The following is a 138,480-nucleotide window of genomic DNA, read 5'->3' on the forward strand; positions in this document are numbered from 1 at the left end:
CTATAACATCGCCCCTCATCCTCCTGCGCTCCAAGGAATAGAGACCCAGCCTGCCCAACCTCTCCCTGTAACTCACACCCTCTAGTCCTGGCAACATCCCCCTAGTGTGGGGAGAAGGGGGAGGAGTGGGGAGAAAGGCCATCGTTATAACGTCACAGCTGAACAGCATGGAATCAGGCCCTTCGGCCCATCTTATCTATGCTGAATGGGGAGAGATTTAAGAGGGACCTCAGGGGCAACTCTTCCACAGAGGGTGGTCCTCATCTGGAACGAGCTGCCAGAGGAAGCTGTGGAAACCCATACAATGACATTTTTCAATGCTGTACAGCTCGACGACTCTGGTTGTGTGAGAGTTTTGGACAGAGTGTGGAATCATCCTGCATCACAACTGGCCAAGGGTGCAACGTGTACCCGCAGTAGGTAGGTGTCGGCACTGGAGGGAGCTGTGAGCAAGTGCACATTAAAGGCGGCTCTAGACCTGAATCACTTCTGTTGCCAGAGATGTGCAGTAAGATAGACACAAAAAGCTGCAGTAACTCAGCCTCTATTCCATGGAGCGCAGGAGGATGAGGGGAGATCTTATAGAGGTGTTTAAAATCATGAGAGTAATAGATCGGGTCAGGGGCGGAAAACCCGGGAGGGGGGGCAGAGGGGGCACGTCCCCTCCATGTTTTGAGAGGTGGGGGGGACATCCATGTTTTAAAATCTCCGCTTTCCACGAGACAGTGGGGGGGGGGGGGGGGGGGGGGGGGGGGGACTGGTGATCGAGGGCGCCGATTGGACGAGAGAGACGCCGGTCAGCAGGCAATGGGGGCGGGACATGATGATTCAGTGCGGTGATTGGAGGAGGGAGACGTGGCACAGACCTGCGCCTCATCCGCAGCCAGGGTTGATCCCGGCCGGGTCTCCGGTGTTGTCCCGTCCCCACCTGAGTATCCCCCCCTCCACCCCTACGCCCGGGGATGACCAGAGACATCGGGAGTCAGACGGGTGCGATGCCCCCAGGCCCACAGCCAGCGCAGTGAAGCAGCGCTAAGTCCAGCTCAACTCTGCCTGTCCCGCCAGGTTAACCTACAGCCCTGACTGGGCTTGCGGGAAATATGGCCCAGGTTTACAGCCAGCGCGGAGAAGCAGCGCTGGTGTCCCATCAGTCCAGGAAGGGCTGTTGGTTAACCCGGCGAGACAGGCAGAGTTGAGCTGCATTTAGCGTTGGATTGAGCCTCCGAAGCCTCGCGCGTGTGTGAGTGTGCGCACGCGCACGCGGCCGCCAAAAAGATTGTCCCACGTCCCCTCCATGTTTTGATAGCGATTTCCGCTCTTGGATCGGGTAGATGCACAGTCTCTTGCCCAGAGTAGGGGAATCGAGGACCAGAGGACATAGGTTCAAGGTGAAGGGGAAAAGATTTAATAGGAATCTGAGGGGTAACTTTTTCACACCAAGGGAACGAGCTGTTGAGGCTGGGACTATCCCAACGTTTAAGAGACAATTAGACAGGTACATGGATAGGACAGATTTGGACGGGTATGGACCAACTGCAGGCAGGTGGGACTAGTGTAGCTGGGACATTGTTAGCCAGTGTGGGCAAGTTGGGCCGAAGGGCCTGTTTCCACACTGTATCACTCTACGACTCTATGAGGCAGCATCCCTGGAGAAAAGGAATGGGTGACGTTTTTGGACGAGACCCTTCTTCAGACTAGTTAGGGATAAAGGAAACCAGAGATATAGACGATGATGTAGAAAGATAAAGCACAATGAATGAAGAAGGGTCTCAAACCGAAACGTCACATATTCCTTCGCTCAATAGATGCTGCCTCACCCGCTGAGTTTCTCCAGCATTTTGTCATCCTCCGATTTTTCCAGCATCTGCAGTTCTTTCTTAAACTTATTGTCTATTTCTCTCGTTTCCCATTTCCCTAGCTAATCTGAAGGGTCTCTACCCAAAACGTCACCCATTCCTTCTCTCCAGAGGTGCAGCCTATCCTGCTGAGTTACTCCAGCACTTTGTATCTATCTTTGGTTTAAACCAGCACCTGCAGTTCCCGCCTGCATGTTTACCTGTCCAAGCTGTTTCCAGGAACAGTTGCTCTGTTGACAATACACGCCAGTGGCGAATGCATCCGCCATTGTCTCTTCTATCCAGCACTCAGATGTAATATCCAGAAAGCCGGGCTTGCAGTGGGGAGACTTTAGACCCTCAAGCTAGAAATGCTGAGAGGTTCAGGCTGGGTGGAACATAGAAACATAGAAACATAGAAATTAGGTGCAGGAGTAGGCTATTCGGCCCTTCGAGCCTGCACCGCCATTCAATATGATCATGGCTGATCATCCAACTCAGTATCCCGTACCTGCCTTCTCTCCATACCCTCTGATCCCCTTAGCCACAAGGGCCACATCTAACTCCCTCTTAAATATAGCCAATGAACTGGCCTCGACTACCCTCTGTGGCAGGGAGTTCCAGAGATTCACCACTCTCTGTGTGAAAAAAGTTCTTCTCATCTCGGTTTTTAAGGATTTCCCCCTTATCCTTAAGCTGTGACCCCTTGTCCTGGACTTCCCCAACATCGGGAGCAATCTTCCTGCATCTAGCCTGTCCAACCCCTTAAGAATTTTGTAAGTTTCTATAAGATCCCCTCTCAATCTCCTAAATTCTAGAGAGTATAAACCAAGTCTATCCAGTCTTTCATCATAAGACAGTCCTGACATCCCAGGAATCAGTCTGGTGAACCTTCTCTGCACTCCCTCTATGGCAATAATGTCCTTCCTCAGATTTGGAGACCAAAACTGTACGCAATACTCCAGGTGTGGTCTCACCAAGACCCTGTACAACTGCAGTAGAACCTCCCTGCTCCTATACTCAAATCCTTTTGCTATGAAAGCTAACATACCATTCGCTTTCTTCACTGCCTGCTGCACCTGCATGCCCACTTTCAATGACTGGTGTACCATGACACCCAGGTCTCGCTGCATCTCCCCTTTTCCTAGTCGGCCACCATTTAGATAATAGTCTGCTTTCCTGTTTTTGCCACCAAAATGGATAACCTCACATTTATCCACATTATACTGCATCTGCCAAACATTTGCCCACTCACCCAGCCTATCCAAGTCACCTTGCAGTCTCCTAGCATCCTCCTCACAGCTAACACTGCCCCCCAGCTTCGTGTCATCCGCAAACTTGGAGATATTGCCTTCAATTCCCTCATCCAGATCATTAATATATATTGTAAATAGCTGGGGTCCCAGCACTGAGCCTTGCGGTACCCCACTAGTCACTGCCTGCCATTGTGAAAAGGACCCGTTTACTCCTACTCTTTGCTTCCTGTTTGCCAGCCAGTTCTCTATCCACATCAATACTGAACCCTCAATGCCGTGTGCTTTAAGTTTGTAAACTAATCTCTTATGTGGGACCTTGTCGAAAGCCTTCTGGAAGTCCAGATACACCACATCCACTGGTTCTCCCCTATCCACGCTACTAGTTACATCCTCGAAAAATTCTATAAGATTCGTCAGACATGATTTACCTTTTGTAAATCCATGCTGACTTTGTCCAATGATTTCACCACTTTCCAAATGTGCTGCTATCCCATCTTTAATAACTGACTCTAGCAGTTTCCCCACTACCGATGTTAGACTAACGGTCTGTAATTCCCCGTTTTCTCTCTCCCTCCCTTTTTAAAAAGTGGGGTTACGTTTGCTACCCGCCAATCCTCAGGAACTACTCCAGAATCTAAAGATAGTTAAAGAATCTAACATCTAAACATAGAACAGTACAACACAGGAACAGGCCCTTCGGCCCACAATGTGTGTGCCAAACATGATGCCAAGTTACACTGATGTCATCTGCCTGTATATGATCCGTATCCCTCCATATCCATGTGCCCATCTAAAAGCCTCTTATAAACTCCAGTATTGTATCTGCCTCCATCATCACCCTCTGTGTAAAAATCCTGCCGCACACATCTCCATTAAACCCAGCCCCTCTCACCTTGTAGTTATGCCCATTTCCACCCTGGGAATGTACCCTATCTATGCCTCTCATCATTTTATATTCAGTAAACACTCGTTATAACGGACTGGGGAAGAGGGGCAATGTTGGCTGTTATTGCCCATTGTCCACTATAACATTATCATTGCATATTGTGGAAACAAAGAACTGCAGATGCTGATTGATACATAAAAGGTCACAGTGCTGGAGTAACTCAGCCAGTGTGGGGTTGAAGGAAGGTCAGTCTATGGTTTAATTCCAGTTCCAATCACGAAAATTATATTCCTCAGTGTTTATTTCTTAAACCTTCTCCTGTGGTTGGACTGTCCTTGAACGGACTCTGCTGGCTTTACCTTGCACTAAACGTTATTCCCTGATCATGTATCTGTTGTCGTCCTCGTGGCGATCCCTCCAGGTTGAGGATGATGGTCTACGTTCTGTTGTTTAAACAGGACAAAGACGCCCGTGTGTGCGTGTGTGTGTTTAACGTGTACGTGATGTTGCGCTCCAAGTAGCTCACACACGGTCCTTCACAAATCAATCAACTCATTCCAATGGCAAGGGAACCAAGACGATTGGAGCCGATAGATCAGTTGCAGCTCCATCCGCCTTCACAGCCGTTGTGTTCAAGATCACTTTGTCCGCCTGGTCCGCCGTTAAGGTCTTGTAGGTTGGATCGTTCTTAGTCTGGACCCTCATCCTTGACCTTACCGCCATGGGTGGTCCTACCGGACGCTGGTGGTTCCGACGGCATCACTCTCGGCATCATGGGGTCACGCAAGCCTCTTCACCACGACAAGGTCAATGATCCAGAGGCATGTATCTATAAGCTGTATCTATACGCATGTATCTGTACGCTCTATCTATAATATAATAATATATCTTTTATTGTCATTGCACGTCAGTGCAACGAGATTTAGTGTGCAGCTCCACTGATGTACAAGAAAGGTAAATAAATACAATACATAAATAAACAAGCTGAATTGATTGACGTGACCATCTGAGGGAGACTGTCCAAAGGGGGTGGGTGGGGGGGCACTCATTAGGGCCGGTTCAGAGCTGCTATAGCTCTTGGGATGAAACTGTTCCTGAGTCTGGAGGTTCGGGCGTAGAAGGCCTTGTAACGTCTGCCGGAGGGAAGTAGTTGAAACAGACCGTGGCAGGGGTGTGATGAGTCCTTATGGATGCTGACGGCCTTCCTGAGGCACCGCGTGTGGTAGATGCCCTCCAAGGCTGGTAGCTCTGTCCCGATGATCCTCTGCGCTCTGTTGACGACGCGCTGAAGAGCTCTCCTCTCCGCCTCCGTGCAGCTGAGATACCACACAGAGATGCCATACGTTAGTATGCTCTCTGTGGTGCAGCGGTAGAACGTTGTCAGCAGCTGTTGGGGCAGACCAGTCTTTTTTAATGTCCTCAGGAAGAACAGTCGTTGCTGTGCCTTCTTGACCAGCGCGGCGGTGTTTGTGGACCATGTGAGGTCTTCTGAAATGTGAGTGCCCAGAAACTTAAAGCTGGACACTCTCTCCACACTTTCCCCATAAATGGAGATTGGGGCGTATTCTCCAGAATGGGACCTCCTGAAGTCAATAATCAGCTCCTTGGTCTTGGAGGTGTTTAGTGCCAAGTTGTTATTGGCGCACCAGTCCGCCAGGTTCTGCACCTCCGCTCTGTATTTTGTTTCATCACCGTTGGTGATCAGCCCAATCACTGTTGTGTCGTCTGCAAACTTCACGATGGTGTTGGTGTCGAATGCAGGGACACAGTCGTGAGTGAAGAGGGAGTAGAGCATGGGGCTTAGTACACAACCCTGTGGTGTGCCGGTGCTCAGGGTGATGGTGGAGGACAGGTGCGGGCCCAGTCTCACTGCCTGCGGTCGCTCCGTGAGAAAGTTCAGGATCCAAGCGCATATCGGTGAGCTGAGGCCTAGCTGGTGGAGTTTGGTGGTGAGCTTGGTGGGGATGACCGTATTGAATGCAGAGCTATAGTCAATGAAGAGCATCCTCACATACGTGCCCTGTCTGTCCAGGTGAGTCAGGACAGTGTGAAGGGCCAGCGAGATGGCATCCTCTGTCGATCTATTTGCCCTGTATGCAAATTGATGGGAGTCCAGTGAGGCAGGGATGCTGGATTTAATATGGGAGAGGACCAGCCTTTCGAAGCACTTCATGGGGATTGGAGTCAGGGCAACCGGCCGGTAGTCGTTGAGGTTGGTGATTTTGGACTTTTTCGGCACCGGCACTATGGTGGCTGTTTTCAGGCACTTGGGGACCGTTGCCAGAGATAGAGAGAGATTGAAGATACGCATGTATAGATACGCATGTATCTATAGCAGTGGTTCCCAACTTTTTTTGGCCATGCCCCACCTAATCACTTCTAAAATCCTGATGCCCCCCCCCCCCCTTTTTTTTACCAAAAAAAATTTATTTACTCAAAATAACATCTGAAACATAAACTACATATGTTTACCTGATGGAAAATCCAAAAAAAAAAATCGAAAATTTGGACCCAGACCTCCTGTCGCGCTCAATTGCCCCCCTTAAAAATCAAATTGCCCCCCTGTGGGGCGTACGCTCCACGTTGGGAACCACTGATCTATAGGCTGTATCTATACACTATCTATACGCCTGTATCTATACGCATGTATCTATACGCTGTATCTATACGCATGTATCTATACGCTTGTATCTATACGCTTGTATCTATACGCATGTATCTATACGCTGTATCTATACGCATACACTGTATCTATACGCATGTATCTATACGCATACACTGTATCTATACGCATGTATCTATACACTGTAAATGGATCGATTATAATCATGTATTGTCTTTCTGCTGACTGGTTAGCACGTTACAAAAGCTTTTCACTGTACCTCGGTACCCGTGACAATAAACTAAACTGAACTGAAATGTTTCCCAGATGTAAGTTTGGTACTTTATTGGAAACATCATTGCCAAGACTCACCACGACCAGAGATGAAAACATGGAAGAGCACAGCACAAGAACAGGCCCTTCGGCCCACAATGTCTGTGCTAAACATAATGCCTCTCCTTTACACTCATCCCCTGCTGGTTGACTTTGCTATCCTGTTGTCACCAACTTGTCATCTTCCTCGCTCCTTACTCTGTGACCCAGCAGCAACTGTTTTAAAGACCACACTCTCTTCTTGCAGGAGAGGACGAGGTGACAGATTAAAACAAGTCAATCATCTGTTGTCTCCAACGGATTTAAAACACGACACCTTCTTAAAAGATAGAGCAGACATTTCCAATATTCTCGCCATATTTATGCTCCCTCAACATTACTGAATCAAATCTTCTGGTCTATATCACTCAACTCTCTGTGGGTTTATTGTTGTACTTCCTCCATTACCCCAGTGGCTACACTTCAAACGCACCGCGTTCACTTTAGAGTACGTTGGGATGTCTTGAAAGGAATACGAGGGAGTTTATAATGAGAAACATTCCTTTCTGTCTTATTTTTTAAAGCCATTTACATTTCGCCGATGTACAACATTGGTTAGTGAAATAACGTTACATTGGAACAGAAATATCACATTAGATTTGCCAACATATGGATACCAGTCTGCTCCAAAGTTATATGTAGGGAGGAACTGCAGATGTTAGTTTAAAACCAAGATAGACACAAAATGCTGGAGTAACTCAGTGGGACAGGCAGCATCTCTGGAGAGACATTTCGGGTCGAGACCCTTCTTCAGACTGAAGGGTCTTGACCTGAAACGTCACCCAGGTCCAAAGTTATTTTATCTTTCAAAATTCACACATTGTAACAAGATAAAAAGATAAGGAAAGGAAGACAAGAGAAATATAACGGACACTTCAAGGTTTAATTCCAGGCTTTCTGTATTTTCCTTGGTAAATACGATGTTACAATTCATGGCCATGCACTACATGTACACATAGTTTAAAACAGACAATGTGATGACAAATGTGGAGCCACTGTAGCTGATGATGAAGGTTGATGGTCACCACAAGCTTTGGACAGCAGTACATGTGTAAATAAATATCTCTGATTGTAGCTCTGGGAAACGATGAGTTTATTTTGTACCACTGATAATGATGAGAAGGTGATGGGATCACATCTGTTTTTATTTTATAAATATTTTGCAGACATGTTTAACATGATGAAAGGCTGGAAGGTAGAGCTCGAAACTTCTCATTTTACAGGGAAAGTTAGGCATGCATTTCATAATTAGTGACTGAAGTAGTGACAGGTAGCTGAACCATCCTATCACCAACTAGAGAGCGGTCCTGACCTCCCATCTAGCTCATTGGAGACCCTCAGACTATGTTTGATTGGACTTTATCTTGCACTAAACATTATTCCCTTTATCCCGTATGTCTATACTGTGAACGGTTTGATTGTAATTGTCTCTGCGCTGACTGGATAGCGTGCAACAATAAAGTTTCTCACCGTACCTCGGTTCACGCAACAATAACAAAGTAGAGACCGTGAGGCCATAAATATAAGTTACACACGAAGATAAAATAATTAGAGTAAAGAATGCATGAGAAAGAATAGCAATTCAGATTAGTGGTGTTCGTGCAGGATAACACATGGAATAGTTGGGCCGAATGGCCTTATATGTTGCAACCTGATACTTGTGAGTGGGAGTAGACGCTCGTTTTAATGTCTGTTTCCGTACAGAACAGAAACAACATGGTAGTATGTTAAAAATACTCAGAAAATCACCAAAAATAAAATTAATGAGACTCTGCATTGAAAGAACTTACAGCAGTTCAACACTACAAGGAACAAGCCCCGAGGCCCACAGTGTATACACTAAACATGAGGATAAGTTAGACTAATCTTCTCTGTCTGCATGCGATCCACATCCCTCCGTTCCCCACGTATCCAAATGAACGGTGGAAAGTTACTCTTTGGTGCAATTCCGAGTAAATTAGTACAAAATCTGTGATGAAATGCACCAATGGCTACAATCTCACAAAGCTAAACACGAGATTCATGTCTTCATTTTTGTCTATTGATAAAATCAATAATTTCATAAATTTAGTAAGGAGTTAAAAATAAGAGACAGTATACACTCCTGATAGTTAAATAATTCAAAAATACGTTGATGATGCATTCAAAGTTGTTCTCTTTATGATAATCCAAGAGAATTGTTCAATGACAGTGTTGGTATTTTGGAGATGGCTGGGAGACACAATGATCTTTTCCCCCCTGAAGCAACATTATTATAAACTAAATCTTACGCTGTTCTACGGCAGAAACATCCAGCAATGATCAGGATGATTTAAGAGCTCAGTTTAAGATGTGAGAGCAGAGATGGCTTGCCTTTACAATGCTGTGGGTATTCCCTGCAGAAGGGAATTTCATCTGAAACGTTATGAAGTGAACGTGCATTCAATACTGCTGCCTCTAAAGGGCCCGCCCCACTTGGGCGTCATTTGCGCGTCACAGCATACGCCACCACGCCTCACCACGCCTCGCACGCATCATGCACGTTACCACGCACCAACCAATTTTTAAGATGTCGCGCAAATGACGCCCAAGTGGGACAGGCCCTTACACAGCAGGTTGATATGTTCAACTCAGCATTCACCATTACGATATGTACCATTGAACAAGGTAACAATGTTCTGGTAAACAATATGTATACATGAAGCTCTGTGTTAGAGTCCTGTAGATGTACAGCACAGCAACAGGCCCTTCGGCCCACCCTTTCCATGCCATCCCAGTTGGCATACGAAGCTAATGCTATTTGCCTGCATTAATTGACTGGATAAATTTTATTCTGTTTAAATTTAGTATTGATTTAATAAAGTTATTCTTTTAGTGAATGGCGGTGCAGGCTCGAAGGGCTGAATCTTTGTAGCTTTGTCATCTTTGTAGCTTATACTATACGGGGAGAATCTCGCAACTTTCTTGGAAGCTTTCAATCTTTTTTGTGGGAGGTTGTTATAATTGTAAATCAGAAGTCCTCATCAATGATTTATTTAGTGACTGTTACTATTGACTATGATGTTCATACACGTGGGTTAGCACTGCTGAAAATGATTTATACCACAGGGGAGTTGAGTTAGTTATAAGGCAAGAATTTCTTTACATTTCCGCTAATTCCATGGACCCAAAGACAAATTATGTTTCAATACGGACAACATATTTAGAAGATTCTTGAACAGACTTGACTGAGATGCATCATCGCTGTTTCTAGGTTTAAACAGTGAAAATTAATTCCACCATGACTCTACATCAGTCAAAAGACCTTTCATCCCATCCTGTAAATTGAGCCGAGATTTCTGTCCTCAACTATAGGCAAAGTAGATGGACACAAATCATTTCTGCTTTGTGCTCATATCAAGAAGGTGTAGCTCACTGCCAAGGAATAGAACAGATTAGTGGCACAGCACAATGGTGTTAACACCACGCCATCTTTACAAACCTTCCATCTCCAGAAGGATTCAACAAGTGGTTGTTGCTAACTTTTCATTTGGGTAAAGTTCAATGGGAAGTGGGTTGAGTTATCCCAGATAGAGCTGTACCTGTACCTGTACACTGTACCTGTACTTGTATCTGTACTTGTATCTGTACACTGTATCTGTACTTGTATCTGTACTTATACCTGTACACTGTACCTGTATCTGTACCTGTACTTATACCTGTACCTGTACACTGTACCTGTACTTATACATGTACACTGTACCTGTATCTGTACCCTGTACCTGTACCTGTACACTGTACCTGTACTTGTACCTGTATCTGTACTTATACCTGTACCTGTACTTGTACACTGTACCTGTATCTGTACTTATACCTGTACCTGTATCTGTACTTGTACCTCTACCTACATTTGTACCTGTACCTGTACTTGTACCTGTACCTACATCTGTACCTGTACTGTACTTGTACCTGTACCTACATTTGTACCTGTACCTGTACTTGTACCTGTACCTACATCTGTACCTGTATTTATATCTGTACCTGTACATGTACCTGTATCTGTACCTGTACCTGTACTTGTACCTGTAGAAGAGACAACCTAGCACTGGTTCAGGAGAAATGGCAGAAATAGTGAGTCTTCGTGTCCAGCGTGGGATTCAAACATTGCACAACTGAGGGTTTATAATGAATAATTAATAAAACAGAAAGGGTCAATTTTCTGAGGAATCGGTTTCTTCTGTTGACCCATCACTCTCAACGTTGACTTTTTTGCGATGGGTGATGGCCTTACGGTGAGTGGTCTTTCTGGTGGGTTCCTTGTTGGTAGGTCTACTGGTGGCTGGAGTATTGAGCAACTGATCAATGCTGTTGACAAACGTAAACACTCACGTTATATACCTACAAACTGGTAGCTTTAATTGCTGGAAACAGATATTTATTGATGCCAATCTCTTGAATGTACAGCCTGCACAATAACATGGAAGGTTGAACAGAACACAACTACATGAAGTTTCTTTATCACCAAATTTGGATTATGAGATGAAGTAACATTAACAGAGAATTATTGAAATCTACTGATTGAATAAACTGCTGCTTTTCAGAGTTAACAACGTGAACCAAGATGATCCCCATTCATTCTCAGATTTTGTTTTGAGACTTTAAATCATCTAAAAGGCAGTGCAATCCTCTGTCTTTCCTCACCAACTGTGAATATAAAAGGCCTGTCCCACTTACGCGACCTTTTCGGCGACTGCCGGCACCCGTCATAGGTCGTTTCAGGTCGCCGAAAATGTTCAACATGTTGAAAATCCAGCGGCGACCAGAACAAGGTACGACTCTTTGGGTGACTGAGGAGACGACTCACGACCGTACAGGCGACATGTCACGGGGTGAAGACTGTACGGTCGTGAGTAGTTGCCCAAAGAGTCGTACCTTGTTCTGGTCGCCGCTGGATTTTCAACGTGTTGAACATTTTCGGCAACCTGCAACGACCTATGACGGGTGCCGGCAGTCCCCGAAAAAGTCGCGTAAGTGGGACAGGCCCTTAACAGAGCCGTATTCCTGAGATGGAAGGAAGTGAACACTGGGACATGGTTCAGTGATGCAGAGTGGATTAACACCAACACTGCATGTTTCACCTCAACAATGGGACCATTTTATTGCGAAAAATACTTAAAAACTATTGAATGGCCAACATGTAATCTTTTAAAATGTAAAACTTGATCCAAAAAAAGGTACTGGTTTGCTTTGAGGAACAGCGGCCTTGTAGACAAGGAACAAGGAACCGAGGTGGAGACACAGGAACTACAACACTGGAATGTTGAACAAGACCAACTCAGTGCGACAGGCAGCATCTGTGGAGGGAATAGATCAGTGACCCTTCTTCAGGAACCAAGGCAATGGCTTGTCCCTCATTAATGAAAATACACAACCGGTGTGGCAGGTGTGAGCTGGGAAAAACACCCTGATACACCGGCTGCCCATTGATACACTGGCTGCCCATTGATACACTGGCTGCCCATTGATACACTGGCTGCCCATTGATACACTGGCTGCCCATTGATACACTGGCTGCCCATTGATACACTGGCTGCCCATTGATACACTGGCTGCCCATTGATACACTGGATGGCCATTGATACACTGGCTGGCCATTGATACACTGGCTGCCTATTGATACATGGCTGGCCATAGATACATGGGTTGGCCATTACAAAATGAACGGGGACTTCAGTGGCAATGGGACAGAACATTGGAACAATCAACAAAGTAGTGCAACATGCAGTTAATCTCACACGTACAATTTCTCCAGTTCTTGGTCCATTTCTGAATCGGTGAAGACCTCTAACTTGTTGGGCACAATCCCTGTAAATGCAGGAACATAAAACAGGTTGTTTCAAGTCAATCGAAATCTGCAGCTTTAAAAAAACTATATGTTCATCAGGAGAAGATTAAAAACATTACAAACATTTTATCATTCTTCTCCACCTGTCTGAGAGGTACCTTTATCACACAAAGGATGATGGGTGTATGGAAGAAGCTGTCAGAGGAGGTAGTTGAGGCTGGGACTAGCCAAACGTTTAAGAAACAGTTAGGCAGGTATATGGATATGACAGGTTTGGAGGGATATGGACCAAACTCAGGCAGGTGGGAGTAGTGCAGCTGGGACATGTTGGCCGGTGGAGGCAAGATGGGCTGAAGGGCCTGTTTCCATGCTGTATCACTCTATGATTCTATGACTTCATTATCCGGATGGAGGGAGGGGAATTGACAATTGGAAATGAGGAAATTACAGAGACATTAAAACAGTTTTACATTCATCAGCAAAGTTGACAATAAGTGGTTAGTTTCTGTTGTAGATGCAAAAATATGCCAACCAGACAGGGAGAAACCAGGCTAAATGACCCAAAACTGCCAGAAAGATAGGTTTCAGCAACTGTTATAATGAGAGAAGGAGAAAAAGAATGAGAGAAGGAGAGAGACAGAGAATATATATATATATATGTATATATATAGGGAGTGAAGGGCCTGTCTGCAGAAGATGGAATCACCACTGATGAAGAATCTGAGTCATAGCTGATCAAAAGTAATTCAATGGTACTTTATTGAATCATCAACAGGAAGGTAAATTTACGTTTCCTCCCCCAAACGCACATTTTACTTCCTTGTTTAAGAAGGAACTGCAGATGCTGGAAAAATCGAAGGTAGACAAAAATGCTGGAGAAACTCAGCGGGTGAGGCAGCATCTATGGAGCGAAGGGATAGGCGACGTTTCGGGTCGAGACCCTTCTTCAGAACGTTTCAGGTCGAGACACTTCTTCAGTCTGAAGAAGGGTCTCGACCCGAAAAGTCACCTATTCCTTCGCTCCATAGATGCTGCCTCACCCGCTGAGTTTCTCCAGCATTTTTATCTACCTTTTACTTCCTTGTGCTTCCTTGAGTTCTGCCACTGGATGGCACTGTAACCTTCTGAAGTATTGTCCATGCCCCAGTTATGAACCATGGATAGTGGGCTAATGAAAGCAAGCCTGACTGCATCTGTGCATGCCTGTAGAGTGCGGCATTACACCATTCAGCCACAGCTTCTGAAACCCTTACTCACGAGGAGAAAAGAGAGAAGGGAAAACACGAGGAGATAGCAAATAGAGATGAAGGGAGGAGAGGAGGGGAAGTAAGGAAGGAAGGGGAGACAGGAAAGGAATGTGTAAAGTATAGAAGTAATCGTGGCACTTTCAGGCAGCAATGTGGTGTCATGTACAGGGGCATTAGTCGTCTGCCCATGGAACCTTCCTTTAACTCTTCGCTATGACATTTCATTTCATTGTGATAGTGTTCAAAGAAATTTGTTAATTTGCATTTGTTATAGTCATAGAGTGATACAGTGTGGAAACAGGCTCTTCGGCCCACCTTGCCCACACCGACCAACATGTCCCAGCTGCACTAGTCCCACTTCCCTGCGCTTGGTCCATATCCCTCCAAACCTGTCCTATCCATGTGCTTGTCTAACTGCTTCTTAAACGTTGGGCTAGTCCCAGCCTCAACTACCTCCTCTGGCAGCTTGTTCCATACACCCACCACCTTCTGTGTGAAAAGGTTACCCCTCAGATTCCTGTTAACTCTTTTCCCCTTCACTTTAAATCTATGCTGAACCTATATTTGCGTTAATACATGAATACAAATAATTTCTAATCATTTCTAGAATGCAACATAAACCTGGGAGCTTCAGATTGTAATTGGGATGATGGGCTTGGAGGCCTTGGGAAAACACAGAGATCTATTCCAAACAAAATCATTTCCAAGGTGCGGATTTACAACTGAATGAGTAACATCCAGGGGGGAATGTTCTGCAATTTACACAGTTCTACCAAAGATCATTTCACCCACTTTGCAATTCCCATATAAATAATGAAACATCTTCTGATGTAAAGCCTCTTTGGATGTCTTGAGACTGCATGTTTACACACAGGTCTCCCGTGTAGCTGAGAATTCATCAGTCAATCCAGTTTCCCACACCAGGATCATGATGTTCCAAACACACCTTGCAGATGAGGGTTTAAAATCAAGACCATGGAAAGCTTTGATGATTACATCAAGGCACAGAAAAGGTGCTCTTTGATACACAGACGTGAGAGGAATTTCAGTCTTGACATCCTGGAAATCTTGAACTTTTGCAAATGTTGAAACATATTCAGTGTTTTAATTTTAATAACTGATTGTTCAACTTTAATCAACATTAAAAATGGAGAACTATGTTGCTCTCAGCAGAACACAACGCTGCATTTTTGTTAATCCATCGGAATAAAAGGTGTGGAGGGGGAAACACACAAGGAACTGCAGATGCTGGTTTACAAAGAAAGACACAGAGTGCTGGAGTAACTCAGCGGGTCAGGCAGCATCTCTGGAGAACATGGATAGGTGACGGTTTAGGTCAGGACTAAGTATCTCAGGAGGTTACTCCAGCACTCTGTGAAAGGTCACCTATCCATGTTCTCCACAGATGCTGCCTGACCCGCTGAGTTACTCCAGCACTCTGTGAAACGTCACCTATCCATGTTATCCACAGATGCTGCCTGACCCGCTGAGTTACTCCAGCACTCTGTGAAACGTCACCTATCCATGTTATCCACAGATGCTGCCTGACCCGCTGAGTTACTCCAGCACTCTGTGAAACGTCAAATATCCATGTTCTCCACAGATGCTGCCTGACCCGCTGAGTTACTCCAGCACTTTGTGTCTTTATTTGTTGAAGGAGGAAGCTGTGATCTGTATTTACCTGAACAGGTAGTTATGGCCTGTGGCAAAGTGCACCACATCAGGTGTGAAGGAATGCTGTGTTGTCACTGACATGTGGGCTGCCGCGTGATTCTACATTTCGCACCTTGAAGTTAAGGCCTGAAGCTGAACTCAAACACCTGACCCAGAATGGCAACCCATCAAATGAACAAACATTTATAGACTGTAACAACAACAAAATCTAGGCTCGTAAATCACATGAATTTGTGACTTGTAATGGATTGCCGCTGCCAGTAAATTGTAAATGACATTCTACATTCATACACGCCAGGGGTAAAACCTCTAATTGCCGATACTTCAGAAAGAGCTACATGCTTCATCACGTTGCAGTGATCATTGATAAATCTCACACAGCACAACCAGGTCAATCCCAACCTGCCCGTGCGTTAACCAAGAGGTTTCCAACATGACACACACCTCTCCTCACTCTGAACATTTGCCCAAGTTTTCACTTCAACCATTTGACTTTTTTCTTTGCTTCAAAATCTTAGGTTCAGTACTGACTTGTGTCTACAACAATGTCTCTCCTTCTGCATTTGCAATCAAATGTTCAAGTGTTTTCCGTCAAGGCCGGAGAGAAGCAGTGGCCAGAAGCAGCGAGAGCGAGTATTGGCTGGAAGTCGGTGAGTCAGAGGGAAAGAAGATTAAAAAAGAACGTCAAAGGCCCAGGTTCGAGTAATTTATGTCGGGAGAGGCCATGTTGTGAGAGGCCTTGTTGGGAGAGGCCTTGTTGGGAGAGGCCTTGTTGGGATAGGCCTTGTTGGGAGAAGCCTTGTTGGGAGAGGCCTTGTTGGGAGAGGCCATGTTGTGAGAGGCCTTGTTGTGAGAGGCCTTGTTGGGAGAGGCCTTGTTGGGAGAGGCCATGTTGTGAGAGGCCTTGTTGGGAGAGGCCATGTTGTGAGAGGCCTTGTTGTGAGAGGCCTTGTTGGGAGCGGCCTTGTCGTGAGAGGCCATGTTGTGAGAGGCCTTGTTGGGAGCGGCCTTGTTGGGAGAGGCCTTGTTGGGAGAGGCCATGTTGGGAGCGGCCTTGTTGGGAGCGGCCTTGTTGTGAGAGGCCTTGTTGGGAGAGGCCTTGTTGTGAGCGGCCATGTTGGGAGCGGCCATGTTGTGAGCGGCCATGTTGTGAGCGGCCTTGTTGAGGTGAAGTGCCTTGGTGAATAAAGTGTGAGGCCTTGGCTTGAGAGTCTTTGGCGAGGAGGCTACACTTGATTGAAATTTGTGATTTTTGTCCAGTGAAGAAATGGCAGGCAGGTTGGTACAATGTGTTTCCTGCAGGATGTGGGAAGTCAGGGACACCGCTGGAGCTTCTAGAAACTACCCCTGCAGAAATTGTGGCCAGATGCAGCTCCTGAATAACCGTGTTAGGGAATGACCTCAGAGCCATCAGGGAAAACAAGAGTTTCCTGGACAGGTCTCACAGTGAGGTTGTCACATCAAGGATACAGGAAGAGCGAAGGTGTGTGACTGAGTAAGGGGAGTAACCGTGGAGTGCAGGAGACCCCAGTGGCTGTGCCTAATGAAAACAGGTACACCATCTTGGGAGCTGTCGGGGCAGACGACGCTTCCAGTCCGAGCGGCGGACAGGTCGGTGGCTCCAATCCTAGCGATGAGACTCGACGGGTGAGAACCACGTTGGGCAGAGCCATAGTGGTGGGTGACTCCATTGTCGGAAGTGTGGACAGGAGATACTGTGGCAGCAGGCGATACTCGAGGATGGTCTGTTGCCTCCCTGGTGTCAGGGTTCAAGATGTCTCGGTCCGACTTCAGAACATCCTCGAGAGGGAGGGTGAGCAGCCAGAAGTAGTTGTGCGTGTGGGCACAAACGATGTCGGGAAGAAGAGGAAGGAGGTTCTGCAACGTGAATTTAGAGAGTTGGGAAGAAGACTGAAAAGCCGGACTCCTAGGGTGGTTATCTCTGGATTGCTTCTAGTACCTCGTGCTAGTGAGGACAGGAACAGGTAAATAGGGGATCTGAATGTGTGGCTGAGGGGCTGGAGCAGGGAGCAGGGATTTAGATTTATACACCACTGGGATCTCTTCTGGGGTAGGGGTGACCTGCACAAAAGGGACGGGTTACACCTTAACTGGAGGGGGACCGACATTCTGGCAGGCAGGTTTGCCAGGGCTACATATGTAGGTTTAAACTAAATAGTGGGGGGGAGGGATTGACAAATTGGGAGTATAAAGATGTAGTTGAAGGGAAGTGAGTACAGGAAAAGTTACAATAATAGTGTTAATATGTGGGGATCGCTAGTCGGCGCGGACCTGGTGGGCCGAAGGGCCTGTTTCCACACAGTATCTCTAAACTAAACTAATAATATTTTTAAAATATTATAGTAATGGACCAATTTAATATGAGAGAGCTAGTATGACGTGCTTTAAAGCGTTACCTAAAGACCAAGCTGTAGTCCAGATTGCCAAAATGATTCTTGCTTCCCATTTAACTAACAATGATCATTCCACCGTGTTATGAAAGGTTTGTTAACGCTGATCTGATCCAAACACCTATTAAACCCAACTGGATATGGGTTCCCTTATTAAAACATAAAACATGCCCAAACAATGATCAGATTGCAGAAGGAATTATTTGCTCGGTTGCCATGGTAAAACAAAGATCTATTGCAATTAATGTTAAAGGTGGGGCTTCACAATTGAATTCTAAACATTAATTAGAAGGAATGTTTCTGCTATTAATACAGCGCATCATTTCATTCAGTTTGAAGAATGTAATTGCTGGAAATGTTACTGTACAACCCTTTAGCCAGAGGTGATGTGATAAATGTTGCTGTACAACCCTTTAGCCAGAGGTGATGTGATAATGAGCAGGGCTGGCATTCACCCACACTGACATCAACAGACACTTATGATTGAAGACTTGCAGACCAGAGTAATTATATGCTAACCCCAAAACGCCCAAGATTCCTCAGGTTTTTGTGTGGTAAAGACTATTTACTTTATACCTCAATTATAAAATGTCTCTGGATACAAATCTCCTTTTCCCACTGAATCCTCCTGCATTTCCAAAAACATAATTATACCCAAAACAAATGTGCAATGTAGACTGTTAATTTCTCTTTCAGTACGTAGATGAATGACAAATAAAGTCAGGGGGATTATGGTGACAATTTTATGTTCGAATCATACCTCAAGCTTTGTTTCCACACATAAACTATTGAACTAGTCTTTGAAATGACACGTTAATGAAGATGCAGGTTCAAACCTTTAATCAGCAGCTTTCATTTTCTGCACTCAACTCTTCACATGCATCCATTTTTTTAAAGTTTAGTTTAGAGATACAGTGAGGAAACAGGCCCTTCGGCCCACTGAGTCCGCACCGACTAACCATCCCCATACACTATCTACACACCAGGACCAATTTACCATCTTACAGAAGCCAATTAACTTACAAACCTGCACGTCTTTGGAATGTGGGAGGAGACTGGAGCACCTGGAGAGAACCCAAGTGGTCACGGGGAGAACGTGCAAACTCCGTACAGACAGCACCCGTAGTCAGGGTTGAACCCGGGTCTCTGGCGCTGTGAGGCAGCAACTCTATCGCTGCGCCACCGTGCCGCCATAAATGTGGATGGAATTTTTCATTGAGGGATCCGCACTGAACTCTTCACATGCATCAAATGTAGGTTTTGTTCAAACTTTATAAACAATATAATATTAAAAAGCTTGCTGATTCCCAGCAATTTGTTTGTAGTGGTTTCCCCTCGCTGATGAAGGTTTACTGCACATGTCGCTGTGATTTTAATTCTTAGCTTTAATCTTGGAGAAGACTAATGTGATTGATTGATTGATACAAGGATTGGTTAGATATGTGGAGAATGGTGTGTGAACAGTAATGACCTTGTTTCCAGCCTGCAAGCAGTTGCAAGTTATTTATGGAAGATATGGAAAACACTATGTTTTTTATATTTTAAAGAACATATTTTTATTCTTTGGCTTTCGACACTGGCTGAGGCATTGCTCCTGTTTTTAGTGCTTTTAATGTCTTTTAATTTTTAGTGTGTTTTTTATAGTCCTTCGTTGTACGGTTTTTAATGGTTTTTAATGGTTTGTAATAGCTTTTTGTTCATGATTTCTCATGTACAGCACTTTGTGGCAACTGCAGTTGTTTAAAGTGCTTTATAAATAAAGTTATTATTATTATTATTATTATATGATTAATGTTTGATGGATATTATTTGAAAAAGATCTGGAACAAACTTCTTGCTACATTAATGCCTGATACGGAAGAGGTCCCCAGACACCTTGTTGCAGATTGATTCCAATGCACACCATAGTAAGAAGGGTTTAGAAACTTTATTGTTTTGCTTAATCCTTCTGCATAGATTTTCTCTCGAAAGTTATTACGGTGTCACAGTCAATGGGTAATCAATGATAGAGTGAGTTCTTCACTCAGAGCCTCTGTGTAAAGGTTCAAACACTCCACAGCCACAAGAAATCTCTGCACCAACAATCATTCATCAAGCAAGTTCCCCCGGCAGTTTGTGGCCCAATACAAGGCACTTTTGCCAACTGTTCAGTGAAGCCAGCTTATCACACAGTAGACAATCTTCAATTACTTTCAGGTTAGCTCAAGTCTATTGTCACATCGGCAAGTAAGGCGAGGTAGTGGTAAAATGACAATCTTACAACAACATCACAGACACTTGGACTCTCTGCTTCTCCACATGTTCTCTGCCACTTCTCAAGAGGAACCATGAAGCCAACATGGCCAGCGCACAATATTCAGCAGATAGCAAAAGCATGGGAGATCAGGCCTTGTTGCCCTTGTTGCTCCGTCTCTGCTAATTCACTCTCTCACCTGTTTTCAGTGCTGGATACTAGCTTCTATGCCAGGGATTATTCACTGCCCATTCAGTTACATAAGGTTACATGTAGTGTGGGAATTGCATGCAGTTGATTTCAGCTTCTATCCATGGTCCAGAAAATACTTTTCCTTTTTCAGAATGTTTATTACTAATTTTACTAGATTGAAATATCCCCATCCTTATAAATTGCTATTGGTTTGTTAGTGATTAAATATGTTTTCAATTTTTATCAACTTCATCCCGTAGGTTTTAATACCAAGTAACACCTCCCCCCACTTCACTGAATTCCATAGTTTGGTACTGCTGGTTCTTTACTGTGACTTTAAACTGTATTCTATATTCAGCAGAACCAATGTAAATTTATAATATCAGGATCCCACTGATATCTGTTTTTCTCAGATATAAACAGAAAATGTTTGAAACACTTTGCATGCCAGGCAGCATCTGTTCAAAGAGGAACAGTGGTCAGCATGGTAGCGCAGCGGTAGAGTTGCTACCTTACAGAGCCAGAGACCTTCCAACTTCTATACTCAATACTCTGGCTGAAGAAAGCCAATGTGCCAAAAGCCTTTGTGACCTGTGACTCCACCGTCAGGGATCTATGCACCTGTACTCCTAGATCCCTCTGCTCTACAACACTACCCAGAACCCTACCATTCATTGTGTAGGGCTTGCCCATGTTAGACTTCCCAAAATGCAACATTTCACATTTATCTGCACAAAATTCCATTTAAATTGATGAAACATTAATATTAATGAAATACAAAATGAATTGAACTATACACCTTCACACCGTCTCTCCTCATCCCAGTTTCCCAACTAGTTTCACTGCCCTCCTGATTAAATGTTACTGATTCTTGTCACCTTCCCCTCAGCTAACAATGAACCATTCTACATTTTCCTTGATTATCCTCCCCTTTGATCTCTCGTTTTCACACCATATCCTTCCATATCTCTGTATCTCCCTCTCCCCTGACTCTCAGTCTGAAGAAGGGTCTCAACCTGAAACGTCACCCATTCCTTCTCCCCAGAGATGCTGCCTGTCCCGCTGAGTTTCTCCAGCATTTTGTGTCTATCTTCAATGTAAACCAGCATCCGCAGTTCCTTCCTCCACACACCCCTTCACTGATGTGTCCTGGCAAAGAGGTGAGGGCTGAATGTGAGTGGGCTCATGCTGAGGACATGACTGAATGCCCAGGACCAAGTGTGTTGGCTATTCTCTGCAGATCTGCTGCTCACCCTGAAGCAGTGGTAGTGATTGCAAGTTTGTCTTCAGTACTGTTCCCCAGTCCAGCCTTCCTTGCTTGAGCGGTTGGCTTTCTGAACAGTGTCAGTTTTTTAATGAAGTGATTTGTTGTTTCCCCAGCTCTACATGCTGGGAAACTTACACATGTAGATCACAATGGATTATGCAACATAGTTATTTGGCAGCCACACTCCTGAGAATTACGGCAACGGATTTTAAATTTACAAAATATATATAATTAAGGCTAACAAGATGGAAAAAGTTGAAGAATAAGGGATAGGCCATTTAGAACTGAGATGAAGAAAAACTTTTTCGCACAGAGAGTTGTGAATTTGTGGAATTCTCTGCCTCAGAAGGCAGTGGAGGCCGATTCACTGGATGCATTCAAAAGAGAGTTAGATAGAGCTCCTAGGGCTAGCGGAGTCAGGAGATTATGGGGAGAAGGCAGGAACGGGGTACTGATTGTGGATGATCAGCCATGATCACATTGAATGGAGGTTCTGGCTCGATGGGCCGAATGGCCTCCTCCTGCATCTATTTTCTATGTTTCTAATAGGTTAATAACGTATCCAAAGTTTCCCACTTTAAGATTTAGTGTTTTATTGTTCGATTGTCTGGTTGTATGATATGATTGGTGAATCAAGTGGACACATTGCACAGCTATTAAACCATTATTTTAAATTCCACAACTGCCAAGATGTAGCTTTCCTCTGTAGTTATTACTTACCCAAAGTGCCGTTAATCCCTTCATGCTTCACAATGGCCATCAGAAAGCCGAAGAATGTCACTCTTTTCACTTTGTTCAGGATCTGCTTCAGGGACAAAGTTGATGGGTGCCTGTAAACACAGACACAGGTTATCACTGGCATGTAAACACAGATACACTGTAGACCATGGCCATCACGCATGTAAACACAGACACACTGTAGACCATGGCCATCACGCATGTAAACACAGACACACTGTAGACCATGGCCATCACGCATGTAAACACAGATACACTGTAGACCATGGTCATCACGCATGTAAACACAGACACACTGTAGACCATGGCCATCACGCATGTAAACACAGATACACTGTAGACCATGGTCATCACGCATGTAATACAATGAATAAGAGCATATAAAAATTACAGCTTATTTTTGTCAAATATATCATCGTTAAGAAGGCTAAAAACTGTAATGCAAAAGGGATTTGGGTGAAAGGCATCATAAATATGTAGAAGGAGAATTACAACAAAGTGATTGTAAGCAAAGCTAAATTTAAAAGCCGCAAGTTATTAACCATATTTGGTAATGTTTTGGATTGCCAAACACTTAAGCTGTAATAATGTCTTCCATTCTTTGAATTGTACCCTGAGAAATATTTCACTGCCAAAAGTGTACTCATTTATCCTAAACATACAGAATGTGTTATGAAAGGAACTGAGGGTTGCATGGGGGTTGAGTGGAGAAGTTACGCCTCACTGAAAGTGGGTTCAGCAAACAAAGATATGCAGTTGTCCTCTGTAAACATTACCCTTTGAAAGGACGGACTGGGCCCGCGACAGGGCAAGCAGGAGAATAGACTAAACATGCTGGGCTCACAATCTGTGCTCAAACAACTACTCTCATTTACGTTCATTGATTATTTAGATTACATTAAGATGCAGCCAATAGTTTATGAATCTTTACTTTGCTGTGGAAATATAACAGAAATATAACAGTATATAATATAGTCTCTCTGTAAGAAGGAACTACAGATGCTGGTTTAAACAGAAGATAGACACAAAAAGCTGGAGTAACTCAGCGGGACAGGCAGCATCTGTGGAGAGAATGAATGGGTGACGTTTGGGGTTGAGGCCCTTCTTCAGTCTCTGCATGGAGTCTGAATTGAAGCCAGTCATTCGAGGACAAATTGGGATTTTACCACAAACCTATCATTGTAAATACAAGACTAAGAACCAGTTCCACTTTGCCAAGAAATGTATGGTTCAGCTAGAAGGTTTAGTGTTCTGCTAGTTAATAATAATAATAATAAATATCTTTTATTGTCATTGCACAGAGGTACAACGAGATTTGGTATGCTTGTTATTATGATTGTCAGGTGTACCGAGATACAGTGAAAGGCTTTGTTTTGCATGCGAACCAACAGATCAGATATACAATACATAACTAGAATCAGGTCAAACTCAAGTACAAGGGGAAAATACTCAGTGCAGAATCTAGTTCTCAGCATTCTAGAGCACAGGTTCCAGAGACAGAGTTTGACAGAGTCCACAATGGGGTAGAGGAGAAGCGGGCAGTACTCTAGCTTATGGAAGGACCGCTCCAAAGCTGGATAAGGGGGGCAGAAACTATTCTTGAGTCTGCATGTGGACGCATTCAATGTCCCGTACCTTCTGCTGGACGGGAGCGGGGAGAAGAAGGAATGACCGGGGTGAACCAAACCTTTGATTATGTTGGCTACTGTCCCCAGACAGTGTGAAGTGTGTTTGGAGTCAGTGGTGGGTAGTGTGGGGGGGGGGGGGAAATAGGAGATGTTGAACATATAGTATGCACAGATCTACCATAACTCCCCAAGCTGTTAGATATATTCCAATTCAAATCCACTTTACTACCCAAAACTAAGGCATCCATTTGGAGGAATTTCTCCTCAATTCTGTGAACTAGAGACATACTACATGGAAACAGGCCCCTTGGTCCAACCCCAATGCCCCATCCAAGTGAGATCCCACTCCCATTTGCCCACGTTTTGCCCATATCTCTCTAAACCTTTCCGATCCATGTGTCGGTCCAGTTGTTACTGTACCTGCCTCGTTAAGGCAATATTTATTTCATGAATTGGCATTATTTTGTATTGTAGAATACAATGGATAAGAAAACTGAAATTGGCTGGAAAAGGTTTGAATATTAGAAAACAAGAAGCAATGAGAAAAATGAAATAAATGTTTGTTACAAAAGGAAACACGACCAAAGGCTGGATAATGGTGACATAAATGATGGGTTAAGTCCGTGCAAGAGGCACAACAATTATTAGTAGAAAGATAATACTTACTTGTACCTATACCTATCACAGAGTGTTTCCAGACAGTCATAAAACTGAGCTGCATCAACCCCCTCTTGAGTTGGTGTTTCACTCGTTGGGGACTGGCATTGTTCAATTGAAGATGTTGGCACAATCACAGTGTTTGGGTTCTTTCCCATGTGGAGATCCTGGTAAACTATACCAATGCTTCCAAGAAATTCTAAGGGAAAAAAAAATTCTGTGCAAACATTTTCAGAAAGAATAATTTTGGTGATAAATACAGTAGTAATGTATCAGGCACTGAAAGATAGCTCGTAGTTAGGTAATAGTAGGCATTTAAAACAATATGGAAATACTTTCTGTCAGATGACCATATTTAATGATGTTCATACTATTTGGCCCAAAAATCATGTTTATAAAATGGTACTTTGTAAACATATACAATTGATCAATGGACTCAATAAATTCCAAGTTAGATTAGAAAAACAGACCATTCCTTGCAGCTTGTTGAACAACTCATCCTTGGGTTGAGCTCTCTCTCTCTCCAGGTCCCTGTCCCTCTCTACTCCAGCACTATGAGGGAGATCAGTGCATTCTGACGTCCCAGACAAACCAGCACAATAGATGGAAGCCAGAGACGGTCATTGGAAGCCTGCTCCTTCACTCAGTGAGATATGACGGAGCTTGTATCTGTCTGAACTCAATATCCTTTGATTCCCTGAACATCTGAAAAATCTATCATTCTCTGTCTAAAATGTACTGAGAGTCTGGGCCTCCAATCCTTTTGGGAAAGTGAATTTCGGAAATCCACTACATCCGAATGAAGAATGCTTTTATGCTCATAGTACTGACTGATCACCCCCTTATTTGAGACCGTGACCCCAGATTCATTATTTGTACTCTGCATCCAAAGAATGAGATGCCAGTGTTTTGTTAGCATTGTTTGCAGCTGCTGACCAGAGATGGTGTTGTTAATAATTACACACCTGCATGTTTGGCAGCTCTGTGAATGATTCCCCCTCAATGATCTATCCAATTTCCTTTTGAAATCCCTGACTGGCTCTGTTTTTATCACTGTGACAGGCAATGAGTTCCAGAGCAAAACAGCTCCCGGTGAATAATGTTTCTCGTCATCTTCACCGTAGTTTTCTGTCCATCATTTTAAATCTGCATTCCCTCATTCTTGAAGCATCCACTAATGCGACCTGCTTCTCTCGAAACCTGCCACTCAATATATCTCCACTCAACCTTCCTCCCCTCAAACAAAGAACCACAGCTTCTCCAATCTAACCATTTGATTGTAATCCATCATCTCTGGACTCATATGTACAAACATAGAAAAACAGGTGCTGGAGTAGGCCATTCAGCCCTTCGACCCAGCACTGCCATTCAATATGATCATGGTTGATCATCTAAAACCAGTAGGTAGACAAAAATGCTGGAGAAACTCAGCGGGTGAGGCTGCATCTATGGAGCGAAGGAATAGGTGACATTTCGGGTCGAGACCCTTCTTCATGCCGGCATCTGCAGTTCCTTCCTACACGTGTGGGTTTCTTCCTGCTGTGCTTTTCTAATCAAGTCCAGTAGAGGTCAACAAATGACTGCAGATTGTACAATCCTGAAATATGAGCAAAGCCTTTAAATCACCATATATGAGGGTAGCAGTCAGGAAGTTTTAAAATCTCAGGTGATAGAGTAGCACAAGCAGTGAAACTGCTGCCTCACTGCTCCTCAGACCTGTGTTTGAGCTCCTGACCTTGCCGTGGGGTGGAGTGTGGTGGGGTGGAGTGAGTTAGGAGGGCTTCCACTGGTACATTAACCTCAGCTCCACCACCAAGACATCATCCAGTGGCAGCAGTTATGTGAGAACACTGTCTATCGCCTGGCTGGGAATACACTAGCAGTTTAAACCCTGGAATTCTTCCACAGCCCTGTGGGAGTTCCTCCATCAAAAAGACTGCTTTGGTTCATCATCAGGGACATTAATGCTGGCGTAGATGCTGCTGCACCCGCTGAGTTTCTCCAGCATTTTTGTCTATCTTGAAAGCAATAGTTGACACATCACTTTCAATGCGGAATATTGTAAAGCAATTGAAAACACAAATAGGATGTAGGAATATATTCTATTGATGGTTTTGTATTTAGAGATCTAGCATGGAAACAGGTCCTTCGGCCCATCGCATCCACACCGACCATCGATCACCCGTTCACCCATATGTATACATATATTATTGCCTGACCAGCAATAGATTAAGTTGGACTAAGACTTTACAATTCTTCAAGGCAATCAGTTTTTAGTTAGAAGTACATGCTAAGAAAATACAGGCATAATAAGACAAAGGGAAATGAATTTCAAGACAAAATGAGTTGTGGTGAAAGAGATGATGTTTTTTTCGCGCTTCATCAAGTGAAACTGGTTAGTTAGAGGGAGTGGTTGTTTAAAATAGTGAATGAAAGGAAAACATAGCCCACATTATAACTTCAAAGTAAGCCCAGAGAGAACATGGAGAGGTCATAAGGAAATGATGATAAGCATACTTTAAAAGGTATCAGCACAGATCTATTTATTTGAAGTTACTCAATCACTTGGAATGAACAGCAGACTGAACTGGTGGCCCTGCAGCTTTACATTGATCAACAAATTGGAAATGTATGGATGGCGTTTAAAAGGAAGGAGAGGGAACTGAAGTCTCCAGAAGTAATAGTAACAGAAAGTTTAAGAAGGGAAAAGAGTCTAAGGTCAAGCAAATTGGGAAACAATTTGAGAAGAGGTGTGGTGAACACTGAACTAATATATTTGAATGCACACAGTATACGGAACAATGTGGATGAGCTTGTAGTACCGTTGGAACTTGGTCGGTTACGATGCGGGCATAACGGAGATGTGGCTGAAAGAGGATTGGAGCTGAATATCCAAGGTTACACATGGTTATCAAAGGACAGGCAGGTGGGCAGAGGGAGTGGGATGGCCCTGCCGGTGAATGAAATTCAGTCCTTAGCCAGGAATGACGACATAGGATCAGAAGATGTAGAACCCTTGTGGGTAGAGCTGAGAAACTGCAAGGGAAAAAGATCCCGATGGAAGTTTTATACAGCCCTCCGAACAGTAGCCAGGATATAGGGTGCAAATTACAACGAGATACCATGGGCATGTATGAAAGGCAATGTTATAGTGGCCATGAGAGATTTCAATATGCAGGTAGACTGGGAAAATCAGGTTGGTACTGGATCCCATGAGAAGGAATTTGTAGAGTGCCCACGAGATGGCTTCGTAAAGCTGATTGAATCGGTAGTATGGAACGCAAATGCAATGTCAGTGTTTATTTTGAGAGCACTAGAATATAAAAACAAGGGTAACTCAGCGGGACAGGCAGCATCTCTGGAGAGAATGAATGGTGACGTTTCGGGTAGAGTCGCTTCTTCAGACTGAAGAAAGGTCTCGACCCGAAACGTCACCATTACTTCTCTCCTGAGTTACTGCAGAATTGTACATTGTAAGTTGGAGAATATAAACATGTTCTTTAACAGAGCAAGGGGAAATGCAGCGGAGAGGGATTATTACTACCTATTTGAGTGCATAATATGTTTGCTTGTGTCATTTCAAACAGAATAATTCACTACCTCTTGTAGCTGAAATACATAATGTGCACTTGAACCAGATAAAACATCCACTAATTGTTTAGAATGCAATCTTTCTCTCCATATTTCCACCCACTCACATTTCCATTGCACCCACAGAGACCTGTGTATTCACATAGGGCAGATGTAATGAGTCATTCAGAACAATCTCCAAATTAAAATTGCACTAGAGAAAGTATTTTATCAGAGAGAGGTTTTTCTACTCCAGTGGGGAACTATGGATAGCCGTGTGGCATTATATAAATAAGATCAGGACATTTCTAGCACTCGAGCACCAAATGTATAGATCTTGAAAAGGAGTGCACAGATCAGGTGAACCTATCGACCATGGTGGGCAAATCAGCTGAACACCTGGACATCTCCCTCTCGCAAGACTGGGTAGCTCTTAATTGTTGGCTGAATCAGATACTGTTAGACAATAGGTGCAGGAATAGGCCATTCGGCCCTTCGAGCCAGCACCGCCATTCAATGTGATCATGGCTGATCATCCCCAATCAGTACCCCGTTCCTGCCTTCTCCCCATATCCCCTGACTCCGCTATCTTTAAGAGCCCTATCTCGCTCTCTTGAAAGTATCCAGAGAACCGGCCTCCACCGCCCTCTGAGGCAGAGAATTCCACAGACTCACAACTCTGTGTGAAAAAGACCTAGATTTGGGGAAGAGCTAGATTTGGCATCTTCCCCTCATGCGAAGAGGAGATCTGAACATCACTGAGATGTGAACATCTTGAACGAACACCACCTTCAAATCCAAACCTACCTCGAATCTTCCTCGTAGATGATGACAGCTGTTCTTTTGCTTTGCAGAGCGCCGGACTTCCGTTTGCTGAGTCAGTCCTGAGCTCAGTGAGATAGATAGACAGGGGATTGACAGGGGAACCACAAGCAGCTGGAGAATCCTGAGCTCCCTGTTGCCTTTCCATCCCACTCTCACTCTGACTAGTTTGTGGCCGTCTACACTGTTACAATGAGATCCAACACAAGCCAACACGCACCTCATCTTTGGTGAAGAGCAGCACCTCATCTTTGGTGAAGAGCAGCACCTCATCTTTGATGAAGAGTTGTGCCTCATCTTTGGTGAAGATCAGCACCTCATCTTTGGTGAAGAGCAGCACCTCATCTTTGGTGAAGAGCAGCACCTCATCTTTGATGAAGAGCTACATCTCATCTTTGGTGCAGTGCAGCACCCCATCTTTGGTGAAGAGCTACATCTCATCTTTGGTGAAGATCAGCACCTCATCTTTGGTGAAGAGCAGCACCTCATCTTTGATGAAGAGCTACATCTCATCTTTGATGAAGAGCTACATCTCATCTTTGGTGCAGTGCAGCACCCCATCTTTGGTGAAGAGCTACATCTCATCTTTGGTGAAGAGCTACACCTCATCTTTGGTGAAGAGCAGCACCTCATCTTTGGTGAAGAGCAGCACCTCATCTTTGGTGAAGAGTTGTGCCTCATTTTTGGTGAAGAGCTACATCTCATCTTTGGCCCGGCCATGCTGCAGCATTCTGGATTTTAAACTTTACAAAATCAGGTCACTTGACTTCTCTGTCCGTGTCAGTCAGCTGTCAGTCATTCTGGCTCAGCTTGATTCCCCGTGCTACCATTTTGTAAATGCTCATTGTATGGTTTATGTTAGATTTATACTAGGAAATACAAGTCCAGAAAAGCCGGCTGAATGGTGAGAGTGGCCCTCCAGTAAATCACTGCTTCCAATTGATGGTTTGTCTGAGTTAACGAGTAGACCTGCCCAAATCAACATTCGACAGGTATTGTTCAGTGATGCTGTGTGCCCTGGGGATTCTCTCACGCCATTGTGGTGGCTGTTTAAGTCTTGTTTAATTTTTTGTGTGGTTATGTATCTTGTTGCTTTTTTGTATGACTGTTGGCAAATCAAATCCCTTGTATGTTTACATACTTGGCTAATAAATTAATTACAATGATATTGTTGTGAACTCATGAACACCTTGTGAACTCAAAGACACCATGTATTGCCGAAACACATTAACTTCACATACGGACAGTCAGAGTGAGGCTGTTCTGGGCTGAAAATGCTCTACAGCCCCACATTGCAATACAATAGTGATTGTTTGTTCACCCAAATGAATTCTTCTTCTTGCGTATGGCGTGCACAGCCTAAAGGTGTAGGACAACTTGTTCTATTTGGTTGCATTCGTCAAAACAGGTTGCAACCTCCAACCCCACCCAAATGAAATCAGAAAGCAATGAGATGTAAACTTACCACAATAATAGAACTGAATCTGGAATGCATACAAAAAGTCCACAAATGACATCGGGCAGTCCATTGCATCATCCATTAGGATAATCCTGCAAACAGCAATCGAGTAGAAATTCACATCTTGTTTCAAGTTTAGAAGATTAATCACTTGCAAAACCTCACAATTGCCTGGATTAAACTTTCTCGGTCATTTCTCTGCCCATATAATTGATCTATATCCTGCTCTATTCTTCGACAGCCTTCACTGTCCAGAACTCTCCACATTTTTGTGTTGTCTGTAAACTTACCTGTCAGTTTTTTACGCACGCACGCACGCACGCACACAGACTATTTCCATCCTGAACTCCTTACTCAATATTCATTCCGCACTTTCTGGATTATCAACATTGAATCACCCGCCCTCTCTATCCCAATCATCTTCTGGCCCTTCTTTCAATCATGGTTACAGTCTAGAGCTGATGCTCTTTCCCACTGCTGGCATTTATATACGAATCCACCCAGGAATCCATCCATCCATCCATCCATCTCACTGGAGATAAGTGTCATCCCCATGATGTTCAGAGTCTCAACAGCAAGGTTTGCCTCTCCTCAGCCACAATTCAGAATTCAGTCCTGGCACTAAATGATGAAAATAGGCATCGTAATTCCAAAACATTAGCAAATTAAAGTCTACGATGATAAAAGCAACACATGTACCTTTAATTCTGCTTGATTGTACTCTCTGCTGGTGAACATGGTATAATTAAATGTACTTGGCTCCAGTTATTTCACCCCAAGTCATCAGCAACAAAGCAGCTTTGCATGTTACCAGCTGTATTACTTAAAACATACTCAACCACATCAAAAGTTTGGCAGCCATTTGTTTAATTCCATAAATAACAAAGAAAGAAATGTCTTTAAAAGCAAAAACCCACAATTTACAATGTCCCATTTCAGTAAAATACAAATCTCTTCATTTGCTTACAGCATTTACAATCTGTATATGCCCACATACTGCAGAAGTTCGGTAAACACCGGCTACAGCTTTGTTTAAAGCAAATACAACCTGATCCCAAATGCAATCTTAACCTCAAGTAATGCCACCCATAGAGTAACTTCTACAGTGTGTTTTATTGCTTATGTTCTCTATAAATATATAGGCTTCTATTTCCATCTCCTGTGGACCAATAGAAGGAATCATGGGGCGTGCCATTGGTTTGATGTGTTTGTGCCCATTTAGATTGTGAAACGATAATTACATACGCTCACTAAAAACCAACCAGGTCATAATTTACCAGAGTGAGGGGAGGCATGGCCTTTTGTTCATGGAACTGCAGGTGTTAGAAAATATAGTCAACAAGGTTGTTGGAAGTGCAAACTGATTAATGGCACAAGCAGGTCAACAGGTTCAAACTGGGCTCAATGACCAAAGGACAAGCAATACGATTAAAGAATAAACAGAGGAAGCATTGTCAAAAATGGTGAATTATTGTGGAGGGATTGAGTGTCAAAGTGGGCAAGGAAGGAAAGACCAAGAGAGGGCAAAAGGAAACAAACAAAATAAAGGACAATATATATAAATCAAAAGTCTGAATGTTATAAAATCTCCCAAAAACAACTCACAACCAGCTGAATATAGAACACAGAGTGCTGGAGTAACTCAGCGGGTCAGGCAGTATCTGTGGAGAACATGGATAGGTGACGTTTCACAGAGTGCTGGAGTAACTCAGCAGGTCAGGCAGCATCTGTGGAGAACATGGATAGGTGACGTTTCACAGAGTGCTGGAGTAACTCAGCGGGTCAGGCAGCATCTGTGGAGAACATGGATAGGTGACGTTTCACAGAGTGCTGGAGTAACTCAGCGGGTCAGGCAGCATCTGTGGAGAACATGGATAGGTGACGTTTCACAGAGTGCTGGAGTAACTCAGCAGGTCAGGCAGCATCTGTGGAGAACATGGATAGGTGACGTTTCACAGAGTGCTGGAGTAACTCAGCGGGTCAGGCAGCATCTGTGGAGAACATGGATAGGTGACGTTTTGGGTTGGGCGCTTCTTCAGACCCAGGTACATGTGCGGTTAGAAAGAACTGAAAAATGACATGCATGTCTTTTAGATATTCTCCAAGGGGTTCATTGTATTGTATTCTATGTACTAGAGATAGTTAGGTTGAGAACCTCATTACAATTGGGGGCATGGAAGCAAAGAATGGATCTTATGCAACGGAAAAAGACTCAGAGACTCACAAAAAATACTTTCCTCATGCCAATGGCTTTGGTGACCATGGCAGCAATTTGAGCACAGTGAGAAGGTATTGTGAATGAGGACCAGCAGTGTGGCACAGTAGAGAAGACAATGTAAATCTCTGCACCAGAAGATGATTAAGTGTAGCAGGACACACCTGGGTGAGTACGCTGGACACAAAAGGATAAAGTTGTTGAAGGAGGACGGAGTGCTTGCAGTGATATCCTGGCCAGCAGAGCCACATTGGAGATATGCACTCTGGCTTAATCCACAGTACTTCATTTTCACATTGACCGAGACAGTGAAGTTCTTTATTTTCCATACAATTCATTTACATGATACTATACACAAGCACAATCATACACAAGAACAAGTCTGCAACGACTGTAGTGCAAGAAGAATAGATTTCACTGAGGCAGTGGACAAATAATCACCACATTTCCAGCATCATCTCGTACTGTTCACGTTTCACGTTGTTAAAAACATCTAATCCTATCTTGGCAGCAGCACTGGTACAGGCTGGCCCGACGATGCTGTCATTATCCTTCACTACCTGTCTGTGCCACTGCAGGCTGCGTCTGGCCCACGTACATGACCGACCTCTGGGGGGCTCCAGTGGAGCCCGATCCATGCGAACCCCCGGCAGCTGCAGGATCACCCGCGGCCTACTCCAGGGTCTCCAGTGGTCCACTCCAGTGTCTCTCTCCAGTGGCCCACTCCAGTGTCTACTCCAGGGTCTCCAGGGCCCACTCCAGTGTCTCCAGGGCCTACTCCAGTGTCTCCAGTGGCCCACTCCAGTGTCTCTCTCCAGTGGCCCACTCCAGTGTCTACTCCAGGGTCTCCAGGGCCCACTCCAGGGTCCACTCCAGTGTCTCCAGGGCCCACTCCAGTGTCTCCAGTGGCCCACTCCAGGGTCTCCAGTGGCCCACTCCAGTGTCTCCAGTGGCCCACTCCAGGGTCTCCAGTGGCCCACTCCAGTGTCTCCAGAGGCCCACTCCAGTGTCTCCAGAGGCCCACTCCAGTGTCTCCAGGACCCACTCCAGTGTCTCCAGTGGCCCACTCCAGTGTCTCCAGGGCCCACTCCAGTGTCTCCAGGGCCCACTCCAGGGTCTCCAGAGGCCCACTCCAGTGTCTCCAGGGCCCACCAGTGTCTCCAGGGCCCACTCCAGTGTCTCCAGGGCCCACTCCAGTGTCTCCAGTGACCCACTCCAGTGTCTCCAGTGACCCATTCCAGTGTCTCCAGTGACCCATTCCAGTGTCTCCAGGACCCACTCCAGTGTCTCCAGGGCCCACTCCGGTGTCTCCAGTGCCCACTCCAGTGTCTCCAGGGCCCACTCCAGTGTCTCCAGGGCCCACTCCAGTGTCTCCAGGGCCCACTCCAGTGTCTCCAGTGACCCACTCCAGTGTCTCCAGTGACCCACTCCAGTATCTCCAGTGCCCCACTCCAACAACATCTCCATGCACAAACCCACCAGGTCCTCAACAAAAACTACCAGTACATAAACTTTGCAACATGACCCATTTCCCTGTATTTCTGTTGAGAACCCATTGAGAATCTATTTCAAAAAGGCACAAATGGCCAAAATATTAAAAGGATAGATTATTGGGTGGTGTGAAAACTTGTATCGAACCTTGCTGCTCCAGCTCTTGGGAGAATTTCAGTTTAGGATGCCCAGACATACCCTCGGATTCCTCTTTATAACGTGGCCTTGCCAAAATTCTGTCAGCTTCCAATGGATAAATGTACAACTGTCCTCGACCTGCCTCTAATCATCCCTAAGGCAACAATCTAATTGTCATTTTCAATGGGATGAGGCATAAATGGCAGCATAAAATATTGCACCTTTATTGATGTTCGGATATCACAAAACATTTTACAGTCATGGAAGTACTCTGAAGAACAATAGGAAACAACTCAGCAAGCTCTCATAAACATCAGTATAAGAAAGTGACTGAATAAATTGTTTTTGTGAATTTGATGAAGGAATGAATATTAACCGGTACACAAGGGATAACTTCTTCGTTCAGAGCTAAAAGAACAAAGTCTTTGATCTGAACTTTGGAGGTGGCAATGTTGTCTGTTCTGGAGGAATCTAATCTTGATAAATAGTTACACAGCAAATGCTCCAATTCCTCAAGTAGAAATATTTGACTTTCTGAAAACGTGATCACCAAAAATAGTCTATTTTTAATGTTGAACGTTTGTATTTCAACATAGGACATGGCAATGTCAGAGACATTTGCAGAGAATAGTTAATAAACTGACATTGTGAAGGAACTAAATTAGTTATAATAAGACTATTGAATTAATTATGAGTTAATTACCGTTTCCAGTTATTTTAATACATTAGCTCTTCTAACCATTTTCTGAATAATATCATCAGTGCTAATCTTTTTTTCATCTTTTAAAATATATTGATGAATTTTTAATGAATAATCTTCTACATTGTATTGATTGGGTACTGATTGGTGATGATCAGCCATGATCGCATTGAATGGCGGTGCTGGCTCGAAGGGCCGAATGGCCTACTCCTGCACCTATTGTCCATTGTCTATTGAAAGGTGTAGCACAACTGGCTTGCAGGTCAAGTGCAAGGATAAATATGCTGCAATTATCAGCTACAAGTCTATAATGACTCACTTAAGTATTGATTTACAATTGGCAGCAACTAGTTTGTTGGTTATAAATCTGATTCTTATGGACACAAGGCCCATGGATCACATCCCCGCCTCAAATCACAGATTCCAGTGGACTTTTAAGGCAGAAAATAATGTTGCTTCTAAATGGGTCTGATCGTGAAAAGCATTTAAGACAATGTAAATATGTCTGCATAACATCTCAGAAGTGTGGCCCAGTTCTAAGTTCAGACTTTCAACTTGCCTCATGTGATGGTTTGCTTGCCTGCAGCAACATAATGAAGGCATTGTCATTACATCTTAACTGCTGGACATACTAATAGTTTCATTATTTTCTGTATTCAATATCTTTTATTTTGCCACTGATCATTTCATGGAATTTACATCATGGAACACACAGTTACTGCTCAATATCTAGTTATATAATAGCTTGACACTAAGACAAAAGAAAACCTCATTATGTTTACTGAAATGGATGTAGTTGTTCTCTCCAAAGCATCAAATTAATTGTTTCTACTTTCTGAGAGGAAAACTGATAAACATTCTGGTGACAGAAGACTAATTGTAAATCACCTTGCTCATTTATTCCACAATACTAAAAATAACTATATTCAAAGCATGATTCTCCCATCTCACACTGCCTGAGAGTTAAAAATAGACTGCATAAATGTCTGCCAACTGATGATGTCCTTAAGGGCCTGTCCCACTTTCCCGAATTACTCACCAATTCTCCCGAGTTTTCCCCATGATTCAAACTCGTAGAATGTCCGTGGCGAGTCCGTGGCGAGTCCGTTGGAGGCCGTAGATATTTCGTAGAGGCAGGTAATGCCAGCCATAGGTACTTGGGGCATCAGGTAAGTCGGGACGTTTTTTCAGAATATTGAAAAATGTCCACGAGTAAAAAGAAATAGCCCCTAGTACGTACGGCTGGCATCTCCGAGTTTGAATCAAGGGGAAAACTCGGGAGAATTGGTGAGTGACTCGGGAAAGTGGGGGTATCATTGAGGTATCAAGTGGCTCAGTGGTGGAAATCCCTGCTGGCCTTGAGTCCACCATTTGTCTTTCACCAAGAGAAAGGAAGATGACCTTTGGATTCAGGCCTCATTTTCCATTGCTGAGAATTAATCAACTGCGCTGCCAAAGAAATCAACCAACCTGGATCAGAAAGAACATTCCCCAACCCCTTGGTTAATTTTATTGGCTACCCGAAAGTACCAACGTCTGCAATGTGCACTAACAACCTTGTTCTATGCCTACAACCCTCACTATTGGCATGCACCACGCTATGTACTGCATTTAGTACCCCAACTAAGTATCCTTATGTACAACTCAAATAACATATCGGTTGTTAAGATCAAGAATATTCACTCATTTTTCAAGATTCGGGCATCAGCTGCAAGGCCTGCAATTATTGTTTCATCTTTGTCTGCTTGAGAAGTGGGGAGTGGAGGGGAGGGGGTGGAGGGGGGTGCGTGGAGTTGGGGGGGGTAGTGGAGGGGGTAGTGGAGGGGGTAGTGGAGGGGGGTGGTGGAGGGGGGTGCGTGGAGTTGGGGGGGGTAGTGGAGGGGGTGGTGGAGGGGGGTGCGTGGAGCTGGGGGGGGTAGTGGAGGGGGTGGTGGAGGGGGGTGCGTGGAGTTGGGGGGGGTAGTGGAGGGGGTGGTGGAGGGGGGTGCGTGGAGCTGGGGGGGGGTAGTGGAGGGGGGTGCGTGGAGTTGGGGGGGGGTAGTGGAGGGGGGTGCGTGGAGAGGGGAAAAGGGGGCCACCGGTCATCATCAGTTAAACGCCAGGGATCAATCCCGACAGGTTTTGTTACCCGTGTAGAGGTCATACATGCTCCAAGTGATTATGTATTCACAGCTGGATGCTCCGGTTTCCTCCCATATCCCAAAGGCAAACTAGTAAGTTAATTAGCGACTGGAAATGAGATCAGTGGCATGGAGAATCGATCGGCATGATAGAGTGAATGAAGTTGCAGGGTTGGTGAGAAATAAGAGGGGGAATGGATTCATGGGATCACTTTGTCGCAGAATAGTTCTCAGCTACAGAGACAAAGGCCAATGTCCACAATGGGGTAGAGGTGAATCGGACAGTACCTTAGGTTATAGAAGGAGCGTTCACAGGCTGTTCCTGACCCTGGTGGTGCGTACTTTCAAGCTCCTGTATCTGCCTGACAAGAGTGGAGAGAAAGGAGGAATGACTGGGAATGGGACAAGTCTTTGATTATGTCGGTTGCTTTTCCGAGGCAGCATGAAGTGCAGATGGAGTCCGTAGTGGGGATTCTGGTCTGTGTGATGACTGGGCTGCATCCAACTCTCGTTGGCTTCGGCATAGCTGTTCCCTAATTAAGCTGAGATACAACTCCATAGCACGCTACTCAGTCCAGAGAAGGAACCACTTCACACAAAGTAGTGAATCTTTGGAATACTTTAACCACAAAGGCTATGGAGGTTATTTCACGTGCAATAGGCATCGAGGGATTGGAAAGTGGTGCCGAGGTAAAAAATAACTTTGATCTTCAAGTTCAGGTTCACATTTATTGCCACATGCACCAATTAGGGTACAGTGGAATGTGATTTACCATGCAACTATACAAACAAACAGAGCACAACACACAATAGAATATAACATGAACATCCACCACAATGGAATCAACATTCTTCACTGTGGTGGAAGGCAATAACTTTCAATTACTGAAATGGAAGAGCGGAATGGTATGAGTGGAAAATAGGCACAAGGTGCTGGAGTAACTCAGCAGATCATGCAGAATCTCTGGGGAACAGGGACAGGTGACGTTTCGGTTTGGGATCCTTCTTCAAATTGATTTCAGACAAACCCGAGAAATCACCTATCCATGTTAATCAGTCTGAAGAAAGGTCCCAACACAAAACGTCACTCATACATGTTCTCCAGATATGCTCCTTTACCAACTGAGTTACTCCAGCATTTTGTGTCCTTTATTGTAAATCAGCATCTGCAATTCCTTGTTTCTAGCGGTAACGAGTGGCCTTATGTTTGCATGTTCACTGTGCAGTGGTGACCTTCACGGAGATATCCATCGGCCAAGGGTAGATTGGAGAGGGCATGGGATGAAGTGGATCTATCCAAGTGTTACTTTGCTCATGATATACTGTGGACCCAAGCTGACAGGTTTATTTAGGGTTTGGCCAGGTTGGTCAATGGTAGACCTAGTGAGAACCATGTAACACAACACACAGTGATGAGTGTTTAACACAACACACTGCAAGAAAACATTAAAAATCCTTCTCGATTGAAGAGATGATTTCTCAAAATATCAGTCACTCACAAAGTGGGCTTCACATTAATAATATAGTAAAGAATATCAGGGGAACTGCTGCGTTTTATATCATTTACTGCTCTGTACAAGAGTAGGAACACAATGAGTCCATTTCTATATATAAAAATATAAATCTATCAAATAGTTTTTTTGATGACTCCTTATTGGAAGCACAATGAAGACTTGTTCAAGCATGGTTTATGGATGTCGCCTAAGTGAAAGAACAAAGTACAAAATATATCGGTTACATTAATGAGGAAATAAATTGAAGTTCTGTGAGAAATTCTGCAAAGTTAAACATTTTGAAATATAACATATGTTAATGAGAAAACAAAGAATGCAAACCCAAAATGCAAGCACATTTTGAAAACATATTTATTTCTAAAGTAATACGTCAGAATATTAATATAGAAGAAAATCAGTTGACCCAGACCCAACATGAGATGGATAAATCCACTACACCTTAACCCTACTGCAGAGTCTGTGTCTCTTGTCGATTAAAATCCAAACCTATATAAATGCTCACAATCCCCATGGTAGTTGTCATTGGGTATAGACGTCACCTGCACTTATTATTTTCTAGTAGGATAAAGTTAGAGGAGAAATATGAGCGAACTGCGTCACATCTCAGAGTTTTCTTGCCTTGCGACCATAAACACTCTCGACAAACATGGTTGCAGACTTTCAAATACAAAACTCAGATTCTCAGTTACTTCTTTGATCATTATTGCAACAAATGTGAGTGGGATGGGAGAGGGGATTGGCTGATTGCTGCTGCCTGTACTCTTCCTACGGAGTCCACAGTTCTAATTTATATCAATGGCATTGTAACTTGAGAAACACTCATCACTGTATGGCAGTGTAAGCAATGATACTTATTTTAAAATTACACAGGCAGCTAATTTATAAGTAAGGCAGACAATGCTTCCTTTCAACACTACGGGTGTAATGCATTATACTCTGCATGAGCAAGCCTTTCTTACACTGTTCAAGAGTTAACAAACAAACATAATTTTAAATGACAGTAATGGGGGATCAAAAAATATGCAATAGAAAGTTTAATTAATATTGAGTACCAGACCAAGTGAGACCCGTTGGGCCCCATCCCCCAATGCAATATTCCACCACTCACCCATAGCCCCCAACTGCGCAGGTGCGGTTGATGGGTTCCCGTTGTGACGCAAGATATCCCCGATGTGACGCGGGTCACGGCAACCCTCCCCCAAATACGCAGGCTCACCCGGCAAGTGGGAGCGCGACTGCGATGGTTTTAAAGTTCAAAATGGCAATAACCTGTAAAATATAGGATCGATGTGAACGCATCTCACTCTCCCTCTTCAGTCCCCTACTCCCCTCCTCCATCAACCTCCCTCTCCCCACCCTCCACCAACCTCCCTCTCCCCACCCTCCACCAACCTCCCTCTCCCCACCCTCCACCAACCTCCCTCTCCCCACCCTCCACCAACCTCCCTCTCCCCACCCTCCACCAACCCACCTCTGCTTCCTCCCCTCACCGCCTCCCCCCCCCTCCCTCTTCAGTCCCCTACTCCCCTCCTTGACCAACCTCCCTCTCCCCACCCTCCACCAACCCTCCTCTGCTTCCTCCCCTCACCGCCTCCCCCCCTCATCTCTCTTCCCCCTCCCCATCTCCATTACCTCGCCATCCCTCTTCCTACCCCTATCCTCCATTCCCCCTCACCCCCCCACACTCCCTCTCCTCCTCTTCACCCTACCTCTTCTTTCCCCTCTCCTCCTCCTCCCCTTCCCACTCCCTCCCTATCCTTTCCTCTACCCTCAGTCACTCCCTCATTCACTCCAATAACTCCTCTCCCCTCACTACCCCTTCCTCTCCCTCTATCTCCCAACTCCCCCATTCCTCACCTCCCCCTATCCCACCCCCCCCCACAATGAGAATCGTAATTTTTTTAATGAAATTCTCAATGGAAACGATGTTTTTTTCTTTAAAATATTCTAAACAATGTTAGCTGTTAATGAAAGCAGAAGAATTTGAATAAAATGTTTTTTTAAAGGATAAAATCAATGTCAATGAAAATCGCGATTTTTAATGTCTTTTATGCAAATGAAATTCGGCATCCCATTGTGACGTCGAACCCGGAACGGGCAGGGCAAGTGGGAAAGTGTTTTTTATAAAGTTTATAATGTCAATAACGTAAAATATAACATAAATCTGAACAAAACTTGGCTAATGCACAACTCAGGACAATGGTGAGTAAGGTGGGCCAAATATTGTAGCGCTATCGTGTACCTATTTGGCGGAGTTTCCAGAATACACGCACATACAAACAAACAAGAAGTAAGTTTTAGTAATATATAGATTAACTAAACCTAAATTCTAAACCTATATATCTAAACTTAAATTCTAGTAGTTACTTAAGTTATGATGTCGGATGGAAGCTGCATACCCAAATCTCGTTGCACTTATGTGCAATGACAATAAAATATATTATTATTATTATTATTATTATTATTATTATTATTATTATTATTAATACCGTATATTATATGTGCTTTAAAAAACTAGGATAGATGCACAAGTACAAATCAAAAGTGATAGAGGGAACTAATCAATGAAGAGGGACGGAATGACTGCTTTGATTACAAGGTCTTGTTACTGTAATAAGGAATCAAATAATCAGTCTGGTTTTCCAGCTGAATTGGTGGGGAAATGGCAACTTGCTTAACACAAGGTGATTTCAGAGACGCATTATCCAGCCAGAATCATGCTGCAGTTGTCTCAGGATCAGCTGATGAGTTGCAGATGCTGATGAACACGTTCTCTGATGTTTGCACAGACTCAGTGCGGTGCTCTTGGCCAGGGTAAGAGAAAACAATTGTCACGTCATGGAGGATGAAACGTCCACCCCAAAATCTTCATCACCATTACAGCTCCAGACCTACTCAGTAGGCCAGGTGAGAATGGTATGTCACCCAGTCATATCGATTCTGATTGGATAGCAAGCACAACAAAACTGTACCTCGGTAATAAACCTATATCTGAACCCAATGGGTGGTCTTCAGGATATTGATGGGGAGAGATTTGGAAACACAGATGTGGAGCTGATTGGAACATTTCTTGCTGGAGATTATCATTGTCTGGCATTGGTGATACAAATAAGATTTGTCACAGAATAACTCAAATCAAATGTTGTCCTGAGGTTTTAGCATGCAAGCGTGGGCTGTTTCATTAACAGAGGGATCAGAAACGGAAGTAAACATTGTTCAACCATAAGCAACATCCCTATTTTTGACTTCATGATTGAGCAAACATCTCTAATGATGCAGCTGCAAATAATTAGGATTAGGATGCAGCAATGAAGAATTATATCAGTGCGTCTTGGGCCGTGATAGTTGACTTGATGCATCTTCCCTGTGAGTTCAGCCACTGGAGAGCTTGCCAATTTATTTCCATTGACTTCACTTTTATTACAGGTCCATGCTTTGTTCAAGAGCAGTGAGTTTCACATCACCTCTGCAATCATCTCTCTGCCCCAGTATGCCGGCCGCAAGGCAGAGGAGCAGAATGACAGGGGTGGTGATGAACAGGTCAGGGTAGAGGTTTTGAGCTGCCTGTACCAGAAGGAGAAGTTGAAAGACATTTGACTGGCAGATAGGAAATTAATAACAAAGGAGCAAAGATCGAGAAAGAGAATAAAACCACGGCCCTACAGGGCAGCGATTGGACTGAAATGTCACAAACATGGAACAAGGAGATGAGAGAATTCAAAACTCAACTCACAAATCAGATGCTGGGGACAAGTTGGCCGAGAGTCAATTTAAAGTGTTGGTGACTCATTGTGGAGGTTTGGAGATAATTATGGTGAAGGACTGGATCCAGATGTGATTTGAGTAGAAGAACCACTGGCAGCATGATGAAAGATAAATAATTCATATTGATTGAGCAATAAAAAAAACAAATATAGCAAATACCAACAACTTCAAAACTCATCTTTAAAATTGCCTTCAATGGTCTGTTTATTTTCCATAAAATGGTAAATTTGATCAGAATTTTTTTAATATAAGGAACTGCTGTTTAAGCCATTTATAAATGCAATGCAATCTCATTGTGTTAGTTTGGAAGACAGCTCAACAACTGCTGTTATGAATTATGAAGCAATATTATAAAATTATATTCTCCAGCTCAACATGCAACAATTGGCAATGAAGAATTTAACTTCACTATGAAATCAAAAGAAACAACAGCTAAAAAGGCAAAAAAAGATTCAACTCACAACACATAAAAGTGGTACAGAAAGAGGAAACCGCAAGATTTATACTTCAATTAAAGGAATTTTCTTTGATCAGTATAGAATTTTTCTCATAATGGAAATAAAAACTGCTTATGTTGGAATCTGAAATAAAAACAGAACATGCCTGAAATATTCAGCAGGTCGGGCAAAATGAGAGTCTGAAATAATATCAGTAAGTTAAATCAAAGAAATCCAAAAGATGTTTTATCCGTGTACAAGGAGCTAAGGATAACATAGGAAATAGTGACGTCTATTCAGGACCCATGAGGAGATGGAGAATGGTTTGCAAAAAAGGTAGATGATGTTTTGCTGTAGTTAAGTGGAATAATCGTGGGGTATTAGGTTGGGTTTAGAAAGCAAAGATGGAAATATTAAAGGATGTATCATCTTTTAAAATGAATGATTTGCCAGGCCCTGGTTGACAGATATCCCAGGCTGGTAAAAGAAGTAAAGAAGGAAATATGGAGGCGTTTGATTCCGGAAACAGGAATGGGGTCAGAACATTGTGAGATTGCTAACATTGGACAATTAGTTAATTGTTTTTTGAATGATTGAAGGGATAAATCAAATAATTACTGCCAGGTATTGGGCTACTTATTCAAATTTATTCTAAGGTGCAGTGTACATCTTCATTTAGAAAGGTACCTATTATTCAGAGACTATAGGATGGATTTGTTAAGGAATGATGATTTCTGTGAAGTAGTAACACGGAGGGTTAACGACGGAGGTTTGTTTGAACTCTGCTACATAGACTGTGGCAAGGCTTTAGATCGAGCTAACCAAAGGTAAATGCCTGGGGGTTGTAAAGGAGAGTGGTAAACTGATCCACATTGAGATGAATGGCAGGAAACAAAGGGTCATGGTTGATGGATGGTCTTGCACCATCAGGATGCTATTCTTCATTAGCTGAAGCACAGAATTTAACACCATGGAAGTCATAAGGTCATAAGGAATTAGGCCATTCGGCCCATCAAGTCTACTCCGCCATTCAATCATGGCTGACCTATCTCTCCCGGCTAACCCCATTCTCCTGCCCATTCTCTCTGACACCAGTCAATGCTATGCTAGACTACCTCTGGCACGATTAGGTCACAGCCTGAATACTGCCCACTGTGCTGGTCAGCACATTACAGGAAAGATGTTATTACATAAGGGATGTTGTGAATGAACTTCACCAGAATGTTGCTGGATCTGGAAAATGTATGTCTATGATTGGAAAAGCTGGGGCTGGGAGCTTTGGTACAGAGGATACTGAAGCGAGATTCTATATACATTTATGAAGGGTGCAGCTAAAGTCCATAGGAAGGAATTAGTGAAGTCAAAACCCAGGGGCACAGATTTAAAATAGTCGCTAGGATTAGAGGGGAAGTAAGAAAAATGTTTTTTTAATTCAGAGGTCAACAAGGGCCTGGAACTCTTTATCTGAGAGAAGCTACAAAACCGAAACACATTTGAACAGTGCTGGAGGTATCATGATCCATGGGGCTAGACTGGAGAGCATTTGCATGGGCACAGGCACACTGAACTAAATGACCTTCTGTGCTTCAATGATGCTCTCAGCTTGGATCTCCAACTGATCAGCAAACCATTGAGTGGGCTGGTCACTTGCCCTTGAAGTCCATTCTAACCTGAAGCAATTATACTCCAGATTACTGATTCCTCAATGATCAGCAAGGCCTTCCACTTTTCAACAGAAATATTTTTTCTCAAAGTAGTAGAGTATTATTGAGTCCTGTTCCTAGATTTGCTAGAGATTGGAGATTCTGACGTTATTATTTCCAGTTCAGCTTCCACAGCTACATTTGCCCATTTCATCACAGCACAGCACACAGCGATGATCTTCCATACAACTGGCACAATTTATTACCATTAGATGTCACAGACAGTCACTATTTCTAGTGTACTCTCTCAACCTGTTTAAGGTCCCCTTGCCCCTTAAACTGTTGATCTGGATCATATCAGAATATATCCTAATATAATTATACCCTAGTATAAACTATGAGAGGAAATATATAAAACCATGAGAGAAATAGATCGAGCAGTTGCACAGAGTCTCTTGCCCAGAGTAGGTGAATTGAGGACATGAGGACATAGGTTTAAGGTGAAGGGGAAAAGGTTGAATAGGAATCTGAGGGATAACCTTTTCACACTAAGGATGGTGGGTGTATGGAACAAGCTGCCAGAGGAGGTAGTTGAGGCTGGGACTATCCCAACATTTAAGAAACAGAGAGGTAAGTGGATAGGATAGTTTTGGAGGGATATGGAACAAACATGGGCAGGTGGGACTAGTGTAGCTGGGGCATGTTGGCCGGTGTGGGCAAGTTGGGCCGAAGGGCCTGTTTCCACACTGTATCTCTCTATGACTCTATCTACAACCGACAAATCAGATTAACTGACTTTGTTTTTGGAACTTTCTACAAATTGGAGACTTTGATTTTCTAAGTAGCCTGCCTGAAAGACAGGAGAGACACTCCAATTCCCAGTATCTTCAGCCAATGGGAGACTACAGTGGAACCAGACTTCCCCATATCCCACTCCCTGTTCAACAGCTACTAACTTGCAGAGAACAAGTCAGCAGGATATTCTTTGTTCTCTTGTTTGCAATTCAGCCTGGTCTTATAAAGGGGGACGTATCCTCAACGTGCCGTGAGGAGAACTGCTCAAAGCTCTTCTCTTTTTCAGGACAGTGTTTTCATGTCACCGTAGTTTTAATTCTTCCCAAAATTGGGGGGGGGAAATCAAATGAACCTCTAATGTACATTTAGTATAATAAATTATTAGTACGCATGATTCAAAGCCTCTAACCTGTTGAAATATCCAGATATAAACATTAATTTCACCCCGTCAGCAATGAAACATACAGTACTGATTATTATTGTAACAGGTGGAATTTAAGTACTGGAAGAAAGTCTGTCTGCGTAGGTTGACAGCTACAAGTGTGTTTTAATCTGAAAACCAGATATGCCTAAACCTAATGCAGAGCTGGAGCACGTCACTATTAATAACAGAGTACTTTTTACCCGTTAACAGGGTACTTCATTGTGCAACTACAATTCCACTGGTACAAAAAACAGCTCTGGGAAATGAAAAGAAGATACTTAATCATTCTAACGCACTGATTTTATAGGGTTACTAAACAATGGATAATCAGTCTTTAGAAAAACACTGAATATTGATACAAAAGAAGAAATGTCTGCCTCTGACACCACAAAATCAGTTTTTCACAGAACTTTGCAATTCAAAGAATGTGACCTCCAGGTTCAAGAATGGCTTCTTCCCAACAACATCAGGCTCTTGAACCACCCCCCACAACCCTCACCACAACCTACTTCAGCAATGATCTACTATGGGCTTGGCTTTGGCTGCACTAACTTGTACTCTAGTAGTACTGATAACATTGTATTATTGATTCTTGTACATTTATTTGTCGTGTTAATGTGTGAATGAAGCTGCAGCAAGTAAAGTAAGGATTTCACTGTTCCACTTTCAGTGCACATGGCAATTAAACACATTGAATCTTGAATGTGGTGTCACAAAGGCTTGTCCAATGGAACATTACCTTGCTGCTTTCTGGGCAAGATCCAACGGGAAGTCATGGCAAATGAGCTGAAGTAAGGAGTGGTACTCCAACACAGTCAGTAGATCTGAAATTTAAAACAAATCAAATTATATCATTTCTGCATTGATAATAGTTTGAAACAAGAATATGATTGCAACTACATAAATATCCATAGAATAACTTGTTATTGGCACTTGCTAAATTGAAAGCATGTTGTTTAGGACTATTAGTTATCAAATGCTTAATTTAACTGAGAATTAACTATGATTATATTTGGAACTTGTGAATCCAATCTTAAAGAAATATTTGCAAGAAATCAACATAGTACTTGATGGTGCCAATAAATTATACCCCACTGAAACACAATTCCTTGGATCACTCATCCCTTCCCATCGATATTGCCCCCTCTCCAGATACTTCCCCCTGCAATGGCAGGAGATGCCCCTTCACCTCCTCCCTCACCTCCACCCGAGGACTCAAGCAGCCCTTCCAGGTAAGACTGAGGTTCATGTGCACCTCCTCTGACCTTAATTACTGCACCCAACCTGTGTTCCCAATGTGGCCCACAGTTCATCAGCAACAAGTGCTGACTCAGCGAGTGTTTCTCAAAACGCTAGCACTCAGTCCTCCAAGACCAACCATTTTAATTCCTCTTCCCATAGTGATTTGGCCTCCTCCATTGACAGAATAGGCTATGGACAAACTGGAGGAAGAGCATTTCATCTTGCATTTGGATAGCTTACAACACAATGGTATGAACACTGAATTCTCCACATTTAGTTCCTATGTTTGTCAGGTCTAATATAGTGCCTTGCATTCGTAATAAAGCAGGAAATAACGGACTAAATAAAAAATTACATTTGTAGTGAAAACTCAATATTACTCAAACATGATGAATTCCTGCCCACAATCTAATTTTTGTTTTGTTAACAAACTGAATTTCTTGATTAGACTTTTATTGACAACTGAGAGCTTTCTACATTAACCACACAAATTATTATGCCTACATTACACTGCAAGGAACACTAAAACTGGTAATAAACTGTCTATATATTCAGCTAAATGGAATGAAAATTAATTTAAAGAAAATGATGAGACGTTTCAGGGTTTGTGATCACGGTAATGGGCATCTAAAATCTGATTTAATTTCACAAATGCAGCTCAGCAGCATTGTTTAACCCATGGGGTAGCAGATGTGTAGTCTCTGCAGCTCCCTCTCTAGTATTCCCATTGCTCCTTGCTCCCCACAGTGAGTGCAGCCATGCACTATAGGATGGGAAGGAATTGTTTCCCATGACTAGGAACTGCTTTTCCTTACACTAAATATACAGTAATATACCTGTTCACGAGGGCCAGGCACTAAGCCAGGTGTTGGGAAAACAATACAAGGAAAGAACAAAGTCATAACTGCTAGCAACTCAATCGAGAGAGTTCACTCGAGCAAAAAATAACTGCAGGTGCTGGAAATGCAAAACAAATACCGAACATGCTGGAAACAGGCAGCAGATCAAGCGGAACGAGAAAGGGAATAGATGTATTGTGTACAGTCACATCTGTGGAGATAGGAAGGAATAGAAAAGTTGCCAAAAATGGTTAATTCAAACCAAATTCTGACATCTTCAATATGAGGTGCTGCTCCTCAAGCTTACAGTCGGCATTTCTGAAACAATGGAGGACACTGTGGATGGAGACGTCAGGATGGAAGTGGGACAGAGATTTAGTGACAGATAACGGAATGCTCGAGATCACCACTGTTGGACGAACTTCGACGTTCTGGAAAGTAGTCACTCAATTTACGAGGATGTTGCCAGGATTAGAGGGTGTGAGCTACAGGGAGAGGTTGAGTAGGCTGGGTCTCTATTCCTTGGAGCGCAGGAGGACATGGGGTGATCTTATTGAGGTGTATAAAAATGAGAGGAATAGATTAGGTAGATGCAGAGATTCTTGCCCAGAGTAGGTGAATCGAGGACCAGAGGACATAAGTTTAATGTGAAGGGGAAAAGATTAAACAGGAATCCGAGGGGTAACTTTTACACACAAAGGGTGGTGGTTGTATGGAACAAGCTGCCAGAGGAGGTAGCTGAGGCTGGGACTATCCCAATGTTTAAGAAACAGTTAGACAGGTACATGGATAGGACAGGTTTGGAGGGATATGGACCAAATGCAGGCAAGTGGGACTAGTGTAGCTGGGACATGTTGGCCGGTGTGGGCAAGTTGGGCTGTAGAGCCTGTTGCCACCGCACGCTGTGTCACTCTATGACTAGTGTAGCTGGGACATGTTGGCCGGTGTGGGCAAGTTGGGCCGAAGAGCCTGTTGCCACCGCATGCTGTGTCACTCTATGACTAGTGTAGCTGGGACATGTTGGCCGGTGTGGGCAAGTTGGGCTGTAGAGCCTGTTGCCACCGCACGCTGTGTCACTCTGTGACTCTATCTGCATTTGCTTTCTCAAGTGAACAGGGCTCAACTTTGTTGCTTCAACCAGGCCAAGGAACTTCTGCATGTACAGAGTGCGAAGAGTGAACTTAAAATGCAGTGTTTCCCTAAAACTGCATGGGAAAGCGTGGAACATCTTTGCATCACAGCATATAGGGCTGGGAAGAATAAGCTACTACTGAGATGAATGCAAGGTGGAAAGGGATTTTGATGAGGTAGCCATGGAGGTCAATGGGCGAATAATAAACTGATGACTAACTACCCCCTGAGGTGGAGATTTTAAAGGGTTAGATATAGGTTGGGTGAAAGCATAAAAATGTAGAAATTAGTAGACACAAGGAACTGCAGATGCTGGTTTACAAAAAACAAAGTGCTGGAGTAATTCAGTGGGCCAGGCAGCATCTGCAGGGAGTGAAATGATTTGATGTTATACACGTGTAGAAGCAACACCTATACAGTCATCGGTGCAATAATTACAAATTGAGGCAGCCTGCCCAAATACAAATGAGACAAGGAGTTTTCCAAAAGAGAGACATTATAGATATGCTGATGACAGCTGCCATGGTTATATTTTGTCCTTTGTGTATTTATAAAGTTAGTCATAGATTTAGATCCACACCCTTCCAGACTTGAAAATCACCAATTATAACAACTATATGTTGCAGCCTCTGGTTCTTGTGCTCACGTTATTGACCAGTCCATCACTGGAAACCATTTCCCATTATTGCCTCATCAATTCCCATCTCGATTTTGAAAAACTCCAACATTTCTGTTTAATGTTTCCTGCTTTAAAGACCTCAACTCCAGTTTCTCTGGTCTCTCCAAACAACTGAAGTCATTAATCTCCGGAACCATTTCATCTGCTTTCTATCAAAGGCCCTTACATGCTCCTAAAACATGCTGCCCAGAAGTGGCCTCAATGTTCAAACCAGAGCCAAACTTGTATACTTCTATACTCTTCACCTCCACTTGTAAAACCAGAGATCAAATCTTTTTTTCTTTTAATTCTCAGTGTTCTTCCATCTTCAAAATTCATGTGCATTGTTCTAGTATCCCTCTTTAAAGCTGTGTCATTTATCTGTGGTGATAATCTCATCAAACTTTAGAACAGTGAAAACCATCATAGATGAACAAAAAGATCACCCCTCACAGGAAAACCAATCATTTGAAATAATCTCCTGTAATTGTAAAGAAACAATAACGTGGTTATTATCCTAATGGAATATCCTACCCCGCTTTGTATGCATTTAGCAAATAGTTTTCCTTCAAGTGACTTAACTAATAAACCACTTGCACAGTTAGTAAATTTAAACATGTGTAACACAAAATTGGACCATTTCTCGCTGGATATACTTTTAGCAACAGTTTTCGTTGCAAAAACAGAACATTCTGTTTATCTAAACTGTGAAATAAATGAAGGTAAAGTGTTCATTCATTATCAAACCTTTTCTAATTTCCTTTTTATGAATAGGAATATGAATAGGAATCCTTAATTGTTGCTCACACACTCCTCAGAAAATACTATGGTTGCCGGAAATGCAAAATAATAATAGGAAATGGAGCAAATATTCAGCAGAACAGATTCCATCTCTGGACGGAGAAACAGTAAACATTTTACATTGATAACCTTTCACCAGATGCTGGAAAAGTTCAAATGTGAAAACCGTAAGATGCAGAGAAGGTAAAGATTAAACAAGTGAAATGGTGAAAGTGCAAAGCTAATGTGGATTCAATTCCAGCAACGTGTGAATTTGTTCACTGTTTTGCAACTGAATATTCTGCTTTTTTCAACAAAAAAATTGCTGAGAAAGTAGATCTAGCAAGAAGATAGATGTTCAATATTCTGCAACGTTGATGTTTGGTTTTAAAGTTTTCTTCCTTTGAAAATGGATTAGACAAATATGGTGTCAAATTAAACTGAGTTTACACAGATTGAACCACGGTCATGTCTTGTCTGTCACTGCTAGACAAATCTGTTATATATAATCAGACAATTATCCTTGGTTTCAGACACTCAAAGTGACATTCTTCCTTATCCAGCCATACTTTTATCAATGAGATTATCCTCAGCAGTGGAATGGCCAATTTTGCTAAAGTACTTATTGCTGAATCTCTGGATGGTGAATAGAAATTGGAAGACAACACACCCATTTTCCAGGAGTACAGAAAGGAAAATAACAGAGGACATTAGCTAGGTTCGTCAATTGTGATCAGCTATGTGAGAGATAGAGATGTAAAGGGCGGGCAAGATATTTTAAACTTAATAAATGCCAAATATGCGTTGGTCCTCTTTGATCTGAAAGGACCAAAGTTAAGCCAGGGGAAGATGCTGATCCACACTGGGGACATGTTTAAGAAAGAACTGCAAATGCTGATCCACGGACGGGACACGACTGTTTGTGCTTGTTTAAACAAATGACGCAGGGCTCGAAGCAGGGTGCAGTGAATTGAACTTTTATTCTGTAAATTCATTTGTGAATATGTGTTTTCAAACCCCCACTGAATGTGTGGGGAAATTTGCTGAATAGCCATGTAAAAACAAAGGGCCAGTTAGCTATTCCTCCCCATCAAAATGCCAATCACAGGCAGAGCCTCACTCTAGTGATATTGGAACAGATCTGTTTGAACACCCAACACTCTCCAGAGAAGGAGAGAACACTTGCCCACCATGGCTACAATTGCACTGGCCATTTTACTCAGCACATACTGGGCCATTCCATCCTCTCCTTCAACTTCTTCCCACAGAACTCAAAACAGGTACTGGAACTTTATAAAACTTAAATTAAAAACCAGAGTCCAGGGAAATTAATTGCCATTTGGACAACACATGTTTCACTTGCTGCACCTTTACGGGCACAATAACTCACAAAACAACAAATAAATACACAATAATCTACAATACAATGAATTGTCAGCAATGTTAGATAATCAGACTATAATTGTGCAAGCCTAAGTATGTAGTGCAACCTATGTGAAGCCCGCAGTTGTGTGAAGTTGAGGGAGGGTTGTGGTTAGGGTCATGCAGTGTGGTTTAAGAACCTGATGGTTGATGGGAAACAGACACTATTGAACCTGGAGGTAAGGATTCTCAGACCCCTGTACCTTCTTCCTAATGGCAGCAGTGAGATGAGAGCTCTTCAAAGCAGACGGAGTAGAGGCTGTGCTCACTCCTTCTCCAACTCTCTGAACTTCTCCAAAGCTTCCTGGCTTCTTGCCCTCACCCTAGTCCTCTTTGCCTCATTCTCCCACAGGTTCTCCAGTCACCTCATCACTACACCCGCAACTTCCACTGGCCCCTCTCCACTCTGCTCCCTCCCAAGTCCCCTACACTGCTCCCCCCAAGCTCCTCAAGTGCCGTTTAATCCCCTCCTAAATCTACCCATCTCCCACTTATTGTCCAGACTCCTCCCTCTCTTATGCTCAACCTCCCCCCCCCCCCACCAACTCCCTATGCTCCTCTCCCCCATGCTTCCACCCAAGTTTACCTCGCCCCTCCCTCCCACCCTCATGCCAAGCTAGTCACACAGCATGGAAACAGGCCCTTTGGCTCAACTTGCCCACACCAGCCAACAATGTCCCAGCTACACTAGTCCCACCTGCCCAAGATTGGCCCATATCGTTCCAAACCTGTCCTATCCATGTACCTGTCTGTTTCTTAAATGTTGGGATAGTCAATGCCTTAACTACCTCCTCCGGCAGCTTGTTCCATACACCCACCACCCTCTGTGTGAAAAAGATACCCCTCAGATTTCTACTAAATCTTTTCCCCTTCACCTTGAACCTATGTGTTCTGGTCCTTGATTCCCCGACTCTGGGCAAGCGCTTGAGTACATCTACCCGATCTATTCCCCACCTGCGATCTCTCCAACTCCCGTGATCCCTCCAAACTATCCCTGCAATCCCTCCCGACTGCCACTTTCCATGCTGTTACACAGACATAGGCCGACAGCCCTCCAAGATGAAGTCTGACATCCCACAGTCCATCCGAGGAGGCCCGATTCACAAACCTGTGGTTTACATTGATTGCAGTGAAGGCAATCTTACATTTCAAAATGATACACATATTAAAAAACATTACAGACATTCACAATATTTTCATCGACTATTAAAATAATAGCTACATAATTAAGCTGAGAAGAAATAGCTACGATACAGCATTGGCTGGGAGACGTGGAATCAAATTTCAGTACATTTTTATGACTATGGGATAATTTATCTCACATTTACGAGGACTCATTACAGATTCAAGTTTTAACTTGAGTAAATAATGCACAAGAAGATTACATCCAATATTCAAATCTCTGACATTTATGATATATGTACTGTGCTTTTTTCAACCGGTAAAAATTTGTTTTTTTGTGATCCAAGCAAATATTTACCAGACATTTGCATTTTTGTAAATAATTCTGTATTTTATAAATGCTCGGCTATCTTGATTATCTTCCAGCAGAAATGTTTAACATATTAACCGGACATTTGTTATTTTTGTTCTTATTCGTGATTACAACAAATAAATTCTAGATTAATATTGAGTTTGGACAAAGTAATTACAAATGTTTAGACGATTTTTCATCACGTTGGAAAAGTCTTGCTTTATTTTGCATTTTTGATTAAAAGTTTAACTTTTGTATGCTTTGACTTCAGTCAACAAACTATTGAGTATTTGTTCATTGTGGAGGGATTTACTGCCAAATGATCCCCTATACTTGATTACTTCATCTTTTATCTTCTCCTAAACCAAGGCCTGGGGCAGAATTGAGGCATAAAAATGCACAGAGGTACAAAATACATGAAGTGAATATAGAGAAAACCACACCCAGACACCAGCAACATTAAATGGTTATGCATGTGCATACATGAGGTTGAAAGTTTGCAAATGTAGACAATGAGAGAAAACTAGAAGAATCCTCAAATGGCCAATGTCAAAGGAAATGCACACAGAGCATCCATAAGCATGTAAATTCAAAACAGACATGATCATAAAACCTACACATGCATGACTAACATTGGCTCGGAAACTTCTCTATCTCCCTTTACCGATTTGCAGATGACACAACGGTAGTGGGCAGGATCTTGCAAACAATGACGAGCTGGAGTACAGGACAGAGATGAGGAGCTTAGTAACAAGGTGTCAAGACATCAACCTCTCCCTCAAAGTCAGCAATACGAAGGAGCTGGTCATGGGCTTCATGAAGCAGGGTAGAGTACACGTCCCAGTCTGCAGCATTGGAATTAAAGTGTTTGAGAACCTGAAGTTTTCACCAAGAACTCATCCTGGTCCACCCACATTCATCTCTACTTCCTCAGAGAACAAAGGAAATTTGGCCCCTCCAATGACTCTTGCCAATTTCTACAAGCGCATTATGGAAAGCACCCCTCGCGATGTATCACTGCTTGACATGTCCAACACTGCAAGGAGCTGCAGAGAGCAGCCGAGTGCATCACATTGAGCAGTCTCCCCCATCAACTCCTTGTGTTAGTTTCTGCTGCTTCAGGAGAGCAGCCAACATGGCTTTCATACCTTTCACTCATTGGTTCTTTGTACCTCTTCATACCTCTAGTTTCCCTCTCCCCTGACTCTTGGTCTGAAGAGATGCTGCCTGACCCGCTGAGTAGCTCCAGCATTTTGTGCCTATTTTCGGTGTAAAGCAGCATCTGCAGTTCTTTCCTACACATAATGAAGGACCATTCACACCCTGGTTACCTCACTTCTCTCTTCCTCCATCAGGCAGAGAATACAAATGATCATAAGTACACCTTGTTGCCACCCTTGTCCTTGTGTTAATCTGCATCTTTCCTGAGAACAACAAAGCCAGTGGTGATCAACTGTAGCACAAATAAATAGGCTGGTAGAATGCATGAACCACATGGCAACAAGGTTTAAAGGGGGGAAATGCAAGGAAGAAAGGCAATATAATATAAAGAATAATGCTCCACAAGGACTTGAGGAGCAGAGGGATCTGGGGCATGTGTGCCTCAGCAACTTCAAATGGAGTATTATGTTCAATTCTCGTGGCATCATTATTTGAAGAATGGTTCGGCTTTTGAGAGGGCTTAGAAAATATTTATGATAATAATTGCTGGGATAGGGAACTACAGTTGCAAGCATAGATAAGAGAGGCCAGAAATTATTTTTTGGAGACGGCTGAGTGAAGATTTGATGGAATGCAGGGTCTGGACACAGTGGATAACTGGATGCTGTTCGTTTTGGCGGAGAGGGTTGAAGGCTATAGGTTACAGGAATATAGACCATAGGTTAAGCAGAGGAGGAAAGATTTAAGAGTGGCATGAGGAATAGTCTTTTATGCAGCGATTGGCTGCAGTCTTCTTCTTATCGAGTCCACACACAAGATTAGAAGTTGTTCAGCCAGAGCTGAACACACTTCTCGGCATCTGCACAATGGTGTCTGTCTTGCACTTCTTGTGCGTCTTGTGCGTGGTGGTGGAAAGATTGGTTGAAACAGGGCCGCGACGTGAACGCTCTTTCCTAGACCCCTTGGCTGCAGTGTGACACATTCTGTAGGTGGATATGGTGGAGGCAGGTTTCATTGCCACCTTTAAGCCAATATAGAATTGATAGAATTTATTTGCCACACAACCAGGGTCGGTGGAATTTGGGTTGTCAGCAGCGGTACAATAATAAAGAACACACAACCACAATAAAAATGTAACACAAACATCCACCACAGCATTCATCACTGTGGTGGAAGGCACAAAATTTGGCCAGTCCTCCTCCGTTTCCCCCCCGTGGACAGGACCAGAGTCCAGAGTCAGTCCAGGATCGGCTCTTCCTCACCGGAGACCGCGGCTTTAAGTTGGTGTAGGCCGCAGGCCGGCGGTCGAGATTTAAAGTCTCCGCCGCAGCCAGAAGCACCGTAGACTGCAGGGCCGGCGGTCGAAGCTCCCCTCCAGGGGTGATGTTAAGTTCACGCCGGACCCGCGGTAGAAGTTGGCCGCGGGCCGGCAGTGGTGGCTTCTTCTTCCCCCCCCGGGTCCCCCACGAGGGATCCCGGGCTGCGGACGCCGCACCAGCTGGAACTCTGCAGACCGCGGCTTCAGGCTGCCGCGGGCTTGCGAAACCAAGCGCTCCCCTCCGGCGAGCCCCAGCGAGGGCTCACCCGCTCCACGCCGAGAGTCCACGCTGCGCCCGCCGCTGAAGTCCCGGGCGCGTCTCCGTGGAAAGGCCGCGCCGATCCTTGATGTTAAGCCAAGGGGGGGGGGCGACCTGGAAAAAGTTGCCTCTCCTTGGAGGAGGCGACCAAAGCGGTTTCCCCCTTACCCCCCCACACCACCCCCCACACAAAACACACCGAGAAACATCAAAAACATACTTTAAAACATACTAAAAAAATAAAAAAAAGTTGAAAAAACTAACGCGCTGCTGACATGGCTGCTGCCAGAACAGTGCCGCCTACAGATAACCAATATATTGGATCTTCCAGTTGCGAACCATTTTAACTCCACTTCCCACCCCCATACTGACATGTCTGTTCTGGACCAGTTGGCAGGTTGAGCTCCTAACTGGAGGAACCGCACCTCATATTCCCTATGGGTAGCTTACAACCTAATGGTATGAACATTGAATTCTCCAATTTTAAGTAATTAACCTCATGAACCACCACCCTGTATTCCCCCTCCACACACACACACCCCCCCCCCCTCTCCCGTCCCCAGCTCTTCCCTGCTCATGCCCATTTTTCCACTCACCTTCCATCTATATTCCTTCATCTGACGTCACAATTTGCATCTATCCAATCTCACACCTTTTGTTTTTTCATGTCTGGCCTTTGTGCAACCATTTGCATATCAACCCCCCCCTCGCCAGTACCCCGCCTATTACATGGAATAGACCCAAAGTGCTGGAGTAACTCAGCAGGTTAGGCAACTCCAGAGATGTCCCAACCCAAAATGTCACAATAGACAACAGGTGCAGGAGTAGGCCATTCGGCCCGTCAAGCCAATACCTATCCATGTTCTCCAGAGATGCTGCCTGACCTGCTGAGTTACTCCAGCACTTTGTGAAACGTCACCTATCCATGTTCTCCACAGATGCTGCCTGCCCCGCTGAGTTACTCCAGCACTCTGTATAAGAAAGAACTGCAGATGCTGTTGCTTCTTCTGTAAACCAATGTATAAGTTCCTTGTTTATCATTTGGATAAATACATTATGGTAAAAAGCTGTAAGTAATGAAAGCAGAGGATGGCGTGAAAAAGAGCCAGGTTACTGATGGCTTCCTTTTCTGCTGTGGCCTGTATACATGCCTTGACCACAATCTCATTTCAATCCTGCTACCAGGAAGAAGGTGTTAGACACGGAAAACTGCTTCCAGGTTCAGGAACAGCTTTTCCCAACGTTGACGTTTGATGCTCATCGATAATGATTGGAGAAATTGGCAGTGGCACAATGTTTGAAATGGCTGCCGTTGATGTGGCCAAAGCAACTTCTACCACTTCCATGACAGTAATAGCATATGAAAGCTGTTTGTCTCAAAAAAATCTTTAAGTCATTAGTTAAACATACAAATTTCTTATGACATATGTGAACCATATTTCTCAAACCAAAGATACCAATGACATAATGTGGACAGTATTTTTAAACAATTTTTGTTCTGCTTTATTAAGTGAGATAAATGAAAACATTTGTGCATGTTTTAGTGCTTTGTTGAAAGATTATTAAGAGTAATGTAAGAGTAAGTTCAATATCTTATTCCACAAAACTAAAAGATAAATGGTGACTCTTTTCACAAACTCTGGACATTCTCAATTACTCTGCAGCCAACGAAGCATTTGTTTGAATATAGTCGACATTTTGAAGTTAAAACCACAGGGTGGGAGATTGCAACCTTCACATGGTCCACCCTGTTTCGACTAATGCAATCAGCTCGACGTGCACAAACAAATAGAACAAGTTGACCCACAACTTTAGGCTGTGCACACCATATACAAGAAATAGAAGTTAGAGCAATAGACACCAACGTAAATGAGGAAACTTCAGAAACATCAATGCTCCAATAACTACATTTTCGGTAAATCTAAATGCCTGGTTAGTGCAACCCATGACCAGATGTTATTACAATATCTCTTTGAAACAATAAGGCAGTATTTGTTTAAGTTAGTTTCATTGTAAAATTGTGTGGACATGAAGAAAAGGTTTTATATGGCAGCTCACATGGCAACACTGCCTCTGTCACATGGACATCTCTAATGTGAAATCTACAACCATCTTTCTTCAATTTCATTTGGATTAGTTCAACTATCCTTATCACACACTCCAAAGAAGAGAATGCAAACACTTGTATTAATGTCTTCAGAGATGAAAACACTAAAAACATCTTCTTTATTGTGCTTTTTAAATTGCAGTTGGTCTCCTTTTGAATATTGATCATTTTGCTGGGATGTATTTTTGCTGTTAGTTATCAGTCCAATATGTTGGCTTCTTATTATGTCATGGCTGCAACTAAGTGAGCCCATCTGTTAACAGCTGTAGTATAGACATGGTAATTTTCATCGGGGCTGTCTTCCACCCCCCTGGTGGAGGGGTAGACCTCACGGCCCACGACAACAGCACATTGAACTGGCTACAGCGCTTGGAGGGCGTTACATAACCTCTGCTGCCTCAAACGCAAGATGAAGAATACAAACACCCAATCTAATTAATCGGAGTCTGCGTGAGGCAGCCAATGGCGAATAAACCAGTGCATCAAGTCAGTGCATCAAAGCTACATGTACAAACCATTAGGATACTGCCAGTCATGCCACTTGACACTTATACTAAACGACCCTTCCTTGGTTATGCCAGATGGGAAAGGTCGCCTCGCAGGTCTAAAGGGACGATGAGAGGATTTAGAATCAATGATTCTGTCAAGAAGAAATCATTTTTGTGAGTGTTGTAAGCTTACAGGATGCATTATTTATAACACATTGTCACCACGTGCTTGCTACATAGGAAGTCAGTGGAACGTTTGGTTCTATTTCACATCAGAAAATGGTTCACGAGACAACAATGATCCACCACGAGGCAAGGGCAAAAGAAGCAACTGATCTGCCTTTCATGTGTCTGAGACAATTACTGCAAAATATTATTTCTCTGATCTTGAGCAAGAGCTGAAAATGCAGATTATCGAAGAAGGCATGTCAAAGCAACTTCAGCAGAGCCTTGGAAAGAGTTTCAAACGACCCCACTGGCTAAGAGAATCCAGTGGTTGCAAGAAGACGATAAGGTAAGAATATTATGAATAAAATCAGAACACACAACAAACATCAAGACAGAACATTTTGCTTGAGGATGACAACAAAGCACAATTGGAGTCACAAGAGACTGCAGAGCTGGAATCTTGAGCAAAAAACAAAGTGCTGGCTTTCCTCCATGACTTTGTTTTCTGAACAAAGAATGATTACAAGCATCACCAAGATAAGCAAGTCACAAAGCAATGCAACTTTGTGGTGGTGCTCTGCAAAGGGAAAACTACGCGTCATCGAGTCATACAGCACAGAAACAGACCCTTCGGCCCAACTTGCCCATGCCGACCAACATGCCCCAGCTACACTAATCATAGAGTGATATAGTGTGGAAACAGGCCCTTCGGCCCAACTTGCCCATGCCGACCAACATGCCCCAGCTACACGAGTCATAGAGTGACATAGTGTGGAAACAGGCCCTTCGGCCCAACTTGCCCATGCCGACCAACATGCCCCAGCTACACTAGTCATAGAGTGATATAGTGTGGAAACAGGCCGTTCGGCCCAACTTGCCCATGCCGACCAACATGCCTAAGCTACACTAGTCATAGAGTCATGGGACTTGTGTGAATGGGGCATCTTGGTTGGCGATGGCATGGGCATGTTGGGCCGAAGGGCCTGTTTCCACAATGAATGACTATAACATTGGTTCTGGGCCAATGAACGGAGGTGGAGAAGAATGACACCAGGGGAATCGCAAACTGCAACATAATGACATGTGACAGCTTCTCATCACAAGAAGCAAACAACTTATGAAAATGCATGCTCGATGTGGTCTCATGTAATAACCTTCAAGATCTGCACAAAATCTGTGATGAAGTTACAAATGCATCCGTTTCAAATCTTGTGCCGAGATGTCATCACACTGTCATTCCATGGACACTAAAAGAAAGTTTTATCAATATTTCTCAAGAAAACTTCAAATAAAAGTGCAAATTGATCAACATTGAGCCAAAACATATGAAGGCAGAAAGGCAGATTGGCACAAGGCACAAAATCAATAAACGGCCAGCACAGCAATAGCAAAGCTACATCATCAGTCCCTTATTATACTCCACAGACTCTGCTTTCTGCTCTTACTCCCTTTATGAGTTTGCAGACGGCACCACCAGTGGACTGCATCTTGAGCAATGATGTTATGGAGTATAGGGACGACAGATGGCACAATGGGCTAAGTGTTCGGCTGGCAACCGGAAGGTAGCCGGTTCGAATCCCGCTTGGAGTGCATACTGTCGTTGTGTCCTTGGGCAAGACACTTCACCCACCTTTGCCTGTGTGTGAATGTGTGTGAATGTGTGTGAGTGATTGGTGGTGGTCGGAGGGGCCGTAGGTGCAGAATGGCAGCCACGCTTCCGTCAGTCTGCCCCAGGGCAGCTGTGGCTACAGAAGTAGCTTACCACCACCGAGTGTGACTGAGGAGTGAATGAATAATGCGATGTAAAGCGCCTTGAGTATTAGAAAGGCGCTATATAAATCCCATCCATTATTATTATTATTATTATAGACAGGAAGGAGATAGAGAGCTTGAAGCATGAAGTCAAAACAACAATAACTCCTTAATGTCAGCAAAATGGTCACTGGCTACAAGAAACAGGATGGAACACCACACCCTCTTGGACAGGTACATGGATAAGACAGGTTTAGAGGGATACTAGACCAAGTGCAGACCCGTTGGGTCTGTTCCCCCAACGTGCGGTTGTGGGGGGGGAGGCGGCATGCAGCGTCACACACTAACTATCCCCCCCCCCCGCACTCACGCTAATTACCCCCCTTGATATTATATTAATATTATTAATTTGCTCCTTTTACCCCATAACCACCCTATCTACTGATGCATAGCCCCCAACTTGCAGTCACATCTAGAGAGGGGGTGGGGGGGGGGTAGAGAGTGAGGGCAGAGAGAAGGGGCAGAGACAGAGAGAGAGACAGAGACACAGAGAGAGGGGCAAGAGGGATAGGGGGGTGGAGAGGAGAAGAGGGAGGGTGGGGGAGGGGGGAAAGGTGGGGGAGGAGGGGAGGAGGGAGAGAGGGGGAGAGAGAGGGGGTGCTGAGAGGGGGGTGAGGGGGAGAGGTGGGGAGCAGGGAGGGGGAGGGAAGAGGGTAGGGGGTGTGGAGGGGAGGGGGTTTAGGGGAGGGAGGGAGGGTGGGGAGGGGATGGAGGGGAGAGAGAGAGAGGGGGGAGAGAGGGGGAGGGGGGAGAGAGAAGAGGGGGGAGAGAGGAGGGGGGGGAGGGGGAGAGAGAGGGCGTGCTGAGAGGGGGGTGAGATGAGGGGAGGGGGAGAGGTGGGGAGCAGGGGGGGGGAGGGAGGGTGGAGGGTGGAGGGAAGGGGGTAGGGGTGTGTGGAGGGGAGGGGGGTTTAGGGGAGGGATGGTGGGGGAGGGGATGGAGGGGAGGAGCAGGAGAAAAGAGGAGAGAGAGACAGGGGGGAGGGGGGGAGAGGAGAGGAGAGGGGGGAGGAGAGGAGAGGGGGAGGAGAGGAGAGGGGGGGCAGAGGAGAGGGGGGGGGAGAGAGGAGAAGGGGGAGGGGAGAGGGGAGGGGGGAGAGAGGAGAGGGGGGAGAGGAGAGGGGGAGAGGAGAGGGGGGAGAGGAGAGGGGGGAGAGGAGAGGGGGGGAGAGGAGAAGGGGGGGGGGGGGAGAGGAGCGGATAGGGGGGAGAGAGGAGAGGGGAGCACGAACGAGCGCGGGTTAGGGAGAGGGGGGGGAGAGAGAAGAGCGGGGGGAGAGGAGAGAAGGGGGAGAGGAGAGAGGGGGGGAGAGGAGAGAGGGGGGAGAGGAGAGAGGGGGGGAGAGGAGAAGGGGGGGGGGAGAGGAGAGGAGAGGGGGAGAGAGGAGAGGGGAGAGAAAGAGAGAGGGTTAGGGAGAGGGGGGGGAGAGAAGAGAGGGGGGGAGAGGAGAGAAGGGGGAGAGGAGAGAGGGGGGGAGAGGAGAGGGGGGAGAGAGGGAGAGAGAGGGGGGAGAGGAGAGAGGGGGGAGAGGAGAGGGGGGCGGGAGAGGGGAGAGGCGAGAGGGGGGGGAGAGGAGAGAAGGGGGGAGAGGAGAGAGGGGGGGAGGAGAGGATGAGAGGGGGAGAGAGGACGAGAGGGGGGGAGAGGAGAGAGGGGGGAGAGGAGAGAGGGGGGGGAGAGGGGGGGAGAGGAGAGAGGGGGGAGAGGAGAGAGGGGGAGAGGAGAGAGGGGGGAGAGGAGAGAGGGGGGAGAGAGAGGGGGGCAGAGGAGAGAGGGGGAGAGGAGAGAGGGGGGAGAGGAGAGAGGGGGGAGAGGAGGGGGGGGGGGGAGAGGAGAGGGGGGGGGAGGAGGGGGGGGAGAGAGAGAGAGAAGAGAGAGGGGGGAGAGGAGAGAGGGGTAGAGGAGAGAGGGGGGAGAGGAGAGAGGCGGGAAGGAGAGAGGGGGAGAGGAGAGAGGGGGGAGAGGAGAGAGGGGGGAGAGGAGAGAGGGGAGAGAGGAGGGGAGAGAGGGGGGGGAGAGGAGGGGGGAGAGAGGAGGGGGGAGAGAGGAGGGGGGAGAGAGGAGGGGGGAGAGAGGAGGGGGGAGAGAGGAGGGGGGAGATAGGAGGGGGGGAGAGGAGGGGGGGGAGAGAGGAGGGGGGAGTGGGAGAGAGGAGGGGGGGGGGGAGGAGAGAGGGGAGAGAGAGAGAAAGAGAGAGGGATAGGGAGAGAGAGAGAGAGGTGGGGAGAGATAGTGCCTTTTTACTTCAACCCAAACCCAAACAACCATTTGCAGGCAGAGCTTTTTTACTTCAAACTAACTATATTTTCATTTTCAAACCAAATTAAGGGCACTCACAGTGCTGTAGACATTTGTTCAGTGTCATTCAGAGCTCAGAGTGACAGAGACTAATTGACAGAGCTCCATCTTGCAGACTAATTGAGGCACACCACTTCCTGGTTTTATAGTCCCTCCCTCCCCCCTGCTGCCAGCGGGGGCAGCAGAGAGAATGGGGAATTTTGTAAAAACATTAATATCTCTGTCATTTTTCATTGACTGGAAAAATCCTCGGCTCACATGCGGCGGAGGGGGGCTCTGAGCGAGGTGGCCAAAAATGACGGCCGTAGGTGGCGGCGTTCTCTCGGACATCGCAGCACAGATGGCCAAAACCGGTCAAGAACAGACTTTTAGTAATATATAGATGGGCAAATGGGACTAGTGTAGATGGGGCATGTTGGTCGTTGTGGGCAAGTTGGGATTGAAGAACCTGTTTCCTTGAGGTATGACTTTATGATTATGACTCCAGTCTGCATCAATAGTGCTGAAATGGAGATGGTTTGCAGCTTTCAGCTAAGACTGGTGCTATGGGTGGGGCATGTTGCTCCCCTCTTGTCCCACCTAGCATCCTTCTGTCCAGTGTACAATCGCAAGAGATCAAGTTGGAAGACATCAGTGCTAGCCTGCTGTATCAGAGGGGCATGAAGATCTACTGTGTACTTGGCTTCACACAGACATGATTCACCCTCAGCTCTCTGTGTTCCGCACTCCAGGCTGAGGGTGTTTCCATCCACTATACTGGGCAGCATCATCAGGTATAGAAAGAGGCAGTGATATCTGCTCAGTGTAAACTCTTCCTGGTGCCCATATGTGATGGTCTTGTCCCAATCATGCTTCCTAGCTCAGTGGAGGTCTCCCCAACTTCGTCCAGGTGCTGTACTTGCATTCCAGGGAGCTGGGTCCATTGAGTCCATCAGGAGATCGTAAACTTACTCATGTATTTAAATGGCTAAAAGCCTGTCTGCTACTGCAGATTTCAGCCCTAAAAGGTCAAAATGCAAGTATGTTCACCTGCATGCTGCCTGCAAAATGTTGCCTCTGTCTGGCAACATCTCGTAAAAACATGTTTGAAGATGGATTGAGTTACATCTGGTGAAATGAAGTGAAGCAGCAAGTTCTCCAATTGATAGAAACACGAGCAGCATTGATGATCAGGCTAATTCATTCAGATATTTACAATTTATCAATGGTCTGTTGTGTTTCACATAAACAAGAGGGGGAACATTTGTCCCCGGCTTTCATTAGGGTTTTATGGATTTAGTCCCAAACAGAAAAACCATTGAAAAATTATGTGGAATTTCAAGAACAGTTTTGAATTATGCATACTGAATTTTAAAAAATCTTGTCGAGCTTCAAGGTCATCATGCTGGAAGCAAGGACTTTACACAGCTGGCCACAACTCCAAAATCAATCACTATGATATGTTTACATGTCTTCAAGTCATGTCCAGAAACACAGTTTCAGGCATAAGCAGCAGTGGGCACTTTTTAAATATGACAAAATATTGAATTTACCTTGAAACTGATCCATGTATACTTATGTAAACGTTGCTGGTTAGAGAGCAGATTAACGCAATAGAAAGGAAGGACATTAGCTTTGAGGATGTGGAATCGATATGGGTAGAGCTGCGAAACACTAAGGGGCAGAAAACACTAGTGGGAGGTGTGTGCAGGCCACCTAACAGTAGTAGTGGAGTTGGGGATGGCATCAAACAGGAAATTAGAAATGCGTGCAACAAAGGTAAAACAGTTATAATGGGTGACTTCAATCTACATATAGATTGGGTGAATCAAATTGGCAAGGGTGCTAAGGAAGAGGATTTCTTGGAATGTATGCGGGATAGTTTTCTAAACCAACATGTAGAGGAACCAACGAGAGAGCAGGCTATTCTAGACTGGGTATTGAGTAATGAGGAAGGGTTAGTTAGCAGTCTTGTTGTGCGTGGCCCCTTGGGCAAGAGTGACCATAATATGGTTGAGTTCTTCATTAGGATGGAGAGTGACATCGTTAATTCAGAAACAAGGGCCCTGAACTTAAAGAAAGGTAACTTTGAGGGTATGAGACGTGAATTGGCCAAGATAGACTGGCAATTGATTCTTAATGGGTTGACGGTGGATATGCAATGGAAGGCATTTAAAGACTGCATGGATGAGCTACAACAATTGTTCATCCCAGTTTGGCAAAAAATAAATCAGGGAAGGTAGTGCATCCGTGGATAACAAGGGAAATCAGGGATAGTATCAAAACAAAAGATGAAGCGTACAAATTAGCCAGAAAAAGCAGCCTACCAGTGGACTGGGAGAAATTCAGAGACCAGCAGAGGAGGACAAAGGGCTTAATTAGGAAAGGGAAAATAGATTATGAAAGAAAACTGGCAGAGAACATAAAAACTGACTGCAAAAGCTTTTATAGATATGTGAAGAGAAAAGGATTAGTTAAAACAAATGTAGGTCCCTTGCAGTCAGAAATGGGTGAATTCATCATGGGGAACAAGGACATGGCAGACCAATTGAATAACTACTTTGGTTCTGTCTTCACTAAGGAAGACATAAAAAATCTGCCGGAAATAGCAGGGGACCCGGGGTCAAATGAGATGGAGGAACTGAGTGAAATCCAGGTTAGCCGGGAAGTGGTGTTAGGTAAATTGAATGGATTAAAGGCCGATAAATCCCCAGGGCCAGATAGGCTGCATCCCAGAGTACTTAAGGAAGTAGCCCCAGAAATAGTGGATGCATTAGTGATAATTTTTCAAAACTCTTTAGATTCTGGAGTAGTTCCTGAGGATTGGAGGGTAGCTAATGTAACACCACTTTTTAAAAAGGGAGGGAGAGAGAAAACGGGGAATTACAGACCAGTTAGTCTAACGTCGGTAGTGGGGAAACTGCTAGAATCAGTTATTAAAGATGGATAGCAGCACATTTGGAAAGTGGTGAAATCATTGGACAAAGTCAGCATGGATTTATGAAGGGTAAATCATGTCTGACGAATCTTATTGAATTTTTCGAGGATGTAACTAGTAGAGTGGATAAGGGAGAACCAGTGGATGTGTTATATCTGGACTTTCAGAAGGCTTTCGACAAGGTCCCACATAAGAGATTAGTATACAAACTTAAAGCACACGGTATTGGGGGTTCAGTATTGATGTGGATAGAGAACTGGTTGGCAGACAGAAAGCAAAGAGTAGGAGTAAACGGTTCCTTTTCACAATGGCAGGCAGTGACTAGTGGGGTACTGCAAGGCTCAGTTCTGGGACCCCAGCTATTTACGATATATATTAATGATTTGGACGAGGGAATTGAATGCAACATCTCCAAGTTTGCGGATGACACGAAGCTGGGGGGCAGTGTTAGCTGTGAGGAGGATGCTAGGAGGCTGCAAGGTGACTTGGATAGGCTGGGTGAGTGGGCAAATGCATGGCAGATGCAGTATAATGTGGATAAATGTGAGGTTATCCACTTTGGTGGCAAAAACAGGAAAGTAGATTAGAAACATAGAAACATAGAAATTAGGTGCAGGAGTAGGCCATTCGGCCCTTCGAGCCTGCACCACCATTCGATATGATCATGGCTGATCATCCAACTCAGTATCCTGTACCTGCCTTCTCGCCATACCCTCTGATCCCCTTAGCCACAAGGGCCACATCTAACTCCCTCTTAAATATAGCCAATGAACTGGCCTCGTCTACCCTCTGTGGCAGAGAGTTCCAGAGATTCACCACTCTCTGTGTGAAAAAAGTTCTTCTCATCTCGGTTTTAAAGGATTTCCCCCTTATCCTTAAGCTGTGACCCCTTGTCCTGGACTTCCCCAACATCGGGAGCAATCTTCCTGCATCTAGCCTGTCCAACCCCTTAAGAATTTTGTAAGTTTCTATAAGATCCCCTCTCAATCTCCTAAATTCTAGAGAGTATAAACCAAGTCTATCCAGTCTTTCTTCATAAGACAGTCCTGACATCCCAGGAATCAGTCTGGTGAACCTTCTCTGCACTCCCTCTATGGCAATAATGTCCTTCCTCTGAATCTGAATGGTGGCCGATTAGGAAAGGGGGAGATGCAACGAGACCTGGGTGTCATGGTACACCAGTCATTAAAAGTAGGCATGCAGGTGCAGCAGGCAGTGAAGCAGGCAGTGAAGAAGGCAAATGGTATGTTAGCATTCATAGCAAAAGGATTTGAGTATAGGAGCAGGGAGGTTCTACTGCAGTTGTACAGGGTCTTGGTGAGACCACACCTGGAGTATTGCGTACAGTTTTGGTCTCCTAATCTGAGGAAGGACATTCTTGCCATAGAGGGAGTACAGAGAAGGTTCACCAGACTGATTCCTGGGATATCAGGACTTTCATATGAAGAAAGACTGGATAGACTCGGTTTGTACTCGCTAGAATTTAGAAGATTGAGGGGGAATCTTATAGAAACTTACAAAATTCTTAAGGGGTTGGACAGGCTAGATGCAGGAAGATTGTTCCCGATGTTGGGGAAGTCCAGAACAAGGGGTCACAGTTTAAGGATAAGGGGGAAATCTTTTAGGACCGAGATGAGGAAAACTTTTTTCACACAGAGAGTGGTGAATCTCTGGAATTCTCTGCCGCAGAAGCTAGTTGAGGCCAGTTCATTGGCTATATTTAAGAGGGAGTTAGATGTGGCCCTTGTGGCTAAAGGGATCAGAGGGTATGGAGAGAAGGCAGGTACAGGATACTGACTTGGATGATCAGCCATGATCATATTGAATGGCGGTGCCGGCTCGAAGGGCCGAATGGCCTACTCCTGCACCTATTTTCTATGTTTCTATGTAATTGCTTTTACATAGCTTTCTGAAAATGATATTTAATGACTTAAAATTGGTTATTGACAGATGCCAGACGAGATGAGGTTTTGATGGCAAGGACATTGAGAGGATGCTCCAGTGAAACAGGAGTCAATGTTTAAAAATAAAGGGCAATATATTTAAGATAAAGTAGTAAGTAACACTTTTACACTCAGAGAGTTGTGAGTCTCTGGAATTCTGTTCCCCAAGAGAAAATGGAAAAAGATGGATATTTGGCAAGCAAGATATGAAATTTAGACTTTAGAGATACTGAGCAGAAACAGGCCTTTCGGCCCACCGAGTCTGCACTGACTGGTGATCACCTCCCCATACACTAAACTATCCTACACACTAGGGACAACTTTACAAATGTGCCAAAGCTGATCCACCTACAAATGTTACAAAGTGCTGCAGTAACCCAGACTGAAGAAGGGTGGTGAACCAAAATGTCACCTATCCATGTCCTCTAGAAATGCTGCTTGACCCACTGAGTTACTCCAGTGTCTGTGTCCTTTTGTGTAAACCAGCATCGCTCCATAGATGCTGCTGCACCCGCTGAGTTTCCCCAGCAATTTTGTGTACCTTCGATATTCCAGCATCTGCAGTTCCCTTTTGAACAGCATCTGCAGATCGTTGTGTCTAGGTGAAATTTGACCATGGGTAATTGGGAATGTAGAGTTGAGGTCACAATCAAAGGTAGACACAAAATGTTAGAGTAACTCAGTGGGACGGGCAGCATCTCTGGAGAGAAGGAATGGGTGATGTTTCGGGATGAGACCCTTCTTTAGACTGAGGTCACAATCAGCTCTGCAAGCATCTTATGAAATGTTAGAGCAGCTCAAGGAGCTACATGCCCTTCTGCTCCTCACTTGCAATTACAAAAATGCATATTGTTAATTCTTAGCAAAACTGCAGCAGCTTATTAATGTATCCTAAATATTTTATAACACAAGAAAATATAATTCCTTTCAATTTACAGTGGTTCATGTTATGGGCCTGTCCCACTTACCCAATTTTTTCGGTGACTTGCTGGCACCCGTCATAGTCGCAGCAGGTTTCCGAAGATTTTCGACGTGTTCCAGCGGCGACCAGTAGAAGGTGCGACTCTTTGGGCGACTACTCACGACCATGCAGGCTTCACCCTGCGACATGTTGTCAGGGTGTCGCTTGTATGGTCGTGAGTAGTCTCCTCAGTCACCCAAAGAGTCATAGCGTCTTTCTGGTCGCCACTGAATTTTTAACATGTTGAAAATTTTTGGCGACCTATGACGGGTGCCCGCAGTCGCCGAAAGAGTCGGTTAAATGGGACAGGCCCATTAGGGATTACATTTACATTATGTAGAAGACCTGCACTTAAATTTGAACTTGGACTTCACTTCAGAAAACTTGGGCAAATAAACCGCGTTTCCATGGCACTCTTGTATCTTTCATTTACTCCAGCCGTTATCGTATCTCTCTCTTCATAAACTATGGAGATCAAACAATTCCACAACACAATCATACTGTGTTCTTTCTGATTACTTAGAATAGATAATGAATGGGCTCCTTGCACATAAATCTGTTTCATCAACCAGCCACCTCTCATCAAAAATAATAAAACACACATTAACAACATGCAGAGTTTTTCAAGTCTTTCACTAAAATTATTTAAAAAGTAATTAAATTTTTTTTTTTTTAATTTAAAATTCAAATTTAGTTTAGTTTAGAGATACAGCGTGGAAACAGGCCCTTCAGCCCACAGGGTCCGCGCCGACCAACGATCCCCACATATTAACATTATCCTACACCCACCAGGGACAATTTTTACATTTACCAAGCCAATTAACTTGCAAACCTGTACGTCTTTGGAGTGTGGGTGGAAACCTGAGATCTTGGAGAAAGCCCACGCAGCTCACGCGGAGAACGTACAAACTCCGTACAGACAGCACCTGTAGTCGGGATCGAACTCGGGTCTCCGGCACTACATTCACTGTAAGGCAGCAACTAAGTACTGAGGCTCCAAAACAAGAAGAGAATTGCTGCAACAGAATGCTTCCATTCACCTCGACAAGGCAATAGGCCTCTATGTTAATATCTCTGCTAAAATCTTCAACTTGTATGTTCAGAATGTAATTTTATGATAAAACAGATTATTTGATGGCACTGTGATATTTCTATTGTACTTCAAAGTAAAAAGGACATCTATTCTCTGTTGACCCAAATATATGAATTTTAAACCACTTAAGAAAAGCACCCGAGGGTTATTCCATCAAATGAAGGTTTTAATGTCTCATCTTAAATCTTGTTTCCAGCAGTTATTTGACTGTGCCATTCTGCTTCAGATCAGTTAAGGTTAAAAACACTGATAAGGTCCTGAAGGTTTTTTTTTCCTATCACAATTATGGCCTTCATAATTGAATGGATTTGATCTTCAAAAGAATCCTAGTTTTCCACATTGCATGCCCATACATGCACAGCACTGAGAAATCTGATGCAAAGCATTTATGTTCTTACCACATGTATAATTAAGGAATTAATTTTACTTTTAAGACCGAAAGCGAAATTTGCAAAAGCTTTAACACAGCTTCATGTTTCACCAGAATAAAACAAACTGCAATATATAGTTGTCCATTAACTGGGGCTTCAATGGTGGAACTGGTTCTAAGAAGCTGCCCAATGCATTCAGTGCAGAATGCACCTATCGGCATAGTGGACGGTATGTCTGTGTTTCATGCACTAATAGCCAGTGATATCAGATTACCTCTGGCCAATCCTTACAGCCAGACTTGATGCCAGTTGCTTAAGAAGGAACTGCAGATGCTGGAAAATCGAAGGTAGACAAAAGTGCTGGAGAAACTCAGCGGGTGCGGCAGCATCTATGGAGCGAAGGAAATAGGCAACGTTTTGTGCCGAAACCCTTCGTCAGATATGTTATGAATTAAGTTATGAATAAGCTTCTTTTAAAAATTGAATGAAAAATTCTCAATCAATGGCTGGGAGCTTCTTACCTCCATTCTTCCCGATCTGTCGAAAGCATTGCCAGAACATTCGGATAAATGAAGCTCTGTTGTAGGGGGTGGCTTGGACGAAGCTGAACTCACGAAACAAAATGTGGCTCCCATGTTTAACACTGGTGAAACTAAACAGAAAGGATACGGGTAATTAATTATATCTTGAAACAAACAAACAATTCCATTCATTATTAAGACTGAAACCAAACAACATGAACTGAGGGAAAGGTGTCATCATTTGGAGGGGGGCATTATAAAGTTTAGAGCAACGTATTATCTCCATCATGACCACAGATTTCACTCTGCTCAGTGAAAGGTTGCGGCTGAGGGGAGATGGTGGAGGAAAAAAGATTCCCACATTCTGTGAGCATGAACAAAGCAAAGCAGTAATTTTGTTAGATCCTGTGCCACGTTAAAGCAGAAAGCAAGTGCAGGATCTGCCAAGCCATCAACTTTAATGGGTATTGTAGGGCTGCAGGGGCCCGGTGGACGACATCGTCGGGAGCTCGCAGGTTGGTGACCTGTTCTGCGGAGCTCCCGCGACGACAGCTGTGTCCTCTGGACTGGAGGGCCGCAGCTTCGGCGGCTTCGACCACCCCGGGCCGCGGAGCTGAACCGGCCCGTTCGCGGAGCTTGGATTCAGCCGCGGGACTGACATTACTTACCATCGCCCGGCAGGGTCACAACATCGGAAGCCTGGATCGCCTCGGCGCAGAGGGAGAATAAGAAGGAAAGAGACAAAAACTTAAGACTTTTGCCTTCCATCACAGTGAGGAGTATTCAACTCACTGTGGTGGATGTTAATTTGTGTTTTTTGTGTGTGTTTTTGCCATTTTTTACTATATGTAGGACTGCAAGGCAACAACATTTCGTTCAGACCGCAAGGTCTGAATGACAATAAAGGCTACTTTACTTTACTTTACTTTAAAGAGAACGTGAGCTCAAGGAGCATAAGGTGAAAGTAAACTGAGCAGAAAACAACGTGCTGGAGAAAATCAGTGGGTCAGGCAGCATCTACAGATGACATTTAGGTTAGGGCCCTTCTTAAGTCTGTCTAAATCCCAAGCTTCATCTGTCTATTCCCTCCACAGATGCTATCTGACCCATTGAGTTCCTCAAGCACTTTGTGTTTTGCTTAAGATTCCAGTATTGGCTGTTTCTTGTGAAACTGAATTTCCCCAGATAAAATAAAGTTCTTTTTTTAAAGAAACGTATTTGTTGCCTGTGTAATATTTGTAAATATGTAGAGACATAAGGAAATGCAGTTGCAGGAATTTTGCGTACAGCATTTACCCATGAAAAGATGGGAAAGGTGAGTGGCGAATAACCCATAGAACAATACAGCACGGAAACAGGCCCTTCGGCCCAACTCATCCCTGCTGACTCGTCAAGTTGCCTAGCCAAGCTCATTCTACTTGTTTGCTCCATATCCCTCCAAACCTTTCCTATCTATGTGTCCGTCCAAGCTTGATATTTCTGATATGATTCTGTTATTTTTGCCAAACTCATACTTCTATATTTGTTGTTTCAAAACATATTTGGTGTAAAAAATAGCACCAATATTTGATAACAGACTTCTAAAGGAAGTACATTTCATTTTTATCTTTTGCTATCAAGCATAACTGCTGAGACCTACAGTCTAGAGGCAACTCAACGAATTCAATGTGAAGATTGAGAACAATAAATGCTAGCCCAAGTGGATTCCTGAAACTGTTCTATAATAAATGCTAAAAGTGAGGAAAGATGAATATCAACAGCCATCAGTATTATGAGTTACTGCTGGGATTAAAAGGCCCTGAAATGTAAGACAGCAGGGATAACATCAGCAAATGGCAGGGCAGGGCAGGGGAGGGGAGGGCAGCATAAAGGCAGGTGAAGACTGATGGAGTGCAAACCACACCAGTTCATATTAGCTGAATCAAAGGATTTAAGACATGAAGACATTTCATTTAGGGGGCTATTACATTGTAAAGGAGTAAACACAAAGTACAAAGTCCTGAGACAACTCTGCAATGTTTTTATTAAGAATGGATTGCCTTTTGTAGTTTAACTTTAATCATTTTACATTGCAGCTGGACTGAAAGATGAAAAAGTCACCACACCTAAAACCTTGCTACTATCCTCTACGACACCAGAGTTTTATGATCCTTTTGTAAAACTTAAATAACTTTTGTTTGAATCTGTTGATACGTTGAACAGACAGAAACATAAAACAGACCTCATACAATGACATGCATATTAGCAATCTGGTTACATCTTATTTGTTTCAATCTTTAAAGTCAAAAAAGCACAACAGCACGTCTGCATTTAGAACTAGAAATCATAGAACTGCCCGGAAATATCAGTCTTTGGCCAAGGATTCACATGCTCGCTCTTTGAAAGAGTTATTCAATTATTCCCCTCATCATTCTCTTCACTGTAGACTTGATCTTTTCTTTTTCAAGCATTTTCCCATTTCCTTTGAACATTATTACGGAAATGCTTTCACTTTCAAGTTGCTGATTTCTAACTGTAATACTCCATAGAAAATGTAGGTTAAAATAGGTTTAAATTATTTTCCACATGACAGACAGCTGGTAAGCCCCTTCTTAGGTTGCAGCGATCAGATTTGTCTGCCTTCATGAAGATCGTGTGATTATGGAGCCACTAACGTCCATTTTTCTATTTCCATGAGATTGGCAATTTGTTACCGATGTTCTCCACTATGTTTTAGAACTTCAACGGCCAACAAACTCATGAAGTCTTGTAAACTTTCACCTTACATTTACTGCACGTGGGTTGGGGGTGTGGAAGTCTGGATCAGATCATTAGCTGTGGGATGGAGTTGATGTCACTAATGTCAAAGATAGTCATCAGCGGGGATTTCTTTAAATGTTGACATTATGTTTACATCAGGCACAGCCAGCCTCCCTTTCCTTTGTCTCTATTCTAAGATCACAGTGGGTTGTAAAACATGGGCCGTCAGGAGCCACAGCTTACTGAAGAAAGGCCCTGATGCTACAATTCATCATGACTTTCTGTGTGTCAACAGTCCTTCCATTGCCTAAGTGTTGAAAATCTAAGCAGTGCAGCTTGTCGAGATGCTGCCTCATAATGCAAGCGGCCTGGGTTTGATCCTGACCTCAAGTACAGTCTGTGTGGAGTTTGCACGTTCTCACTGTGAGGTGTGGGTTTCCTCCAGTTAAGCAAAAAGGTTTATCTGAAGAAATTCAAACTGTATGACAATTTAACATCTCAAAAAACAGATTAAAAACTATTTGTTTACAGCCTATTATTTTGATGAAAAGTACTCATTCAATTTAATACAACTGGACATGAATTGAGAAAGCCACAAGTAATATGATATAGTATAATTGGAGGAATAACTTGACATCATTTTAATAGGCTGGGAAAAATGATGGGAACTTAATTAAATGAAAACAACTTTTCATAAAATGCCCAGAGATGGTAGCTTCATTGATCCATTAAATCCTATTTCCACATGAAAGGTTTTATTAATGCCATTAAATTATCTTGTTGTACAAGTTATTCTGTATCGCAACTTCTATTGTCAAACAGTAAACGTGAAATTAAAAAACTGTTTCTTTAAACATCATAGATATTTTTAATAACTCAAAGATGAAATGCAGTCTTTGTTGGAAGAGGCTAGCGAGCTGGGTGGTACAGGGTGGTCTCACTCACACCAACACTCCAACACATCAGTCTGAACATTCCGGATGAGGGAACGTCCATCTGTTTCTTCTGAGGTGAAACATATTATTATTATTCCAACCCATTATATATTTATTGCAAATCTTCCAAATCATGGATTAAGTAGAAGTGGTAAATATATCTCAAAAATGTTTGTAACAACGTTTGAAGAGAATAAAACCCCAAATGAGTAAATAGCTAGAGCTATTCCAGATAGATGACTGAATTGGCCAAATATAAAGTGGGAATGAATGCATTCCTCTAGCCTTCCACCGATCCAAGCCTCATGCCATTCCAGTCTTCTCACGCAGATATCTTCACTCAACTGCCCCGTCAGCCTGGTTTTAAATCATATTATTTTCTGTGATCTCAGTGTCCATACTGAAAGAAGTCTCTGCATGTTAACCCTCCTACCAATGACTGCTGTTCCCTCGACCTTGCTCATGTCCAAACAATAATTCCTTTCCTTGTGTCTGAAGGATAAAGACTAACTGATCATACGGCATTCTATCTTTCAGCATGCACGTCAGGCTTCTAGCTGTATTTTGTTTTATGCCTGCCTCTAGCGTTTGTTTTTGTCTTTCCTGTCATACCATCTCCCATCCCATACCCCATCATTAATGTTGCAGCGCCACTTTCAATTATCAATGTGGGCCAAATGGTGTTCTCGCCCAGCAGTCGTCGTGTGAAGAAGTGAATGACAGTGGTGACTAAACCGCTGCTAGTCCAGGGGAGATGGAGAGGACAGGGTTTGCTTTTCATGTGTTGGATGCAGATGTGAATATTGCATCATGGATTTGCAGCTCCTGTCGAAATCCATCTGCAGCTGCATGCTGAAAAATGTTCTGTTTTAAAATAAAGAGATATGGGAAGCATAAATAAAGGAATTCAGTCTGAAGAAGAGTCTTGACCCGAAATGTCACCCATTCCTTCCATCCAGAGATACTGCCTGTCCTGCCTGTTACTCCAGTATTTTGTGTTTATCTTCAGTTTAAACCACCATCTGCAGTTCCTTCCTACACATAAAGGAATTAACAATGGTTGTGTAGGGTTTTACATTCTATAAGACTTGCATCAGATGAACAGTGGACACCGACTACTGGTCATCTTTGTTCTTTGCTGTGTAGATGCTTTGCCCACCTGTAAACCGTGTGGTTCAGCTGCATCCTTTACTCATTGCCCAATACCAGATGGAAAGACATAACAATGTCAGCATTACGCAGCTCTCTGGGTGCTTTTCCATATTCTTGCTCTACCATCCAAAGTATTTTTTGTAATGTGACACTAACTGGCAAATAACTCCTTTTATTCCAGCATCATATAAATCATATAATCATTCATTAGGAAACGGGGGTTCCCCTCTTCCATTATAGATGAGGCTCTCACTCGGATCTCCTTTATATCCCGCAGCTCCGCTCTTGCTCCCCCTTCCCTCCCATTCGCAACAAGGACAGAGTCCCCCTTGTCCTCACCTTCCACCCCATCAGCCGTCACATACAGCAATGATTAGTAATAAGTGTTACTAATGATCTTGGAGTGAAACAATTGTGTTGCATCCAAGTCAGTAACGTCAGCACCTTTTCAACAGGCTTGAGGAAAACACCATCCAAAATCTACTCTTCTATTTATCCCTTTATGAAAATGAAGGTCCATTGTTTGAGCATTCAGCTGAATAACCCTCCTTGTATCCACATCTCGCACATGGTTTCTGGAGCTGTTGTTGTCATTCCTGGGGCTACAACTGTTTTTCTGCAGCACTTTGATCACATTTTCCACATGGGCATGCTCAGTCTTTAGTAGTGTGAGTGAGAGTACACTGAATGACATAGTTATTTTATCCAAGCAAGAAACTGATGCAAAGATCAACTTCGGCCCTTCCCGCTACTGCTTAGGATATACTCAGTGGAGTTACTGACGTGTCCTCAGGAACATGTCCCCACACCTTCAGTCAATGCTAACAGTCGGAGATGAAACAAGAATGATAAGTACTTTTCAAAGATAATATGTCTTTGAATCTGTGTTCTGTTCACAAGAACTAACGCTGTTCATCTCTGTGTATGGAGGCAAACTACACATCTGTTGTTGACTAAAGGTCCATTGTAATTACTAACTTACAAACAGCCCTCTTTCAAATGGATGAGTGCAAGTTGGCGAGATTTCATTCTTCTGGGATTTTGTGCAACTGCTTTGAAGCTACATTACAAATAATAGATAAAGGAGAATCGCTCAGTATTAACCCCTGGGTGCAATGCCTACATCAGTTGAATATATAGCTTCTGTTTTTCAAATTCAAGTTTATACAGGTACGGTGCAACATCTGCGGTTGAAAGATGTAGTGTAAACAACAGATTTAAACTGGGACCCTCTTCTGAAAGGTTATTCTCATATTTCTTGGTCACAGCTATGAAGTTATAGAGGGATCCATGAGAAAATATTAACCTCACGTGGACTAAAAGCATGGCATCACTTGCTCATTATCTTGCTTTCTGCCAAATTAATCACTATTTTTCACTAATTAGACTGGTTCCTAATCTATCCACAATTCCTTAGTATTTCACTAACACTACCAAACTCTTGCATACAGCCAGTACGGTCATGTCAATATAATTCATTCTAAATTACCCTTTTTAGCCAATTCATCCTCAGAAGCTCACTTCAAATGGCTTCGCTTGCTGCCTTCTGACTAGTCGCTGTTTGGTTGAATATCAAAACCTGTGATATTCTAATATTATCACATTTACATCATTTACACTGTAGCTTTTAACAAATTGCTTATGCATTTCATTATCCACCCTTTCAATATTCTTGCTGAAACATTATCCAAATGGTAGTCTAATCTGCTCCACATTTCCTTTTCCCTATCCCAATCCTTACATTAATTTTGAAATGTACACACCAATTGTTACTAATAACAATTCATAATCAGGACATAACTAACTTCAAGAGACTGCTGATACTGGAGTCTGGAGCAAACAACAAACTGCTGGAAAAATGTTGCAGGTCAGGCAGCATCTGTAGAGGAAGGTACACAAAATTGCTGGGGAAACTCAGCGGGTGCAGCAGCATCTGTAGAGGGAGGGACAGGTGACGTTTCAGGTCGAGACAAATTCCTTTAACGCTAGCTTACATCTTCAACCCTTTTCATTGATTTTATTTGTGGGAATTTATTAGACAACTCAAGCCTACAGCAATCTAACAATTGCCCAATTCCCTACATTATGGATAACAGCATAGTTATTTGATATTTCTGCTGTCTTGGATCCTTCCCTTAGGGATCGTACTGACACTCCACACGTCTCTCATGCTGGCACCTTTTACCTGTGAAAGAACAAATGCTGGCGTTTTGTCAAGCTCATACTGGCACTTGCCTCTGCACCTCAGTTTCTCCTGCTCTTCTTGGCAAAGAAATAAAAACTTGACTCCAGGTGGAGAATTCGGAGAATTCAAAGCATGATCTTATCAGACCAAAACTGCAGGAGGTCGGAGCAGTAGTGGCACTAAGGGAAGAGAGAGCCATGAGGTTTTGCTACGCAGGATATTTAAAATAGAATGTAAATCAGAAAGTAAAGCCTTGAAATCAAATAAATTAAATATATTGGCTCAGTCCGCCTGAACCTACCTTATCTCCCAGTTGCTAAACACTTTAATTCTCCTTCCCATTCCCACACAGACCTTTCTGTCCTAGGCCTCATCCATTGTCAGAGTGCGGCTAAACACAAATTGGAGGAACAGCATCTCATATTTCACTTGGGCAGCTTACAGCCCAGTGGTATGAATATTGATTTCTTTAACTTCAGGTAGCCCTGGCATTCCCTCTCTCTCTATCTCTTCCCCACCCGAGTCGCACTAGCTTCTCAAACAGCGAACAAAAGATATACATAAAAAGCTGGAGTAACTCAGCGGGACAGGCAGCATCTCCGGACCCATTCTTTTTCTCCAGAGATGCTGCCTGTCCTGCTGAGTTAATAGACATAGACAAAGGCATAGAAAATAGGTGCAGGAGGAGGCCATTCGGCCCATCGAGCCAGCACCTTTTATTCTATCTTTTTGTTGTCTATTTTCGTCTATTTGGCTGACATTGACTCTGAAATTATATTATAAGGTTTTCCAGTGGTCATCTGTGACTCAACATGACTTTTGAAATGGAAAGATCTGTTCTGGTGGTTGTTACCAGATGGGAGATAAAGAGAAACTAGCAGATGTTAGCATCTGGAATTTGAAAAGACATCTGAAATAACGCAAGGGGGTTGGAAGACAAGAAAAGGAAGTAATGCTGAAATTATACACGACTTTGAACAGACCACACCTGCAGTAGTGTGTGAAAATTGTTCTCCATTTGCAAGGAAGTATTTAAGTGGAATGATGAGCCATTTGAAGAGGCACTTAGATAGCCATAATGTGCAATCACTTTAATGATTCCTAGGATGACCAATTATTCAATGGCTTGAATATGTATTGCCTAAAAATTTGGAAATACAAGAGATGACTTCACCGAAGTGAGTTTGCAGGGTTAATACTGAGAAGCTATCAGCTCAGGGCAATCTGGGCTAAAGATGTCACATCAGTTTAAGGTGTCAGATAATTAGGATAGAACATTTTACACTTTGGAATTCTCTATCTCCACTACAATGAGTTAAATAGATTCAGAGCTGAGAATTTTACGTCTTAAATAAATCATGAGAAGTCGGATGAAGTACATATCAGTCATGATCTCGTTGAACGTTGGAGCTGGCTTGAGGGGAAATGTGAGCTGCTAATGTTTCCATTCCTTACATTCCATGCACAACGCCAGCAGGCCTCGTACAATCCATGAAATCATATACATTTCCAGGGAGCAACAAAACAACATCTATCCAGGGACCCCAGCAGTCCTTCCAGGTGAGGAAAAGGTTCATATGCAACCCCTCTACGATACGATAGAACTTTATTCATCCCAGGAGGGAAATTGGTAAATTGGTCTGCAAACTGTCATAAAACACAAGGTACATGAAACATGAAATTAAAGTGATGCATAGAAAAGATTGGGGTTGTGCAAATATTGAGGGGGGGGGGGGGGGGGGGGGGGGTCAGTCTACCCCACGACAGAAGGGAAAGAGTTGCACAGTTTGATGGCCAGAGGGGAAAAAGGATCTGCTGAACCTCATCTACTGAATCCAGTGTTCCCGATGCAGATTCCTTTACATTGGAGAGAACTCGCAATTAAACACTTGTACTGGGTCTGCCAAGGCCAACTGGGTCTCCCGGTTGCTAACCATTTTAACTCCTCTTCCCATTCCCACACTGACCATTCTGTCCCATGCCTCTTCCATTGGCAGAGTGAGGCCCAGCACAAACTGGACGAACAGTACCTCATATTCTGCTTGGGGAGCTTACAACCTGATGGCATAAACATGGACTGATCCAATTTTAGGCAACTAACCAAGCCTCTGCCCTGCCCCCACTCACCCCCATCTGATCTCTGTGTCCAACCTGGACTCAGACACATTTCTCTCCTCTCTCTCCACCTTCATTCCTTGCTCTGGCTTCACAATTCGCAACTCTTCGGTGTGGGAGGTAACAAAAGATCTCGGAGAAAGCCCACATGGTCAAGGGGAGACTGTACAAACTCTGTACAGACAGCACCCATAGTTGGGATTGAATCCAGGTCTCTGGTACAGCGAGCGCTGTAAGGCAGCAACTTGTAGCCTGAATATCTATTACATAATCAGTGCTTTTTACTTTAACTCTACCATTTATTTGCTGAAGGATTTTCTCCAAGATTCAAACATCTCACCGTGAATCTTGATACAAATTAATAAGGTTTACCTACATGGTTACCTACTTGTAACGGTAACTTGAGCGTCCAGGAGCAGAAAAGGCTGCAAAAAGTCGTAACCACTGCCCAGTCCATCATCGGCTCTGACCTCCCTACCATCGAGGGGATCTATCGCAGTCGCTGATTCAAAAAGGCTGCCAACATCATCAAAGACCCACACCATCCTGGCCACACACTCATCTCTCCGCTACCATCGGGTAGAAGGTACAGGAGCCTGAAATCTGCAACATCCAGGTTCAGGTACAGCTTCTTCCCCACAGCCATCAGACTATTAAACACAACTTCAAACAAACTATGAACTATAACAACTTATTGCACTTTATCTGTTTATTGATGTGTGTATATATATATTCTATGGTATATGGACACACTGATCTGATCTGTATTTATGCCTACAATATCCTGTTGTGCTGCAGCAAAGCAAGAATTTCATTGTCCTATCTGGGACACATGACAATAAACTCTCTTGACTTGACTCTTGATGAAGGGAGTTTTGAAAACCACTAAATTGATGTCAGTAAACGATGAAGAAATTGGCACCACTGTACTGTACACATACTGTAACTATAATCTCAATAAAGCATCAAAGAAATCTTTGACAGGAACTAATTCACTCCAATAAAGATTATGTTTCTATCAATAAACTTTAAATACAAAACTTACCGTTGCTGTCAGTTAATATGATTTATCTAACAAATCTCAGCTAGCTTTTCCTTACCAATATGACATTTTTCTTTATTCTTACTAATGCAGCTGAAATCTCAAACAAAAGGAGAGACCACATGGTTTTGGAAAGGCCATTACATTAGCTGACGAGCGCTCAGGTCAGCAGCCTCTCTACTGCTGTCAAATATCTTTCAGGCAAATATTTAATCACTTCACAAGGCACATGAGGGAGCGCAGCTGCACCTTGCTAATGTTGCGATCACGTCATAATGCAATAAGTTGTGAAGTGCATGGCAGCTTTTCCACTTCCATACTTAAGTTAAGTGAAATGATCACTGATTGAAGCTTATACTGAACAGAGTGTATAAAGGCAAAGCTTTGGACAGTGGTAAAATTCCTTGATGTATAGTGAAATAAGTAAAAATCAGAACGGAAACCCTTTACTGCACCGCTTTATGTGCAGGTGGGATATTGCTGTCAGAAAGTTCATATGCATCGCCTTGTATCACAACATTATCCAAAAGTAAAGGGATCAAGGAATATGACATCCAGCCTTAATCCAGTTACATAAAGGGCCTGTCCCACTTACGTGTCCTTCACACGCAAATTACGCGACCTCGTCGTCGCGTTGAGGCACACGGGCATCGTATGGCCGCACGGGGCTGGTCCCACTGAGAAGCGCGGAGGGGTATGTAGTTGTGCACGACATCGTGCGGGGCTCCGAAATTTTTGTAACGAATGAAATGTTCGCGTGCCAACGGCCTGTCGTGGAACTGACGGCCAAAGTGGGACAGGCCTAAGACCCTGGCGCAATGCAACGTCTCACCTCCAACAGCAGCAGAAGCAGGCAAACGATCGTCGAACTGGGCCCGGGGCTCACGGCCGTTGTGGATCCGGATCCGGATCCGCCCCCACTTCTACTCCCAGAGCGGGGCAAAGAAAATTGAAGATGGACACAAAAAGCAGGAGTAACTCAGCATCCCTGGAGTGAAGCAATGGGTGACGTTTGTCTAATGTGCCATGATTGGGAAGGTTAGACTTGTATCTGCTGTTGTATACAACAGTGAAAGATCCTGAGGTATCCCAACAGGGCAGATATAATAAGAATGTTTCCTCTCATGTACGTAGCCAAGTATATTTACTATTCCTTATCATTGTACAAGTACTCATAAATCAAAAGGGGTTTATTTTATACTACAAACAAACATTCTTTAAAATAAAATGTTTTGCATATTTAACTAATGATGTTTCTGCCATATTCTTGCATGAGTAATTAGTTTGTGTAAAATCCTCTGCCTGGTCCCACAAGAGTTTGATGTATGAAAACAAGTATTGCCGCTGTCAGGTTGACAGGTGGTGGCAAAGTTGCCTCTGTTCTGCTCTTATTCTGCATTTGTAGCCGTACTGTGGAGAAATATCCACAAAGCTAAATGATCCCATCAAGAGTACGGTGACATTCCTCAATGACGACAAACCATTGCACCCACTCCAGCTATCAGTCCAGCAAATCCTACACCATTGTTCTCAATGCATTCCCTTTCTTCCTGAAATAAGAAGAATATTTAAACTTGGGGTTTTTTCTCTCCTATTTTTCCTGCCAAAACGGTAATTCCACACGATATTCCATTCAGTAGAAATATTGCCCACTCACTTAATCCCATATTATCATTTTGCAGCCCCCATATGTCCACTTGCAAAATTAACCTTCCTGCCGACCCTCACCTCAGAACATACCTTTGGTAACTACATTAACGATTATTAATGTTCATTGTAAAACTTGACACATCTGCACAGATGCCCACGATACATCACATCTCATTTTACCAAGCACAATAGGAGTCATTATGCCTCTTCTCACTTTCCTGCCAGCTAGACAAACCTCTCACATGCCAATGTTCTTCCCAAACATCATTAGCTTTTATTTTCAGCAATAAACTGATATAAAATGCCATCTGAATATCCAAGCATTGTACATCCATTGGTTCCCTTTCATCCACGTTATATGTCACTTCTTTGAGGAGCTCCGCAAAATTAGTCAAACCCCATGATTTCCAGATTAACTTTTCCTGATTTAACTGAATATTTCTAAGCATCCTACTATTTAATTTAATAATAGCTTCCAAAATGTTCCCAAATGATAAATGTTAAGCAACTGGATTGTAGTTCTTTGTTTGCTGTCACTGCCCACCACCATCCCCCTGCTTAAATAAAGGAGTAACTTTTCCTATCTTGCAATCCAATAGAACGTTACATGATTCAATGAAATTCTGGACAATTAAAGTGTAGTGAATAAAAAAGTATTGTGCAGCACACCAAGTGCTGGAGTGACTCCGGCAGCATATTAAATTAGAAAAAAATTAGTTAAGACCAAAGTTGGACCCTTGAAGACCGAAAAAGGTGAATTTATTATGGAGAACAAGGAAATGGCAGATGAGTTGAACAGGTCCTTTGGATCCGTTTTCACTAAGGAGGATACAAACAATCATCCTGATATACTAGTGGCCAGAGGATCTGGGTGACGGAGGAACTGAAGGAAATCCACATTAGGCAGGAAATGGTGTTGGATAGACTGATGGGACTGAAGGCTGATAAATACCCAGGGCCTGATGGTCTGCATCCCAGGGTGCTTAAGGAAGTGGCTCTAGAAATCGTGGATGCATTGGTGATAATTTTCCAATGTTCTATAGACTCAGGATCAGTTCCTGTGAATTGGAGGGTAGCTAATGTTATCCCACTTTTTAAGAAGAGAAAACAGGGAATTATAGACCAGTTAGCCTGACACTGGTGGTGGGGAAGATGCTGGAGTCAATTATAAAAGATGAAATAGCCGCACATTTGGATAGCAGTAACAGGGTCGGTCCGAGTCAGCATGGATTTACTAAGGGGAAATCATGCTTGACTAATCTGGAATTTTTTGAGGATGTAACTAGGAAAATGGACAAGGGAGAGTCAGTGGATGTAGTGTACCTGGACTTTCAGAAAGCATTAGGGCACATGGTATTGGGGGTAGAGTGCTGACATGGATAGAGAAGTGGTTGGCAGACAGGAAACAAAGAGTAGGGATTAACGGGTCCCTTTCAGAATGGCAGGCAGTGACTAGTGGGGTACCGCAAGGCTCGGTGCTGGGACCGCAGCTATTTACAATATACATCAATGATTTGGATGAAGGGATTCAAAGTAACATTAGCAAATTTGCAATGACACAAAGCTGGGTGGCAGTGTGAACTGTGAAGAGGATGCTATGAGAATGCAGGGTGACTTGGACAGGTTGGGGGAGTGGGCAGATGCATGGCAATTGAAGTTTAATGTGGATAAATGTGAGGTTATCGACTTTGGTAGCAAAAACAGGAAGGCAGATTTCTATCTAAATGGCGTCAGATTGGGAAAAGGGGAAGTACAATGGGATCTGGGGATCCTTGTTCATCAGTCTATGAAAGTAAGCATGCAGGTACAGCAGGCAGTGAAGAAAGCGAATGGCATGTTGGCCTTTATAACAAGAAGAGTCGAGTATAGGAGCAAAGAGGTCCATCTGCAGTTGTACAGAGCTCTAGTGAGACCACACCTGGAGTATTGTGTGCAGTTTTGGTCTCCTAATTTGAGGAAGGACATTCTTGCTATTGAGGGAGTGCAGCATAGGTTTACAAGGTTAATTCTCAAGATGGCGGGACTGTCATATGCTGAGAGAATGGAGCGGCTGGGCTTGTATACTCTGGAGTTTAGAAGGATGAGAGGGCATCTTATTGAAACATATAAGATTGTTTAGGGTTTGGACAAGCTAGAGGCAGGAAACATGTTCCCGATTTTGGGGGAGTCCAGAACCAGGAGCCACAGTTTAAGAATAAGGGGTAAGCCATTTAGAACGGAGACGAGGAAACAATTTTTCTCACAGAGAGTTGTGAGTCTGTGGAATTCTCTGCCTCAGAGGACGGTGGAGGCCGGTTCTCTGGATAATTTCAAGAGAGAGCTAGATAGGGCTCTTAAAGATAGCGGAGTCGGGAGATATGGGGAGAAGGCAGGAATGGGGTACTGATTGTGGATGATCAGCCATGATCACATTGAATGGCAGTGCTGGCTCGCAGGGCCGAATGGCCTACTCCTGCACCTATTGTCTATTGTCTATTAAATCACTTTCTCCAATCCCTGCTGATGCAGGCAGCCACTCACTAACACCGCTAGCATTTGCTGCATGTGGAAATCCCAGAAATCACCATGCATAAAAGGCAGTGTACTGCCTGGATTGCAAGCAATGGACACAACAAATTGCAATCAGTTAAGTAATAAAAAACATCCCTGGGTTTACAAGATACCATTTTATAATATTCACATCTAAAAATGTCCTAAATGAAAACATTGAAATGTTGTCTTTCAATTTTCTTCCAGCAGAGAAAAAGCAGAGAGAAATAAATGACAGCCTGATGAAGGTGTATCTCACTCAGCCCATCGTGTTTGTCGATTCCATTCACACAGTCCAACTATCCCACTCCATTTCCATGGCCTTACAACGTATTTCCTTGTTGATATTTATCTAGCTGTAATTGAATACGTACCTAGTACTATTCATGGAAGTGCACTCCAGACTCTAATCAGTCATTCCATAAAAGGTTTCTCCTCTTGTTCAATTGCCTTTATTCCCAGTGCCTGCAACTTGACCCGGCTACAAATTGAATCTATCTCTCTCCATCTACTCTATTAATGTCAAACCAACTGACAGGCCCAGCACCTGGAGGAACAGCACCTCATATTTCGCTTGGGTAGCTTACACCCCAGCGGAATGATCATTGACTTCTCCAACTTCAAATCGCCCTTGCTTTCCCTCTCTCTAAATCCCCTCTCCCTTCCAAGTTCTCCCACCAGTTTCCGACTACATTCTATCTCTGTCCCACCCACTCCCTGACATCAGTCTGAAGAAGGGTCACGACCTGAAACATCACCCATTCCTTCTCTCCAGAGATGCTGCCTGTCCCCCTCACAAATACCTCTGGCAGATACACTCTCAACCTATATTCCAAGGAAACCATCCGTGTTCTCCAATGCATTTAATGAAAAGTTTGGCTTCCATAGCTGGACACAATTATCCACATGGCTAAACCAGTATTTTATAATGTTCATTATGGCCTCCATACTCCTACATTTTAGTCCAGGTCTATAAAGCCCAGGATCCTGGAAGGTCCGTTTAACCACCTTCTCAAGCTACCACAGCTACATTCAATGATCGATGTATAAATACCCCATAGATCTGTACTTCAAGAATTGTCCCCTCTATTATAACCATATAACCATATAACAATTACAGCACGGAAACAGGCCATCTCGGCCCTACAAGTCCGTGCCGAACAACTTTTTTCCCTTAGTCCCACCTGCCTGCACTCATACCATAACCCTCCATTCCCTTCTCATCCATATGCCTATCCAATTTATTTTTAAATGATACCAACGAACCTGCCTCCACCACTTCCACTGGAAGCTCATTCCACACCGCTACCACTCTCTGAGTAAAGAAGTTCCCCCTCATGTTACCCCTAAACTTCTGTCCCTTAATTCTGAAGTCATGTCCTCTTGTTTGAATCTTCCCTATTCTCAAAGGGAAAAGCTTGTCCACATCAACTCTGTCTATCCCTCTCATCATTTTAAAGACCTCTATCAAGTCCCCCCTTAACCTTCTGCGCTCCAGAGAATAAAGGCCTAACTTATTCAACCTTTCTCTGTAACTTAGTTGTTGAAACCCAGGCAACATTCTAGTAAATCTCCTCTGTACTCTCTCTATTTTGTTGACATCCTTCCTATAATTGGGCGACCAAAATTGTACACCATACTCCAGATTTGGTCTCACCAATGCCTTGTACAATTTTAACATTACATCCCAGCTTCTATACTCAATGCTCTGATTTATAAAGGCTAGCATACCAAAAGCTTTCTTTACCACCCTATCTATATGAGATTCCACCTTCAAGGAACTATGCACGGTTATTCCCAGATCCCTCTGTTCAACTGTATTCTTCAATTCCCTACCATTTACCATGTACGTCCTATTTTGATTTGTCCTGCCAAGGTGTAGCACCTCACATTTATCAGCATTAAACTCCATCTGCCATCTTTCAGCCCATTCTTCCAAATGGCCTAAATCACTCTGTAGACTTTGGAAATCCTCTTCATTATCCACAACACCCCCTATCTTGGTATCATCTGCATACTTACTAATCCAATTTACCACACCTTCATCCAGATCATTTATGTACATGACAAACAACAAAGGACCCAACACAGATCCCTGAGGCACCCCACTAGTCACCTGCCTCCAACCCGACAAACAGCCATCCACTATTACCCTCTGGCTTCTCCCATTCAGCCACTGTTGAATCCATCTTGCTACTCCTGCATTTATACCCAACAGTTGAACCTTCTTAATCAACCTTCCATGAGGAACCTTGTCAAAGGCCTTACTAAAGTCCATATAGACAACATCCACTGCTTTACCCTCGTCAATTTCCCTAGTAACCTCTTCAAAAAATCCAAGAAGATTAGTCAAACATGACCTTCCAGGCACAAATCCATGTTGACTGTTCCTAATCAGACCCTGTTTATCCAGATGCTTATATATATTAACTCTAAGTATCTTTTCCATTAATTTGCCCACCACTGAAGTCAAACTAACAGGTCTATAATTGCTAGGTTTACTCTTAGAACCCTTTTTAAACAATGGAACAACATGCGCAGTACGCCAATCCTCGGGGACTATTCCCGTTTCTAATGACATTTGAAATATTTCTGTCATAGCCCCGGCTATTTCTACACTAGGCAAGGCAAGGCAACTTTATTTATATAGCACATTTCATACACGAGGCAGACTCAAAGTGCTTCACATAAAAACATGTCATACAATAAATGAAATAATAAAATGAAATAAAATAGAAGAACTAAAAGAAAAGAAATGCAAAATTAAAAATGCATTATAAAAAGTGCAAAAGTTAAAAGTGCAATGTAGTTAAGATTTAGCTGAAAGCTAAAGTAAACATAAAAGTTTTCAGTCTTGTTTTAAAAGTGGTCAAAGTTGAGGCAAGTCTTAAATCTTCAGGAAGTTTATTCCAGCTATTTGATGCATAGTAACTAACTTCCCTCAATGTCCTATTTATTTAACTACTCTTCTGGCCAAAATATAACATTTCACATTTCACCTAGCATCTATTCACCCACGCCATCAGCTTACCTATGTCTCTTTGAAGTCTACACTGTCCATTAAACCTCCAAGCTTGTGGCAAATCAAGTAGAAAAATCTGCTCCTGCTTATCAGAGTACCTATTGCACCTCTCTCAGTGCATCACATTAGTCTGTACAGGCAGAATCTCTGGAGAGAAGGAATGGGTGACATTTTGGGTTGAGACCCTCCAGAGATGCTGGCTGTCCCGCTGAGTTACTCCAGCATTTTGCTATCTTCTATCTTCGGTGTAAACCAGCATCTGCAGTTCCTTCCTACACGTTAGTCTGTAAGTTTGTTTCTTTTCAAAAAATGATTGTGTGTGTAATAATGCATGTGCATTAAAAATATGTTTGAAAGAATATAAATTACCCAAATAATTATAGCTGTAACCATCTGGTTGACAAAATGTCAAATGGTGACTCAACAGCCCAAACCGGAGTTTACAGATACCAGACATGTGGAGAAGATGTCATAGCTACACTGACTTAGCTCTTGGCCACTGTTGCCAGGTTACCTCATTTTAAATGTGCAAACTGAACAGGTTTCAGGTACTGGGGGTGTGAAGGCAGAATGTGCAGATGGTGTGGCATTAAGTTATTTTCTCTTTACGTAAAATATCTTTATTTTCACACAAAAACCCCCCAAATTATAACCGATGAGGCAAAACGAATATAGAATTTTTCAGCTCATGGAAACATAGGTGGAGGAGTAGGCCATTGGGCCCTTCGAGCCAGCACTGCCATTCAATATAAGCATGGCTGATCATCCAAAATCAGTACCCCGTTCCTGCTTTCTCCCCATATCCCTTGATTCTGTTAGCTCTAGGAACTATATCTAACTTGTTTTACCTATCAGCACTACTAGCTCCATTTCACCTCGGTTCTTGGTTTCTTGGTCCTCCAAAATATTCCAAATGGAATTTAAACTGGAGGTGGTGAAGGGAGGGCTTAAGCCAGAAAGGGTTATTGGGAAGAAAGAGCTACTTTAAATTTAGTTGCATCTGGTTGGGTAACTATAGTTGGGTGGAGATTATTCCACGCTTTAATTGTGCAGGGGAAGAACGAATTGCTGTTAACCTATTAACACATCTACAGCAAGAGATCACTGAAAATGTAAGCACAAATTACTTTCAGCACAATTGAGTCTCCAAAATCTTCCACAATTAGATAAACACCTCTGCACTGAAAGCAAAGGTAAATACCCCATCCAATTCCCTTCCTGAGCAAAGGGTGGGGTATCCTGCTTGGTGTGGGCAAGTAGGGCCAAAGGGCCTGTTTCTACGCAAGATTAATTCCCACTGAAAGATTCCGACTGCCACATATGTTTACTGGCCTTTCAGATGGTTCCAGTGGTTAAGATGGATTTTTAATGATGCCATGTACACTTGAAATGTCCACGACTTCTACCCTTTCACTATTTAAAAAGTACTCAGTATTATTCTTTTAGATCTAAAGTGGATCAATTCCAAAGTCATGTGATTGGAGCGGAATCACCATTCGGCCCGTCAAGTCTACTCCGCCATTCAATCATGGCTGATCTATCTCTCCCTCCTAACCCCATTCTCCCCATAATTCACATTTCTTTACATTGAACCTAATTGTCATTGTTTTCTGGTTTCTTCTTATTTATTGTGTATAAGGTGCAAGTAACAGAAGAACACAATGAGGCAGATAGTGTACAAACTGCAAGAAAAGGAAGAAAACAAGGGTGCATATGTTAGAGACTGATCTATCAACATGCATTCTCAATGCTCTACTATACTCCCTATACACTCGCAACTGTGCAATCAAATTCAGCACTAACTCCATCTACAAATATGTAGATGACCATTGACTCGATCTACACCTCAGGAAAGCAGCCAACAACGTCAAGGACATTTCCCACCCCAGTCATTCCTTCTTCTCCCTGCACCATCTGCCAGAAGGTACAGAAGCTTGAAAGCGCGCACCACCACTCAGGAACAGCTTCTTCCCCTCTCTTATCAGGCTTCTGAACGGTCCTTCCGTAAGCTAGGGTGCTGTCCAATTTTACAGTTACTAGGGGAAAAAACTATTCAAAGAATTGAGCAGGACATAATGTGTGGTTGGTCCATACATTCATGTTATGATTAACTCTGCTGCTCATCCACAGAGTTGATTCATCCAAAGCTTGACTGCAAGAAAGTTCGATAGTTTACAACTGTGAGGTACAACACTATTGAACAAATAAACAAGTGTAACTGCCTGTCCCGCTGAGTTACTCCAGCATTTTGTGTCTATAAACAAATTTAACATCCAGAATTTGTGAGCAGATGGCTTCATAATCAGCAGTAGGCATAATAGCCCTCATGACATAAGATAAGACACAAAATGCTGGAGTAACTCAGCGGGACAGGCAGCATCTCTGATGAGATGGAATGGGTGACATTTTGGGTCGAGACCCTTCTTTCTCTCCAGAGATGCTGCCTGGCCCACTGAGTTACTCCAGCTTTTTGTGTGTATCTTCGGTTTAAACCAGCATCTGCAGTTCCTTCCTACACTAACCCTAATAACGTATCGGCAGATTAAAGCACGGCAGCAAAAAGAATGTTATATTGCAAAATCATGACCTCATTCTGCACCTGCCACGGCTCAAAGCACAGAAATGTGGATCGCCATGAATTGAGGATTCCCGGTCATTAGGGAACTGTGCGGCTGCCAAGCAAACATTTGTTATTCAATGCTGGTTTTTTCCAACTTGGAGATGAAGGAAAACAGTTGTTGAAGTTTAAAAATTCCATTTGTGCTCCGTCATGCAATGCAGGAAACATAAATAATTCCATAAACAGTTCTTTAACACGCTGAATGGACATCACTGACAATAAACAATAAGTGAATGGTGAATATGAGACTTAATCACAAGTGGGAGATTGCAACCTTCACGTGGTCTGCCCTGTTTCAACGAATGCAATCAACAATTGGTGTGCACAATCAAATAAGATCAAATAGAACAAGTTGTCCCACAACTTTAGGCTTTATGCCGCCATGAGCATGAAGACGAAGAATTGAAAGTGAAAACAATGTTATGTAATGGGGCACTGAAGAGTCAAATAGGCTTGAGATACTGGATAGTAATGAAATAATTCATCATGTCAGGGAAAGCTAAGGTGAATAAGGGAAGAGATAAGGATGAGTAAAAGAAGATATGGCAGCAGAGATTTAAGGATACCAATAATCTCTGCTTTGCCATAGGGCTAATGTTGTCAGGCAGCTTAAATGTTAAGGGACTAAGCAAGTTAGTTTATCATCGAAGACCAGAAGAAAAATGGAAATGAAAATCTCATTATCTTCAAATTTGGCTTTCTGGAAGGGAGGTAAAGTAATCTGTTATCTCTGAAGCCCAGTATTGACTAAGGATCTTTGACCCGTTTAACTCTCTTTCTCTTTCCACAATGTTATCCGAATAACTCAGTGATTGCAACATTTTCTACATTTATTTCACTGTGTCCTCGTTCGTTGCTTTGAGTCATAGAACGATACATCATGGAAACATGCTCCTTGCCCAACCAGTCCAAGCAGACCAAATAGCTGAACTAAGGTAGTCCTGCTAACCTGTGCCTGGCCCATATCCCTCCAAACCTCTCCTATCCATGGACTTGTCCAAGTGACTTCTAAATGTCATCATTATACCCGCCTCTGCCGGCATCTCGATTAGTATAAACACCACCCTTTATATGGTCGCATGCAAACTGAAGCTCTCACTCTACATCAGTACATGTCACAACAATAAACTTGTAAATCCCAATCCCAAGATGCTTGTCATTGCCATGTATAGGCAGCTGCATTTGCTCTCTTTGGAAACAGCTCTTGCCTTAATAATAATAATAATACATTTTATTTAATGGGCGCCTTTCAGATATCTCAAGGACACCTTACATAGTAATCGGAATAACATATAATCGGAATATAACAAGTAATAAAGACATCACAGAGACACAAATTAAAAACAGAATTCAATCCAAAAACAGAAAATCAAAAACACACATGCATGAATGTCCTGTACCATGTATTCTTCCTGCTTCATGCACACATGGCTACTTCATTATCTGAAGAGTTGATCATTGAAAATAAAAATGGTGACTTTTAACTTAATATGGAAGGGAAGGTCATTGATGAAATAGCTGGTTGGGAGCAGGAGGTGTGTGTTACAGAGTGGGAGAATACTTCAACATTCTGCCACAATAAGAGTTACCCCAGGTTTACCCTGTTAATTGACCCCACTCTCAGTAAAAAACGTTTCCAAAATAACATGAAACAATCTATGGCTCAATTCAGCTTGAGTTATAGTCACCTTTACAAATACACCTCTGCTCACATTCATTAAACACTGTAGGTAACAGAGAACAGGGGTTGTTCCTGTGTATCTACTGTGTTCGTCAGAATATTACTACATTTTTACATAGCTGTAAATTCAGAAACTGAGTAGATGCCCCTTCCACCTTCCATTTGTAAAATAGTAGCACCCTAACTACTGTTGAAGAGCAGATGCACAGGAGACTGCAGATGCTGGGAATATTGAGTGAATGGTTTGTGTACTGTCACCAGGGGCAGCTGAAGCTCCCGATTGCAATACATTTCAGTTCCTCTCCCCTACCCATCTGAGTATCTGTCTGTCTGTCTGCCCTGGGCCTCCTCCACTGCCAGAGTGAATCCACTCACAAACTGGAAGAGCAGCACCTGGTATTCTGCTTATGTAGCCTCCCAACTAACAGTACCAACAATGGATTCTCCAATTTCAGGTAGCACCCCCCCTTTTCATTTCCCCCCCCCCCCCCCCCCTCTGCTGCCCATGCACACATTTCTTATCACTACCCGCACACTTCACCCAGTTGCTGTACTTCCATCCACTCCTCTCCCATTCCTACCTACCCAACGCCCCCAGTATTCTTTCCCCTGGTTCCATTCTACACCCCCCCACCCCCCCCCCCGGTTCTACTCCCCCATCTTCCTTCTTTATCAGATTCCACTGTTTGCATCAATGTTCTTCTCCGCCTCCAGCCTCGGTTACTATCTCCATCCTTCCCATCCCCAACTGACTCTTCTGCCAGTCAACCCCTCACCACCTGGATCTACTTATCACTGGGTCTTACCCCTCTCCTAGCCCTCACCATTCTTCCAATTATCTACCATTAGTTGGGAAAGGATCACAATCCAGAAACGCCACCTGTCCATCTCCTTCTACCGATGCTGCCTGACTGGCTGAGTTCCTCCAGCACATTGTCTTTTGTATTATTAAAGAATGTGTACATTCAATATTGAAATGGTGCTGGGTGTTGAAAATGAATTTGTTTTTAAGTAACCTTGGCATTTCTGACTGCTTCATAACACAAGCAGATTGTCTTGGGTGCGTTTCATATTGATTTAAAAAGTTCCATTTTGTTGATAGAAGCAATTGCAGTCAGTTATGTCATAGGCATGAGATGTACATGACATAACTGCAAAGATATGCAGCTCCATGGCAAGTGGCAGCTGAACTGTGTGCTGCCAACATGAACTGCATGGTGTACATATAATCAATAATGTGCAGAACATGCATGTGATTCTTATTAACAGAAGGCAAATGAAGTACGGTCTACACTGCAATGGATACCTTCTGTACAATCATCATCTTTGTACAGTGCTTGCGACTGTTTTCCATTTTCCTTTGTCTAAATTATTATACAACAGGGTCAATATATATAAATAATATTTATATATTATAATATCCTCCAGTCTTTTCATGATAATGTTATCACTTTGCAGACCCTATGGCATTGTTTATTACATTAAAATTAACATTACACATACTGCTCTTGTGATGAAAACCCATAGTAACTGGATGTAATTCAGCATTGCATAATCAACATGCAACATTGTCACTTCCAATCTAATAAGAGAGGGAAGGTGATTGAAGCATTTGAAGATGAGAATCCACTAGAATAATGAAGGTATATGTCATTTGTTGGATGTAGAAGACAGAGGAAGAGATGGAATATCAGCACAATACCCAGGCGTTGATCAACTTAGGCAGTTCACAAGATGCTGAGAACAGAACAGACAGGCTTAACTAATTGTTATAAATATTTATTTTAACATCTGAGATTACAGTCATATATCACCTCACATTTATTCAACACTTTCTGAAAATGATACTGTATAATCTGATGGTAGAAGTCATCAGCTGAAAGTTTCCAGTTTTAGCAATTCAAAATAGCTTCCACTCTGGCAAAACAGATGGCCCTATACCATCATTATTCTATAGAACTGACAGAAACTTTGGAATTCCCAAAGAGGATTAATGTGAGAATTCTGTCGTTGCTGTCAAAGTGCTTTCAAATTGTGGAACTGGCTGCTGCCTTTCCCCGCACAAATGAGGAGAAATAACCCAACAGGCATGAATTTAAGAAATAATCCAACAATAAAATATAATGTGTTTAAATATCTGAGGCTTAAGTGTGGTTTATGTTTGCCATTACCCGTTCAAATCTTCATTGAGCACACCTTGCAGGGAACTTCCTTGTGCAACAGCCCTGCTGGTGCCGAGCTTGCAGCACTCTCTGTGTTACAGGGAAGTTAATGCCACCAACTCTTCATTCTCAACATTAGAATATGCCCAACACAGGGTGCTTAGACTAACTTTGCAACCAAAATATTTTAGGCACAATATTCTTCATTCCTCCAAGAGGTAAAATTAAAGACACTATACTCTATATAAAGTTAATATATGTTTGCTCATATAGCGTAAATAATAAATAAGAGGTTCTCAAATATAACACGAGGAAAGCATTAAGGGAATTATTTGTATTTCAGGGAAGGAAACATGAAAACTTAAGCGGACTCCATGACAGGCAACTCCAGATTCTAGCAAGCTTCACAGCCGAATGAAACTATTACTTCACCAGGAAAACTGCGTTGGTTCAATAAAGTGCCACACCAGCAATTTCAAGGACAACTGCAGATGAACAAAAATGTGTGGCATAGAAAGGAGGCCATTCAGCTAACGCCCACACTCTCCCCTATCCCACCCAAAAAAGATAATCCAACTTCAAGTTCCTAGTTCGTAGCTACGCAGTTTACACTATTCCATTGATCATCAGTGTATCTCCCAATTTGACTGAATTGATACAGCATGGAAACAAGCCCTTCTTCCCACCGAATCCACACCGACCATTGATCACCCACTCGCACTTGTTCTATATTATTCCACTTTTGGATCCACTCCCTACACACTTAGGGCAATTTACATCACTGTCCGTGCATGCACGATATCCCAAACACCCAGCACAGCTGGCAATAATTCAGTTCCAACAACTCCATTCAATCATTTCACTAGCTCCCTTAAATCAATGTTCCCCATTTACCTTACAGCTGAGCAAAACCTCACCTCGTGTTCCACAGATCCACCACACTCTGACTAAAGAAATTCCTCAACTCCTTCCTAACGGAATGTCCTTTAATTCTGAGGCTATGACCTCTGGTCCCAGACTCTCCCACTAGGGGAAACATCCTCTCTACATCCACCCTATACAAGCCTTTCACTGTTTGGTAAGTTTCAATGAGGTCCCCCCTAATCCTTCTGAACTCCAGCGAGTACAGGCCCAGTGCTGACAAACGCTACAAGTCTAAAGTCCATAGCTCCCTGAAGGTGGCAACACAATAGATATAGCGGTAAAGAAGGCATGTGGTTTTCTTTCCTTCATCTGTTCAGGGCTTTGAGTTTTAAGGAAGCCATGTAGCAACTTTTGGAATGTTGTCTACAGTTCCTGTCACCCTATTACATGAAGGATATGGAGGCTTTGGAAGGGATGCAGAAGGAGTTTATCAGAATACTGCCTGGATTAGAGGATATTAAATATGAGAGGTTGGACAAACTTGGATTGTTTTCTCTGGAGTGTTGGATGTTGAAGGCAGACCTGAGAGAAGTATATAAAATGTTGGTAGGCAGTCAGAATTTGTCGAAAACCAGAGGCCATCGCTTTTTAGCTTAAGGCAATATTTCAGACATCATTTTATGGCCAAAATTTAAAATTAAACTATGACATCTGTGCATGCAAATGCATTTAAGTTTATAATTATAATTTGCTGTTCAAGTTACATTGAGTTGAAAAATATTGTCAGTGTTCATTGATTCCTGCCTTACCATGTTACCCTCAGTATAGACATTTACACTCAATACTGCTTGCTTGAAAATCAACATATTTCCAAAGATGTAATCAAAGTTTAAAACTTCCATTGCACGTATTTGTGTACACTCTTCATTTCTACCTGTCCTGGCTGATCTATTCCTGCCCCTTTTCATCCTCTTTCTCCTTTAAACATAGTTTAGAACATCTTGCAATCACGGTTTTCTGTTTATGTGAGGTCTGCCATAAAATCATCGCTAAGAATAGATTTATCAAATGATTGGCACAGCTCAAAGTAGTAGTGGCAGAATTAGATAACAACAGAATGAACATTTTACTCCATCTTTCTCCCACTCTTGAAAGTGAAAAAGAAACTGCAGATGCTGGGATTTTAAATTAAGGATAGAAAGTGCTAGAACCCGCCCCCACCACCATTGGTTAGACAACATCTGTAGACAGGGAACCAGAGTTAACATTTTGGGTTTATGACTATTTTTTGGAACCTGCATAAACTTTGGATGGGAAGAATTATATACAAATTATACCCAAATTATCCACTTACATAGCAGTCGTAATGCAGTTGGCAGCTCTGTTTTTGTATTGCATTATCTCCTTTCATTCCACAGTATTTCTAATGTTCTCAGTTATTGAAGCAGTAAGTTTCAAGCTCCAGCACGTTCCAGCACAAGATTTCTCAAACTCATGGCAAACACGGTTGGAGCTACAAGTCTACTGTGTACCATCCTTTCCATGTATCAAGAAGTCTGCTGAGGATAACTGTTTGCAAGAAAATAGAAGGAAAGGCACGAGCAATGATTGATTCGACGGATGCAGATACAAGGCAGCAATTGTGACACGAGTTATTCAGCTCATCTCCAGACAGCTTGGCTGAAATTAAGAATCAATGTGGCAGAATATATTGTGCTAAAGCCATTAGCAGATAAACCAATCATTTCAGCACAAGCCTTCCTCACAGAATGAGTAAGCTAACAATGTTAAAAGTAATCAAAAGGGAACTGCAGATGCTGGAATATCGAAGGTACACACAATTGCTGGGGAAACTCAGCGGGTGCAGCAGCATCTATGGAGCGAAGGAAATAGGCGACGTTTCGGGCCGAAACCCTTCTTCAGACTCTAGAAGAAGGGTCTGAAGAAGGGTTTCGGCCCGAAACGTCGCCTATTTCCTTCGCTCCATAGATGCTGCTGCACCCGCTGAGTTTCCCCAGCAATTGTGTGTACCAATGTTAAAAGTAAATCCATTGCTGAGTTCTTATCCGGAAGTATCATTTTTCGAATAGAGTAATTTCCTTAATTAAGTAAACTTGTACAACTGTACAAAGAAGCAAATCTGTAACCCTAAATCAACCAGAAAATGCTTAAAATGCAAGAAATAGCAATCAGTTCAATACAAATTTCAGACTGCACAAGGGTTCAATAGAATGTTAAATGTTGAATCCAGTAGAATGTTCTATTTTTTTTAAACCACATTGTTTCTCATGGGAACCTTAAATCTATTTATTTCCATTTACCTCTGTGTTGCTTTTCCAATACCTGACCTAATGTTTACAATTTCTCTTAATAAAAGCAGTATTGGTTTTCAATTTTCCACTTCACACATCATTTAAAACGTACAAACTCACACATACAACAAATACAGATTTCATAAGTTGTTCAGGAGGTATAATTGGGTTTCATATCGACCTGTTGTAGTTTTGACGACAGTAATAGAATGTTTGTTTCTTTGTAATGCCATGCAGCGCATACTGAGGGAAAGCAGCAACCTTCAGATCAACATAGAACGCACAGGATCCATCCAAATGCCTGCTCCAGATGTCTCCAAACTCATTCCATTATTCTGTTGGCAAAAATTTTCTTGGAATCGTATGGTCTTATTGATATCAGAAATTATGTGCTAAGATCTATAACAAGATTTATTTCATAGGGATTTACAAATAAAATATCTGAAGAAGGGTCTCAACACGCAACATCACCCATTCTTTCTCTCCAGAGATGCTGCCTGTCCCGCTGAGTTACTCCACCCTTTTGATGTCTATCTTCGGTTTAAACCAGCATCTGCAGTTCCTTCCTGCACATAATACTTTAAGTTGAGATATACAGGTGTGCTGGTGCCAATGGACAAATGAGCAAGAATCAGCATCTGCTCAAAAGTAGAGCATAAAAAGGCAAAATTAAAATGGGTTGGAAGGAATGGCATTTTGCTCAAAATGTATTGCATGATTATGTAAGTCAAAATGTTCACCATTGTGCCTGGACCAGCTCTTTGATGAAGCTAAGATAAACACAAAAAGCTGGAGTAACTCAGCGAGTCATTCAGCACCTCTCGGAGAAAAGGAATAGGTGACGTTTTGAGTCGAGCCCCTTCTTCAGCATCTGCTGTTCCTTGCTACACACTTCTTTGGAAAAGCTATTCTGTTTGTTTCAGTCCCCATTTCTTTCTCATGTCCCGAACATTCATTTATTTTCCCATTCACCTACACTAAGATACAGTAGCTGGTTAACCAACTAACAAACCACCAAGCCCTTGACACAAGGGAGGAAACTGAGTATGTGGAGAAAACCAAATAGAAAAATGTAAAAACTCTACATAGCATTCAAAATCAAGATCCCACCAAGGTGCCTGGAGCTGTGAGCAGCACCAACCAATTGTCCAGTTAACCCAGGTCACTGTCAAGTCAAGAGTGTTTTATTATCATATGTGCCGGACGGGACAATGACATTCTTACTTGCTGCAGCACAACAGAATATGTGAATATGTAAACATTGTATATAATGGGGAAAAAAATAACACGTTCAGTAAATGACAAATGTAGTGCAAATAACAAATAATAAGTCTTTTGCAGTTCAGAGCTCATGGCTTATTCGTTGTGTTTAATAGCCTGATGGCTGTATGGAAGAAGCTGTTCCTGAACCTGGATGTTACAGTTTTCAGGCTACTGTACCTTCTTTCTGATGGCAACAGTGAGATGAGTGTGTTGCCAGGGTGGTGTGGGTCCTTGATGATTTTGGCTGCCTTTTTGAGGCAGCGACTACGATAGATCCCTTCGATGGTGGGGATGCCAAAGCCGGTGATGGACTGGGCAGTGGTCACAACTTTTTGTGGTCTTTTTTGCTCCAGGGTGTTCAAGTTGCCGAACCAGGCCACGATGCAACCAGTCAGAATGCTCTCTACTGTGCACCTGTAGAAGTTTAGGAGAATCCTCTTCGACATGCCGAATCTCCGTAATCTTCTCAGGAAGTAGAGTCAATGAAGTGCAGTGAAATGAACTTGCCAGCAGCGGTACAATAAAAAGAACACACAATACACAATTAAAAAATTTAACACAAAGATCCACCCAGCATTCATCACTGTGGTGGAAGGCACAAAGTTTAGTCAGTCCTCCTCCATTTTTCCCCGTGGTGGGGTCCATAAACCTCTGGAGTCGCCGCTGTGGGCGGCCAGATGTACAGGCAAGGTAAGTCCCGAATCGGTGCTTCCCTACCGGAGACTGCGGCTTGAAGATGACGTAGGCCGCAGGCTGGCGGTCGGAGCTATTCTCCAGGGATCCCCGGCGAGGGATCCCGCTCCGGATGCTATGACCCAGCCGCGCCCGCGGCTAGAAACACTGCAGACCGCAGCTTCAAGCTATTGTAAGCCGCGGGCCGGCGGTCGGAGCTATTCTCCAGGGATCCCCGGCGAGGGATCCCGCTCCGGATAGTAAGTCCCCGCCACGCCCGCGGTTAGAAGCACCGCAGTCCGCGGCTTCTAGATGATGTTGGGCGCGGGCCGGCGGTCAGGGCTCTTCTCCTCCGGGGTCCCCAACGAGGGATCCCTGTCTCCATCAGCTGGAATCTCCGCAGACCACGGCTTCAGGCTGCCGCGGGCCAGCGATCGGAGCACTCCCTTCTGGCAACCCCCGGGGAGGGCTCGCCCGCTCCGCGATGAAAAATTCACGCTGCGCCCGCTGCTGAAGCTCCGGGCCCATCTCCGGGAAAGGCCGCACCAATCCTTGATGTTAGGCCGCAAAGGAGGCAACATGGAAAAAGTCGCCTCTCCGTGAAGGGGGCGACCAAAAGCGGTTCCCCCCTTACCCCCCCTCACCACCCCTACACAAGACACACCGAGACATTAAAACAAACATTTGGACATACTAGATAAACAAAAAAAGTAGAATTGACTAACACGCTGCTGGCAGGGCAGCTGTCTCGCAGCGCCCCCACCGACCAATCTAAGACATTAGCAGCTTTACATTTTGTATTGTGTATTCAATTTATAGTCTTATTTTGAAGATTTGAATTAAATTATTTAAATTGAAAAAAAATGTTCGATCAGTTTGGATGCAAGACTCCTGGTTTTAAAAAGGATTCACTTTCAAATATTTGTTGAAATACTTCAGCATTGAAAGAATATGATAACTTTTCTCATGGTTGCAAAATAAACAAAGTCAAGAAAAGATTTTCAGTATTTCTACAGTCTTGTTGCAGTTGCTCGTCTGCAATTCTCAGGCACGATGCGTTTACAACTCTGGGATGTCTGCAATTCTCAGGCACGATGCGTTTACAACTCTGGGATGTCTGCAATTCTCAGGCACGATGCATTTACAACTCTGGGATGTCTGCAATTCTCAGGCACGATGCGTTTACAACTCTGGGATGTCTGCAATTCTCAGGTACGATGCGTTTACAACTCTGGGATCCTGTCTGGCAGGCGTCAACAGAATTTCATAGTCCTGTCTTTGACAGATTCAAGTAATGTATGAATGGGCCAATCTCAATATGAACTCAAATCCTGGCATATCGTACAAATTACATAGTTCCAATTAGAAACGAGTAAAACAGCTGATTGACAACAGGGCTAACCATGCTAAAATAAGGAATGAAAGAACTTAATTCAATTACTTCAAAGTATGTTTACAATTACTTAATTAATTACAATTACTTAATCCAATTACTTTTGTTAACAAAGGAATCTTAAAAGACTTTCTATTGCTCAGCCTATGTTATTACTTCCTTGTCCAAATAGTTTATAAATAAATGTACAAATTACTTCTAAGGAGATAGAAGACACAATAAAAACACTAAAGAATGGAAAAACACCAGGACCAGATGGATTCAGTAATGAATTTTATAAATCTTTTTATGACATAGTTACTCCACGATTACAGAAAATGTATACATATGCTTTTGAGGAGCAAAGCTTACCTGAAACACTAGCAGAATCAACGATCATATTAATACTTAAAAAAGATAAAAATATAGAAGAACCAGGTTCATATAGAGCTATTGCTTTGTTAAATACGGATCAAAAAATAATAGCGAAAACACTAGCCAGTAGACTAAGCAGGTATGTTAGTAGATTAATAAATGAGGATCAAACAGGATTTATACCTAAGAGACATTCATTCAATAACTTGAGACGTTTGCTTAACATAATGCACTCACATAAATCTCACGACCAAGAGTTAGCTATCATCTCACTGGATGCAGAAAAAGCGTTTGATCAAGTAGAATGGGATTATATGATTAAAGTATTGCAAAAATTCCAATTGGGAGAGAACTTCATTGCATGGATAAAACTATTATATAACAAACCTACGGCTAGAATACTAACTAATAATATATTATCCTCGAAATTTGAACTATCAAGGGGCAATAGACAAGGTTGTTCATTATCTCCGCTGTTATTTGCTTTAGTAATTGAACCCCTTGCTGAAAAAATAAGAACACACCTGGATATTTACGGTTATAATACAAAATATTCAAATAACAAAATATCCCTATATGCCGATGATGTACTACTGTACATCACAAAACCACAAATTAGTATACCGAATATATTAAATTTAATTGAGGACTTTGGATCCTTTTCAGGATATAGAATAAATTGGAACAAAAGTGAAATTATGTCGATAAAACCAAAAGACTCAACACATCTCAGGAAATTCCCCTTTAAAATAGCTACAGAAAAATTCAAATATTTGGGAATTGAAATTACTAGAAATTACCAGGATATGTTTAAAGCCAATTATAATCCCCTACTTAAGAAATTAAATAATTTGATTAAATTCTGGAAAACACTTCCGATGTCCTTAATAGGCAGAATAAACGCTATAAAAATGATTTTCTTACCACAAATTCTATACCTATTTCAATCAATACCTATATATCTCCCAAAAAAGTTTTTCAAAAAATTGGACTCAGACATTACAAATTTCATATGGGATTATAAACCCCATAGAATACAAAGAACACACCTTAATAAACGAAAAGAGTGGGGGGGTCTAGCGCTCCCTAACTTTATGTATTATAATTGGGCAGTAAATATTAAAAATATGATTCACCTGCTGGACAATTCTGCCCAGCAGGCGGACTGGATTGTAATGGAAAAAGGGGATTGCTCCCCGAGTAATATAGGAGCGATTATCCTCTCACCAATAAATCTGAATAATAAAAATTATAATAAAAACCCAATTATACATAGCACAATTAGAACATGGAAACAAATAAAACAGAATCTAAAATTAAGAAACCTATCTCTCTCAATACCAATAGCCAATAACCCATCGTTTAAACCATCAATCATAGACAAATCATTTATACATTGGGAAAGAATGGGAATCAAAACGCTCGAAGATCTGTATGAAGTGGGAAAATTACTATCATTTCAACAACTACAACTGAAATATAATTTGAAAAATAACCAATATTTTAAATATCTTCAAATTTGTGATTATTTGAAAAAATACACAAAAGACTATCATAATATGCCTTCCGACTTACTGGATGAAGCAATGAAGACAAAGGCGGAATCAGCTAACTTAATATCGTACTTATATAATATCATTTTAAACATAGAAATACCCACAACAGATGGAATTAGAAGAGACTGGGAACAAGAATTAGCTATAAAAATTTCAAAAGAGAGCTGGGATAAACATTTACTACAGGTGCATAAATGCTCGATCAATGTACGACATACGCTTATCCAATTCAAAACATTACATAGACTATACTATTCAAAAACTAAATTAAATAAAATCTTTCCCAATGTTTCACCAATCTGTGATAAATGTCTGTGTCAAGAAGCTACCATAGCGCATTCTTTTATTTTTTGTACAAAAATCCAAAAATTCTGGCATGGAATATTTGATATTTTTTCAAAATTAATTAAAATAAAACTGGTACCAAAACCAGAATGGATCATTTTTGGGATATCGGAAGATATCCCTGAATTAAATGTGTATCAGAAGAATTTACTCAATTACGGGCTAATAATGGGAAAAAAGCTCATACTTAAATTCTGGAAAAATGCGCCCACACCAACAATAAAAATGTGGATATCAAATATGTTTGAAACATTACATCTGGAAGAGATGAGATTCCTCTTAGCAGATAAAGCAAACCAATTCCAAAAGACGTGGTCTACGTTTATGGACCTATTACAAGCATGAGGTGCAATAGTAATTTTTAAAATAAAAAAAAATAAAAAAAATAAATAAAAAAAAATAAATAAATAAATGGTATCAGGACCTGGCATTGGGAGATAAAACAACAAAAACAGACTTGGTTGGTAGTCTTTCTGCGGAGTTTAATGTTATAATAGAGCGATTGTCCTTACTTTCTTTTTCTTTCTTTTCTAGGGTCTACTTTCTTACTTTACTTCCTTCTCTAACTTCTTTTCTAAGGGGCTTTCTTTTCCCAACACTCTTCTGCACTTCACAACTCTTGCGCACCTTCTTTACTTTCCTTACTTCTATCTTTTTCTTAAAGCTTTAAAAAAAAAAAAAAAAAAATGAAGCGGTACAAAAAATGTATTAAGATATATGTGTTGTGTGTTATTGTAATTTACCGTACTTCTAATAAAAATAAAAAAATAAAAAATAAATAAATAAATAAATAAATGTAGCCAGCATTGACATCTGAAAACACAGGATTAGCGGAGATAATCTGTGATAATCTCAATACGCAGATGCATTATACTGATACCACATTTTCATTAATCTGAACAGTGTGAATGCAACCATCCTAACGAGATGCAATTATTCCACATGATGATTAAATACTGGCTGTGGTTAGTTATTCTAAACTGATGTCTAGAGGATGAGCTATTTTAACTTGATGTCTTTCACCAACATTATGGGTTTTGTACTTTTAATTTGCAGTTTTCATTATTTAAGTGCAAAACCAAAAACTGCCAGTGACATGTATTTATATCTTTATTCTCTCCCTTATCTAAATTAATCACAATGTTACGAAGTGAACCTTCAGATGCTGTGACATATTTATGAAGAGAGTTGGGCAAAAGCTGGATTGATAAAATCAGCTTCCAAACGGGAAGAGTTGGACATGAAGACCATTCCATCGGGACCCTCCAATTTTCTTTCTTTGAAACCTTATACTTTATCCCATGTTAATAAATTGATATCTCCTTGCATTCAGACATTTTATGGTTCTGTGAAGTGGCCATGATTGTATTCCACATTAAAAGGTACCATCCAGTTGCCATTGCATTGTGAACTCTCATCAGTCTGAGGACAGGATTGTTGAGTGAATGAATGGGATGTACTCTGGGACAATACAAGGCCTTCTGATGTCCATGTAAGTGAACAGCATAAAGAAGCTCATCAACAAGGCTTGCGTATCTAAAATAGTTCTTTGGCTGAGATACAAGGGACAACGGTGTCCATGAAATTGAGAATTACAAGGAGTTAATGCTTTCAGTAAAAGAGTACAGGAAATTGGCAAAGAACAGGGAAGGAAAAATATAGTGTGGAAGCATCTACGAACAGCAAACCACAAGGCTAGAGACAGCTATTTACATTAGCAGATTTTTAAAACATTTCCATAAACTAAACTGGCTATATAAATGTATGAGTCAAAAATAATCTTAAAATACCTCCTTGGAAAAATACAGAAATCACACTGAAATAGGTTTGATTAAAACTGATGGGAAATCAATGTACCACAAAGGGATCTTTAGAATTACAGACATATTCACACTATTGGAGTAGATAACAAAAGCTGAGAGCAGAACATTTAGTCCATGCAACAATATCATAGAATGAAAAACTTATTTTTATCTTCACATGATAATTATTTGATACAAATATATATTAACAGGTTACCTTATAAAGACTATAACAAAGCAAATATGAAATTCACATTTATCTAATCTATGAATTGGAACACAAAAGGCCTTAGTTATTTTGGTAAATTAAAACAATCTTCATTCAAAAAAAAATCTTAATACATTGATTTGTTGTAAATAATTGCAATTTAAATATACATTAATACTTAAAGCTTTATTTTACTTACTAATCAGCAAGGAATCTGGCAATCCCTATTTTACTGTGTTCTTCCTTATACTCCAATAGTTGACTCACTGCATCCTCAAGGTAAGTGAGAACATGACTCTGGCCTGAAAATTAATAAATCAATAGCACGTCAAACTTAGCCTTCACATCAATGGTTTCATTTAGTTTAATGTCCTAAACAATTTTCCAATGACCCAAACACCCTTTTCCCAGGGTGGCAATGTCCAACACTAGAGGGCATAACTCTAAGGTGACAGGCGGAAAGTTACACCGAGATGTGTAGGGCAAATTGTGTTTTTAACACACGCACGCACGCACGCACGCACGCACATGCACACACTCATGCACACACACACACACACGCACGCACGCACGCACATGCACACACTCATGCACACACACGCGCACACACACACATAGAGTAGTTGGGGCCTGGAACCTATTACAAGGGTTTGTGGTGGTGGAGGCAGACACAATAATGGTACTTGAGGTTTTTACACAGGCACATGAAGTGCAGGGAACAGAGGGATGTGGATCATGTACAGGCAGATGGGATCAGTTTAACTTGGCATCATGTTTATCACAAACATCATGGACCAAAGGACCCATTCCTGTGCTGTACTGTTCTATGTTCCATGATACCATTTTGTGTTGCATTCAAGTTATTTTTTCACAGAGACATTACAGGTGTTGGAAGTAGCCATACACAAGCAGATCAGCTAATGTGATTACAATGAATGAAGTGTTGCTGACACGAACACATTATAATAAGTACACCAAGGATTGGTGCGGCCTTTCCCGGAGACGGGCCCGGAGCTTCAGCAGCGGGCGCAGCGTGAACCTTTCATCAAGGAGTGAGTGAGCCCTCGCCGGGGGTCACCAGAAGGGAGTGCTCCGATCGCTGGACTCCCAGATTAATTCTCGGGATGGCTGAACTGTCATATGCTGAGAGAATGGAGCGGCTGGGTTTGTATTCACTGGAATTTAGAAGGATGAGAGGGAATCTTATAGAAACATATAAAATTATTAAGGAATTGGACTCGCTAGATGCAGGAAACATGTTCCCGATGTTGGGGCGTCCAGAACCAGGGACCACAGTTTAAGAATAAGAGGTAGGCTGTTTAGCACTGAGACGAGGAAAAACTTTTTCACACAGAGAGTTGTGAAATTCTCTGCCCCAGAAGGCAGTGGAAGCCGATTCACTGGATGCATTCAAAAGAGAGTTAGAGAGTGTTCTTGGGGCTAGCGAAATTAAGGGGTATGGGGAGAAGGCAGGAACGGGGTACTAATTGGGGATGATCAGCCATGATCACATTGAATGGCAGTTCTGGCTCGAAGGGCCGAATAGCCTCCTCCTGCACCAATTGTCTATGTATCTATGTAAACAAGCTCAAGAATTGTGGGGAAGTGAAATAAAGGAATGCTGTACTGGGGGGGGGGGGGGGGGGGGGAGAGAGAAGGGTGATAGTGTTTTGAAGCAGGAGAAAGCTTTGCCTACATTTAACTGTTCTATATCTGACCTGGCAGTGGGCATTGCGGCAAGCAGGTGCCCATCAGTCCCTCTCTGGATAAGTCCATAAGTATTGAAGCTTGGGAAGGAGGAAGCTTCTGCTCGGATTGATCCCTGTAAATCCATGCAGTACAGCTGTTGGCATTCCAATGTCATGTATAGGCTTCATCTCTGGAACCTCCACAAAACCCACCCTCATCAGGATTTCAACATTTCAAAACCTCATATCTGTTTCATATTTGCATTCAAGGTTGTTGGCATCAAGGAATTTGATCAATTAGGGAAAATAACTAAAAGGTATTGAAATCAATCTAATGGTTTGGAAAGTGGACTGAAAAGTGAAAGGAGAAGCTGCAATCAAGTATAACAATTCTGAACTCGAGTGGGGCTAACATCACTCATTTGAAAAGAATCTGATCCCAAAGGATCAGAATGAGAAACTGAAAGGCCGGAATATATATGAGCAATGAACAATCTTCAAAGGGCAAAAGCTTTCAGATTTAGAGTATATACATTCCCATGAGAAGGGAAGGAAGGTATTCAACTTCAAGGTAATCAGAATCAGCTAGAGGGCAAGAGTGTAGGTGGTTAGAAACACCAAATTGTGGAAATAATAGGAGGTTACAATACAGGAAGAAGCCATTACGCCTTCTGAACAACTAGCCAAGAACTAGTTCTCCAGACTAATTGCATTTCCTGATTCCCAGTTGGTAGCTGTCAGGATACTTGTAAATCCCACTTGAATTCTCTCTAATACGATCACATCTTCCTGGCAATGTGGTGACCAGAACACTATGCTATACTCTAGCTGTGGTCGAACTGCTGCTTTGTAATTGAAAGAATAATCTCTGAGCTGTTCTATTCCACTCACTGTGGGCTTCACCTGCAAGGCAGGCATTTGCTGCCCTTCCTTGCCCTTGATACGGATGTCTTACCAAACATTGTGGGTGTTAGACTATTTCCAAGGGCAGCATCAAGCACATGAATGGTTCTGGGTTGAGAGATGGGCCAGACTGGATGAGAACAGCAGATCTCCTATTTCCATTGTTACCATAAATATAGACACAAAGCTGGAGTAACTCAGCGGGACAGGCAGCATCTCTGGAGAGAAGGAATGGCTGACGTTTCGGATTGAGACCCTCTTCAGCTGACATAAGGTTTAAAGCCACTCCAGAATGAAAGAAAGTGCTTTTGGTTTCTGGATTTTATTCCAGCATGTATTCAATTGCTCACCTTAAGGTTACACCAAAGTGTAAAGTTTACAGCTCAGTGTATTCCACGACATATATTATTCTGTTCACCAAACACATGCTGATCATTACCCTCTTGCTTCTTGGCACCGAGACAGTTTTGATCCCATTTGCCATATTTCCTTTGCATTCTATTGATTTTTAATATCTTGGTCTGCCAAACAATTAGGATCTTGTCAAAGTGAATGTCAAAGGACGACAGATGGCACAATGGGCTAAGTGTTCGGCTGGCGACCGGAAGGTAGCCGGTTCGAATCCCGCTTGGAGTGCATAATGTCGTTGTGTCCTTGGGCAAGACACTTCACCCACCTTTGCCTGTGTGTGAATGTGTGTGAGTGATTGGTGGTGGTCGGAGGGGCCGTAGGCGCAGAATGGCAGCCACGCTTCCGTCAGTCTGCCCCAGGGCAGCTGTGGCTACAGAAGTAGCTTACCACCACCGAGTGTGACTGAGGAGTGAATGAATAATGCGATGTAAAGCGCCTTGAGTATTAGAAAGGCGCTATATAAATCCCATCCATTATTATTATTATTAAAGGTCTTGCTAAAAACCAGAGACTATAGCAAATGTACCACTTTCATCAATACACCAAATATCTGCTCTTTAAAACAATGTTAGAAAGAAATGGCTTTCCCTTCATACATCCATGCTCCCTGCTCCTGATCAGTCATTCTACATTGTAATTGATACCATTTATCTGATTTTTAGTAAGTTTTGAGCAGTTATTATGCATACAAATTAAGTCAAATATTCTGATTAACTGTTCAATAGCTTTATTTGCACCTGTGTTTAGTTAGCATTTGACCCAAGGATGTTAAATATAACAGCTTTTAAAACACACTTAAATAAAAAATACTTTTCCTCATCTGTGTATGTGGGCCTTTGAAGATTTATATTCATTATGATTAGTTGCAGCTGTTTTTTTTAAATAAATTTAAATTGATTAACATTCACAATTACAGTAAAAAGTTAAATTAAGTTTTAGCACTGCATTAATCTCCTAACTCTTAGTTCAAGAAGGTGTTGTAATATCATATTATTAATATATTAATTCTTCCGTCTAATGAACTTGAACCATCTGGAGTTGAAAGACACAAGATAAATCTAATAGAAGCATGTTGCACTGTTGTGGCAGATAGCAGCAGACATACACAGAGATATCAAGGAGCTGTACATCCCCGTTACAGCAGTACTCACTTGTCACAAAACAAATAGCCACTGCAGTGATTCAATATTGGAGAGGCCATCACAGAAGCATTAGGTAATCAGTGGGTGGATGGTCCTTAACTAAATATGTTACCGCACTATTAACTTTGGACACACAATTCACGGTGGTAAACGGGAAATATTAATTCCTGCACTTACTCCTATCGCAGTAAAATGACCTGGTGTTAAATAATAGTGCAGAATGTGAAGCTTGAAATGGAAGATATTTGCAAAGTTGATACCAGTATAACAATATAAACCACAGATCTATCAATGGATGCATTCTAACAAGCTGTACTTTTTATTCAGAAATAATACATTTTTTCCATCCTGAAATGAGCCACTAGAACTGCGAGCATTTTCAATATCTGACCACTCCAGTTTAAAAATCAGCCCCACAGTTCACAAACTCAATAGCACAGGAGGTCTGACTCATCCTCTCAACATGTTAAATGTAGGACATCAGCATGAGCATGGTACACCAAGTCTCGTTGAGTTCCCATTCTCCTGCATTGTCACCTACATTTTCATCCAGCATGCTTCATCCTGAATGATCATTTAAAAAACATTCAATTTACTGCTTCTTGCCCCCATTTAAAAACCTCTCAAAACTACCCCTTCACCCAGAGTTTCAATCATTTCCTGCAATTATTTTGTGCCTCCTATTCCACGTCTCTCCCTCCCACCGACAGCCTAGATATACTTTGCGTTATGAATTTTGATTTCTATTTGGGACAACTATATAGATAGCTTGCTGATAAATCCTGGAACAGACACACTATATTAGGGTTAATGTACATTACCACATGTACATAGTGTTTCCTTGTCAGAAACCTGCAGGATTGGAGGTTAATTGGCTTCTGTAAATTGCCCCTAGTGTGTCGGATGAGAAACTGTGTACGGGTGATGGGTGATGGTTGGTGCGGACTCCGTGGACTGAAGGGCCTGTTTCCAAGCTGTATCTCCAAACTAAATTTCATCAAACTCCTCAAAATGTATTATGCTGTTCACGGAATACAATGTTTACTTTTAGTGCTTTACTTTAGAAATACAGCATGGAAACTGGCCCCTCGGCCCACTGAGTCTGTGCCGACCAGCGATCACCCTGACACTAGCACTATCCTACACACAAGGGACTACAAACATGTAGTCTTTGGAGCGAAGAAGGAAACCTGAGCACCTGGAGATAACCCACGCAGTCACAGAGAGAACGTACAAAGTCCGTACAGACAGCACCTGTGGTCAGGATTGAACTCAGGTCTCTGACGCTGTGAAGCAGCAACTCTACCGCTGCGCCACCGGTTCCATACCAGCCGTGCTGCCGCAAGTAAGAATTTCACTGCTCCTCTTCGTGACGTATGAAAATAAAACACTTTTGACTCTTAATAAGGAATGGATAATAACGTGTAGCCTCGCCAGCACCACGAATATTCTAAAAGGAAAACCAGTCTTGCAAAATGCAAGGTAATAACATTACCAAAAACATCCTAACAAACAAAAAGAGAGATTAGAGCATCCAAATTCTCCAAAAGCAAATTGCTAGTTTATAATTGACTGTTACAGCAGATCAGCAGGGTATTCTGTTACCATTGTGTAGTGTGCTTTTTTAAAACATTTATTTATTTCAGGGAAAGCATGTAGAACAAGGTCAGATTTAGAGTGTGCCTTTTACTGATCACACATATAATGCATTCAACGTGAACATCATTCTGAGGCATGTATTATGGAAATAAAATCCTTGCTATTCATTTACATTGCTGACAGGATGCTTATATTACCATATGTGCAGTCAGACATATTCCAGAAAATCTCTTTTATTAAACTTTTGCTTCGTCTCCACCTTACTGGAATTAGACAAATCCAAAGAGTTTTCAAAAGGGTGCAATGAATACGTGTGAACATTGCAACTAGTGTAATGCCTCAAAAAAAAAAAAAACTCATGCCTGGAAGGAACCAGTAGCCAAAAATGTAATTGATGCCATCATTTTCGCATTCACAATCAAAGCAGGTGGACTTACTCATGTGCATAATCTTAGAAATCCAAGAGCACAGCTTTGGCTGCCAGGAATGTCAGCACAGGCTCACAACAATATTCTGTCCATTAATTCTCACAGCACAGTTGTTCTTTCTGTATGCACAATGGAGGCAGGACCATGAAGTGAGTGGTTGGAAAACTATGTCAAATATGCATGGGGTTAGAAGCTGTGGGTTAAATTTAAACTTCATGGGTTAATTTTTTTTACATGTTCCTTCTTTAAATTTAAATTTTAACATCCACGTTAGAATTATGACCACAAGTCGGTATGGTGGAATTGGAACAGTTAAAGTGATGATGTATTTTAGACTTTAGAGATACAGCGTGGAAATAGGCCCTTCAGCCCAACGAGTCTTTGCTGATCAGAGATCACCCCATACACTAGCACTATCCTATACACAGGGGACAATTGACAATTTATACAAGCCGATTAACCTACAAAGCTGTACATCTATTGGAGAAACCCCAGACGGTCACAGGGAGAAGGTAAAACTCCGTACAGACGGCACCGTAGTCAGGATCAGACACAGGTGGCAGCAACTCTACTGATACACTAACCAGTGAGGGCAAAATGTGGTTTCAAATAGAACATGATTGAAACTGAAGAGGAATCTTTTGTTATTAGTGAAGCATATTACACAACAATAGAAAATATCCAATTAGAAAAAGAAAATATTGAAAAGAGCAAAGTAACTGACAATCACAGCATAGCTAACAACATGTATATGCTCCTGATTTACTCCAGCTTTTTGTGTCTATCTATGCTCAGGATGTGACACACGCAGGGACCCGGATTAAACAATTAATAGCAATCGCTACATTGTCAAAAAAAGTTTCTTTGAAATAGCTCAAACTTGAATCATCATCTTTGAAATCTCTGAATGAACTCTGAGCAAATTGCTATTCGAGTGCATCACATCTTGAAAGCTGAGTGTAGAGTAACAGGATTCAACCTACACGAAGCTTATCATGTTTCTCCCTTAAAGCGACAATGTGGAGAGGCCTTAATGTTCATAAATAATCACTGGTGTAGATTTCCTTCCTGCCCATTAGAAGTCCTTCTGCAGCTGTCCTTATGTTTCCACTGTGCATCAGACCCGACATCTTGACAACACAACAACAATGTGTACCCTTCAGTATTAAAACAGTCTCATTAAAACCTGTTCATGTGCACCACCCATTGTTTACAGCAATAATCATCTCTGTGTAGACCTGATAAAGCACTTACGCAGGGAGGAAATTATATTGTCATGTTTGAAAGATCCAAGTTGGAATCAATTTCCTTTATTTAAAAGGAAACAGGAATTCGATGTTTCACATTGATGGTTTTGCTGTTTATGGTTGGTTTGATTCATAGATTACAATCATACAGGGGTCAGCATTGTAAGGAAATAGCCACATTACGATAGAGACTGAGGCTTATCTTCTCCAATACAAGATAAATATATGATGTTTTAACATAAAACACAACCATACCCAATCCGTAACTGGGATTCCTGATATGGAGCTCAATGGATAGCATTATGCTGCTGCACATAATACGCAATTAAATAGAATTAAAAGCCATTGCATAAGTTACAGAACCTGCTCATGTATATGGATTAGATTTAAATACAGGCCCTACATGTCGGAGAAAGGAGAGACTTGTACATTAATGCAAAACCTAGTTTACCATCTTAACTTACAACATCAATCACCCGCGACAAATGAGATAACATTTCACCTCCAACTAAACTGAAGACGTTAATAATTCATTTTAAAGTAAGCAAAAGGCTAAAGGAACAAATTCTATGGTGTAGAATAGTAAGATTAAACGAGAACTTACCAGTTTGAAGTTTGATCTGTATTTTATGAGGAGTTACGATGAGGGATTACGTGAAGAACCCGCTCAGTGCGCAGGTGCGGCATACTTCCAAGCAGCGGTGTGGAATCACAGATAGACACAGTTATTTGAAGTAAACATAGTAAAGATAAGGAGACATCAATTTATTAGTTTGATCCATATAATGAGGGTGGGAGCGGAGGGCACGTAATCCCTCATCGTAACTCCTCATAAAATACAGATCAAACTTCAAACTGGTAAGTTTTCGTTTAATCTTACTATTTTACTTCGGAGTCACGTGAGTGACTACGTGAAGACTTCAAAGCTCTGTGATTTCAAACCGTGTAACAGTTCATACTTCACTCGCTGCCGAAGTCATTCGAGGGAGGAAGTATGTTATCGTAATCAACCATGAATCTGTTTGTAAAAACAATAATGGTGTTATTAACAACAACAAGACCAATTGCTCCCCCGGGCTTAAATTATATATTTTTTGCAGATTCTTTTTCTGCAAACGATACAGGTTCTGTCAGTGGTTTGTTATAAAAGTTTGGAACGTATACTCCCTAGACCACCCTGCAGTAGCCAGGATGTGGTCCATAGGCTCGTCCATCCTCTTAGTTACTGACGTGGAAGCTGTTCTGGTGGAATAAGATTTTATACACGTTAGTATTTACTCCAGCAACTCCCAGTACCTGCTTGAGCCACTAGAGATAGTTTAGCTCGTCACCCGACCATGAGGTTTCCTGTGGCTGACCCATAAGGCTTTTTCCTCTCCCTCGGTATTCCTTATTGTGTCGATCTCTAAGTGGGTCATGACACATAAAACGTGGTTCAGGTGGGTATGCCCGGAATTTCATGACTGGACCTGATGTTCCTGGTCTGTTCTGTTTGGCCAACCCTTGAATGGGCATGTGACACTATCTGGTGTTATAACCATGTTGTCCCATCGCAGTAGATGGGAGAGCTGGCTCTTTGTGTTGATGTAAGGCCACCAGCATGTCCATCTTCAGGGTAGGCTGTTCCAGGGTGAGTGACCTGGCTGGTGATCATCCCCTAAGGTATGTCAGGATTTCACTGACATCCCAATTTGGGTGTACCTATTTCTGGGGAATGGATTGATATACCTCTCCTGTATCTGATCACCAGTGAGCGGTACCCAAGTTGAGTAGGCTAACAGAACATGTCCTTCATTGTGGTGAAGACCTGCCAGGAGCTCCAGTACAGTTTTTTGTTATAGTTGAATGTGTAATTCCTGTTTTGGAAACAGTGTACCATTTCTTGATGCTCCTCAGGTATGTTCCCTAGGATATGTGACGGAATGCTGTCATCAGGTTGATAGTGCTCCTGATCCAAGCACAGCAATGGTCTTCCCAATTCTGCAATTCTTTTAATGACCATGTCGAGGATCACTGGGAACCATGCTTGTGGACTTGGTCCACTGTAATTTGCGTAGTACCCGACTGATGAAGCCGTAGTACCTATTGAAGAGGTAGAAGGAAAGGAAAACATAGAGATTAGGTTCCCCCCACCCCTCAATACGCGGGAATGTCTCCATTGCCGCTGCCTTGAGATTGGTTTCATGTGACGTAAGTTAGTACGTGGTGATTTAATTGGATATAAGGAATCGATATCTGGTGTCCATATTGCTTAGTGATTTCAGCAAATATTTTTGGTTTAAATGTATGTTTACAGTATTTAGCTCACCTGATAGGTGAGTTACTGATGGTCAAACATGTTTGACGACATACGGTTTCCAATTGTTAATAAATTGTCCCCTAATATCGATGTTCTCCGCCCAAGTGGTTTGGTATATGCCACCACTGATGTTGTTATCTTATAAACGAACATGCAAATTTGGTGGATTACTGAGCAAATGCTTCACTAGAATTAAGTAAGTTAATATATAACATGTTTAAGTCAATTCATAATGGCATTAAGTATTACAAGCTCAGTAACACATCAGGACACATAAGATGTTACTCAAAACAGGTGGAAGTGTACAACCATAATCCTTCCTGCCGATAAATTCCATGATAACACTACAGATTAATCCATTTGCCCCCATATTACAGGTATGGAGATAGTTTTGAACACTAGTATCTCAGCTCATAGGAAAGGTACAAAGTTCAGTAGCTGGTAATGCTGCTATATCCCAATTACTTTGCCACGTAGTTGATTGGTGGTTAATGCACCATGACTGATAGTCTTAATGAATACCAGATAACAACGTTGTGGATGGTCAACGTAAATATCTGGATATATATTTTGTGCACCGTTCCCAGAGGCACTGCAATACTGGGTCGATGCGTGGAGTGGACGGAGCAAGCCCCTATTCCATCTCCCTGTTCCAAAATTCAATTTAATATATGGTCCCTAGATAAGGGACGTATCAGATTATTAAACTGATAAGAACAGATACTACACTTGATCTTAGCCAAAAGGCCGAGAAGCGATGCAGCTAAAGCTGTATCCAAGGATAGTTTGTCGTTAATATATAGACATGCCATGACGGAATGTTTCTAAGTGTCAGGGCTAGTTGATTCTGGATAACTTTGACTTAAATGCCGCAACGCTCATCATGGTTACTCCATCCAGGTAATTGCGGTATATCCGAAACTTATGTGAGAAGGTACTGAATAGTGTGCATCTTCAAGGTCGATGTCTACCATAAAGTATCCTTGGATCCATGGTAGTAGTTACAAATCCCATGAATGGGTATACCTGGTGAAATACTCAAGTGGTTTATCAACGATGGTGCGACATTCACCATCGTGGGAGGGTAGACCACTTGGGGTGCTTGCTGAATTGGTGGCAAGATATTAATTCTATTCCCCTTGTATTTATTTTTTGGTATATAACTACCAAGAGTGATAGCTTCCTAACCAGGCGTGATTCATCCACCCCTTGTTAGTACAACCCTTAACCTTTATGTGATGGTAGGAACCATACTTATCTGTCTTCATTGTTGTTTTCTTCGGTTTCTGGTTCCTTGTTCTTGTAGGGACGATGTTTGTTGGGGGGTGGCACATTTTCCCCTGGGGCCTGCTCTGGGCCGTGGCCTAAAATGCTACAGGTTTGGCATGCAGGCCCCGAGCTTTCACCAGTACCATGAGGTAGACGCCCCTGGTGGACACGTAGAGGTACTGCTGTCTGGTTTAGTGTGGTGCTCATTCCAGACTCTGCCCTCTTGTGCCGAATAGTTTGAACACTTCGTCCAGTTTTTTAGGACTGGTTTGGTAAGTGCCAGGTAGCAGGATCTGTGCTTATGAGGTCGGCGTTCTCATAGTCCTGTTAATTTCATAGATTGAGGGCAGGTTTGTGAGTTCATTTCAGAAGTTATGAGGTATACCGTTGAACAGTAGGGTCAGGTGTTTTGCCATACTACCCTGCCCTTCTGGAATGAGCAGGTGGACTTGATAGCCGACGTCAGGGTACCAAATGCATTTTAAAAATATTTAGGTTAAACACGCTGCTCAATGTATCCCCCAATAATGGCGGGCACTTTGAGTAAATGCAATTTAGGGGAGGCGTGATAAAACCAACGCCTCATGGCTACCTGTCTTGGAGAGGTTTTTTGGAAGACAGGTAGTAAGCTGGCCATCAGTTGAGACTGAAAAGCCATCTCGCTAGTGGTGGAGCCACATAGCGGCCACACCCAGCAGCTCTTCCTGATCCTGTACCTCAAGCATACTCCCGATATTGTTCAGCCAGTGACCCCTCTTCATGACCAGCCCAGCCACTGGTCACCCCAAAGCTAACCACACTAAGGAGGAAGCGATGGGCAGTGCCTAGGCACTGTGGAGGGTATGCCTGAACCCTCCAGCGAGACTGCCCCTCACATAGCGTGTCTCGCAGGAGCTCCTGCTCCAGGAGCCGCTCCAGCGGCTCAGGCGGCTGTCTCTCTCCCTGCGGGTGGAGAGACGTCCCCTCCGACAAGTCGGAAGCCACCGGCCGGATGCCTCTTCGGATGGCTAGACATCCAGCCCGCAGCTCAGGCACTAGCGGGACTGGCTTCGGCGCGGTGTGGGGATAGCGGAACGCCCGGTTAAATGTTCCTACCGCCTTCTTCTGGAGCTTTTGTGCCTTGTAGTAGCGAGAGCGCCCCTCAAGCAGCGCGTCTCGCAGGCACCTGCTCCGAGAGCCGCTCCAGCGGCTCAGGCGGCTCTCTCTCCCCCCGTGCGGGTGGAGAGACGTCCCGTCCCAAATCGGGAACACCTGCCGGATGCCTCTTCGGGTGGCTATACATCCAGCCCGCTAGCGGGCTGGGCTCGGCACGGTGTCGGGGAATAGAGGAACACCGGGTCGCTCCTACCGCCTGTTGCTGCCCCCCTTCCCCCCGACGGGAAACGTTCCTCCTCGAACAGGGGACAGTTTTGTTCCAGAGCCTTTTTCTCTGCCTGTAAAACACAAGCAGAAAAAGGGGCTCCCCTGTAAAAGAAACCCGACCTCAGGATACTCACCTGACGGTCCGTTTCATCTGTTGCGGGAGTGCCTAGCTCCCGCTGCCGCTGTTGCACTGCTGGCGTAATGCCGCGCCTGCGCACTGAGCGGGTTCTTCACGTAGTCACTCACGTGACTCCGAAGTAAAATTACCAGATTTTCCTTTCCTGTATAAGAAATTATAAAATATTTAAATTACATTGCTCAATAATTAGGGTTATAGTGAAATTTGAAAAGCTCCAAATGTATTCATTTCCAAAAAGGTGCCTTGCCTTGCCTTGTTGTGCCGTGGGTACCACAACGTACCGTGCCGTGGGTACCATACCGTGTGTGCCGTACCGTGCCATGGGTACCATACCGTACCGTGTGTACCGTACCGTGCCATGGGTACCATACCGTACCGTGTGTACCGTACCGTGGGTACCACACTGTACCGTACATTGCCGTGGGTACCACACTGTACCGTACATAGCCGTGGGTACCATACCGTACCGTGTGTACCGTACCGTGCCATGGGTACCATACCGTACAGTACTGTGCCGTGTGTACCATACCGTACCGTACATTGTCGTGGGTACCACACTGTACCGTACCATGTAGGTATGTTGCAAAGCCTACCTTAAGCGTCGCTGAAAATCTGTCGCTGCGGGTGTGCGCGATTTTGGCGCCGTTTAGAGGGGGCGGGTTTAAAACGTGATTTTCTCTAGGCTGTTCCAATCGAAGATGTTCAGCCTTGTAAAATATTAACGAAAAATCGCTGAAAGGCCCCAACGCAAAAGCTATTATTAGTTTTAAAGGCCTTGAATAATAGTTATAGTAGTTTAAAAATCAATCTCTAAACCAGCGACCACCAGCAACCGCAGGGTCTCATAAAGCAGACAACTGAAGGTAAGCTGTATATTTTTACATTAAAAAGGGCTTCTAAAGATCCCTTTAAACAAAGTTTAATATTGCGAGTAGCTCATTTTGGGCCCATTATATCCCGCAGTATTTTTCTCGGCATTTGGGGGCACAAATCTACCGCAATGTGAACGTTCTAAACCAGCACGTTCCACAGGGACCCACTGGAAAGCTGATTTAAATGGGCATTTATTTACAGCAATTGAACACTAAATTCCTTCCATTTGGTCTATAAATGAATGTAAATGAGATTTTAAAATCATGTTTTATTGTGAATTATTGGTGAATATTATTTGGACATTTAGGCTATTTAAAAATGTTAATCATTTATTAAGAAATGGATAGATGTTTAGATCTAGTAATTAAAGTCTGAAATTAGCTACAATTAGGTAACTAACTAATTATATGCTTTAATTTCAGGTCATCCAAGTAAGATTATTTTATATTTGTTTCAGAATGCTTCAATCTATGATAACTGAAAATTTCATTCAGTTCTCTTAATTTTTAAGAAAGTTATGGGCTTTTGACTGTTCACGATCACAGCTTTTTTGTTATGTCCATAGAAAATCAATAGGGAATAAGATGCTCATTTCCGAGTATGAAAATGGCCATAACTTTTTAAATACTTGAGATATGAAAGTGAATTAGGTGTCAAATTAAACTTATTTTTATGCTTTATCTGATGGGATAAATTGCAGACTTGATTTTTAAAATCTCAAAATTTTGTAACATTGCTATACCATGGGTACCATACTGTACATTGCCGTGGGTACCACACTGTACCGTACGTTGCCGTGGGTACCACACTGTACCGTACGCTGCCGTAAGTACCATACCATGACCTGCCCTGCCATATCATGCCCTCCCTGCCGTGCCGTGGGTACCACACCTTGCCGTGCCTTACATGTGCACCTCGTTGTCACTACGGCAGCTCCTTACTCTCTGGTGCTAGCCTCAATGATTTCTTCAGCAATTGACAATTTAGTGAAAAGTCTCAATAACAGAGTTGGGCAAAAGCAAGATTTAATCTGGATCGTATTTGTAAAACTGCATTACATTTAAGGAAAAAAAATGTTTAAATAAAATATAATTTATGATGTTAATCATTTTGAATATTTTATAGTTAATATTTGCACTGTTTGTTAAGTATAGTTTTATCTGTTGTGATAAAATGTCTGGAATGTCTGGAATTGTTTCTGTGATGAATGTAAGTACGTGGCATAGATGAATAATAATGCACAAAGGTAAGAAGGTTAATGTCAATTGAACTTGAAATGCTAGTTTGTTTTCTTTTATAGCAATTGATGGAATGCCAGAGTGAATAATTTACTCTGATGATTGATTTATTTGACTACCTACTCTGTCACGCAACAGCAACTGACCAATAATCTCGAGTTTTAGTTTTAGAGATACAGCGCGGAAACAGGCCTTTTGGCCCGCTGAGTCCGCACCGACCAGCGATCCCCAACGACCAGCGATCCCCACCGAGTCCGCACCGACCAGCAATCCCCGCTCATTAACACTATCCTACACACTAAGGAAAATGTATACCTGTACCAATCCAATTTACCTACAAACCTGCACGTCTTTGGAGTGTGGGAGGAAACCAAAGTTCTCAGGGGAAACCCACGCGGTCACGGGGAGAAGGTACAAACTCCGTACAGACAGCACCCGTAGTCGGGATGGAACCCGGGTCTCCGGTGCTGCAAGTGCTGTAGGGCAGCAACTCTAACGTTGCGCCACCGTGCCGCCCACTACTGCAACATTCTCACTGCTATCCCACGTTGGACCATTGTTTGGGATATTAGGTAGAAAAGTGAAAAGACAAAGGTGTCACATCCAAAGAGTTTACCCACAACAGTCCTGAGAATGTATGTGGGCTGCTTCATATGTTTGTTCTGCTGCACAAAAGTTTGCTTTTACTTGTGTTTACAAAACCCACTACAATATGGCACTGTTCAATGACTTTATGGCAATAGTGACTGCCAACAATTTAACTGAAACCAACATTACAGATTGTTGGTGAAATCGAATCAACAGGTCTATCTGTTGCGACTGTGTTCTGCCTCAATAGTCCTTGAATAGGGAGAAGAACACTCATATTAGAAATTCCAGGATTTTACCTTAAAACAATTATGTATATCAAAACACATTGCTTGCCCATTTCAGCACAGAACTAACCCATGTCTACTTTAAGAAAAAGGCACAAATCTCCAAAAGAATGGAGATGAGAAGGAAGTTCTTCAGCTGGAGGGTGGTGAATCTGTGAAATTCATTGCCACAGATGGCTGTGGAGGCCAAGTCATTGGGTATTTTTAAAACACACACTGATAGGTTCTTGATTAGTGAGAGTGTCAAAGGTTACGAGGAGAAGGCAGGAGAATGAGGTTGAGGGGAAATAACAGACTAGCCATGATTGAACGACACAGACTCAACGGGCCAAATTGCCTAATTCTGCTCCTATGTCTTATGACTTGCTGGTTCAGCAGGTCAGGCAGCATCTGTGGTGAACATATATGGGTAATGTTTTGGGTCATTACCCTTTTTCATTGCCGACTGAGTTGTTCGACTCATACACCAAACCAAGCAGCAGTGTAAGGATGTCAATAAAGGTTCTGTGCTCAGTTAGGGATCAACTCCACTTTTGACTGTTACCATTTTAAAATCAGTTACAAAAATCATAGTATGAGCTGTCTGAAGATAACCTTTTCTAACAATGCTGAATGCATAAGTACAAATGCAAAGTAATAAAGAGGCTAGAATTCCGACAATTTTTGTGGAGCCCCATTGACATCGGCTGACCTGTTATATATGTCCAGCATGTTCCATCTATATTTAAAATACAAGCAGCTGCTGACAGGTTGTCAAACCTTTTACAGTTGCGTGTTGTACTCTTCGTGTAACAATACAACACAGGAACAAGCCCTTCCGTCCAAGATACCTGTGCCAAACATGATGCTAAATTAAACTAATCCCTCATGCCCGCACACGATGCATACCCCTGCATATTCATGTCTATCTCAAAGCCACTGCCATACCCTAACTACCACCTCTGGCAAGATGTTCCAGAAACCTATCACTCTGTGGAACAAACTTGCCCCACACATCTCATTTAAACTTTTCCCCCTCTCACCTTAAAGCTATTCCTTCTGGTGTTTGACATTTCTGCTGTTGAAAGAAGATTCTATCTACTCTATCTATGCTTCTCATAATTTTATACACTGGGCTCTGCTCAGTCTCTGATGTTCCAGAGAAAACAATGCAAGTTTCCCCAACCTCTTCCCACATCTACCACTCACTAATCCTCACAGCTTCCTGGTAAATCTCTTCTGCATAACTCCACAACTTCCACATCCTTCCTGTTCCTGGGATGTCAGGACATTCATATGAAGAAAGACTGGATAAACTCGGCTTGTACTCGCTAGAATTTAGAAGATTGAGGGGGGATCTTATAGAAACTTACAAAATTCATAAGGGGTTGGACAGGCTAGATGCAGGAAGATTGTTCCCGATGTTGGGGAAGTCCAGAACAAGAGGTCACAGTTTAAGGATAAGGGGGGAATCTTTTAGGACCGAGATGAGAAAAACATTTTTCACACAGAGAGTGGTGAATCTCTGGAATTCTCTGCCACAGAAGGTAGTTGAGGCCAGTTCATTGGCTATATTTAAGAGGGAGTTAGATGTGGCCCTTGTGGCTAAAGGGATCAGGGGGTATGGAGAGAAGGCAGGTACAGGATACTGAGTTGGACGATCAGCCATGATCATATTGAATGGCGGTGCAGGCTCGAAGGGCCGAATGACCTACTCCTGCACCTATTTTCTATTTTTCTATGTAACGGAGCCATCAGGGGATACGAGCATGAGAATATCATCTTTTCCAAAGGATATGTATACTCTGATTGGGCCGATCAAATAATACTTGCAGTGAGATAATTGAATACTTAAGAGAAAAATAAGAACTGGCATTAAAATATAAATCGTTTAGAATCCAGATTTTGCACGTTAGATTTTTAAATTTCTATCAAAACTGGTTAGATTATTTGAGTTGCTAAAGTATTTGTTTTCATTTTGGGGGCTTCTAGCTACCAGAGGAGACAGGACATCTGAAACACTGTCAGGACTTGTTTAAATGGATTTATTACTTGTTCTGTAGAATAAGTGTTCTGCACATTAATTCGGCAAGGTATTTGCAGGAAATCTTGCTGCATATTTTTACAAGTCAAGAACCTCTTATCCATTATTTACTCTTGCTGTGCCCAGATTTGGGTCATTATGGACTCGATACACGATCTTTAGCACTCCAGTAGAAGAGTCTTGAGTTTACAAAAGCACAAATGAATTACACTTATTGAATGTTCAGGCCCCATAGCAGAAGCGTCCATGTCCCGGGGCTGGAAACTGGAAGTATCTGCTACCACCGTCATCTATTGCAACAAGTGACGGCTCCCACTGATTGTCGCCGGAAGCTTGTGACCTTTTCAGGATGGACGATGATAGCGATGTCAACATTTGAAACATGGAAGAAGAAGATTGAAAGCTCAAGTGCACCGTGCAGCCCTGATGCTCGCCTGTCTGACCATTCCCACCAACTGCCCATTGTGTCTTCACCCTGCAGTTGTTGGCTATTTCACTCTGCTGTGCAGTTCAGCCCAGAGCCCTTTGCTCTCCATCCTCCCCCATCCACTTCCTTCTACCTTTAGCGCAGAGCAAGGGCTGAACCTGGCTGCTAGAGGGCAAAGGTGCAGAGAGTTACTACAGTACAGATACAGGGCAGTACAGGTAGATACCACTGTAGATACAGGGCAGTACAGGTAGATACCACAGTACAGATACAGGGCAGTACAGGTAGATACCACTGTAGATACAGGGTGGTACAGGTAGATACCACTGTAGATACAGGGCAGTACAGGTAGATACCACAGTACAGATACAGGGCAGTACAGGTAGATACCACTGTAGATACAGGGCAGTACAGGTAGATACCACAGTACAGATACAGGGCAGTACAGGTAGATACCACTGTAGATACAGGGTGGTACAGGTAGATACCACTGTAGATACAGGGCAGTACAGGTAGATACCACAGTACAGATACAGGGCAGTACAGGCAGATACCACTGTAGATACAGGGCAGTACAGGCAGATACCACAGTACAGATACATGGCGGTACAGATAGTTACTGCTGTACAGATACATGGCGGTACAGATAGATACAGCTGCCCCTCAGAACGTTGACCATAAAGGCAACACAAACACTGGATGGCTTGACAATACACATTCAGGTGCAGACTGCTTCCTCCTTCACCACCACCGATTGGCCAGAACTTCACGAAAGGTTCTATATACTGAAAAAAAGGGGAAATGGCTGTATATAAAAGGCAATAGTTCCTTATGTCAAACCCGTGACTGTTCAGTGAAACAGGGACAAAATAATGATGACAAGGATCTAAAGGAAATATTTCCTTCTGTCTTGCCCTTTGTTCTGGTTCCCTCTCTGCTCAAAGTATTCCTGAGATGTCATGCTGAAAATGACAGCATGCGAAACAATGGTGTTCTTCTTCCTGTGGAACCTGCAAGATGTCCTTTCAGCTCCTGAGGGAACATGCGAGCCAACAGTAGCACCCTAACTGCTACACCTAATTACTTTAATTAGTTCAGTACAGGATGCAGATCAAACTGGATATAATAACAGAATGTAATATTCTACTCTTTATGTAGCATGTAAATCTGATTTCAAATTAAAAATCATTTATGCAATCTGAAAATTCCCAAGTACAAATGCTCCATCAAAAATCCTGATTGTTTAAACAAATGTATCAATTTACATCTCTTAATATAGACATTCAGCTAAATCAGCCATTCAAGTCTAACTTTAGATTCCCAGAGAAATGAAGTTACTGAAATATTAACTCACTATAAAATGTGGTCAACTGATATTTCTTTCTTCACAATCAGTGCCGCTAAAGTACATCTTTCTGAAAATGAACTAGTTTACCCCAACACTCTTCAAGGTTCAGCTACAAGCTTCTATTTTGTAGTTTGAATGTACTAATTGTGAGTTGCATCAGACATTAAGCCTCTCACAAAAATGCCAATTTTGTTCTGCCATTTCTTTCTGTTGCTGCTTTCATTACATGCTGATTTTCACTACCAAGCACGGCTACATCAATTACCAGTTCACAGGTTAGATTTCTCATTTGTTCTAGTGAGAGGATTTTCCTACCTGCCACAGAAAATAATGAAACCTTAAAAGGATGCCACACTTTGAACATGAACATAGAAATGAACAGAAAGTCAGTACATATGATGAAACATAGAAACATAGAAAATGGGTGCAGGAGTAGGCCATTCTGCCCTTCGAGCCAGCACCGTCATTCAATATGATCATGGCTGATCATCTAAAATCAGTACCCCGTTCCTGCTTTTTCCCCATATCCCTTGATTCCTTTAGCCCTAAGAGCTAAATCTAACTCTCTCTTGAAAACATCCAGTGAATTGGCCTCCACTGCCTTCTGTGGCAGAGAATTCCACAGATTCACAACTCTCTGGGTGAAAAATTTGTTCCTCATCTCAGTCCCAAATGGCCTACCACTTATTTTTAAAGTGTGATCCCTGGTTCTGGACTCCCCAAACATTGGAAACATTTTTCCTGCATCTAGCCTGTCCAATCCTTTAAAAATTGTATATGTTTCTATAAGATCTCCTCTCTTCTAAATTCCAGTGAATACAAGCCCAGTCAACCCATTCTTTGTCCATGAGAGTCCATTGAAGCAATATAGCAGCTTCCTCTTTATGGATGAATTTGTTAGTAGGAATACAGCTGGGGAAGATTGTCAACATCCTTTGCAAAAATTAACAAATCCACTGTGGCAATTGTGGGATGATTTTAATTAATCTGTGACATCAAATTTAAAGCAGAGAAATATATATGCATTTAAATGATACTGGACATTTCTGAATGCAATATAACACCTTATACATAGCTTCCTTTCCAATTATCCAAATGATGGCCCAGCCGGAGGCAACTCAGAATATTTCACTTGCAAACTGAGGTGCTTCCCCTTAAGGCAAAAGCACTACTGCAAATTTGCAAATCAGATGCTCCAGAGACTGCCTCTCTTTTTCCAATGTAAGAAAAAACTGGAATTCAGCAGAAAGATTGTATATCAAGATAAATTTGCAGGAACACAGTTTACAAAAAACAAACCAAAATAAACAAAATGAGTCACTTTGAAATTATTTTGCCACTTAAACTACATGTGTATTGAGTGGATACTATTTTCTTCTCTCATTGCAGCAACTTGCAGGAAATATTTCAGTCCTCTATTAGCGCAATTAAAGCTTAACTACATCTTTCCCTGCTAAAGGGGTCAGCAGGTTTTGTGGTTGTAATTACAGCTACAGTATCAGTATTCACTCATGTTCTTGCAGAGCTGACCACGGCCAGTGTGGGTGTGAAGTTCAAATCCATAACATTCTGATTTGTTGCAGGCAATGTCCTGCTCCACAATGATTTGCACTATTGTACGTTTTACAGAGAAAATCAACGAGAAATCAATGATTTCATGCTAAATTCAACTTTACATACAATATTCTGTGTAAAAATCAATGAAAATGTTTCACCTTGTCAAGCTTTGAGATAGTGTTACATCTCATTATTAATGAATAGATTCTATGGCCGTAGAAAATAATGTTGTCAATGTCATTGCTAATTCCTTCAGAATTATTACTTCAAAATTCCAAAGATTTTAAAATAATTGTAAACGGAGTATTTTTAAAGTGTACATATATTTCAATTTCTATCTTAGTTGTGTGCGTGCCAAGTTTGGGCACTGGAACTAGATACTTGGGAAGTTTACAAGTTTCTAATTCCAGTGCCCAATTATTTTCTTGTTTACAAAATGTTTACAAATCTGGGCTCCTTGCTAAGTTATTAGTCTGTCAAAGTTGTTTAACATAACTGGCTACTTGGTCTTATTGAAGGCAAGTCTGCTGCTCAACATCAGATTCCCAATGGATGAAGTTATAATGAAAGTAGAGAGCTTCAATTCATGCCATGGTCATCACGAGACATTTGTGGAAAAATTAAACCCCCCCCCCCCCACCCGCTACTCCCTTTTCCTTCCAACCCCCCCAATCCCCCCCCCCCCCCCCCCCCATCCTCACAAGCATTGCATCATCAATAATTACAAAAAAAGGCGAGTACTCTGTGGTGTAACCCCCGGCCACCCACACTAACCTGCTGCCAAAACACAGAAATGTCCGAGCTAGAACTAGAATTCATATGTTCACGGTGAGAGGAAAGAAATTAAAAAGAGATGAAGGGTCACTTTCCACACATAGGGTGGTGAATATCTGGAACAAGGTACCAGAGGAGATAGTGGATACAGATACTATTACAATGTTTGGAAGATATTTGGATAGACCAGGAGTAGAGAAAGATATAAGAAACTGCAGAAGGTGGAAGCTTAAGCAAAACACAAAGTGTCTGAGGAACTCAGCGGGTCAGGCAGCAGCTGTGAAGTTGGACCATGTTTCGGGTTGGGACCCTTCTTTAGACTCTATAGAAAGTGAGACTTGAGAAGGTAGAAACAATGGGACATGCCAGGGCAGTCCTGTTTGTAGGTTTTGGGAAGAGATATAATTGGGCAATGCAGAGTTGGGGAACTATAGGTTTGGAGGATGTGGAGGGAATATCGCTGAAGATGGCTGGAGGTTGGGATTTGAGGTGGTGGCCTGGTGTTCATCAGTGGGGTCCCGGTGATGTGGTCAGTATGAAGAGGTGTCAGGAAGCTGAAACCTGGAGGTAGACACAAAACGTTGGAGTAACTCAGCGGGACAGGCAGCATCTCTGGAGAGAAGGAATGGGTGACGTTTCGGGTCGAGACCCTTCCTCAGACTGAAACCTGGCATCAGCACGAGAGAGATCAGCCTGCCAGGGAACAATGGCATCTCCCTTGTCAGCTGGTTTGATGACAAATACTATTCCTGCACTAACAATGTCAAATACATATGGATATATGACGAGCTTCATATGCAGTTTAGGCAGTCTACCACGCTATGGTAACATAAATACACTTAGCCCTTGTCTACATGTACTGTATAGTATTGATATGGATCATGTAACTGCAACCAAAAGGTCATTGTAACATTCAATATGTCTGTCCAAGGAAAAAGAATAAGGCATAGTTAAGTGCGGTGTTCTTCTTTTTATCACATTATAATTATCACTTCTATCCCAATGAAGCAATGGTTGCAAAATAAAATTCACTTCATGACCTATAAAATGTCCCAAAGTTTTCCCTTTTGTTTTCATGAAGATGTTAACATTTCCCACTGTGCCAAATCCAAGTCCAGAAAGTCTGTTATATTCTAGCTCCTATGTTCCCAGAAGCATATTGTTCGATCACTGCATCTATTATTTGAACACAGGTGAAAAAGTATACTTCCCTGGCAAAAGTTGTTTGAAAACTGAATGTACATAAGTTTCACAAGTCTACGTCATCCACACAATGGAAGAATATTTACAATCTTGATTCAACAAATATTCTTATTCCATCCTTAAATCAAGCAAACAGCATAAATTTGGAAAGCCTTTAAACATTGGTCCCTGTGGCGTACTTTTGGTCTCCTATTACAGGGGAACACTAAATCAGTTAGAGCTTTGTGTTCTTCCTGCAAGAAATAAAATTAAACTCACCAAATAAATCTAAACCACTATGTTGTGCAGAGGTTGGGACTTCTTTTCATTTTTTTCAACTAGTACAACCCTTCTTTGACCTCAACATCTGTGGCCAATGCAAAAGCAGGCACTCGAGAAACAGGCTTTCTAGAAACTGGTTTCTGAAAGCAGATGCTAATTCACCATGCCAGATCGTTCGTTAATTGTCATTTTTTTTGGTCCTTTGTCACATGAAACGACTAGCAATGAAAGATGGACTCAATAAATCACATTGACACAAAGTCTACAATGACTTAGGAGGTTTCCAGCTCATTCTGAGATAATTGCTTCAATGCAAATTGCATCACAGAAATCATAAATTACAGCTTTTCAACATTGGAAAGTGTGGCAAATCTGACTGGAAATAATCTTAAAGAGCAAAGAGGGAAATGAGCCATTCTTTCAATTTATTGGTAAGAAAAGGAAAGATAACAAAAAAGCAAAACTACTTGCAAAATATATTTTTGTCACAATTTGTTATTCGCAATGTGAGACATCAAAACCAGAGATGTTGCCAACCCAACTGAGCATAAATGTTCTTCATCAACTGTCCTTGAAACTGAAGACTCAACACTATGATTACAGAGATATCAATTCTGTTTCTCACTTAGTGCTTACATGAACAATCTACTGCATACTGTCAAAATCAGACTAAAACAAGAATAATATTGGATTGGTATAGAGAATTGCTCCCGTGTTAAAATGTAACCTTTTTATATTATATTAATGATATTAAAATATAAGCATCAAGATCAGATTGGTCGCATCATCTATAATGTATTTGACTTTTTTTTAAGGTTAAGTACAAAAGATGAAATGTTAATTTATTTCCCTCTTTTCCTGGTCCAAGCCTATGCTGTTAACCCCTTTCCCCATATTTAAACAAGTCAGTGATGAAATGCAAGGAATTAGAATGTCAATTAAGGGAAATAGCTAAATGTCAGATGTTTAACATTTATTTATGAAGAGAAGCCTTCCAATTTTGCAAGGAAATCTTATAGAACATAATACTCTCATGTGACCTTTTTGATATTTATAGTTCGTCAACAGAATATTAAAAACACATTCTACGCATTTATTAAGATCTTGTACTAAGTGGTGATATTTTATTTAAAATATTAAAAGGCTTTATACAAATGTCAATTGTTGCAACTACATTTTAAAGAGGTTACATTTGGCGGTGCGTTATCCACATGTAAACAAACCACCCCAGCAATTTTCTTCATGCACTTTTGTATTAATGATCACATTGAATGGCGGTGCTGGCTCGAAGGGCCGAATGGCCTACTCCTGCATCTATTGTCTATTAATATTTCCTCAGGTTAAACCCAAAATGAATACTGATTTAGAGGAGTGACCAGGGCACTTCATGCCTACCTGGCATCATGAGATGTGCCACCAGGTATTTCACTGGAAGTATTACATCGAGCAATGTGCATCTACTGATGGCTTACTCTCACCTACAGCAGTAGCTTCTGTATACAGAGTGGAGCAAGAGTGAGTTTATATTTGTAGAATATTCATTAACTATCATTTGACTGAAACGTATCAGTTGACCTACCATCGTTGTTTTACATCTGACGTTTAAGCTTCACTCAGATATGTTCATTACTTTAAGATGTTTGCAATTGCCTGCCTGAATCCTTCAGAACACTTAGAAGATTCCGTGTACATTGGACTGAATTCCAATTTAATTCCAAAGGCATTATATGCTAAAATTTCTACCCTGACCACAAATATTTACTTACTTCATTTACACTACATTACCCGAGTTCAGCTTTGCTCCTAATTCAGCATTTAAGAAGTATTTAGATGAGTATTTGAAATACCATCATATAGAAAGTGAGAAGAGGGGTGGAATAAGGATCAGTGCTGGAAGGCCTGCATGAACACAGTGGGCCGACTGGCCCACTTCTGCTGTGTGTGACTAGGATTTGCAAGTCTGAAGAAGGGTCTCGACTCGAAACGTCACCCATTCCTTCTCTCCCGAGTCTATCTTGTGACTAGGATTACCTCTTTGTAATGAGTTGCAAGATTTGTATACTGCAGAGGTGACTTTACTCTCTCTCCATTGCACGAAACTTTGAAAAGATATCAGCTGAGCTTTACACTTTTTGAAAAAATCTCTTTTCCTGATTCTACACTATATTCTAGATCTTACATAAATAGTGTACAATATAATAAATTAGTCTGTTATACAATATTGCCTACAATATAGCAATTACATCTAGCTGACCAATGGTTCATGAATATTGCATTTAAAGCACATTACATTCAGTGAGGCATCATTCATTATGTATAGTAAATGTGAATATTGGGGGAAATAAATAAATAATTCCAGAGCATCGATAACAACCAGATTCAACATTCCCCACAGTCTAGTGTATTGAATTATCCAATGCACAGGATTAGATGTATTCTAATGGTAAAATCTATATTTGCTATCAATTGGTTAAATGTCAGAACACAGCTTGCCAAGTCCAACAGTTAAATCCCCACATAATTAAGCATAGAAATACAGAAAATTCCATTTCTGTATCCATCTTATGCCCCTGGAATTGTCATTTTCAGTCACCTTATCTCAGTCACAACATCACAAATGTAAGTAAATAGCTTTTACGGAGATTTGGTTCTACTTAAAACAAAACAAAACCAATGTTTAAATGTACAATGACAAACTGTGACAGTTGTGGTAGAAGAAGAGTCTCAACCAGAAACGTCGCCCATTCCTTCTCTATAGAGATGCTGCCTGTCCCGCTGAGTTACTCCAGCTTTTAGTGTCTAAACTGCTACAGTTGCTGGAAGTCAAAAATAAAACTCTGCAAAAACAGGGTTCATCAATGACCTAACATCAGAAATGAGCTATTGAGCTGCCTCGGGCTGACTTTTAAGCATTAAATGTTTCAACAACTGTATTGGTATTTAATGGGATCGATGACTGAAAGGCTGATGAAGGGTCTAGACCCTAAACATAATCTCTTCATGTTGTCCACAGATGCTGCCTGGCCCGCTGAGCTACTCCAGCACTTTGTGTCCTTTTTATCCAAATACAAGCCATTCTTTAACATCCATCATCTGTGTATCCCAAGGTTCAAGTAATACAGCAGTGAAAGAGACTAAAGCTGCAATTTAAGGCCTTTACATGAGTTTGTGTGTAGACAGGAGGAAATGTGGCCTAGTTTCTTGGGATTAAACTCATTTTCACAACTTCTAAATGCATATGTCAGTTAAACTGGCTACTGGATAGGGGACAACATAAAGCAGCAAAGATTAATGATAAGAACCATCCCTGTAACTCCACTTTAGAAATATTCTGCTATGTACCCCTATATACTTGCCACTAACATCACTTATAAGTTTCTTCAATTGTTCATCCACAATTATCTATCTCATTTAATTAATGCATTAGTTAGCCATAAAGAAAAAAATATCTTCTCTTAATTCACGCTAGAGGTTTGACAGACCAACAATCATGCATTTTTCCATTTTAATAGGTAGAAAACAAGTAACAGTTTAATCCCACTCATATTAAAGCTGATATCTAGTATGTAAGAATCTCACTGTCCCGTTGTTGGTACATAAGGCAACTAAACACTCTTGACTCTTCACAACCACATTTGTATATAAGACAAATTATTAGTCAAACAAAAGTCACAGAGAAAGATAAACAGGACTACAGTTGCTTAGATTATACACCATTAGATCTTCTTCAAATAACAAGATCCATAATTGTTTCTAGAATATTTTAACTTAATCTTTAATGGCTATAAAACATGGTGTGGATCTGTCCAACACAGATCTCCTTCTTGCCACAACGATCAAACTTTTAAACACAAGAAACTCAATGTTGATAACAATAAGAAGAAAGGAACTTCTCTTTGGAATACAGGCAGTTGTATTTATTCAGCGGGCAGGACAGCTTGATGTATAATATTTTAAATAGAATAACTGTGTTGTTGACATTTGGACATTAAATTGTTGGGTCTGAGGAAGAAACTTTATTCACCACTATGTACACAAGCTCTGCATGCACTCGCATTGTTACTGCTAGTAAGCCATTCTGGGTGTGATTAATAGTCGAGGCTAAGTTGCTTTTCCTAACTTAATAAATAAGTGGAAACAAAGAACTGCAGATGCGGATTTACAAAAAAAGATACAAAGTCCTGGAGTAACTCAGTAGGTCTGGCAGCATGCCTGGAGAACGTGGATAGGTGATGTTTTAGGTTGGCACTCTTCTTCAGTGTTGGTAAATAAGGGTCCTTTTTCATGGGAGGCATTGAATGATCTATTAGGCAACATTCAATGTGGAATTTACTCTAGCAATCTCTAATATCTATGCAATTACAAAATGGATTGACCAAAAATAAAAGCTTGCTGTGAAATGTTGCAGCATGACTTTATTTGAAATTAGTTTTCTTCACGTTGACAATCCCTCGCTGTGCTGTAGTTAGGTAATATTATTCTTTCCTCAATTGGGAGATGAGAATGGACTGAGCCACTCCAGACTACTTCACTGTTCTCAACCAATAGCAGAGTGATTTATATTTCATCTTATCACTATTTCATTCAATGAAAGAAGGTTGGCCCTGTATGTGTGTCGTAAATCAGACCTTCATTTCTAACTGAAAGGTGATATATACTTTAATATAAACATTCACTATTATTCAGCTGTAAAGTGTACTGGGTTCATGTTCATAAACTAAAATACATTTATTTCATAATGTTCTCCATTTAACATTATCCTTCATAAAGAAAAGGTATCTGTGATTCGATCTTTGGCAAACATTTGTTTGCTTAAAGACCTACAGTACATGCCCAATCCTTACCTACATACACTAGCTCTTTCCCCATGATGCGACACATCACTCCAAACACGTTCAGGTTTGTGGGTTAATTGGCTTGGTAAATGTAAAAATTGCCCCTAGTGGGTGTAGGATGGTGTTAATATGCGGGGATCGTTGGTCGGCACGGACCCGGTGGGCCGAAGGGCCTGTTTCCGCGCTGTATCTCTAAACTAAACTAAAATCTCATCAGCTATTTCACCAACACTTCTGTTTCAGGTTCTACACGCTTCTCCTGGGGTTCAATCTTTCTTCCATGATTCATTAATTCCATGAAAAGGGTAGTCAACCATTCTGATCTCAAGCACCCAACAGTCCCATTGTCCACTCACTCCACTGCTGCATTGGTAGCCGAGAGCTCGTCACAATCTCATTCCCTCCATGTGGGGAATCACCCAATCAAGGCTCAATATCTTTATCTGTAATTTCTGTGCTCGAAGCATCACATCACGGTTTAGGAACATCAGAATTATCTGCAAAGCATCAGAAGCTAGCAACACTGTCTGTGTAATTTGAAGGAACCCGTTTCTAGTTCATGTACACTCATGCCATATCCTATAGCTTTTATAATTGCACTTTTATTGCACCACATAAAATTACTTTTCCAAATTTAAACATTTATTTCCAAAAAATGATTTCCTCCAGCTGCACATTCCATCTTCAAAACAGATTTCAACAAATGAAGAATGTGCATTGAATATATGTAAAGTAAACTGTGAGGGCAGAGTATATATATATATGCACAATGCACATAAATATATATATATTTATACCAGTGCATTCATTGTCATTTACAACCATTATGTTGATCCATTTTTTAAAGACAATAACAGGTTAATGGATGAGGGACGCCAGGCTGATGCATATTGAGATATGCAAAAGGTTTCAGCAAAGTGCTACAAATACAGTTGTAAATGTGGGATTAGCAGGCAAGTATTTAACCGGCTGTAAACTTGCAGAAGTAGCTTTTAAATGTGACAGCTTTACATAGGGAGTCAGTTGGTAATGCAAGGATGGGTGACAGAGTTGCTGCAGTGTGTGGCAACTACTAAATGTCCTGCAGGTTCTGGCTCACACCGGTAGCACCCCCATACGCCTGGCGTTTAACACCAAGGAAGACAAGGGAAGGTGGTGATAAGGAAATTATCTTCACATTTCCCTTCTAGAAAGTCTGGTAAAAGATGCAGTGGTGTCTGTTGAGATTCATCGTGTCAAGAGTCAAATATTTGGTGCCCTTCCAGTACAAGGAGCTATCCAATGGCAGTGTAGGCAATCCCCCTTCCTAGTTCTCCCATCAGTCTTACTGTCTCCGACTACATTCTATCTCTGTCCCATCCACTCCCCTGACATCAGTCTGAAGAAGGGTCTCGACCCAAAACGTCACCCATTCCTTCTCTCCAGAGATGCTGCCTGTCCCGCTGAGTTACTCCAGCATGTTGTGTCTATCCAATGGCAGTATTACAGGTTGTGACATTCCAGATCTCCAGCAATGTTTATAATGGATAAAGTCAAATCATAGTCATATAATGGAAATCGTGCAGGAAGATGAAATGATGTGCCTTGCACTGAAACCTGTGGCATATGAATGAAGATTGAGGAGGGATCTTAGAAACTTGCAAAATTCTTAAGGGGTTGGACAGGCTAGATGCAGGAAGATTGTTCCCGATGTTGGGGAAGTCCAGAACAAGGGGTCACAGTTTAAGGATAAGGAGGAAATCTTTTAGGACCGAGAAGAGAAAATCATTTTTCACACAGAGAATGGTGAATCTCTGGAATTCTCTGCCACAGAAGGTAGTTGAGGCCAGTTCATTGGTTATATTTAAGAGGGAGTTAGATGTGGCCCTTGTGGCTAAAGGGATCAGGGGGTATGGAGAGAAGGCAGGTACAGGATACTGAGTTGGATGATCAGCCATGATCATATTGAATGGCGGCGCAGGCTCAAAGGGCCGAATGGCCTACTCCTGCACCTATTTTCTATGTTTCTATGAAGCACATGATGGACTCAGGATCAGAGAATGATACAGCATGTAGACCATTCTGCCCACTGACTCTGTGCTGACCCATTTTATTCTGCCTCCTCCTTGCACCCCAGATTCTACCTCTCACCTTCCCACTAAGGGCAATGAGCAATGGTCAATTAACCTATCAATGCACAGGTCTTTTGGATGTGGGTGGAAACCAGAACACCCAGAGGAACCCTTGTTTAGTTTAGTTTAGATACACAGCATGGAAACAGGCCCTTTGCCCACTGAATCCACACTGACAAATGATCACACTTGTACTAGTTCTGTTATAAACACTAGGGATAATTTACAGAAGCCAATTAACACACAAACCTGCGTGTTTTAGAATGTGGGAGGGAACAGGAGCGCATGGAGAAAACCCATGTGGTCACAGCAAGAACATACAAACTCCGTACAGAAAGCACCCATAGTCAGGATTGAACCTGGGCCTCTGGCGCTGTAAGGCAGCAACTCTTCTGCTGCGCCACTGTGCAGCCCAGTTACAGTGAGTATCTATACACTCCACTTAGACTGGAGGTCACTGGGGCTGCGAGGCAGCTGTCACTGTGGCACCCACTCATATATTTTTATAAATCAAGTATCCTTTTGGAAACATTTTTTGGTTGCATTTCCTGACTCCAGAAAGCATTGGACTCACTAAGGCACAAGCAAGGTGTACAATGAGTACAGCTCTAGCATTTAAATATTCCAACATCTTTCAGGACAAAGCAGACCATCCTGGGAAAAGTATTACCTATGTTTTATTGTCACTGGTTCTTTAACTAATAACATGATGGTGTTTCTTTATTACAAGAACTCCATGGAGTTAATATTAACTGCTGAAGTTAGCGCAGAAGGTTAAGGGGGGACTTGATAGAGCTCTTTAAAATGATGAGAGGGATAGACAGAGTTGGCGTGGATAAGCTTTTTCCATTGAGAATAGGGAAGGTTCAAACAAGAGGACATGATTTGAGAATTAAGGGACAGAAGTTTAGGGATAACATGTGGGGGAACTTATTTACTCAGAGAGTGGTAGCTGTGTGGAATGAGCTTCCAGTGGAAGTAGTGGAGAAGGTTCGTTTTTATCATTTAAAAATAAATTGGATAGATATATGGATGGGAAAGGAATGGAGGGTCATGATCTGAGTGCAGGTAGATGGAACTAGGGGAGAGTAAGTGTTCGGCACGGACTAGAAGGGCCGAGATGGCCTGTTTCCGTGCTGTAATTATATGTTATATGTTAAGTCCTTATGAAAAATATACTCCTATGACAGTGTTAGTAAAGGAACCTATGCAATAACTCTTAATTAGAAATTAGAGAATATATATTGGGTTTGTCAGAAAAGAAAGATCCAAGAAGATGCTTCAGTTTCTTCTCCTGCTGCAGCTGGATTCCAAATTAAGTTCAGCACCAAGAACAGGGCTTTGGTGGTCCACAGATAAATCAGTTATTGCTAATTTTATTTTTTAGGTATACAGCCCAACATCACCAAGAAACCAAGCTTGATATATGAAGGGTCTCGACCCGAAACATCACCTATTCCTTCGCTCCATACATGCTGCCTCACCGGCTGAGTTTCTCCAGCATTTTTGTCCACCTTAGATTTTTCCAGCATCTGCAGTTCTTTCTTAAACAAGCTTGCTATTACAAATAGTTTGGAAGAATATGAATGTTCAGAGGAGGTAAGTTCCATAAGAATTAACAGATTATTGTTAGCATGTTAATGTTTGCAACACCCTCTTCCAGCTTAAATACATCTGGAACATTATCAATTATTTTAGAAATTTGGCATCTTTCGAGGAATGTGGCAATAGCTGTGCCAAACATGCTTTATTCCAGATATGTTTTCTACTGAGAACGCAGTCAAAATATACCTTTATTTTGAAAGAAAATTGTACATGTCAGCAAATTCCGAGTTCCACAATCACAATTTTTGGCCAGAAGTGAACGGTGCAAGTAGCAACAAATTCAAAAGGTAAAATTACTGGATGAGCTGATATAATCCACAGTCAAAGGGAAGGCAAAATGTAGAGCAATCATTGCTGCAGAAAAACACCTGGCCCACATTCCTGACCCCAGTCTCCACTTTAAATAGTTGATAACTATTAGATATCTAGCAATAAGTACCTAAAACAAAGAAGGCACATGGTACGCTTGCTTTCATTGGTCTGGCATTGAGTACAAGAGTAGGAAAGTTATGATGCAGCTTTGGTCAGGCTGCATTTGGAGCTTATGTGTAGTTCTGGTCACCCCATTGCAAGATGTGGAGGCTTTTGGAGAGGGTGCAGAGAAGGTTTGCCAGAATGATGCCTGGAATAGAGGATATTAGCTACAGGGAGAGGTTGGTCAGACTTGAAATATTTTCTTTGGAATGCTGGAGGTAGAGGGAGAGTTAATAGAAGTTTATAAAACTATGAGAGCCATTGATAGGTTAGACAGTCAGAACCTTTTGCCAAGGATGAAAATATCAAATACCAGAGGGCACAGCTTGAAGTTGAGCGGGACAGGGTTTAAAGCAGATCAGTGTGTCAAGTTTTTTTCTCTAACACAGAGGGTGATGAGTGCCTGGAACAGGTGGAGGTGAAGGCAGATACATTTATAAGACTTTTGGATGGGCACACGGATATACAGGGGATGGAAGGACAGGGATTATGTGCAGTCAGTTGGCCCAGCATCATGTTCAGCATAGACATTGTGGGCTGTAGGGCCTGATCCTGTACTGTTTTACTCTATGTGTAGGAAGGAACTGCAGATGCTGTTCAAACACAAAGATAGGCACAAAGTGCTGGAGTAACTCAGCGGAACAGGCTGCATCTCTGGAGAGAAGGAATGGGCGACGTTTCTGTTGTGAAGGAGGGTCTCAACCCCAAACGTCGCCCATTCCTTCTCTAGAGAGGCTGCCTGACAGCTGAGTTCCTCCAGTTTCTGTCTCTGTTCTGCTCTATGTTCTATGACACACAAGTCAGCTCAGGCCCGGCCCCGAGCACAGCCCACAGCCCCACTGCCACCCCTACACCTCCCCACCCCCACCCCACCCCTACACCTCCCCACCCCACCCCTACACCCCCACACCACCACTACACCCCCACCCCA

General features: G+C 42.6%; 1 protein-coding gene and 1 non-coding gene across 2 annotated transcripts; both read right to left on the reverse strand.

Moving 5' to 3' along the window:
* Positions 1–9,844: 9,844 nt before the first annotated feature.
* On the reverse strand, positions 9,845–105,754 carry c20h11orf49 (chromosome 20 C11orf49 homolog). The gene is made up of 10 exons (XM_033038612.1): positions 105,658–105,754; positions 70,858–70,988; positions 46,634–46,718; positions 30,659–30,744; positions 24,811–25,000; positions 22,499–22,608; positions 12,711–12,774; positions 10,993–11,274; positions 10,753–10,807; positions 9,845–10,567 (listed from the first exon to the last, which is right to left on the reverse strand). Exons 2-8 carry the CDS (start codon positions 70,895–70,897, stop codon positions 11,121–11,123), a joined length of 729 nt encoding a protein of 242 aa, XP_032894503.1. The 5' UTR covers positions 70,898–70,988; positions 105,658–105,754; the 3' UTR covers positions 9,845–10,567; positions 10,753–10,807; positions 10,993–11,120.
* Positions 105,755–115,742: 9,988 nt separating this feature from the next.
* Positions 115,743–115,934, reverse strand: LOC116984887. The gene has a single exon (XR_004415158.1). It is a non-coding gene; the product is annotated as a U2 spliceosomal RNA (small nuclear RNA).
* Positions 115,935–138,480: the final 22,546 nt, after the last annotated feature.

Source organism: Amblyraja radiata, chromosome 20 (assembly GCF_010909765.2).
Source record: "Amblyraja radiata isolate CabotCenter1 chromosome 20, sAmbRad1.1.pri, whole genome shotgun sequence".
In the NCBI taxonomy this organism is placed as follows: Eukaryota; Metazoa; Chordata; class Chondrichthyes; order Rajiformes; family Rajidae; genus Amblyraja; species Amblyraja radiata.

Bases quoted from the DNA above. Each gene is read 5' to 3' on its own strand.
- c20h11orf49 (XM_033038612.1), bottom strand. From the start codon at position 70,897: ATGTTCTGGCAATGCTTTCGACAGATCGGGAAGAATGGAG. The intron at 30,745-46,633 runs GTAATGTTCCAT...TGCTGTTTGCAG, and splicing joins CTTGCCCAGAAAGCAGCAAG to GATTATCCTAATGGATGATG. The intron at 25,001-30,658 runs GTAAGTTTACAT...TTTTTCCCTTAG, and splicing joins GATTCAGTTCTATTATTGTG to AATTTCTTGGAAGCATTGGT.